The 142,795-nt window shown below is 39.6% G+C and overlaps 1 protein-coding gene across 11 annotated transcripts; it reads left to right on the top strand.

Moving 5' to 3' along the window:
- The first annotated feature begins 62,292 nt into the window (after positions 1-62,292).
- Positions 62,293-135,294, top strand: FERMT2 (FERM domain containing kindlin 2). Of its 11 annotated transcripts, none has more exons than XM_012181667.4 (18): positions 62,293-62,539; positions 64,165-64,330; positions 92,286-92,519; positions 107,056-107,190; positions 113,463-113,495; positions 113,821-114,046; positions 114,438-114,540; positions 116,914-117,021; positions 120,436-120,570; positions 121,270-121,319; positions 122,524-122,648; positions 128,784-128,890; positions 129,160-129,381; positions 131,315-131,338; positions 131,873-131,893; positions 132,469-132,593; positions 132,920-133,061; positions 134,013-135,294. In XM_012181667.4, exons 2-18 carry the CDS (start codon positions 64,174-64,176, stop codon positions 134,184-134,186), a joined length of 2,121 nt encoding a protein of 706 aa, XP_012037057.1. In that variant the 5' UTR covers positions 62,293-62,539; positions 64,165-64,173; the 3' UTR covers positions 134,187-135,294. The 11 variants fall into 11 exon arrangements, with proteins under 11 accessions (XP_012037057.1, XP_060274637.1, XP_060274636.1 ...); XM_027971864.2 differs by lacking the exon at positions 62,293-62,539 and adding an exon at positions 63,631-63,763; XM_060418654.1 differs by lacking the exon at positions 113,463-113,495.
- The last annotated feature ends 7,501 nt before the right edge of the window (positions 135,295-142,795 follow it).

Below are 142,795 nucleotides of genomic sequence, written 5' to 3'. Positions count from 1 at the left end.
GAATCTTTTATTTTACTTCTATTAGGTAGCATCTGTCAGCCTTTGGGAATTCTCACACTGAACATGTTCTTTAGAAGGTCTCAAGATGGTGACATGTAAACATTCATCTCATTTTCTCTGTTTCCTCATTGGGGCTGAAGTATTATGATCTTATTCTGGCTTTGCCTTCCCATAAAGACTAAACAGGAAAAGAAACCATCAGTGGAATGTCACAGGCAATTCCACGACTCCTTCCAGTGATGACATTTTGAGCCCCTTAAGGTAGAACTAGACCAAACCTAGAGAGTTTGCTCTAAGGCCTACAGTAGAGAAAAAATAATTGAGTTGCTTTCTGATTAACTAGGTGGTTAATATTTCTGTCTTCTCAGCCACAGTGAGTAGGGCATTTGGACAATTGAGAAAACTAATTTGAGTGCATGTCTTAGAACTGTTTGAATAATCTTTTGTTAGCTTGGAAATGAGGCTAAGGAAGATATGTGATATTAAAGAAGGATCAAGGCAGAGCTAAAAAGAGGATATAGCAGTCCTTCACTGGAGAAAGAACTAGAACTTGACCAGACAAGTCTGAGTGTTGGATAGTTGACTTCTGTGGTTATTCTCAGGTTTCTTTTATCCGGATTCTGCTTGTCATCCTGCTTGAATACTTCTGCCTCAGGCCTCTGCCAGCAACCTGCTGGTCCTCTGAATTTGAAACACATGCAGGGACTTCCCTGGCAGTCCAGTGGTTAAGGCTCCATGCTTCCAATGCAGGGGTGTGGGTTTGATTAAGATTGCCACACAAAAAAAATGCATTAAGTATTTTTATGGCTCAGTTCAGTTCAGTCGCTCAGTCGTGTCCGACTCCTTGCGACCCCATGAATCGCAGCACGCCAGGCCTCCCTGTCCATCACCAACTCCCGGAGTTCACTCAGACTCACGTCCGTCAAGTCAGTGATGCCATCCAGCCATCTCATCCTCTGTCGTCCCCTTCTCCTCCTGCCCCCAATCCCTCCCATCATCAGAGTCTTTTCCAATGAGTCATCTCTTCGCATGAGGTGGCCAAAATACTGGAGTTTCAGCTTTAGCATCATTCCCTCCAAAGAAATCCCAGGGCTGATCTCCTTCAGAATGGACTGTTTGGATCTCCTTGCAGTCCAAGGGACTCTCAAGAGTCTTCTCCAACACCACAGTTCAAAAGCATAAATTCTTCAGTGCTCAGCCTTCTTCACAGTCCAACTCTCACATCCATACATGACCACTGGAAAAACCATAGCCTTGACTAGACAGACCTTCGTTGGCTAGGTATGGGCAATACATACTGTTTCCTGACATTTTATAATAACTTACTACATAGAAAAACTTCTGCTGTATGTACAGCAGATTTGGCAGGAAACACCCCCACTGAACTCTTAACTCTGTTAATTCTGCTGCTACTGCTAAGTCTGCTAAGTCCCTTCAGTCGTGTCCGACTCTGTGCGACCCCATAGAAGGCAGCCCACCAGGCTCCCCCGTCCCTGGGATTCTCCAGGCAAGAACACTGGAGTGGGTTGCCATTTCCTTCTGTTAATTCTAGGATGGGTCTAAGAACCTTGCAACGCACGCTGTCTCCATTTTCATTAGTCAAGGGGAAAGGAAGTTTTCAAGGAAATATTTGTAGTACTGAGCTTGGAACAGTGTACAGGAACGCAGGATATAAAATTTCATCTCGAAGCTCTCATTTAGTAAATGTTAGTACTGACGTGATAACAGCCTTGATTATATGCATCCTGTTTTAGTCGTCATTGGATATTTGCAGTAATTTTCAGAGGATCTTAAAATTTCAGTGTTTATACAGGTTTTAGAGGTCATCTCATCCAATCATGTTTTAGTTTGATGTGAGCATTTGAATAGCATAAAGGTCTTAAAAAATAGAGGTGAGCGACAGCATGTTAGGTTCAGCCCAAAGACATTGAAAGACTAAATACTTGGCAGTAGAGGAGGGAGGTTATGGTCTCTCTACAGAAAAATGTCATTGACCATAGTGGAATTCTGAAGCCAGAAGGAGTGTAGAGACCATCATTTTCCAAAATATGTTATGCAGACTTTAATAGATGTTGGTTCAGAAAATAAGTTTGGGAAATGCCAGGTTTAGAAAACTTACAGCAGGACTTCAGAAGCCTTCAGTGTATTAAATGCAATATGAATCTGGTGCTGAGGGGTGGAGAAGGGAAGTTTTTCCAAACTTACTTAACCATAGTTAATGGCAACCCATTCCAGTATTCTTGCATGGAGAATTCCATGGACAGAGGAGCCTGGCAGGCTACAGTCCACAGGGTCACACACAGTCAGACATGACTGAAGCAACTTAATATTCAGCACAGCATTTATATGAATATACTTAGGAAAATGCTGTCACACTTAATTCCTACAGAGATGTATCCTTTTGTTTGACAAGTGACACTCTTAAGATCAGATGGCCAGCCAGTGATAAGAGTCAGTACCTGTTTCCTTCCCATAATACATCAGGAGCCCCTAAAGGGCAGAATCCTCCCACCTACCCAACCCCCTGGGCTGGGTGGGGGGTGGGGAATGCCGCTTCCTCATCCCCTCCCCCAGCTCCAGCTGTAACCTGATGCTGATACTTTAGGAACTGCAAGCTCTCTATGGAGGACTATAGGCTTGAGTTCACCAGTTGGTCTCCTTTGTTCCCAGGCTCTTGTGAAAGAGTGCCTTACCTGGGCTGGATATACTTCCTTTCATGTGTCAGATTCAAAATACCCAGGAAAAAAATAAAAAGCAAAATAATGAAAAAAGGAAAAAAATGCCCAGGAAACATAGTTTTTTACATTCTGGTGATAAATGCCAACTTGGTAGGGAAACAAGTTGCATACTGTTAAATAATATTTAATATTGCTTTGGGGTCTTTTTCAAACTGTGCATATATTGACCTTTTATCAAGTCGATATATCAAGTAGAGCCCTTCTAAAACTGCCCCATCATAGGTTAACTAATAGAAATTTTTAAATTCAAGTATTATATTTTTGGGAGACTAGGAGATGAGTTTCTGGTATGTGTGTCTTTTCCCCCGAAATAGTCTTGGCAGGTAGTTAGCATGTACTTTTCCTTGGCCTTTGTGTTGGATTACAAGTGGAAGTGCACTTAGTATTGTCCATTGCCTTATGGTTTTTCATTTATGTGTCACAGGGGGCAACTTGCTTCCTTCCCATCCTACCGTTGTCAGGCTATGTTGGGAAGCTATTCTTTAGGGAGATTACATCTGGTCTTCTGCTGGAGTAAGATAAAAAACAAGTGTGTTAATACCTGACCTTTAATCCTTTCTCCTAGAAGACATCAAATATCTATATGCATCACTCATCTTCCCTTGACAACACCCCACATCTCCAAAAATATTTGATTCCCTGTGAGCTTTGTGATAAACAAAAATATAACCATTTTGGGGGTCTAAGGCTATCATAATAAATCCAAACTCTGCCAACAAGAATCTGGGTTTGGTTTTGTTTTGTTTTGTTTTTTTTACTTTTGCCACTAGGCATTCCCTGGTGGCTCAGCTGGTAAAGAATCTGCCTGCAATGTGGGAGACCTGGGTTTGATCTCTGGATTGGGAAGACCTCCTAGAGAAGGGAATGGCTACCCACTCCAGTATCCTGGCCTGGAGAATTCAATGGAGTGTATGGTCCATGGAGTTACAAGAGTCACACACGACTGAGTGACTTTCACATTTCTCAGTGGGAGGTAACACTATGACCCTTGGAACTCTTAGGTTGTTGCCTTTCAGCTTTTGTGACTCTTCTTGTGGTCACCCTCCCTAAGTGCTGTCAGTGACTGCAGTAACAACTCACAGAAGGTGGGCTTTTTCATTTTCTTTTCTTCATTGCCTCTCATTTTCAGTAGTCAAGGCAGGTTAGTTTTCTCAGTGTTCAGTTTTACTGAAACATTTTTCTTTTGTTTGATCTGAGCAGTGGCCAGTTCAGATGGCAAAAAGTACATAACTTTCATTTTAGAATTTTTCCAGTCTTGATTTTTCTCATTTGGAACTTGTGCATTCACCTTTGATAATTTCAAGGAAGTGAGAGGTAAGTAGTAGAACTCTCTCCTGGATTACACTTTTTCTCTAGATGAGTTGATGTATTCATTCACCAAGCACAAGTCATTGTGCCCTCTATTAGACAACCTCAAAGAGTAGGCTGTTCTAAGCATTCTTGGGAACATGGTCTTCCTCATCTTTGTTTATGGTAAGAAAGTTCATAAAGAGTGCAAATATTAAAATCTACCTACTCATGAAATGATTTATGACAAACAATGTCAGGGAATATATAGTAAAAAAAAAATCTGTTGGTGAACAATGGCCACCACCCCACCTCTCACTAGGAGGGTTAATAGCCACTATGGCACACTGGCTCCCTCAAACATGAGAGGGAAAAGTTGGTTTGTTTTGATCCTGTAAAATCTGTTCACAGCTTCTCAATCCAGGGTCAAAAGATGACCATAGTTCTCAAGCTTTTGGGCTGACCTGAATATGTGATAACTGATAGAAGATTAATGCCAAGAAGCCATGCAGATTGGGATCAACCACTACAACATTTCCAGTTAACTTCCCATTTCCTCACACTTTAGTTCATGCCAGACTGAATGAAAAATAGGGTTTGAGGTATAAGAATCCAGGAATTTCCGTGCTAGACAGAAGTAATTCCCTCAAGTGGTATTAACTTTAGATTGGGAAATAAAAGGGCCAAGATGAATGGACTACGTATATTAATAGAATCGAGATGGGACAGTGTTCAAACTGAAGAAAAAGCAAATGTGGGGAAAGAAAGCTACTTGAAATAGTCTTGACAACTTAGACATTTCATTTTCTGAGAAAGGTGGCTGATACAGTGGCATGGATCTGATCACAACATTTCTTGAACTGAAGACCTTTGCTGGCTCCATTTATCTTTGGAGGCTCCCTGTGACCTAGCTCAAGCTGCATCTCCTTCCTGAGTTCTATCTTTAGCAGCATTTCTGTCACAGCAACTATATAGCATTCACCTAGGAATGCATGTGTTTTAGTTATTGTAGTGGTTACTTGGTGCTTTGATCTACCCAACATCCCATTTCTCCTCCTTTGGAGTGGGCACTTGTCATCTATCTCTACAAGGATTAAATCACGTGCTGCTACAGCTGCTGGTTTTCAGCACCCCCTGAAAGAGTTCAGGGTGGAGAGCAGAAACGAAGCATTCTGTGCTGCAGGAAAAACTGGCAGGACAGATCTTTAGAAAGATATTTTCAGGAGCTAATTTTATGAGCCCAATTCTCATATCCTCTTAGATCTAGAAAACACTAAAATCCTTCATGGTGATACCTATTCCTTGTGACTAGCAAATGCTTCATAAAACTAGCAGAAACCTTCTGGAAAAATACATGTTTGAGTGTATGTATTCCCCCTTCACCAAAATCACATATATACTGGCCTTCTCCCCTCCCTCTTTGAAGCAGTTTCTTAGAGCTATCTCCTGGGCTGCAGTCCTCATTTTACCCCAAATAAAACGACTTGCAACTCTCACATTATACATTTTTGTAAGTCGACAAGGTCCTCTCTTCCCCATCTCTCTATGAATTACTGCCCTAGGCCAGCCCACTCTGTGTGGTTCTAAGTGGCTAATCCTAGTAAAGTATTGCAACCTTTCCCACCCTTGGTTAAAATTATTTTCTGTTTCGCCTGAATCCCTATTATTAAAACAGCTTAATCAAAGCACTGACCGTAACCATGCCAGGTGATCAGTGTATGTCTCAGTTAAGACCGTACTTCCCATCTCATAAGCCATGCTGATTATCCCAGAGTTAGGCACATACCCCAAATGACTGAAAAGAGGCTTTCTATCATATCGAATTGCTGGCCTGTGTTGCAGGCCTTCTGTGGCAATTCAGTAGTCTGGTGGTATGGCATGATGTGAACATGGAGCCACCTGTAGTCAGACTCCATAACATGGGTTATGTCCATATGCTATGGGAGAGAAGCAAGTGGAGAACTGAAGCAAATGCTACCCCTGGTTTTCCTGATTCCACTTGAATTTACTTAAGCTATTTTCCTTGGGTCCAGAAGAGTTCAAATTAATAATAATTTAACCAAAAATAAGCTCCTCCTCCCTAATAGAAATTCTGTCTTCTGAAGACCTCCCTCAATCCTCCGAAATTAATAACTACTTGTGAGTCCCTGTCACAGTCCATTTTGGCTACATAGCAAAAAATACCATAAACTGGGTGGCTTGTAAACAATAAACACTCCTCTCCACTCTGGAGACTGGGCAATCCAAGATCACAGCACCACAGACTCAATGTCTGGTGAGAGACTACTTCCTCATTGATTGCCATCTTACTGCAATCTTGCATGACAGAGGGACAAGGGATTTCTCTGGGCTCACTAATCCCATTCATAAAGTCTCTACCCACATGGCCTAATCACCTCTCAAAGACCCACGTCTAAACACTAACACTGGGGATTAGGTCTCAACACATGACTAGGGGAGACATTCAGTCCTTAGCATCCCCTATTAACAATATGTTTGTTGCACTGGTTTCATTTTGCCTTGATTTGGGGTTTGATCACCAGTCTCTTTTTCACTTGTTGACAGGCTTTTTAAAGGTAGGCAGGGACTTCCCTTGTGTCCAGTTGTTAAGACTTCACCTTCCAATGCCATGGGTGTAGATATGATCCTTGACCTGGGAGCTAAGACCCCACAAACCTCACAGCCAAAAAACCAAGATATAAAGCAGAAGCATTATTGTAACAAATTCAATACTTTTAAAATGGCCCACATTTTAGGGAGCATCAGTGGACTCTCCATAGGGCACTACATTGTAGGGTCTTAAATTCATTGAATTATATCTAGACTGGTAGTGTGTAAGTACTAGGAATAACCAAGAATTTGAAAATATGAAAATCCATGCTCTCATGGAGTATATTTTTTAGTAGGAAAATTAATTTGACCAAAATTCATGGGAATTGCTAAACTGGAAGAAGCCTTGAGAAGAGGCAAACCCTACCTGGAAACAAGAGGCTCGGGAAGAAGGGATCTTGCTTTTTCCACAACCAAAGAAAGCAAAATTAGTAGCTTCTGGGATGTAGCAAAAAATGAGTAGGAAGTACATGTCAGGGTGAACTTGAAAATAGAACTTGGATTTTGTTTTCTATTCTATTAAAAGACTGACCATTGTATTTACCTGTGCAGAACAAAAATGTCTAACTAGGTGTTCACAGTTACTCCCCAACTTGTGCTCCATAGTAACTCAGTGGTGTTTCCTACAGGGACCAAAGAGATTTCTTTCTTGCTGTATACTGTTCCCTAAACACAACAGTGCATGTTCACTTCTCTCTACCTTTGCACTCACTGTCCTCTCGCCCTAGAGTGTGTTCTGCTTCTTTCCCATGTACTGAAAACCTTATTTTGAAGTTGGTAATCACTGCATTCATGATTAGAAAAAAAAAAAAAAATTCCCAGTGCTTTCCCAATTCCTTCCAGATGCCGAATAGTTTCTCTCTATACCAGGCAGTAATTAATGATTTACCCTCTCTGCAACTGAAACATAAAGAAAGAGAAAACAAGCAAAGGAGGAAAAGGTGGGGTTCGTGGGAAATGGTAGTTAGTCAATTAATTTGCATTTGTGGAAGACATCATAATGTTCTGTTGTGTTTTGTTTATAAAGAAGTGAATATATTCCAAGTTTCATGTGAACAGCTGTCAGCTTTAGGATCACAATATTTTTGGAGGGTAAGGACCCCAGTTTGTACATGGACATAAACGCACAAAGTTTTGTGTCAGTTCTTACACAAAACTTTTGCCTCTGATGGTTGACTGACCGTGTGCAGTACTAAAGATGACCTGTGTGGGGAAAGGATGCCAGAGCATGAGGCAGGGGAAGGACTGCTCCCACAATCAGTGACAGTGGAAAGTGACCCAGCCAGTGAGGCTGTCTAACTGGCTCCTTGTCATAACCCCAAGTTGAAGAACACTCAGTTTGACTCATCAAAGCTGGGTGCCAGGAGCCAGCACAAGGAGTCCAACCGTGGCAAAGGTCATCAGGTTAAGGGGCCCGACAGGCAAAGGCAAGTCGGGCCTTAAGGGAGCCTCACTGGATCTGCTCATGCATCTGCCCCAAAACCAGAGTCTGCCTGCTTTACTGTGTTATGCTTTCCACCTACTCTTCTGACATTAACAGGGGGCTGTCCCCCCACCACCTTTTTCTGGTAAAAGTTAATTTAGAGCTTTTAGATGATAAATCTCCTGGGCATAATAAGAGTGTTTCAATCCAAAAACCCCTCTGATGGCTTTCTAGCCTGCCTGCCAGACTCTTACAGTTGCGCATGTGATTGTTTGCGGCCTCCCAACCGCAAGAGGCACAGGAAGATTAAAACATCCTAGGAATGTAGGGGCTTCTGAGGAGTCAAAATCATTAGAATAGGACTGATTAAGGGTTTCATTTGTTGAGCCAATACTTGCTGCCAAGTTTTCATATCTTTTATTTGTAGATATAGTTGGTATGTAGAAAAACCAGGTAGTAGCCCTGGTATTAGCAACATTAGATCTTTGAGTTAAGTACTTTCTTTGTTATAACCCACTGCCCTTTGTTCTACAGGAATGTAACTTTATTTAGTACTTTGAGGGTGATGCAGATTAAGAAAAAACACTTCAAGGTAAAATGAGTTTTATGGTTGATAGACATTTATCTAGGAAAAGAGCCATAAAAATGTTAACAGGCCCCCTGGCCAGAAGATGATGTAAAACCACCTAAGACCTTTTGTATACGGGAAGGTATGCAAAAGGAAAGCCTGGTCTCAATAAGGGTCAGGACTGCTGCCCCTGCATAACTCTGCATATTCCATTATTTCTTTATGTACAACTTGGGGTATATAAGCTGCTTTTGAAAATAAAGTTGTGGGTCTGGCACCGATGCTTGGCTCCTTCATGTTGTTCTTTTCTCCCTTTTCTGGCTTAATTCCCATCTGGAGCGTGGAGGCTCACTGTGTCTACTTATTTGCCCTGGCTTCTAAGACCCTCGCAAGAGGGAGCCCAAGGCATGGCACCCTCCGCTATTCAAGCAGGCACCAGTGGCCTACGTAGACAGTGCAAATTCCTTGTCTCGGAGTTTTATTGGTTCTCCGCGTAAACCAAGTTATTCAGCCTCTTTTCTCCACTAATTTTCCTACTACACTATTCTTTCCTAATCTCTCTTTATATCTCTGAGTAAATAAGTCTTTCCTCGCCGACTCCGTTCCCACTTCGAATTCCCTGGATCCACTGGGGCTGGGCCCTGGAAGCTGGGAAATTTTTCTCAGCTAGATCTGTGGTTGTGAAGATTTGCTGCCACTACCTGTCTGAGAGATTCTCTCCTCGTTGTTCACATTCAAGGATATGTCTCTATGCATGGATGGGGAGGCGGAGCTTACTAGCTTGCCAGATATATCAAATCCTCAATCATGTGACTTTTATAAAAATCACTGTTAACATTTACTGGCACTGTTCTAGATGCTCTAGATGAATCCCTCGCCTCATGTTTGCAGTGCCCTCCTGAGGCAAACACTGTTGTCAGGCCTTATTTTTCTACAAGGAAACCAGGACATAGAAAGATTGAGGTAGCCACCGCACAGCTACAACGTGACGGTGGAGCTGCAGTGTGTGATGCTCAAGCCTGTGCCGTGCAGCCTCTCCAAGTGCAAGTGAGGGAAGCAGTCCACGTGGGGCTTCAGACCAGACTCCGCCTCACTAACTGTAGGCAAAAGTCTGAGGACGGTAACTCAGTCACAACTCTTAGCTCACTCCCCTGCTTGCGTTCTCGATTGCTGGTAAAAGTAATCACGGTGCTCGTAAGCAGGATAGAAATAAGGCTATTTCATGAAAAGCACAAACCAAGGTGATCACATCCTGCCTTGTCTCCTTCAGAGTTAGGAGCAGAATGGCTGATGTCTTGACCAATGGATATAATCTTACCTATACTCCTCTAAGTACATCAAGAACCTAAATATTATCACCCAGGAGTAAAATAATCTCAAGAATGTGTTAATTCACATTCCCCTAGGTTTTGAAAGGCTGAAAAATATTCCATTTTGTCATCTGTCATGATTTTCCTGGAACCACATTTTTAATGGTGTGAAGTCTATTGCAGAATTCACATTCTGAAATCTTTCAGACAATTCTCTAGCATGCCACATCTACATAAAGGCAATCAGGTTCTCAGCTGTACAGAGGTCCCTCGGGAATCCATAAATCCTAAATGAAAAAATGTCATCAAAAGAAACTAGAATTCCCTTTAGTTTAATTCACGTTTTACATTTCTCTAAAAGGTTTGTCAGACCCAGATTTCCGTTTATATGAGATTTCTTTAGTCCTATAACCACAGAATTTAGGAATACTTAAGGCAAATGTCAAGACTTGGGAGCACAGTCATGTTTGTAAAATGTTTTCTTCATAGGACTTGTTTGACACAAGCTCTACTAGTATAAGGAGAATCATGATATTTGTGTTATGCTGTTTTCTTAGATTTGAAAATGCTCTCCTAACTTTATATGACCTTTACCTAATTTACTGTAACAATTTACTTTTGAAGCCCATTTTGCCTCACCTTCCATTAATTTCTCATGTATAAATAGTTAATATTTATAATCTAAGGAGTTACCATTACTGTGGGAATAAAAGACAAGTGATATAAGAGCCAGCATCTCACCATCACCATTCTCTGTTCAGAGTGGTCTAATTTCACAATTCTGGCAACACTCTTAATGCTCAGCAAACTATGAGATCACTGAATCAAGCGGCTATCCCATTCACAGCCCATCTTTATACTTTTATTTTAGCTAGATTTTGCAACCTGGTCTCTGCATTGATAATTAAACATTTCACCATCCATACGCCTTTAACGTCATTGCTGAAAAGTTGCCCCACGTTTTTGCTTTAAGCCTTTGTCCTACTTTTTGGTATGTCACTAAACAGGCTGAGCATTCAGTAAACTGTACGCTATTCAGATTCTCACATAACATTCTAGTTTAGAACACAGTAGCTTTTTGTTGCAGAGGGACCAGCTAAAGAATGTTCTTATTTATGCAAGTGGTGGTAAAAAGCCTCAGAGGTTACCTAGGTAAGTGTATTACACTGCTGTACTTTTTAAAAATATTTTACCTGAGTCAGCTCTTAATTATACCTAACATTGAGGAGAAAAGTGTTGACTAAAACAAAATTATGAAAACCGTACTTATTTTGAAAATGTAATCCAGAAATATACTCAGGTATATGTCAACACATATTTGTGTCCTAAGTAATTCAGTAACTAATGTAGGTGCTTTCTCAGCTCTTTCCATGTTACCTGAACTAGGATGATGGTAGGCAGTGCCCAGTTTACCACAGATAAGCACCTGTTTATCAAGTCTTGGCTGACCTTTAGCAAGTGGCATTTGTCAAGGATAGCATTAAAGAGAGCTCTGAAATACATTAGATATTTATTTAAAAACTTGACGACCCTCCAGCTAGAACACCAGTGTGCTCAGTATGCAACTTAATACTCTTCACAGTACAATACTCTCTCACAAGATCTTTGCCTTCCATTAACAATTCACAAGCTGCCCTTCCTGTTCACACCCTCATGCCAGGGTTTTCTGAGAACAAGCTCAGTAAAGAACTTACTTAACAACAGCGGTTTATCTAAAAACTTTACTCCAAACCCCCTTGGGCAAACACATGTCACTGATCCCAAGGTAGCATTCAGGAAGTCCCTGATCCAAGCACCAGATTCAGCAAATTCCCAGGCATGACCAAACTTGCTAGAAAACCAAAAAGGGAAAATCTGGGAAGTAAGCCAAGACCCTGGGTGTCATTTGTATAGCATTCAAGCCAACTCTGGCTTCAAAATTCTTTTGAGATTGTTACTCCATGATGGGAATGCATTCCACAGTGCTTGGCCACAGATTACCACACAAGAGACACCCTGTAGAACTGTGCTTTCATAATGTTCAGTTTTTGCAATAGGAACATTTAATTGTGGGTACAAAAGTTTGTTTGGTTTTTGAATTTTCTTAAAATCTACTGGGAGGCATTACCAAAGAGTAGATATAAAACTGGGCTAAGATTTTCTATCATATATCTTAGACTAATCCCGTATCTTCTATCTTCCTGGCCTGTTTCCAAAGATGCTGTGAAGAATGAACAAGAAAATATTTTATTTAAAAAATTGTTATAAGCACAAGAAAGATGTTACTCAAAAGATATGGACAAGAAATAGTGAGCATTCAATGTAAGCTTTAACAAGTGAGTAGTGATATCCCTAAGTAATCTATTGATTTGATTGCAACGTCAGTAAAAATGCAGCAGGATTTTATTTGACAAACTATTTTTCAAACTTATGTTGGAAAAATAAACAAGAATAACCAGTAATTTCTTAGAGGAAAGAAGGATAATTAGACCTACTGTAGAGTAAAACATGGTATAAAACCGCTATGATGAGAACTCTATAGTGTATGAAAAGACAAGGGAGACCAACAGAATAAACTAAAAAGCCCAGAAAGGCATCAAATAGATAAATTTAGTCTGTGATAAAGTTGACATTTTAAATCCCCCAGTGAGAAGAATCTAAATTAAAAGTATAAGATCCTACTTTTCTCCTGTAAGGTTGACAAAGTTCAAAAAGCTTGATAGCATGCTCTCTTGCTTAGGTCTGCTGCTGCTGCTGCTGCTGCTGGTTGGATGCTTCAGTCGTGTCGACTCTGTGACCCCATAGATGGCAGCCCACCAGGCTCCCCCCCGTCCCTGGGATTCTCCAGGCAAGAACACTGGAGTGGGTTGCCATTTCCCTCTCCAATGCATGAAAGTGAAAAGTGAAAGTGAAGTTGCTCAGTCATGTCTGACTCCTAGCGACCCCATGGACTGCAGCCTACCAGGCTCCTCCGTCCTAGGAAACAGATATTCTCAAATATTTGCCAGTGTTAACGTGAATAGGGACAACCTCTTTGGTGGGCAATTTGGTGATGACTGCTTCCCAGGTGGCGCAGTGGTGAAAAATCCATCTGCCAAGCAAGAGATGTGGGTTTAATCCATGCATTGGTAAGATCCCCTGGAGTAGGAAATGGCAACCCACTCCAATATCCTTAACTGGAACCTGACAGCCTACAGATCATGGGGTCACAAAGAGTTATACATGAGTGAGCACACACACACATCAAAATTAAAATGCCCATCCCCTTTTACTCAGCAATTCTGCTTCTACAAATGCATCCTTCAAATGTCCTCATATGTGCAAAATGAGCTACATATGAAGTAATTCACTGCAGAAATGCTAGTGACAGCAAAAGATTAGCATCAGTGTAAATGTTCATTGATTGGGATTGGTTAAATAAATGATGGTACCTCCATAAATTGGAATGGTGTGTAGCTTAAAGATTTAAAAAATGATAAGATAAGGCAGTCCTGGATGTACAGGTATAAAACAATCCTCAACCTACATGGTTAAGTGAAAACCAAAATGCAGACCTGTATATATAGAATGTAATCTATTGTGAAGGGGGTTTGGGAGTATGAAACACTTGGAAAGATAAGAAAATAGTTCTAGTGGTTTCTTCTGCAAGAGAGTCTAAGAGTTTTTAATTGCATAATCAATCCTTTCCCTATTTAATTAAAATATTACTCTTATCATGCCAAAAGTCTTCACATACAAGTCTACTTCTGTATTCTGGAATCTATTCCATTGACTTCATTCGCAAAGCACACACTGTTTAGATTACTGCAGTTTTATAATGTTATGCTATCTTGATAGCCTAACAAGATAGCCTTGTTAGGCTATCAAGGCCTTCTTTGATAGGATGGCCTTCTTTCATTATTCTTTTTTAATGTAAGATCCTTGGCTTTTTTTTTTTCCAGTAAGAACTTTAAAATCAGTTTTTCTACTTAAAATTTTTTTCTTTTGGTTTTTTCATTGAGATTGTGTTAATATTCTAAATTAATCTGGATGAAGCAGACATCTTATTTAACATTGAAGCCTCCTTATCTTAGAAAAGGATGTTTTTCCACTCAAGTTTGATTTTGTGTTCTTTAAAGAAATTTTTAAGTTTTCTTTGTTTGGATTGTGAACATTTCTTTATTTTATGCTGTACCAAAGTATTTTTTTTGTGTGATCATTGTAAATGGCTTCTTATCCATTATGTTTTCTCAGTGGTTGCTATTTGTGTGTACTAGGTTAAGCCATGTGGTATTGTCACATTTATGAGTCTAAAAAAGTTAAATATTGGCAATTCCATATAGATTTCCTAATAGGAAGGCTAATGATATTGTGTTCATTCACTAAGTCGCATCTGATTTTGCAACCTCGTGGACTTCAGTATCCCTGTCCATCACTATCTCCTGGAGATTGCTCTAATTCACGTCCATTACTTTGTTCCTAATTTCAAGTGATTTTCTTTCTTGAGTTTTTCAGACACGTAATCATATTATCTATTAATAAGGATTAATCTTAATTCTATCTTTGTGATTCAATTTTTGTTCCTCTTATTTATTTTTGTTGTCTAATTATGCAGGCTATTACCTCCAGACTGATGATAGTTATAACGGTGAGGGTAGACATTCTAGTATTTCCCTATACAGCATAGTCTTTCTGGTTGGGATATATATATGAATGATATAACATGATTATTCCTATTTTACTAAGTATTTTAATCAAGAATAGTTGAAATTTTAAAAATGCTTTCTAAAATAATTTATGAAGATGGTCATATGATTTTTCTCTTTTTAACACTAATAGGGTGAATTATGTAGATACATATTTTTTCAGATGGAAGCATCTTTGCATGTCTTATATGAATCATGCTTTGCTAAGTTATGCTATTCTTCTTAATGTGTTGTTGAATCCATTTGCTAATACATTCTTTGGAGTCTTAGAACTGATACTCATGAGTGCTTTTAGTCTGTGATTTTTATTTTATGTTACCTTTGTCAGGTTTTAGTTTGGCTTCATTATGAGAATCTGGAAGATTTTCGTCTTTTCTACATACTCAAGGACGTTTGATGTTATTTGTTATTTAAAAGTTGGTAGAATTTACTAGTAAAATCACTTGTGAGTAGGGTATTATTTATTTGTTTATTTTGAGTAGGAAATTTGACAACTTTTCACATTTCTCTCATAGTAATTGCTATGTTTTGATTGTTATCTCTTCTGAGGACAACTTGGCAATTAATATTTTACTAGGAAATAATCTATTTTCTTCATTTAAAAAATGTATTTTCATACAGCTGAGCAAAATCGGCTTTTAGAAGGCTTTTCATCCCTTATGTCTGTCTGTGGTTTTTAATTAACTTTCAATTTCTATTTTTAGTAGGTATACTTTCTCCATTTAAAAAATATAGTTAAAAAGGTACTTCCCTAGTGGTCCAGTGACTAAGACTCAGGGCCAAGGTTTGATCCCTGGTCAGGGAATTAGATCCCTCATGCCGCAACTAAGACCCAGCAACCCAGCACAGCCAAATAAATAAATAAATTTTTAATGTAACTAATTATCAATTTTGTTGGGTTTTGGATTTATTTATTAGTATTGCCATTTTTCTGTTTTCTAATTCTTTAATGTCTACTTTTATCTTTATGCATTCTTTCCTTTTGCTATACTAGATGTAATAACGGCAGTTCATGTCTAACAGCATTTTGGAAATTGTTTAAACAAATAAAAAATAGTATGTCATTTCTATTGCCCTCCATATGAGAATTTTTTTGAAGAGAGAGAATTAAATTTTAGTGAGGAGAAATGGAATAAAGTCCTTAATTTTTTCCTTTGTTTCAGGTAAATGTAAATTTAACTGTCCTGTGATTTTTTTTATTTTGGAATTGTTGACAATTTCTCCTAAGCAACAAACCTAATATGACAATAGGAGTAAAAAATATGCTGTTCTTTTTGGCTTTCTTTAAAATGGACTTCTTCTGTTCCCTTGTGTCTTAATAAATTATTATACAATGGGTCAAACTATAATATGAAGATCAAGAAAAAATATACTCCCAGCTTCTCTCCCTGCCAAAACATTGCTTTATCTATTAATTTAATTGTTTGGCTACCTACCAAGTATCCCTTGTTTGTGTGTGGTTTTGATATTATGGGTCAGTTAGTTTCACTTCTTTTAGCTCAATTCAGTCTAATCATCCTTTACCACCTGCTTGCCACTGTCCTCAGGCGCAGGAGAGAGAAAACTAAGCCAAGCCACCATCTCACCACGCTTCCCCATCCCCACCCCCAAGGAACTCACAGTCTGTTCTGTTGGTACAGATTGTTCTTTAAGCCTTAATCAGACTTTGCCAAAATACCCGTCACAAGACAGGACAAGGAGAAGAGGAGGTCGCTTAACTCAGATTATTTCCATAACTGTAAAAGCAAGAAACAAAAGTTAAGCTGGTTAATATGCATGCTCAGTAGTCAGAAGGATCCTCACAGCAAATTGCTTGTAGCAGCCCTCACAAGCCTGAATGAAGCTCTTGTTTGACTCTCTAAATTCTGAGGGTATTGAATCCCTAGACTGTATTTTCCCTGGAAAAGCCTTGGTCCTCTATGCTTTGCCAAGGAGAGTGAAGGTGAGGAGGCCTTCGTTTCCCCACAGCTTTTCTCCATTCTTGATCTACTCAGGATCCTGAGAGTGGTAGAACCAGTTCATATACGAGCCAGCCAAAGAGTTTAATTACCTTCAGAGATTTTTATTTCTTGCAAGTGTAAAATAACTTCAATTAACTCAATTCTTACATTTCACATAAAAGAAGAAATATGCAAGTAATACATGTATATCTAAGGTACATTTATCATTTCTTATTTAAAACAGTTAATTCAAAATAATCAACATTAAGTCTTCTCCAGCAGTCCAGTCTTTAAGACTCCGTGCTTCCATTGCAGGGGGCATGGTTTAGTTTCTGGTCAGGGAACTAAGATCCCACATGCCTCACAGTGGGGAAAAAAAGTTAAAACAAATTTAGTGGCTTAGAGCAACACAAGTTTAAAAGTAATCACAATAATCAACATTTTCCTCAGGGACACTCTGATGATGGAAGTGGCCTTAGATTTATTATGAAGTTACAAGGAAAGAACAAGATTTGGGGCTTATTACTCACTTGAACATGCTAGAAACCAGAAGGCAACATGAGAATATGATAGTATATAGTCGTATACCTTTTTCAGTATAATTTCAGGAATATTTCAGTAAATTTAGATCTTGTATTTCTTTTATGATGGTAAAGGTGAATTATCCAGAGCCTCTGGACTCCAGCTATTTAGTTATTTAGGAACATTTCCTGGGAGGAAGATATTTGCATCCCATGAACAAGGGCCCCAAAAGAAAAGTGTTTGGAACCCAGGAAATGGTTCCTCCAGGCTCACTCTACTAGTGATAGAAGTTAGTTGTTCAAACAACACACATTTCTCATGTTGTCTCATCTCATAGCCTCATCTGAAAAGTTTCATCTCCCATTTTCTCTCACGTTTTGTAATATCTCCTCAGATCAATATCTGTGTGGAGGGGATGTTGTTTTATTTTCAAAGACATATTTCATCTGTCTTTGTACCATTACATTTTTATACAGTTATCTCAGTGGTAACATAATTTAACAGAATCATAGACTGTCTTCCTTGTGGCTTTTCGAAAAAAATTTCTCCATTTCTTCATATAAAGACTTATCACCTTCCTAATCACTCTCCTACTGGACATATTTTAATTTGTCCCTATCTGCATTAAAATAAAATGCTTAAAACAGGAAAATACACTCTAGTTGTAGCTAACAAGAGCAGAAGGATGAGGAAGCACGCCTCTGACCTTTGTCCTGCCCACCATAGCCTCTGGCAGGCACACCACTCTATTATTAAAACTCGTTATATCATGGTGCACGATAATACCTAAGTTTGGGGCATCCCTGGTGTTCCAGTTGTTAAGAATCCACCTGCCTATGCAGCAGACGCAGGTTCAATGCATGGTCCACGAAGATTCCACATGCTCCAGAGCAACTAAATCCCATGTGCCACAACTACTAAGCCCACCCCTGGAGCCCAAGAGCCACAAATACTGAAGCCTGTTTGCCTAGAGCCTGTGCTCTGCAACAAGAGAAGCCACCTCAATGAGAAACCTACAAATTGCAACAAAGAGTAGACCTCCCTCACTATCGAAAGCTGGTGTGCACCAATGAAGACCCAGCTCAGCCAAAAAACAAATAAAATTAAATATTTTTTAAGTCGTTTAAAAAAAATTCCTAGGTCTTTTTCACATGGATTGCCAAGTACCCAGTTCTTCTCATTTGATTTTTGAATCCTGAACCCAAAATATTTCATACTTGTCAAGGTTCTGATTATAAATAACAAAAACTGACTTCAGTTCCTTAAGTGGAAATGGAATTGACTGGGTATCTGGTGATACGTAGAAATAAACAAACAAAAAAAGCAGAAATCGACCAGATACTCACCATAGCACCAGGCTGCTCAGGACATGCCACTTACCGACAGGGAATTTGGCACCCCAAGACTGGCACCTGCACCACTGGGTACCTACCATCCTTGTGCTGGGTTCCATTGTCACTGGACATGCACTTTGCCCTTCCAGACTCTCCTCCCTGCACAGCCACCAGGAGGCATTCCTAACTGACCCAAGCTGTGTTGTCATCCTCTCAAGATATACAGTCCAGGTGGCAGCATTTGATTGGCTGTGCTTGATCTTGTCTTTGTTCGTTGGGGGGATAATTGCCTTTTGGGCCTCCAGAGTGGAGGGGGCGTTTTCCCTATTACGATCTTACTGTGTATATATGTGTGTGTGTACTCCGTTGTGTCTGGCTCTGAAACCCCATGGACTGTAGCCCTCCAGGCTCCTCTCTCCATGGGATTCTCCAGGCAAGAATACTGGAGTGGGTTGCCATTTCCTTCTCCAAGAGATCTTCCCAACCCAGAGGTTGAACCATGTCTCCTGCATTGCACACAAATTCTTTACCACTGCACCATGGGAACTGATCTTAGGGCTTCTCCCAAATAAGAAAAGCTTTTCAACACTGGGCAACCCAGATTATAAATACTATATGTAAATTTCATTTTGTGAATTTGGGTTCAATACTTGGGACTAGTATCTTTCAAGTAATGATGCTGTTATTCAATTAGCTTTCATTCCCAGGTTTATGCTACTACACACTTTCTACATACTTTCTTTGTGTTTCTCCAGACTCAGTCAAAGGATTGCAAAGTTAACATTGTGATCAGGCTTCCCTCTGACTTGAAGACCACATATTAATCTTCAGGAAATGTATTCCTCCTACCACCCCCAAGAAGAGAATACAACCTCCAACTGGGTGAAAGAAAGCTGGTATTTCAGAAAAGCAGAACTCAAGCATTCTAAGGTTGAGAATTGCTTCAGTTGATGTCTATCTTCTCTACCCACTACCATCAACTTCAAGTCACAGACAGAAAAGTGTGCAGACACAAAATTTCCAGCCCTCAAACCATGATATGGAGAGGAAAACCAAGTAGAACTAACTGGGTTCTGAAGTTTATAGAGGAAAAAGAATCTTGATTCAAAGCAAATAGAATGTAGACAATCTAGATAAAATGTGAGCAGGATGAAAAAAAAATTGCAAAGTGATTTAACAAACACTTGCTTTTCCAACATTCAAAGAAAGGAAAATAGCACAAGCATGATAAAGGTCCTAATTTAGGAGAATCCTAGAAACAAGGGAATTGACTACTAATGCTTTTGACCTCAAGTCATTTTAAGAACATGAGTTAAATAAAACAAGAGCTCAAATACACTGTGATAAAAGAAAAAAAGCAGAATGAGCTGAAAGGAGGACCAAACAACATAATTACAAAATTAATAAAAGTAAAAGCAGCAAGGAACAGAGTAGAGATTGCTAAAAAAAATTTTGAATTACTAACAGAGCAAAGGTTTGAAGCATAATATAATCATAAATGATGTCCCAGAAATAGTAAACCCATCCAATTAAACAAAAAATATTCAACAGAATACCCCTGACACAAAGGAGAAGGAATTTGCAGAATTAAAACACGTACTGTTTCAGAAAACCTCACCATGTAAACATTCAGTACTGAGATATATCATGACTTAAACTTAACCTATTGAAATTCAAAAGTAGGACTTCTTCAAGCATTCAGGCAAACAACATCAAATTATCTGCAGGACACAAACTGACTAAGAATTCAATGACAAAAAATAGGAACAATGACTAAAGTAATACAACCAAAGAGTGGCTTACCCAAGTGAGTTGTCATTCCTGTACATAGGCAAAATGGACTTTTCTAAACATACAAAAAAATCAGGAAACATAATGCCCATGAGCGTCTCTCAAAAAAACTACTTGGTGATATCCTGGCATTTAAGGGACAAATTTAAGGGGAAAAAAGGAACAAAGAAGCATATAGAGGACTTTCAGTGAACCCCAAATCCATATAAACGCAGACCAGTAAAAACTGCTGGACTGTCACTGAAGAGAATGTTAATGTTCCTGAAGAGATTGTTAACAAATATAAAGAGTACTATAAAAGCCAGGAAGAGAGGATGTGAGGTGGGAGACCATGTATGCAATTTATCCCCCTTTCACAGAAGGGGTCAATCCATGTATGAAATTGAAACGACTAAACACGCTTAGTGACTTCCAAAATCTCTTCTCGATCTTTTTTTTTTTGTCTTTAACTTTTATTGGAGTATAGTGGCTTTACAATGTTATGTTAGTTTCTTGCTCTCCAGCAAAGTGAATCAGTCATATGTGTACATATATCCCCTCTTTCTTAGATTTCCTCCTCATTTAGGTCACCACAGAGCACTGAGCAGAGTTCCTTGCGCTATACAGTAGGTTCTCATTAGTTACCTAGTTTATACATAGTAGTGTATATATATGTCATAACTTTCCTTCCAAGGAGTAAGCGTCTTTTAATTTCATGGCTGCAGTCAGCATCTGCAGTGATTTTGGAGCCCCCCAAAATAAAGTCAGCCACTGTTTCCACTGTTTCCTCATCTATTTCCCATGAAGTGACAGGACCAGATGCCGTGATCTTAGTTTTCTCAATGTTGAGCTTTAAGTCAACTTTTTCACTCTCCTCTTTCACTTTCATCAAGACGCTTTTTAGTTCCTCTTCACTTTCTGCCATAAGGGTGGTGTCATCTGCATATCTGAGGTTATTGATATTTCTCCTGGCAATCTTGATTCCCGCTCGTGCTTCTTCCAGCCCAGCATTTCTCATGATGTAGTCTACATATAAGTTAAATAAGCAGGGTGACAATATACAGCCTTGACGTACTCCTTTTCCTATTTGGAACCAGTCGTTGTTCCATGTCCAGTTCTGTTGCTTCCTAGATAGCATATTAAAAAGCAGAGATATTACTTTGCCAACAAAGGTCCGTCTAGTCAAGGCTATGGTTTTTCCTGTGATCGTGTATGGATGTGAGAGTTGGAGAAGGCTGAGTGCCGAAGAATTGATGCTTTTGAACTGTGGTGTTGGAAAAGACTCTTGAGAGTCCCTTAGACTGCAAGGAGATCCAACCAGTCCATTCTAAAGGAGATCAGTCCTGGGTGTTTATTGGAAGGACTGATGCTAAAGCTGAAACTCCAGTACTTTGGCCACCTCATGCAAAGAGTTGACTCATTGGAAAAGACCCTGACGCTGGGAGGGATTGGGGGCAGGAGGAGAAGGGGATGACAGAGGATGAGATGACTGGATGGCATCACCAACTCGATGGACATGAGTTTGAGTGAACTCCGGGAGTTGGTGATGGACAGGGAGGCCTGGCGTGCTGCGGTTCATGGGGTTGCAAAGAGTCAGACACAGCTGAGCAACTGAACTGAACTGAACTGAATGTATGTACGTCAGTCCCAATTCATCCCACCCTTTCTTCTCAATCTTAAAGAAATTGTTTAGGGACTAGTATTTCTTGAAAGAAGAAAAAGTTATTGGAGTTTTAGCAATTCTTCCCACTTCAATTTTGTTTTTTTGAAATTCAAGTGAAATTAAATCAAATGCTATTATTTTTGTTGATTGTAAAGGAGCCTTAATATGATGTTACTTCCCTGGGAATAGGGCAATACAGGAGAATATTAAATCCTATTTATTCCCCCCTTTAAAAAATGTACATTTTGGGTTTCCCTGATGGTTCAGTGGTTAAAGAGTCCACCTGCCAGTGCAGGGAACATGGGTTTGACCCCTGATCCAGGAGGATACCACATGCAGAGGGACAATTAAACCCATGCTTCACAACCACTGAGCCAGCAAGTCACAACTACTGAACCCAAGAGGCACAACTACTAAAGCCTGTGCACCTAGAGCCTGTGCACCACAAGAGAAGCCACAGCAATGAGAAGCCCATGCACTGCGACAAAGAGCAGTCCCCCACTCACTGCAGCTAGAAAAAGCCCCCACATAGCAATAAAGACCCAGCACAGCCATAAATAAAAAATAAAATTAAACAAATGTTTAAGATTACTCCTAAAAATGTACATTTATTTCATTGTGTTCATATCAACTAAGTTAGTGATTTCAAATTATACCTTTCATGGGTATATACAATTTGCCAAAACTCTAAATTAAACTGTATACTTAAAATGGGTATATTTTATTGTGTATAAATTTAGTTAAGAAGGTGTATTTAAGTGATTTGTTTCGATCATGTCCCATTGGAGCCTATCTAGAGCATCAGGGATGAAATGTCAGTGGACAGGACTTTCTTCTCCTCCAGTTCCCACCTATATCTATTTAATTAACCTGGGCAGTTTGGCATTTATTTCTTTTATACATACTTCAACACAGGATTCCATAGCTTTAAGGAAGGGGAAAAAAAGACACTACTGTTTTAAAAGTATTAATAGATATCAGTTGACCTGAATATAAAAAAAAATTGTGTATGACTGTACGTGGTGGGTAAGATGAGCTAACAAAGTAATTCTAGTGAATTAAAAGTAAACATATTTGAAGCAAACATTTCTGGATGAGACACGCATTCCTGCTTTCCAGCGTGGCTTCAGCCCAGGTCCTGCCTGGACAGATGGAGATGGTCTCCAGATGGCCTGTGGTGCTTCTGGATACATGACTGGGCCTCACTGGGGCTTGGACAACCCCCTCCATATCCCACCCCCCCACTCAACCTCCACTGCATCCCCCAGCCCTGCTCAAATTACCAGCAGGCCCACACCAGGGAGCGGCTGGCTGGGGTTCTGCCCGCACAAAACGTTTTCAGTTTCCCTAACAATTTTTTCCCTCATCCTTGCAATGTTTTGGCAGCTGCAGGGCCTCTTTTTCTCCTCTCTTTCAACTTGCCTTATGCTTCGAGCCACAGGGGAGACCCAAAACCCTGCAGAACATCCCGGAATGCAAAGCATTTGCAATGAGTCACAGCTGCAGAGGTGCCAGCGAGGGCTGTTCCAGACTGAGAGAGGGAATGAGGGAGGAGGGGTCGGGGTGGCAGCTGCAGAGCTTGTGTCAAGGGCTGGACCAGGAAAGAGGAGTGGCAACACTGGCTGAAAGGAGGAAAGAAAACCACCAGGAAAAATCTGTACAGGGACCACTCCTCTGAAACATCACCTGCTCCACATGGATTGGAGCTGCCGGCTCTTCTAGCCTCATCCTCTAAGCCCCATACATTTTCCCAGGGAAAAAGCAACCTGGACTGTAGAGGGCTGCAAGTTAGCTGGAGGAAATGATCCTGACAGTACTGTAACCAACAACCAGAAGGAGCTGAGCCCACAGAGCTTTGCAGTCAGTACACTATTTTAAGACACTCTTTAAAAATGCAGTGGGCGTTCTTTCCTTTTACACCAACAGAGGGGGCATTCACTGGCTCTTCCTGCCTGAAGACACTCCTCCCTTTTAAGTCCTGGAAAGAGCATTTGGTGTCAAAATATTACCCTCTTTTCAATGTTTTTATTCGTCACTATGAATAGAGAAAATGTTCATAATATTCATCCAAAATATCTGAAAAACTATAAAATAAGAAGTAAGAGCCCCACTTCTGCCCACCCCAGCCTCCTAGCTCCACATCCTGGAAGTTAGCATTGTTATTTGTTCCTTGGGTATTTTTCCTGAAGTGTTTTTTGCATGTACAAGCATGTCTGGTATATGTATATTTTTGTACAAATGGCATACATCACACAACATTCTGTTCTTTGTTTTGTTTTTTTTTTTAACTTATTTATTTTAACTGGAGGCTAATTACTTTACAATATTGTAGTGGTTTTTGCCATACATTGACATGAATCAGCCACAGTTGTACATGTGTTCCCTATCCTGAACCCCTCACCACCACCCTCCCCCGTTCTTTGTTTTTAATAACCTTAGAAAACTGTTTCATATCAGTTCAGATAGAACTCTCTCGTTTATTTGTTGATTTAACTAGATATTTAAACAGTAGCCTGTTAATAACCAATACACATATTGGTTATTTTCAATCTTTCTGTATTTCAAACTCTGCTTCAGTGAATATCTTTGAATATGTATCATGTATAGGTATATACATGGGTTAGATTTCTAGCAGTGGGATTTCTTGCAGTGGGATTGCTTGTCATATTTTGACATTTTCATAGATATTTTGTCCAATTCCCCTCCACAGAGATTATTCAAATATATACTCACATCCTCTATTCCTCAGCACGATTGCCCAACTTTTTTTGCCTCTGCCAATTGATAGGTTTAAAAAAATAGCATCTCGTAATTTTAATTTAGCTTGTTCTTGCTGCAAATGAGGCTGAGAGCTGCTGGCATTTTTTGCTCTGTGAACTATGTTCTCTGCCCATTCTCGGTGGCATTGTTTGTTCTGATCCATTTTGAACTCGATATATTAAGGAAGATAGCTCTTTGTCAATGTACACACAGAACACCTTTTTCCCGCTTGTTTTCTATCTTCTGTTTGCACTTACATCGCTCTAGTTTCGTGTTGTTGAAGTCACCTTTTCAATCTTGTCATCCAGAAAGTTTAGCATTTAGATTGTATTTCCCCTAAAATGACAAAACTTCCCCCCGTATGTTCTCCTTGAAGATTTGTTATTTTGTGTCGAGTGTTTAAATCTGATCCAGCCAGGATTTATTGCAGTGGCAGGGTAAGTGGTGCTCCTTCCATATCTTCCTCCAGGGGACTGGCCAGTTGCTCTAACACCGTTTATTGAACAACAAAATCCTCACCCATTATGCTGGAATCCTCCCTCTATTAGAAAGTAAGTTTTCATAAAAATCTGTGTAGTAAAATTTTTATTGCTACATTTTAAAAAATCACCTGAGATTTCGGAACAAAGTAACACGTATTTATTCGCTCTCAGTTTCTGTGGGTCAGGAATCCAGGCACAGCTTGGCTGGGTCCTTCAGGGTCTCTCACTAGGCTACAAAGCGTCAGCCAGGGCTGGGGTCTCAGCTGAGGCTGACCTGAGGAAGAATTTGCTTCCAAGCTCAGGTGGCTGTTGGCAGGATTCAGTTCCTCCAGGGGATGTCAGATGGAGACCTCAGCTTCTGTCACCCACAGCGTAACCTATTGGTTAGAAGCAAGTCACAGGCACCACCCACACGCCAGGGGAGAGGACTACACAAGGCACTGATTGGGTGCCATCCTAGACTCTTCCTCCGGGCCTCAGTGATTGGTGTTCCTCCCACATGCAAAATGCATCCGCCTCTCAAATTCTCCAGGGGTCTCATCCCATTATAGCATCAATTTGAGGTCCAGAATCTCAACGTCTACATCAGTCCCAGGTGTGATTGAGGTGCCTGGGATGTAGTTCATGAAGCCCAGCCCCTGGAACACAATTCTCCGTCTGTGAACTTGCGAGACTAATGACCCAAGTCATCGGCCCACACACCGGACATACAAAGGTGGGACTGCAAAGCATGGCAGCTAGAGCCGCTCCCAGTCAAAACAGGAGAAAATGTCGGGGAGGGGTGTGCAATGGAGTCACTGTCCAAGTAGCAACGCACACGTTTGCGTTTGTTCAAAATGTCCAGAGCTCAATAGCAATGTTATTCTATTTTGTGCATTTGCTCTTTCCTGCTCTTTTCTTTATAAATACATAGTTTCCTTTTTTATTACTCCTTTTTTAATCACCACCCCCATCATCATCAGGCTTCCCAAGTAGCTCAGTGGTAAAGAATCTGCCTGTCAGTGCAGAAGACACAAGAGACAGGGGTTCGATCCCTGAGTCAGGAGGATCCCCTGGAGAAGGAAATAGCAACCCAGTCCAGTATTCTTGTCTGAAGAATCCCATGGACAGAGAAGCCTGGCCGGCTACAGTCCGTGCGGTTACAGAGCCAGACACAGCTGAAGGACTGAACACGCAGCTCGCCATCATCATCACTTACACTGTGCTTACTAATTCCGAGTACTTTCCTAAGTGCCTTACACGTATTAACTTATTTAACCCTCACAGCAATCTGGTGAGGGTAGATACTATCATCGCCCTTATTTTACTTGAGAGCAAAGTGAAGTGCAGAGAGGTTAAACAACTTCCAGTGACCTAGAGTGGTGAGACTGGGGGCAGAGGGGTGGGGAGGACAGGGGAGGGAGGCTCGTGAGGGAGGGAATATATGTGTACTTGTGGCTGATTCACATCATTGTATGGCAGAAACAAAAATACTGCTAAGCAATTATCCTCCAAATAAAAATTTAAAAATAAAATATTTTTTAATAAAGAAATTTAAAAAACAACTTTCCAAGAAGGTACAGGTAGTAAGTGGCAGAGTCAGACATAAGATGGGTGTTCATAAAAGAACAATTTGTAGGAGGTTTGAGGGAAGGAGGGACTAAACAGGTGTTGTCAGCTGGCAAAGCTTCTTCTCTGTTCCTGTAACACAAAGTTGTGTGTGTGTGTGTGTGTGTGTGTGTGTGTGTGAGTGACAGTTTAACCCCTTCTGCTGCCCAGTCAGCAGCAATCAACAACTGTGGGGCTGTTCACAATTCACAGGTATTTTTTTCTGACCCTGTTTCACCAGCAGGCTGCTTCAGCAAGTACAGCAAGGGTGTGTCTTTTTTCTTTACCTATCCCTCCCCTGCCGCTCCTCAGGGCCACCTGGAAACTCCTGCAGCCCCCCTAAACCAGCCTGTTCACATCCCTTTCTGACAGGGGAGTGTGGAATTCTCCATCACGTGGAGGCATACCACATGTGGGAATCTGTCTGGGAGCCATCCTGCAGGCCTCCTCCTGGTACCTTCACCACCCCTTACTGATCCTCACTGCATCTGGCCTCCATTTCCATTGTTGTAGATCAGGGTTTGTGGTTCTCACTTTTGGTTGCCCACTCAGTATCGTTTCCCATTGCCCTCCTTCTAATAGAACATCAATTTTTTTCAGGCATCCCAAACACCCACACACAGCCCAGGAGTTTCCAGGGAAGATGGCTCCATCCTCTCTTTTCTCAGTCAAGGAAAAGGCTATGGTTGGCCTAAACGCATTTCAATAGGAGTGACTTGAACTCCTTCCTTTACCTGTATTTAGTTAAGTAACCAAAGTTTGAGCCAAACAGCATGTGGCAATCTCTTTGGTGATGCTTACTGATCCAGAGGCAGGCATGTGAACTAACGTGGCATCAGGACTTTCACGGCTCTCTCAGCTAGAGGATGTGAACAGGGAATCAGATAGCCATAACTGCTGGGCAGCCACAGGGGGAACACAGTGGGGAGCAACCTTTAGATGAATCCTTAGGACAACAGCAAAGAGAGGCAGAAAAAATAGCACTGATGATACTGTCCAGCCTGACGTCTCTTTGGAGTTCCTATTACATGACTTAATGCATTTCCTTATTTTTTAAGCCAGTCTGAGTCAGACTTTCTATTACTTGTAGTCAAAAGCTTCCTAATCAGTACAGAATTAAAGAAGTTGCCTAAGTTGGTCAAAGATGTACCTTGTGTTTTTTATTGTTTTAGCTTTTCCACTTATTTTTGAAGATGTTCAGAAAACTAAAGAATCCGCCTGCCAATGCAGGTGATGCAAGAGATACAGGTCCAATCCCTGGGTCGAGAAGGTCCCCTGGAGGAGGGCATCGCAACCCACTCCAGTATTCTTGCCTGGAGAATCCCCAGGGACAGAGGAGCCTGGCGGGCTACAGTCCATGGGGCCCCAAAGAGTAGGACACAACTGAGTGACTGAGCCACAGAGCAGAGCAGTTCAAATTACTTTCATGAACTCGACTAGTTCAATCAGAATTGTAAACCATTAAAAAATATGATTAGCTTCAAAACACAGAGCAAAAGCATTGGCCAGGGAAAACTCAGCCTTGCAGTAACTGTCATACTCAAGGAAGCAGGGGCATCCTACAGTGTTACATATGGACAGGCCACCTTGGACTTTCTCACTGCATTTCTCTCTATGTGTCAGTCATCCACCACCAGGGGATGTGGCATGCTAGAGGCAGGAACTGGGTTCTCCTTGTCCAGTGGTCCAGTGTCTTAGTATAGTACCATCAGCTTGGGAATGAGTGCCAAGCATGAGGCACTCCACATGTCAGAGTAATTCTGAAGGCCCTTAAGATACCCCAGGTACAAAAACTGAAATCAGAATACTAAAGAAGAGGTGCTCAGTAAAAACTTCTTTGAATTTTCAAAACCCATAGGCATGGTGGAGCGGAGGAAGAAATGTTAAATCTGTGTTTTTCTTCCTCAATTATTTGTTGTGTTGTGTGTGCTAAATTTGTTGTCTCTGAGTGGTCCTTTCTACTCTTTTTCTCCTAAAAAAAAAGTAAAGAGCTTTTGTACTTCAAGGCCAGCATGGAGGATTGATGTAAGTGAGTCCAGAGGAGGGAGGGATAAGGCTGGGCTTGGAACTGGGCATTTCCCCAAACATGAGTGGCTGGGAATGGGCAACTTTCGCAGTCTCCTAGGAAGTGACAGGGTAGGACTGCATTTGCACAATGTCTCAGATAAGGAATTGAGGGGATGCCTGCGTCTCTGCAATAAATTTACCCATCAGCAGAGTGGACCACTCTGAAGAGCTACCAGGTTGGCGCAGATAAAATTGAGTGGATGACCCTGGAGGCCCAGCCCTTGACAGCTGGAGCAGGGAGTAGAAAGGACAACCTCAGTAACATCAAGCAAATCTCGTTTCCTCTCACGGTTTGTGCATTTTGCATTTTAAGAAATCCTTTTCCACACATAGGTCGCAAGGATCCACATGTATATTTTTTTTTCTATTCGCTTCATGATAGCTTTGAAAATAAGTCTTTAACCTATTGGGAGCCAACACTCATTTATGTAATAGACAGGGATTCGGCTTAGTTTTTCTCGATACGGTGAGCAAGTTTTCCCATCTGATAAACAGTCCATCCTTTCCCATACATATGTTCCAATCTAAACACAGTTGTACCTCTGTGTTCTATCATTCTGTTCCAGTTATTCATTTTGTCTGTTCTTGTGCCAGTACCATAATGTTTGAATCATCATGGCTTAGTATTCTTAGTATTCCTAAATATTCCCTCTTTGCCTTTCTTTCTCAAAGTGGACGTCACTGAGTCATGGACATGTATCTTCAAATTCATTTTAGGGTAAATTTACAGTGTTTCTCAGAAAACAAACCAACCCTGACATTTTTTGTTTGTTTGTTTTGTTTTTTTGCTGACATTTTGATAGAGATTAAATTTATGGATTAATTTGGAGAAAATCTGCATTTTCTTATTATGCCATTCTACTCATGAGTATGGAATACCTTTTCATCTATTCAGATCTTCTCTTATGTACTCTAATAGAGTTTAAAATTTTTTCTTATAGAGCTCTAGTATATTCTTTGTTAATTCCTAGATATTCTGATAGTCTCAGTTGCTACTGTGAAATGTGTTATTTTTCCCATTGTATATTTTCTAGTTGCTTACTGTTAGTATAAAGAAATGCTATTGACTGGTATCTCATCAATTATTTATACCTTACTGGAAACAAGTTCCATAGATTTTTCCCTGGGAGAGATTTTAGTCGGTAAAAGGGGGGAGGAAAAAGAGCATGAAGATACATGTGAGGACAAGAGGCTCTGCAAGAAGCCCAAAGGACAGGGAAGAGGCTGCCAGGTGCTTTGGAAAGCAATTTTATTGCTTTGTCTTTTTCCCTGAATTTTCATAGAATTATCCTAATTCTCGCAAACAGACCAGCCTCTTCACAATTGTGCCACTCTTTCCTCAGTGACTAGTTCCACCATCAGAATCTATCTGGAGTCCAGTTTCCTCTCAGCACCGTCACCACCACCTCTGTAGCCCAAGTCCTCTCCTCTAATCCAAGCAGTCACCTATGATGCTAACCTTCCAATGGGTCTCCCACATTTGACACTTTCCCTCTACAGTCTCTCCTATCAAGCCTGTCCTTTCATCATGTCACCCACCTGCTCATAACTCTGCACTCTGGATCCTCACCTCATTAGGTGCCCAATTAGAAGCCTGAGTGTTACTGTTGCTCATGAGACTCCATAGAGCTGGCCTCCCCGTCTGCTCTCTGACATTATCACCTACCATGCTCCCTCCTGCTCACTCTGTTCCAGCCACGTTCCAACTTGGCAAGCAAGCTGCAGCCTTGGGGCCTTAATGAATTATACTTTGCTGCATAACAAATTACCCCAACACTTAGCATCTTGAAATAACAAAGCTGTATTATTTCTCAGTGCTTGAGGGTCAGAAAGCCCAGAGTGGCTGAGCTGGGGGTTTCTGACTTAAAATCTCCGATAAGGTTGCTGTCAAGCTTTCGTCTGTGGTTACAGCGTCAACTGAAGGTTGACCTGGGGAAGGATATATCAGTACTTCAAAGCTCACTCACGAGGTTGTTGACAAGCCTCAGGTCCTTGTGGATTTGGGGACTAAGGACTTCCTTTCCTCCTTGATGGCTGGCCAGACACAGCACTCAGTGTCTTGCCACGTGAACCTCTCTGTAGAGCAGAGAGCAAGTTTCCTGGCAGCTCCCCAAGGAGAGTGATCTGAGAGAAATGAGCACCCAGAGTGGAAGCTGTAATCATTTTAAAAGCTAATCTCAGAAATAACACACCATCAGTTCTGCCATATTCTATTTATTTCAAATCCAGCACACACTCCAGGAGAGGGGAGTCAAGCTCCACTTCTTAAAGAGCGCCAAGCATTGATGACATAGTTTTTATAACCATCACGAACTTTGCACCCATTCCATCTGCTCTGGGGTCTCACTGCAAGGCTGGCTCCTCTCATTCAGGTCTCTGCTCATCAGAGAGACTTCTCGTTACCTTCCTGTCTAAAACAGCATTATTCTCTGTTCCCTTCCTCTGTATTTTTCATAGCCTTTATCATCTGACATATTAAGTTTTATTTGTTTATAATTTGTCTCCCCACTAGACTATTAGCTTGAGAAAGGTAGGAACTTGGCTTGGCTTGCTGTTGAATCCCAATACCCTAGAACTTTGACTGGTATATACTAAGCACTCAATAAATACTTGTAGGGCAAGAGGTGAGAAGGGAATCCCAGAAAGGGGGCCCCTGTCTTTAGTGTCTTCCTGTTGGAGACCTTGTTCAAGTCTGGAGCCAACTATCCAACCCGTTGGGTCTGGAGGAATCCCAAGTGTCAGATGAAAGGTCAGAAATGTCCAAATCCATGGGATTTCCCTGGTGGTCCATGCAATGCAGGGGATGTGGATTCAATCCCTTTTTGGGGAACTAAGACCCCTCCTGCTGATTAGCAACTAAGCCCCTGCACCATAACTGGAGAGTCTGTGGGACACAACAAAAGATCCCACAGGACGCGTGCCATGACTAAGACCCGACACAGCCAAATTACTTAATCAATCAACTTAAAAAATATCTTCTGGGGTGAGTTTTAACAAAATAAGAAAAAGACCTGTTCAAGTCCTAACCTCTACTACCTATGAATGTGACTTTATTTGAAAATAAAGTCTCTACAGATGCAATTAAGTTAAAGATCTCAAGATGAGATCATTGCGGAGTTAGGGTGGGCCCTAAATTCAAAAGCTGGTGTCCTTATAAGAGGAAAAGGGAAATCTGTAATACAAAGACTCAGAGAGAAGAAGGCCAAGTGAAGACGGAGGCAGAGATTGTATTTTTGCTGTGGTTAAACCAAGGAATGCCTGAAGCCACCAGAAGCCAAAAGGAATAAGGCAGGATTTTCCCCTGAGCCTTCCAAGGGAGTGCAGCTCTGCCAACATCTTAATTGCAGACATCAAGCCTCCAAAACCAAGGGAGAATGCATTTCTATTGTTTAAAGCTACCCAGTGTATGGTAATTTGTTAAGGCAGCTCTAGGAAGCTAATACAGGATTTAAGCACTTCTTTGAGACCCTCTCCTTGGGCCTCTGATTATAAGTGATTAAAAGAATCATCTCCAAGACACAGATAAAAATTAATGACTCAGATCAGTTTTCATAACTTACATGCCAGATAAAAACCCTTTAGAATCGTATTGGAGAAGGAAATGGCAACCCACTTCAGTATTCTTGCCTGGAAAATCCCATGGCCAGAGGATCCTGGTGCCATGGGGCCGCAAAGAGTCAGACAGGACTTAGCGACTGAGCAAAATCATATTGTTAACTACACATATAACTCTTTGAACACAACTTACTTACCTGTTAAGTTGCTTCAGTCATGTCCAACTCTGCAACCCTATGGACTGTAGCCTGCAAGGCTCCTCTGTCAATGGGATTCTCCAGGCAAGATTACTGAAGTGTGTTGCTGTGTCCTACTCCAGGGTATATTCCCAACCCAGGGACTGAACCCGTGTCTCCTGTGTCTCCTGCATTGGCAGGCAGACTCTTCACAACTATAGCCATCTGGGAAGCCCCAACTTGCTTACACATGCTCAGAAAGAAAGTGAAAGTGAAAGTTGCTCTGTCGTGTTCGACTCTGCGACCCATGGACTATACAGTCCATGGAATTCTCCAGGCCAGAATAGTGGAGTGGGTAGCCTTTCCCTTCTCCAATCCAGTGATCGAACCTAGGTCTCCCACATTGCAGGCAAATTCTTTACCAGCTGAACCACCAGGGAAGCCCAAGAATACTGGCATGGGTAGCTTATCCCTTCTCCAGCAGATCTTCTGGACCCAGGGATCCAACCGGGGTCTCCTGCATTGCAGGCAGATTCTTTAACAACTGAGCTATCAGGGAAGCATGTTCAGAATTCTCTCTAAATTCAGGATATACAAGAAATGGTATCATTTGATGTCTCTGCTGAAGGGGACAAGGATGGAGGAGCAAAGGCAGGAGGCAGACATTTTGAAGTAAATACCCTTTTGTGCTACTTGAGGTTTTATCTAGCACCTTCTCTTTTTTTTAACCTGCAAACGCACAATTAAGAAAAAAACAACAAAGCATTTCTATTGCTTCTATAAACTGTGATATAGTTTTCACAGAGGTACGTAAGAGTATCTTTTAGCCAACAATTGCTTAATCAAAAGCAAACAACTATCAACCTGTTCACTTGTTTATTAAAAAAATAAGAGAACTGCAACAGAAACAGCGAATAGAATGGTGGTTACTAGGGACAGGGAGAAGGTGAAATTAAGAGATGTTGGTTGAAGGGTACATAGTTTCGATTATGTAAGATGAGAAATTTCTAGAGAATCCACTCTATAGTATAGTGCATATAGTTAATAATACTGTTCTGCATATTCCAGAACTCGTTAAGAAGGTAGATCTTGTATCGAATGTTCTTATCACAAAAACAGAGGCAAGGAGGAAGTGTTTAGAGTTGATGGTCATATTTCCAGCAGTGTTGATTGTGGTAATGGTTTCACAGCTGTATCCTTACTTTCAAACTCATCAAGGAGTACACAGCAAATATGTATGGCTTTCTTTTGTATGTCAAGCATTCTTCAATTTAAAAATATTTTTAAAAGGGGCTTCCCTGGTGGTCCAGTGGCTAAGACCCTGTTCTCTCAATGCAGGGGGCCCAAGTTCAATTCCCTGATCAGGGAACTAGATCCCACCTGCTGCAATGCAGGCAGATAAATTATTTTTAAAAAAATTTTAAAGGACTGTGATATTACTAACAACAGTTTGGCACACAGCAGTGAGAATATAGCAAAGGCGATGCTTTGTTACATTGCTACTGCCTGAAATCTGTTTACAAATCAAATTTGTCTCCTTCCACTTACTTAACTTGTTTGTCATAGCTTAGGATTGTCAGGGTATGCTTGCACCTTCTACAGTGTTGTTAGATGGAAGTGAGGGCACGCTGAATGATGGTTACCACTAGATTCTCTTTAAATAAAGAAAAGACAGGGATTTGCTGGCAGTCCAGCAGTTAAGACTCTGCACTTCCATCCCAGGCACAGCCCCCCAAAAAGATGGTAACTGCAGAACACAGGCCATTTTTCGGTGTTTGTTTGTTTGTTTTCCAAATAGAAAGGAGAGATAGGCTTACGTGTGAATGTTAACGTAAGGATAATGACTTTTATATCTGTCAATAAGTCAGTGTTTTGGGAGATCCAAGACAAAAAGGCACTCACTGATACTCACTTCTTTCTTTAATTCAAGTGTAGTGCCTGCATGTGCCTTGAAATATATCAGAGGCTAAGGATAAAAACAATAAGGCAGGGAATCTGCTCTCAAGATGGGGACAGACTTGTAACTGAGTGTGCATGACTCACAATGATGGGCTTAGTAGCCCACAAGGAAGGGGTGAACTGCCATCCCAGGGACCTTCGTGGAGCTTCACGGGAGACTTAAGAGAGTAAAAGTCACAGTTCAGTTCAGTTGTTCAGTCGCTCAGTCATGTCCGACTCTTTGCGACCCCATGAATTGCAGCACGCCAGGCCTCCCTGTTCATCACCATCTCCCGGAGTTCACTCAGACTCACGTCCATCGAGTCAGTGATGCCATCCAGCCATCTCATCCTGGGTCGTCCCCTTCTCCTCCTGCCTCCAATCTCTCCCAGCATCAGAGTCTTTTCCAAAGAGTCAACTCTTCTCATGAGGTGTCCAAAGTACTGGAGCTTCAGCTTCAGCATCATTCCTTCCAAAGAAATCCTAGGGTTGATCTCCTTCAGACTGGACTGGTTGGATCTCCTTGCAGTCCAAGGGACTCTCAAGAGTCTTCTCCAACACCACAGTTCAAAAGCATCAATTCTTCAGTGCTCAGCCTTCTTCACAGTCCAACTCTCACATCCATACGTGACCACAGGAAAAACCATAGCCTTGACTAGGCAGACCTTAGTCGGTAAAGTAATGTCTCTGCTTTTGAATATGCTATCTAGGTTGGTCATAACTTTTCTTCCAAGGAGTCTTTTAATTTCATGGCTGCAGTCACCATCTGCCGTGATTTTGGAGCCCAAAAAAATAAAGTCTGACACTGTTTCTACTGTTTCCCCATCTATTTCCCATGAAGTGATGGGACCAGATGCCATGATCTTTGTTTTCTGAATGTTGAGTTTTAGCCAACTTTTCCACTCTCCTCTTTCACTTTCATCAAGACGCTTTTTAGCTTCTCTTCACTTTCTGCCATAGGGTGGTGTCATCTGCATATCTGAGGTGATTGATATTTCTCCCGGCAATCTTGATTCCAGCTTGTGTTTCTTCCAGTCCAGCGTTTCTCATGATGTACTCTGCATAGAAGTTAAATAAGCAGGGTGACAATATACAGCCTTGACGTCCTCCTTTTCCTATTCGGAACCAGTCTGTTGTTCCATGTCCAGTTCTAACTGTTGCTTCCTGACCTGCATACAGATTTCTCAAGAGGCAGGTCAGGTGGTCTGTATTCCCATCTCTTTCAGAATTTTCCAGTTTCTTGTGATCCACACAGTCAAAGGCTTTGGCATAGTCAATAAAGCAGAAGTAGATGTTTTTCTGGAACTCTCTTGCTTTTTCCATGATCCAGCAGATGTTGGGAATTTGACCTCTGGTTCCTCTGCCTTTCCTAAAACCAGCTTGAACATCAGGGAGTTCATCGTTCACGTATTGCTGAAATCTGGCTTGGAGAATTTCGAGCATTACTTTACTAGCATGTGAGATGAGTGCAATTGTGCGGTAGTTTGAGCATTCTTTGCCAGTGCCTTTCTTTGGGATTGGAATGAAAACTGACCTTTTCCAGTCCTGTGGCCACTGCTGAGTTTTGCAGCACTTTCACAGCATCATCTTTCAGGATTTGAACCAGCTCAAATGGAATTCCATCACCTCCACTAGCTTTGTTTGTAGTTATGCTTTCTAAGGCCCACTTGACTTCACATTCCAAGATATCTGGCTCTAGATTAGTGATCACACCATCATGATTATCTTGGTCTTGAAGATCTTTTTTGTACAGTTCTTCTGTGTATTCTTGCCACCTCGTCTTAATATCTTCTGCTTCTGTTAGGTCCAGACCATTTCTGTCCTTTATCGAGCCCATCTTTGCATGAAATGTTCCCTTGGTATCTCTAATTTTCTTGAAGAGATCTCTAGTCTTTCCCATTCTGTTGTTTTCCTCTATTTCTTTGCATTGATCGCTGAAAAAGGCTTTCTCATCTCTTCTTGCTATTCTTTGGAACTCTGCATTCAGATGCTTATATCTTTCCTTTTCTCCTTTTCTTTTCACCTCTCTTCTTTTCACAGCTATTTGTAAGGCCTCCCAGACAGCCATTTTGCTTTTTTGCATTTCTTTTCCATGAAAAGTCACAGAGATGATTAATTTTGTTAATGGCTCCGTGATGTGCGATATTTCTGTACAATAACTATAATCTTGGCCATCTAAACAAAATTCTTTTTTCCTCTTATTTTAGTAATGTCTGTGATTCTTGGCAGTGTATATTCCTGATGCACTCTTCAGTTCAGTTCAGTTCAGTTGCTCAGTCGTGTCCGACTCTTTGCGACCCCATGAATCGCAGCACGCCAGGCCTCCCTGTCCATCACCAACTCCCGGAGTTCACTCAGACTCATGTCCATCAAGTCGATGATGCCATCCAGCCATCTCATCCTCTGTCTTTCCCTTCTCCTCCTGCCCTCAATCCATCCCAGCATAAGGGTCTTTTCCAGTGAGTCAACTCTTTGCATGAGGTGGCCAAAGTATTAGAGTTTCAGCCTCAGCACCAGTCCTTCCAATAAACACCCAGGACTGGTCTCCTTTAGGATGGACTGGTTGGATCTCCTTGCAGTCCAAGGGACTCTCAAGAGTCTTTTCCAACACCACAGTTCAAATGCATCAATTCTTCAGCTCTCAGCTTTCTTCACAGTCCAACTCTCACATCTATACATGCCACTGGAGAAACCATAGCCTTGACTAGATGGACCTTTGCTGGCAAAGTAACATCTCTGCTTTTCAATATGCTATCTAGGTTGGTCATAACTTTCCTTCCAAGCAGTAAGTGTCTTTTAATTTCATGGCTGCGATCACCATCTGCAGTGATTTTGGAGCCTGAAAAAATAAAGTCTGACACTATTTCTACTGTTTCCCCATCTATTTTCCATGAAGTGATGTGACCAGATGCCATGATCTTAGTTTTCTCAATGTTGAGGTTTAAGCCAACTTTTTCACTCTCCTCTTTCACTTTCATCAAGAGGCTTTTAAGTTCCTCTTCACTTTCTGCCATAGGGGTGGTGTCATCTGCATATCTGCTGCTTAGTCACTTCAGTCGTGTCCGACTCTGTGTGACCCCATAGACGGCAGTCCACCAGGCTCCCCCATCCCTGGGACTCTCCAGGCAAGAACAATGGAGTGGGTTGCCATTTCCTTCTCCAATGCATGAAAGTGAAAAGTGAAAGTGAAGTTGCTCAGTCGTGTCCGACTCCTAGCGACCCCATGGACTGCAGCCTACCAGGCTTCTCCATCCATGGGATGCATATCTGAGATTATTGATATTTCTCCCAGCAATCTTGATTCTTGTGCTTCTTCCAGCCCAGCGTTTCTCATGATGTATCTGCATATAAGTTGAATAAGCTCTTAGCAAATTTCAAAGACTTCACTGGGTTCAATCATATACATCATGGGAGAATGATGACCATCCAACAAGAGGTATAAATTGGAAGCAGAGAGAAATTCCTCTGTAAGGAAGTAAAACTTAGGAGCTATACATTTTGCCATTAAAATCTGACATTGTTGGCTAATTGAGAAATGTACTGCACTACAGTTTACAGTTCTCACTATTAAGAGCTACACAGAAACTGTATAGAACCATTTTGAATAGTGGTGTTCTAGCAAGAGTTTAGTCTTGGTTTTAGAATTTAAAAATTTAAAAGAATTTCTTCAATTAAAAATACTGTAGTACAGCAACTTCCCTCGTGGTCCAGGGGTTAAGACTCTAAGCTGCCAATGCAGGGGGCACAGGTTCAATCTCTGGTTGAGGACCTAAGATCCCATAGGCCATGCAGCACAGCCAAAAGATTTTTAAAAATTAGTATATTATAGTACAAACTTGGGAGAAAGCAATGGCAACCCACTCCAGTACTCTTGCCTGGAAAATCCCATGGACGGAGGAGCCTGGTAGGCTGCAGTCCTTGGGGTCGCTAAGAGTCGGGCACAGCTGAGCAACTTCATTTTCACTTTTCACTTTCATGCATTGGAGAAGGAAATGGCAACCCACTCCAGTATTCTTGCCTGGAGAATCCCAGGGACAGAGGAGCCTAGCGGGCTGCCGTCTATGGGGTCACACAGAGTCGGACACGACTGAAGCGACTTAGCAGCAGCAGCAGTACAAACTTAGTACAAACTAATTTTGCAAAAGGACTTCATTTCCATTTCATGGCTGAGAAGCTAGCCACTTTTCTTTTGGGGCATATGGTTGTACCACATGGCCCAGCTCCCCACTTACAAACAGGAGGAGCCCTGTGACTGTGCCCCAGCCAGTGGGAGGGGCTAAAGGAGTTGTGCCACAATCAGGCCTGGTCCATGAAACCCCATGCTCTTTGCCCCTTGCAGCTGGCTGGAATGCAGATGACCCCCCAGCAACATCGTGGAAGCCAGCAGTTAAAGGCTGGATGCCCAAATGATACACAAGGAGGAGCCCTACTGACTCAGGCCATTTACCCAGTCCTATTCTGAGAACAAGAAATCACTCCGTGGTATTTCAGTCATAATATATTTTAGGGTCAGTTTGTTGCAATAGGTAGCCTTTTCTAAGTCATATACTTGCCTAGCGAAATTCTTCCCTTTTGCTTTTTTGGGGGAGGGAGGAGATGCACAAGACAGGACAAACAGGGAAATTTAATTATACTGCTTGTGCTGAGCCTCTGTCATTTGCCCCTTTAAACCCATGCTCCATCTTTCCATACCCTGCTTTCAGTCCCTGAAGACTGACCCACATCTCCGGGCCTCTGAGAGCCTGGGAGATGAGTGGGAGGGAGGGGAGGGAGGTCTTGCCCTGGTTTGCTCCCTGTGAGGTCCTGACCGAAGTTCTCTGCCGCTCCCAATCTGACTGTTTCCCATGGCTATCTCACACTTCCGGATTCAAGCAGTGGCTCCCTGCCCTTGTCCACGTGGGCTTTGCGTTAGTCAGCTCAGCTTAGTCAGCTTCGGCTGCCATAAGGAAATACCATGGACTGGGTGGCTTCAAAAACAGATATTTGTTTCTCACAGTCTGGAAATCGGAAAGTCTGAGATCAGGGTGCCAAGCATGGTCAACTTCTGGTGGAAGCCCACTTCCTGGCTTGCAGACAGCTGCCTTCTTGCCCTGTCCTCACATGGCAGTGGGGAGAGAGGGAGAGGGAGAGAGTGAGCTCTGTCCCTTCTCATAAGGGTAGTAATCCCACCGTGAGGTTACATGCATAACCTCATCTAAACCTAATTACCTCCCAAAGGCCCCACCTCTTGATGCCTTCACACTGGGGGTTAGGGGCTGCCTGGGGGAGTGGGGGGTGGGGGGATCACAGCGTTTAGTCCATAACAGGCCTAAGCATGTGTTGTCGGCCAGGTTGCTATGAGACCCAGGTCACTGTAGCATCCCTTGAACACACCTACCCTGCGTCCACACCTGTATGTTGCCCATCTGTAAACAAACCCTCCTAGAATCATCCTCCTTTGATTGTGCCGTCTGTTTCCTGTTAGCACTCCAACTGAAACAATATTGTTTTAACTTTCAAAGATGACAGTAACAAATACTGTACATATCACCAGAACCTAGTAAGGCAATGGTACATTTTAGGACAATAACAATCACAAGCAGTAATTCACAGGCAAAGTATTCCATCTCCCTCTTCAGTATAGCAGAATTGTCTCTAACCCAAACCTAGTATGTCAGTTCCCTTAGCCTTCCTGCCAGAATTGAAACCCTTAGCCCAGCCTTCAAGGCCCTTCATTATCTGATCTCTTCTCTCCAGTGTTATCGATGGCATTTCCTGCCCCCTTCCCCCTACTTCCTCATGCCCCAAGCCCTCCCTCTGAATTCCCTCCTGTCTTCCTCTTCACTTTGTACCAGGTAGTCCTTTAAAACTCAGCTCACCTCTCTCCTGCTAAGGGAATCGTGACACCTAAACCCCCATCCCTCCCCATCTTCACACACACATCCCTTCCTAGGCTGGAAGACACTCATGTCCCTGTACCCCACACCACTTTATTTTCCTGTCCCCTGACTCCTGGATCATGATTCTTTTAAGGACTGGAGTTGACTGTTATTAATGTCTGTAAGCTCATAGTAGGTACTTTAAAATTTGTTGAATGCATGTCTCCAGTGGCTTTACACTTTTGTTAAAAGCCTGCATGTGAACTGGACTTCCCATAGGAGACCTGGATAAATCTGGGACCAAGATAGTTACATGTTCCTCTTCTATCCCCACTCACCTTCTGCAAGAGCTGGAGACTTGGGAGAAGAGTCTATTTCTCTCACAGCATTTCAGCACTCCCTCCTCCTCATGGAATGAAGACATAGCTCACCATCCTTGTCTTTAACGTGTCTGACTCTTTCCAGCCCCACGGACTGTAGCCCACCAGGCTTCTGTGTCCATGGAATTTTCCAGGCAAGAATGCTAGAGCAGGTTGCCATTTCCTCCTCCAGAGGATCTTCCCAACCCGGGGCTCAACCCACCTCTCCTGCATCTCCTGCATTGGCAGGCATGTTCTTTACCGCCGCACCACCTGGGAAGCCCTTTAACTTGTTCAACTCACTGCAAATTCCCAATGAAGAGAACCTGAGTTTACTCAAGGTTTTACTCTTACACACTTCTAGGTATTTTTTTTTTAATTTAGATTTCTGAATAGGTAATACACTATTATTGGTCAAAACCAAAACATATACAAAGTTATATATATAGCGAAATTTCTCCCCTCACTCACCCCATGTTTCCATGAACCCAGTTCATACCCTCCATACGTAACCACTCTTCTTAATTTCTTATATATACTTAGTTCCAGAGTTGTTTAGAGCACATACAAACAAATTTCAAATATACATTCTTATATTTCTCTCTTCTTTACCAAAGCATGACATACTTTTTTGAACTGTGGGGTTTTTTTAAACTTAATATGTTTTAGAAAACTTTCCTTACCTGTTCATAACTAGCTTCCTTGTTCTTTTGTACAGCTGCACAGTATTCCAGTGTGTGAATTTACTTAACTAAACCTTTATTGATAAACATTTGAATTGTTTCTAATCTTTCTTTGTAAGTAATGCCTATAGTGATGTACATTTAAAATTTTTAAATTTATTTTTTAATTGAAATACAGTTGATTTACAATATTGTATTAGTTTCAGGTATACAGCAAAGGGGTTCATTTATATCTATGTATATATTCATATCCTTTTAAGATTTTTTCCATTATAGTTTATTCCAATATATTGAATATAGTTCCCTGTGCTATATAGTAAATCTTTGTTTATGTATTTTATATACAGTAGTGTGCATCTGTTAATCCCATACTCCCAATTTATCCCCCCCCTTCTCCTTTGGTAGCCATAAGTTTGTTTTCTAGGATAATGATGCATATCCAATCTTGATATGATGCTATATGATTCGATGTATAATTCTTTTTAACATTTTGACTTTATTCTTTATTTCAGAAACTTTTAATCTGCTGACCAATCAATACGTGACATTTGCTAAAGGGTAAATTAAGGCTAGACCACAAATCAATGACCTGAAAAAGTTGTTTAACTTTATGAGTTCATTTCTTGGCATTTATCCATAGAATGTTGGACGATATAGCAGAGTATGAGTTCATTTCAATGGAGCAGGCGGGTGGATGTGTAAACTTTGCAATTTCTGCCAAGGTCATTTGGACAAAGAAGCATTCTGGATTCCCCTTGGGAAAAACCCTCGATTGTTTTAGTACTTCTGATGATCAGTAATATTTTAATATTTGTTGTTCAGTCACTCAGTCGTGTCCGACTCTTTGAGAACCGACGGATGCAGCAGCCAGCCTTCCCTGCCCTTCACCATCTCCTGGGACTTGCTCAGACTCGTGTCCTTTGAGTTGGTGAAGCCATCCAGTCATCTTGTCCTCTCTCTTCCCTTTCTCCTCCTGCCTTCAATCTTTCCCAGCATCAGGGTCTTTTCTAATAACTCAGCTCCTCACATCAGGTGGTCAAAGTATTGGAGCTTCAGCATCAGTCCTTCCAATGAATATTGAGGGTTGATTTCCTTTAGCATGGACTGGTTTGATCTTCTTGCAGTCCAAGGGACTCTCAAGAGTCTTCTCCAGCACCACAGTTCAAAAGCATCAGTTCTTTGGTGTTCAGCCTTCTTTATGGTCCAACTCTCACAACTATACATGACTACTGGAAAAACTATAGCTTTGACTATATGGACTTTTGTCAGCAAAGTATTGTCTCTGCTTTTTGATATGCTGTCCAGTTTTGTCATAGCTTTTCTTTCAAGATGCAAGCATCTTTTAATTTCACGGCTGCAGTCACCACCTGTAGTGATTTTGGAGCCTAAAGAAATAAAGTCTGTCACTCTTTCCATTGTTTCCCCATCTCTTTGCCATGAAGTGATGGGACTTGGAATATTAATGTGCTGTATTCAGCAGAAGTTACAAGAAAGGGAAGGACTGAGCTTGTCCATCCACATCCCTTGAAGGAAGGCACGCTGCTTCAGGAGTGCACTCTGCCCTCTGCTTCAAGACCATGCTCATTCCAGAGGCTGAGAGGTCAGTTGTGGGTTCCTTGTCTGCTCCCCAGAACAAGATGAGGATTCTGTATGTTTATCCTCCTGCTATACAGACTGGTGTCCCACTTGGCCACAAGGAATTCTGTCCAGCTGCCCCCTGGCAGGGTTGATTAGTGAGGCAAGCCTTTGGGTATGGTACATGCTGCATCTGCTAGAGGGCAGTGATGGGCTGGAAGGGGCCAATAGACTATTACTAGGACTTACTAATGGCTTGTAAGAGCTCCTTTCCTCAAAGAGGAGGACTGTGGATCTTATGAAGCTGTTCAGTCTAAACAGTGTCTGGCCTTAGACCTAACCTCAAGATGAGACACGTTTTTCTTCAGGAAGGCTGGGCCTCTAGGCCCTCTGCCTAAACCAGCTGAGAACACTCAGTGGGGCCATGCCATCCTCTGCTAAACCTTGCTTTGGGGCCAAGAGACCTAAACTCCTCTAAAACAGTGAGATGCTCCATCTCCTGTATCTCTTTTATTAATTTATTTATTTTTGGCTGCCGTGAGTCTTTGTTGCATGCTTTGGGTTCTGGGGCGAAGAGACTCAGTAGTTGCAGCACACAGGCTTAGTTGCCCCATAGCACATATGATCTTAGTTCCCTGACCAAATATTGAACCTGCAACCCCTGCATTGGAAGACAGATTGTCAACCACTGGGCCACCAGGGAAGTCTCGCCTGTATCTCTTTACATGTGTATTTTATACTTTCCAAAGTGAAAGCCTTTTTTCTGAGAAAATAAATTTAAAAAAAATTTTACCTTCATCTTTTTCTTTCTGACAAAAGAAAAATGTGAAGATAAAATTAGAGGTCTAAATCAGAGAGAACTGTTGATAAAAAAACACAGGCTCAAAGCCTTTTTATGAATAATTTTCACAAACCTTGCTTTTATTCTCACCATTAGCCTTCCTGACCTTCAAAGTCTCTGGTAATGGTATTTTATCTCTTTTATAGGTTTCTGGAACTCTCTCCAATTAACCCATTCCACCTCTTCCCATCTTATCATGTTGGAAACCCTAAATTGGATGAACTACTCTATTTCACTTCTGATATTTAGTAGGTAAAATTTTTAAATTATAGTGTGGTTTTCGTGTGTGTTTATTTCCTGCCGCAAGTCTTCAGTGAGCACTTATGAGTTCCTGTTCCAGTCATCTGGGGATGCATCAGTGAGCAAAACCAGTGAAATCATGCCTGTACCAATTTCTCCACTGAAGGGTGGGGTGGTAGATAAATGCTTTTTTTATGACCAATAGTTGAACACAGGTCAGTTTAGTAAACTGATTTCCAATTCTCAAGTTCAAATATGATCCTGAGAAAAAAGTGAGCCCCTCTGTTAACTATTTTCCCTTTTTTCTTTCTCCTTCAGTTTTCCCAGACATCTCTTTGACTTTCCCCCAATACACACACACACACACACACACACACACACACACACACCTATTTTTTAAAATCTCCTGCCTGAAAACTCATGCAATTAAGTGATTAATTAAGGTTTTGTATTGTGACGATGTTTCTACATTTCAGTTATCTATTGCTGTGTAATAAATAGCCCCATGATATAGTGGCTTAAAATAACAGCTATTTTATTTGCTCAGGATTCTGTGGATCAGGAATTTGGGCTGGGCTCAGCTGGTGGTCCTGCTTCATATAACATTGTCTGGCTCACTCATGAGGTTACGTTCAGCTGGCAGTTTGGTCAGGGCTGGAGTGGTCAAGATGTTTTCAGGATTCTCTCCATTGGTCTCTCTCCAGCAGAGCAGAGGATTTCTTACGTGGCAGCTGGCTTCCAAGATGGAAGACCAGCCTTGAAAATTACATATCACTTCTGTCACATTTTATTGGTCAAAAGACATCTCAGACTCAGCACAGATTCAAAGAGAGAGGAAACATGCCACTCACTTATTGTTGGGGGAATAGCAAATTCACAATGCAAAAGAGCATGTGGGAGGGAAGATGTCATTACAGCCATCTTTGGAACATGAACTACTGTACAGATCTATTTTATGTTAGCTGGTAATCCACCAGAAACAACAGTTATAGTCAGTAGTAATGAATAAAGTATTAGTTTGTTTTCTCTCTGTGTGTCTGTCTGCTTTTTACTAACAGTATCTGAGCTATAAAGAATGACTTGAACAATAATCCTGGGTTTCATGAGTATCCATCAGTATTGTTATCAATAGCTCCTTTAGTTCCAAGGAAGCAATTCTGGCTAGCTTTGTTAGTCACTAAGTTGTGTCCAGCTCTTTTGCAACCCCACGGACTATGGCCCACAAGGCTCCTCTGTCCATGGAATTCTCCAACAAACAATATTGCAGTGGGTTGCCAATTTACTTCTCAGGGGATCTTACTGACCCAGTGGACACTGCTGCCATGGGGTCTCACTGCAACCACACCTGTGACAAAGGCTTTCTCATGCTTCCAAGTCCTGAGTAAGAACAATCAATTGTCAAGTCTACCTGCTCCCTCACTGACCAGGAAGTGAGGAGAGGGTCCTTTCCCCGTTCAAACGTTGGGGTTTAAAGTCAATAAAGTGTCCTGATCTGGCCTCTGCTACTTCTCTGACCTTCCTGTTCATTCTGCTGCAGCCTCAATGCAGAACACCAAGTATGCTCCTGCCTCAGGATCTTTGCACATGCCGTTTTCACGTCTAAAGTGCTCTTACCTAAGTATCTGCATGACTCTCTCTCACCTCATTCAAATCTTTACACAAACATCATCTTTTCATAAGGCCTTCCAACGGCCATTCTATCTAAAATTTAAGGCTTTTCCCCATATTTCCTATCCTCCATCGCTACTTTTTTTTTTTTTTTGCCTCTTAACATTATCTAACAAAGCATATGTATATATTCTCTTCCCTCTAGGATGTAAACTCCACAGAGGCAAGAATTTTAGTCTTTTTATTCAATATTATGTCCTCGGCATCTAGAATAGAGCCTGGAAAACATTAAGTGTTCAATAAACATGTCTTGCTTAAAATGAATGTAGAGCCAGTATCTACATAATCCCTTTAAAATTCCTTTAAAACACATTTGTTGTAAGGTTGACAATGATTCTTCTTAGAGTTTAATCCTTCTACCAGTATATCTGCCTAGAATATGTTTTTCTCATTTTAATTTGTTAAAATGACAATTTTTCTTAGGTTAAAAAATTGTTTAATTTATTGTTTCTTTTCCTTCAGCCAGGCTTATCCCTCTGCCTAAAAGGAAATTAGATGAGTTGGACAAGGATCATTTATTATAAAACCATACCTTATGCTTTGTTCACTTCTCAGTGCTTCCAAAGTGATATTTGGCCGATTTATTGCACTACTTTTCAGGATATTGCCTCAGGCTTAATACTTTTCAAAGTCATCTCCTTCATCCCTCATTCAGAAAGACATGAAGTTGGCCTTTTTCCCATTTTCAGAAATGTATTAGTCCTCAGGAACTGCCGCAAGCAAAGCAGCACCACTGTGACCTTAACTAATTCATGATGTGTCCCAAGAGACAAAAGACCCCGCCCAGAGACTAGAATCCATTGATAGCGTCCAAGTAGTCATCAGTGAGTCAAAAACATGTACTGATTGCAAAGCAGTGCTAGCTCCTCCCTTTTCTGTGGTTTAATGTCCAGCCGTCTCATCAGCAGAGAAGTTCATCAAGCTCTGCCTCGTGCACACTTGTGCAAACTGGAAGCAGAAGGGAGAGGATTCAGCTGGCTTTAACAAACACTTTGTGACATCTCACATTTGTGTCCCTGGCACAGGGCCCAATTTCAATAGCCCTGTATCAGATGATAGCAATTTCCCTCTTTGTATAATAATTGATGAAGATAAACTCTCATTCATTCATTCACAGAACATGTTCAAATAAATGAAATGTTTCAATAAGTAGAATGGTCTCTATATCCACAAGGAGAAATCAATTTAAACAGATGAGTTTTGGGTGTTAGAAATGTTAATTTTTAAAACTACAGAAAATGACAACCATTACAACGAAACCCATATTCATTCCTATCAGCCAGAATTAGTGACCATTATTATTTTGTCTTTTTTTTTGTTTCCAGCCTTTAAAAAAGGTCATGTAGTGCATGATAGAATAATATGACAGGGCTTAAAGTAAGTCAGTTCCCTACCCCTAGACCCCTAATCTTCTATTTCAAGGCAACTTCTACTGCAAATTTTTTGTATTTCCTTACAAAGATATTCTATGCACATAGAAGTGAAGTGAAGTGAAAGTCGCTCAGTCGTGTCCAACTCTTTACGACCCCATGAACTCTATAGTCCATGGAATTCTCCAGGCCAGGATACTGCAGTGGGTAGCCTTTCCCTTCTCCAGGGGTCTTCCCAACCCAGGGATCGAACCAGGTCTCCTGCACTGCAGGTGGATTCTTTACCAACTGAGCCACAAGGGAAGCCCATGTACATAGAAGCTTATATGTAAATGTATTCTCCATTTTTCTTTTTTTTTTTCCACAAATGGAAGCTCATGATATACAATATTCTGCATCTTAATTTTTGCAAGCAATACATCTTGGAGACCTTTGAAACAAGAGAGTTGTAAGTCTAACATGAGAAAGTACTTTTTAACATCCGTGATAATAAAATTTTGAAATAAGTCACTAAAATTGATAATATTAGTTTCAGCTCTCTCAAACCACTTCCGGCACCTCTGTTGTTGAGGATCCTGAAAAGCCAACTCTGAAACAGATTAATGTGCAGGAATTTCATTGGGAAGTGCTCTTGGAATTAATACCTATGGAAGAGAACAGAAGAGGGAACAAAGCAGAAATAAGCAGAGAGGAAGTTTGGGTTAAATGCAGTTTCAGCTACGGCCTCGTGATTGCTTGGGGAGCTAAAGCTGGAGTGATCCTTCCGAGTTGTCCTCAGTCAGGAAGGAGTCCAGGCCTTTAAACCTGTACATTAATCAGTCATGGGATGCAGATGGCCCCTAAAAGGTTGTGACCTTGGGCTACACTGTCTTCCCAGCCAAGACAACTTCCAGGGAAGGCCAACAGCTAAGGGCTACCTGCCAGAGGCACTCCCAAAATAGGGGGGAATAAGTTCTTCATCCCTGAAGGGGAATCCAGGGAAAGCATCATAGTGTCTACTCTGCTTTTTAAAAGTTCTCTTTTTAAATATTCATTTATTATTTTTGGCTGTGCTGGGTCTTCATTGCAGCACACAGGCCTTCTCTAGTTGTGATAAACAGGGACTATTTTAGCTGTGGTGTGCCAGCTTCTCATTACTGTGGCTTCTCTTGTGAAGAGCACGTGCTCTAGGGCACATGTGCTCAGTAGGCTGTGCACAGCCTGCTGTGGGATCTTCCCAGACTAGGGGTTGAACCTGTGTCCCTTGCACTGGCAGGTGTATTCTTAACCACTGGACCACCAAGGAAACCCAAACCTTCCTATTTTTAAGACTACATGTCACAGTATTTAGGAGTGAAATTTCATAATAAATATAATTAACTTTCAAATGGCTCCAGAAAATTGTGGGAATTGGAGAAAGAGATAAAGCAAATTTACAAAATGATAACAGTGAATCTAAGCAGAATATATGTGGGTATTCATAGTATTAATTTTTGCAATTTTCCTGTGGCATTGGTGACACAGTATAAGAGGTTGCACCTGGAACCCAAATGCTGGAACCAGGTGACATAACTTGTTAAAGGTGGATAACTATTTAAGGTCATTATGCTAGAGTCTCATGGTGACCCTCTCAGGTCTTCTCCCAACTTTCAGACCTCATTTTGGACAGGAAGGATTTTCCACCAACATAAACGTGCCTTTAGTAAAGATAGTGGGGAGATTTGAGAACACACTCTCTGCACATCACTGTAAAGAAAAGTACCCCAAACTTAAATAAAACAGAAAGTACTGTGTGCCCTTTCAATATTATCCTAGAGCATTATTTCTAATAAGACTGCTTAACAAGCCTGATGGTCTAGGAAATGTAATTTTGTTTGGTTGGCCATTTACTGTTGATTCGAGCCTAGACTCTGTGAAGTTATATATTACCATAGAAAATTGATGATGATTTTTGCCCAATCAATATAATAATCTCAAAGATTATGGTTTTACTCTTAGGACATCTACCAGTTTTGTATCTAATTTTGCCATCTTATTCCAGCATTCTTTTTTTTTTTTTACCAATCCTATATATCAGCTTCCTAGATCCTCTTTGGATCAATTGTACCATCCTCCTATTTCTTCATTAATAATTAAATAAATCTTTGACATATTGTGTATTTCTGTAAAAGTCTTGTTTTTGGATCTTATATTGCGACCTCCTCCAGACTGCTATCTCCTAGTTTTCTTTGGGAAAAAAAAATATGTTTCTTTTGTTTATCACCATAAATTCTCTTAATAGAATTTATAGATCAGAATGCTATTTTACACCAAGCCTTCAACTCTGTCTTGCATGGGATGACTCCAGTGGAGTTTTCTTACCCATCATTCTCCTTGAGACATGTAACTTATTTCTCTCCCTGGAGTATTTTAAAGGATTAAAATTCCATTAGTCCTGCAAAAAAAAAAAAAATCTATAAAGCCAATAAAATCAATTGCACAATTATATTACATGAAAATAAAATACCTAAAAATATAATACAAACAGCAACATTAGAAGAGTGAATTATATGAGCAACAAAGAGTTGCCGTGGAGCTGTAGGAACAGGCTAGACTGTGCTGTTCTTTACATCCATCATCCCCGCTGCCTGGGCTGAGCTTTGTTCTTATTGCCCAGTGTCACTGCCATGCCAGTTGTTAGTGTTAGTCACTCAGTTGTGTCCAGCTCTTTGCAACTCCATGGATCCTCTGTCCCTGGATCCCGCCAGGATCCAGGATCCCTGGAATGCCAGTTATTAACTATTTTGGCTATCACTCTCAAATTAATACAACTGTAATAAGGTTATTTTTATTTTTGTCATCATTTAAAATCATGGTATGTTAGAGTTTAGAGGTGTTAGTCCCTTAAAGTAATAAAAATGAACTTACATGAAGTGACTATAATAGTCAAATTCATAGAGGCAGAAAGTAAAACAGCTAGGGGATGTTGAGGGGATGGCAAGTTAGTGCTTCATAGGTACAGAATTTCAATCTAGGAAGATGAAAAAGCTCTGGAGACAGATGGTGGTGCTGGTTTGCAGGACAACGTGTATGTAGTTAATGCTACTAAATTGTACACTGAAAAATGGCTAAAATGGTAAATTTTATCTTATGCTATTTTACTACCAAAAAGTCACTACTAAAAATAGGTAATTTAAAAAAAAGAATCAGGGACCTCCTTGGTGGTTCAGTGACTAAGACTCCACATTCCCAATGCAGGGGGCCCAGGTTGGATCCTGGGTCAGGGAACTAGATCCCATGGGTTGCAGCTAAGACCCAGTGCAGCTAAATAAATAAATATTTTGAAAACAAACAAACAGAAAGTCTTCTGATTATCTGTATCATTTTTTAAAAATTTAAATAAAATAATGAGACTACAAGTAGAAAATAAGTTCATATAGATGTGAGAGGGATAAAAAAATGATAGGTGTTCAGAAAAAACAATAAAAACAAATGGTTGAGGGTATTAATTTCACTGAAGAGACTACAGAAACATTGTTGGTATCCTTATACCATATATAAAAATTGTATCTTCTCCCAGAGAGAAAATAACCTCCAAGAGAACAAGATGAAAGTTAGAAATTTGGGTTGATTACTGGAAACACTCCCTGTCTAGGAGATAAATATTGAATTATGAAATGGTCTCCTCAGGGAAATTGTGAAAGTCATCATCCAAAATATTAAAAATTAAATCAGATAAAACATCAGACAGGCCTAATGTAGGAAATGATCCTGTCCTAGTTTTGGGGAGACAGACTGGAAGACTTGTTGGGGCTTTTCTATTATTTATCTGAAAAATTCTGCCAAGCAGCAAAATCCATATGTTCAACTTAGGCATAAGCTCTGAAACTGCTATTCAGAGTTCCTCAAAGACAAACAACAACAACAAAAAAACAGTAGGTTAATAGAGACTGGAGACAGGGCTGTTGTTGTTCATTGGCAAAGTCATGTCCAACTCTTTGCAACCCCATGGACTACAGCACACTAGACCCCCCTGTCCTCCACTATTTTCTGGAGTTTGCTCAGATTCACGTCCATTGAGTCAGTGATACTATCTAATCATCTCATCTTCTGCTGCCCATTTCCCCTTTTGCCCTTCAATCTTTCCCAGCATCAGGGTCTTTTCCAATGAGTTGGCTCTTTGCATCAGATGGCCAAAATATTGGAGCTTCAGCTTCAGCATCCATTGGAGTCCTATTTTGAATGTATTAAACTAGAGACCCAGGCATGCCCAGATTTTGCACTGCCAAGCATCCTTCATGCTTAGTTGATTCAATCACATGAAAAGAAAAGAGCCAAATTCAAAGCAAAGTTCTCTTTCATTACCATCTGAGCCAGCACTTCATACTCCCACAGAGAGGGAGGGAGTCTCTGGCTGGATTGGAGAATGTGGCTTCTGCTTAAGGTTTCATTTCTTTCTTCCAAATAGGAGGAGCCTGCACCTCTGGAGGGCGTATAGAATGGAAGAGGGGAGGCACAGAGTCTGCCCCAAGTGGAGAAAGGCTACCACACAAAAGATGCTGGAGATAGAGTCCAACTTGGACAAACACTAAACTTGCCTGTTAACAAACCTCCCCAGCTAATAATGTGGGCTCTAATCTACATATTAATAACTCTTCCCCTGTGGGCAAAGACCTAGGAGTTGTGCGGAGAAGGAAGATGTGTCCTTTCCCCATTTTCTCACACTCAAAAATAAATTATGTATGAGAGCCAATTCTCAGGAATGCAAAATTATTTAATATTGGAAGGACTGATGCTGAAGCTGAGGCTCCAATACTTTGGCCATCTGATGCAAAGAGCCAACTCATTAGAAAAGACCCTGATGCTGGGAAAGATTGAAGGCAAAAGGAGAAGGGGACGACAGAGGATTAAATGATTGGATGGCATCACAGACTCAATGGACATGAGTTTGAGGAAACTCCGAGAGATAGTGAAAGACAGGCAAGCCTGGCATGCTGTAGTCCATGGGTTGCAAAGAATCGGACACAACTTAGTGCCTGAACAACAACAAATTCACATGTTCACCTCCTGTAGAATTGTGAATGCCAATAGTGTGTTAGTTGCTCAATCGTGTCTGACTGCAATCCCACGGACTGTAGTCTGCCAGGGTCCTCTGTCTATGGGATGCTCCAGGCAAGTATACTGGAGTGGAATGCCAATGCTGCTAAGTCGCTTCAGTCGTGTCTGACTCTGCGCGATCCCAGAGACGGCAGCCCACCAGGCTCCACCATCCCTGGGATTCTCCAGGCAAGAACACTGGAGTGCGTTGCCATTTCCTTCTCCAATGCATGAAAGTGAAAAGTGAAAGTGAAGTCGCTCAGTCGCGTCTGACTCTTTGCGACCCCATGGACTGCAGTCTACCAGGCTCCTCTGTCCATGGGATTTTCCAGGCAAGAGTACTGGAAAGCCAATAGAAGCCTACAATTAAAAGCCTTTATACTCTGATTCATGTTGAGGTTTGACAGAAAACAACAAAATTCTGTAAAGAAATTATTCTTCAATAAAAACTTTTTTAAAAAGCTTTTCTAGGCTTTGAGGATGGATGTCCAGAAATATTGTGACTTGAAATTTAAAGTCCTATCACAGAAGGAGTTGTTTCTATAGTCTGGAGGACAAATATTTTGGTTGGAAAGGAGATAAGATAAATTTGGATCAAATTAAGGGAGAGTCCTAGTATTATGTGGAAAATGTTATTTTCCCAAACATAAAATGAAAACATTAAAATTTATTAAAGGAAAGAGAAAGATACTAGAAGGAATGTAAAAGAAAAATATGTTGAAATGTAATGACAGAAAACCTGAGAATTTCTCAGCTAGACCTTCAGCAAGTTATGAGTGAAAACATACTATCCATTGGCTGTCATTCATTCAACAAATATTTATTAGGCATCTATTTTTGTGCCAGGTACTGGCAGGTGTTGAGGATAAAACAGGGTGGAATAGACACTGTTCCTTCAAGGTAGGGATGGCATACATTAACCAAATCATACAAATATCTAATTGTAAACTGTGAGCAGTGCTGTGATATGAAAGATGAGGACTTAAAAACAGCCTGCAGCAGAGTAAACCAGTTTAGTCTGGGAATGAAGGAAAGCTTCCCTTACATGGGGTATTTGCACTTGTGTATCTTAGTCTGCATTTTCTCAAATGCAGACCCTAAGACAAGGGTTTGGGCACAAGTGACTTATTTAAGAGTGAAAGAAAATTTCATGGACCAGAGCCTGGCAGGCTACAGTCATGGGGGTCACAAAGAGTCGGGCATGACTTAGCAACCAAGCACGCACGTGTAACTTACTGAAGAGTTAATGAGTAGGTTAAGCAAGGAAGACTTTTCTATTAAAAAGGAAGGAAGGGCCAGGAAAATATGGTGTGACAGGAAGCAAGGGAAATGTTGCAAGGAGAAAGTGATCGCCAATGTTAAGAACTGCCAATAAATCAAGACGAGGGTTAAAAATGCCTTTTGAGTTTAGTGACATGGAGGCAATTCTGACAACATGAGCCACTTCAGTGAAGTAAGGAGGCAGACACAAGAATGAGATGGGTTCAGTAGTAGAAGAGTAGTAAGGAAAGGAACACAAAATGTTCTCTGACTGGAGACAGTGAGCAGAGGACAGCCATTTAAGCCATCATTGTAAGGAGTTCCATTTTACTCTGAGCACAGTGGAAAGCTGTTGATGTTTCTAAGAGAAGAGTAAATCTTATGATTTACATATTTAGAGGATCATTCTAAGTACTCTGTATGAAATGGACTGGAGAGGGGAAGAGTGGAGAGACCACTTAGGAGGCTCTTAAGTAAATAACCCAACTGAGAAGCTGGTGGGCAGCCCCAGGATGGTGATGGTGAAGTTGTAGAGAGCTGGATGAATTCAGGATCTATTTTACAGATGGACTTAGCATGTTCTTAGTCACTGGAGTAGTGGTGGTGAAGGAATGTGGAAAACCCAGCTTTTAGGCTCAGCAAACAGATGAATGATGGTGCCATTTACTGAGATGGGAAACTCTGCAGCGGGAATAGATATTGAAGGAAAGTCAGTGTCAATTGCACACATGAGTGTGCAATATTTTTTATGCATGAATGTCTAAGTCTGGAGCTCCAAGGACAGATCTGGGCTAGAGACGTGGAATCATCAGCATAGAGACAACATTTTAAGTCTCAAAGCAGAAGAAGGTAGGTAAGAGAGAGAATGCATATAGAAAAGAAAAGAGGTCCCAGGTTGAATTTAGGGCTTGGCTAGAGGCTAAGGAGCCAGCAAGGGAGACTGAAAAAAGAAGACAGAAAGGTAGAACGAAAATAAGGAGATGGTGATTTCCAGAGTCCAAGAGGAGCAAGAAATCAGAAAGAGAGCAGACAGCATCTAATGCTGCTGAAAGTCTGAGTGAGAAGAAGATGGAAAAGGCACTGCATGTTTTGCAACAGAGAAGTCATGAGTGTCAGTGGAGAGGTGATCAGAGAGACTAATTTGAGGGTGAATTAAAAAGTAATTTAGACTCGAGGAAATAGATATGTTGCACATAAGTATCTCATATAAGTGGTTTTGTGTTCAAGGGGACCACAGCAGGATGGGTAGTGGAGGGATATATGTCATCAAGAAAGACCTTCTTCTTTCTTTAAATGAAAAATGGTAGAGGCATCCCAGGTGGCACAAGTGGTAAAGAACCCACCTACCAGTGCAGGAGACGCAAAAGACGGGTTCAATCCCTGGGTTGGGAAGATCCCCCAGAGTATGAAACGGCAGCCCACTCCAGTATTCTTGCCTGGAGAATGCTATGGATAGAGGAGCCTGGCATGCTACAGTCCATAAGGTCGAAGAGTCCGATAAGACTGAGCAACTAAGCACAAAGCACAGCATGGAGTTGGTCTACATGGTGATGGCAATGATTTGAAGCAAGCGGAGAATTAGAGGAAGCAGGAGAAACTGCTCATGCGGGAATAGTGTGGATATCTCCAAGAGCACAGTCCTAAAAAAGAAATGAGATCCCAAAATGAAGAGTTTATATTTTCACAGATGCATTTTTTTTCCATTTGCTCACTAATTTCATAATGAAATTTATGTTGAATTTTAATTCAACGGGGAGAAAATATTTGCAGTGACACCTCCCAGACACCAGGTGGTGATGTTCAGCTGTGGTCAATTCTCTGTCACCTGAGCACCTGTTTAGGAACAAGTGGATAAAAACAATTTTGTCCTTCCAAGTTGAACTGAGTTGGCCTCAGGGCAACTGGAATTGTGGGTGACTTTCTGGTTTGGCTCTTTTAGTGGAATTGCAACTCCTAGTTTGGGAAGAATAGAGGGTTTATGCATTTGAAGAGAGCATTGTGATACAAAGCACAAAGGGGAGGGATCCTTCCTCCAAATGGGGTTGGGAGTCAGCAATTTACCTGCCACTAAAAACAGGGCGGAACTGGCTAGAGAGTAAATAACACTGAAAATCAGGGAGGAGCCTAGTGTGTTCATTAACAGGGAAACACTTATCAAGTGGGAGTTTTTGCTGTGTTGCAGGAATTGACTGCAGAAGGCAGCTGTGGGGGTTGACCTCCTGACCTGTAGCCTTCCAGTGACTCACACGTGACAGCTATACTGTCCTCAGGCCAGCTGACCCCCTGCAGCATCTCTGGAGCAGGAAAGTTGGCATCTGTACTGCTACCACTGGTTTTCGCTTACAGGCCTCTGAATTTCTGTCCTTGTCGTACTGAAATAATCTCTTAATCACATCCTTCCTTTCTTACATCCTGGCCCCAATCTGACCTCCTGGGAGGGCGTCCATCCGAGTAGCACAATAACTCAGCCAGCCCCACCCTCTTCTTGACTAATATAGACATTATTTATTTAAATAAGTTTATGCACCAATTTGCTGTATCCTGCCATGCGTTTCCGCTCTTATAAGGTGGTTAGAACCTTCCAATAAACCAGTTCTATCCTTGCAAGTTTGTGAGTCTGTATTCTGTCTTGGCAAGGGCTGCTCCTATTCCCCCTGAAGCTTTGGTAATCCCAGATAATCCCAGAGGTAATTTGGTTTTGGTGTTAAGCAACCAGTTCCCTCTTATGTCTTCCATGGTCTTTATGAATGCTCAGGTCCCCTTTGTTTTGAAAAAGCATCTTTGCTCCTGTGGCACCTCCAAATTACCATCCTATTTCTTGCTTTCCTTTTATTGATAAACGTCCCTTTCTTTAACTGTCTGAACCCTGTCTTCAGTGGGTTAGCTGGAAAGTGATCTCTCCAAGGTGAGCAATGATTCTCACCAGACTCGTCTTCTTTTGGCAGTCTATTCTCCTGGACTTCTCGGCATCACTTGATACTGCTGACCACCTTTCCTTCTTGGAATGGCTTCTTTCTTTGTTTTGGTTGGCATGACACTGGACTAACTTGATTCTTTTCCCTACTCTGATCCTTTCTTCTCTGTTGCCTTAGACGTCTCTTCTTGCTTCCATCCTTGGAGAGCAGTTCCCCAAGGGTCAGTCTCATTGGGGAAGCTGAAACACTCATGAAGGCTTGCCTCAATGTTAATGATTTTTCTCTGTGTGATCTGATCATCTCACAAGATTACTAGGCTTGTTTATCTAATTGTCCTCCAAGCGTTTCCACTGGGATATACAGTTCTCACCTCAAGTTCAATATTTCCTTAAAAAAAAAAAAAGCTTCACATTTCCCTTGGTCCCTGAAATCAGCTCCTCCCAATTTTTCTTTTCCAGTTCAGTAACTCCACTGTTTTTTCTGATCACCCAATGGTAAAAACTTTGATGGTAAAATGGTAAAAAGCATTTATGATCTTCTATTTTCAAACCTGTTTTAAACCCTTTTGTTCCAAGTACCAACCATGTGATTTAGAACAAATTAGACAACCAGATAATCAGTTTGGCTATCAGTTAACTCACATTAAATAAGGATAATAATAAAAACTCAAGGTTATTGTGAGGTACATGTAAAGTGTCCTGCACAGCACTTAGAACATCAAAAATGCACAAAAACTTTGGACACATTGAATTCTCTCCATCTCTCACCCCCTATTACTTACCTTACCAGCCAAAGACTTTCCCTTGCATGTAAGTAATAAGCAAGCAAACTTCTGGACTTTAGTCTCTTGTTCTTCCATCATGCATACTTTTCTTGGATTAATCTCATTTGAACATTGCTTTCATGATGTTACCATTGTGAGCCAGTCTTTTAATGGCTCCCCATTCTCTTTCTCAGACTCTGAACTCACTAGTCAGCCTCACTCCATGGTCATTCTTCCCCAGTGCAACTCTGTGGCATTTCTTCCTTTCTTCTCTCTGTCTGGTGATCATGCCAGGCTCACTTCTGCCTCATGATTTCACATACCACAGCTCTGGATAGGCCTAACTCCATCTACTATTTCAGATCTGTTTAGATTTATCTTCAGAACACATTCCCATGACTCTCTTGACTCTTTCAGAGGCTAGGTTATCACAATCTTCAAAGTGGGTCTGTACTTCACAATTTAGTCATGACAGTAATAGAATTTTTATCACTCCTGATTTTTTAATGTCATTTTAAAATAATTTATTTTATTTTTGGCTGTGCTGGGCCTTCATTGCTGCGTGGACTTTTCTCTGGGTACAGCAAGCACGGGTTACTCCCTAGCTGTGGTGCAGGGGCTTCTCATTGTGGTGGCTCTCAGGGACACAGGCTTCAGTAGCTGTGGCGAATGGGCTCAGTAGTTGCAGTTCCTGGGCTCTAGAGCACAAGCTCAAAAGTTGCAGCTTACTTAGTTGCTCTAAGGCATGAGGGATCTTCTCTGATCAGAGACTGAACCTCTGTCTCCTGCATTGGTGGGCGGATTCTTTACCACTGAGCCACCAGAGAAGCCCCTCCCCTTTAATTTTTTAATGAATCACTAAGAAATACTTCTATATGAATATTAATAATAGTCAAAAGGTGGAAATAACCCAAATGTCTTTCATTTATCGCTTAAAAGACATTTGGTTGTTTCTATCTTTTGGCTATTAATAATCTAGCTGGATCATAAAGAAGGCAGAGCACCAAAGAATTGATGCCTTCAAACTATGGTGCTGGAGAACACAGCTGAGAGTCCCTTGGACAGCAAGGAGATCAAACTAATCTTAAGGGAAATCAACCCTGGGTACTCGCTGAAATGACTGATACTGAAGCTGAAACTCCAGTATTATGTTCATCTGATGCAAACAGCTGACTCATTGGAAAAGTCCCTGATGCTGGGAAAGATTGAGGGCAGAAGGAGAAGAGGTCATCAGAGGATGAGATGGCTGGATGGCATCACCGATGCAATGGACGTGAGCTTGGGCAAACTTCAGGAAATGGTGGTGAACAGAGAGAACTGGCGTGCTGCACAGTCCATAGGGTCGCAAAGAGTCGGACATGACTGGATGACTGAACAAAACCAACAATCTTTGTATACAAGTAATTGTGTGGACATATGTTTCCAATTCTCCTGGGTATATATCTAGGAGCAGAATTGCTAGGTTTCATGGGAATTCCATATTTAACATTCTAAGGAACTGCCAAATCATTTTTCAAAACAGCTGACCATTTTGCATTCCCACCAGCAATGTGTGAGGCTTGTAATTTCTCCACATCTTAGCCAATACTTGTTACTGTCATCTTTTTTATTATATCATTTTAGTGGAAAAAAAGTGTTACCACATTGCAGTTTTGATTAGCATTTCTCTGATGCTTAATAACATTGAGCATCTCATTACATGCTTTTTGCCTATTTGTACATCTTCCTTGAAGAACTGTCTACTCAGATCATTTGCCCATTCTAATGGGCAAATTCTACTTAATATTACTTGGCTGTGTTAGGTCTTAGTTACCACCCTCAGGATCTTTGTGGTGTCACATGGGATCTCTCGTTGCATCTTTTGCTGTGGCATACAGGCTCTAGCTTGCGGGCTCAATAGTAGGAGCATATGTGCTAAGTTGCTCTGCAGCACGTGAGATGTTCGTTTCCTGACCAGGGATGAACTCAGGCACCCCTGCAGTAGAAGCACAGAGTCCTAACCACTGGACCGTCAGAGAACTCCCTCTTTTCACATTTTTAAAATGAAATTTAAAATTTTTTTATTTTATACTGGAGTATACCTGATTTACAATGCGGTGATAGTTTAAGGTGGGCAGAAAAGGGACCAGTCATAGATATACATATATCCATTCACCCTGAAATTTCCCTCCCATCTAGACTGCCACAAAACATTGAACAGAGTTCCCTGTGTTATACAGTAGGTCCTTGCTGGTTTTCCATTTTAAATAAAGCAGTGTGTTCATGTTGATGACAAACCCCCTACCTAACCCTTCCCCGCCTCTTTTCACATTTTTGTTACTGTCTTTGAAATACTGACATCTTTTATTTTGATAAAAACCCAGCTTAGTTTTTCTTTCATTGTTTTTGCTTTGATGTCCTGTTTAAGAAGGCATTATTTAATCTATGGTGACAAAGGTTTATTCCTATGCTTTCTTCTAAGAATTTTACAGTTTAAATATTATATTTAGGTCTATGATCCATTTTCAGTTAATTTTTATAAATGGTATAAGGTCTAATTTAACTCTTTATGCATATGGATAGCCTTTCTGGTGTTTTAAATATTCTGCTATTAGAAACATGTTCCTTAAGAGCTTGTGACATGTGTTATGCATCTACAGATGTGTCTCAGGGCCCTGCACTCTGCTAAGCACACAGTTAGCCACCTTGTTTGTACGTGTGTGTGAACAGTTCATATGTCTGTCAGAAGCAGAACATTTCACAAGATGATGTGATGTTTAAAACCTGTTGCCTAAGGATCAACTAGCATGATTTTCTACCAAATAGCTTTCTGTAATCTAGAGCAGTAAATACAAGAGTGTATTTCTTTCCCCTTGAAGTAGAGATTTCAATGTTATCTCAGAGGCTTTCTTTAGGTCTGTGTCAAAACAGCCCCACCCTGAAGCAAGTCTTCCTTGTTTCTCATTTTCTCAGACTTTTCCTCGCTGTCCAGCTTGAATACCACTTCTATCAAAAAAGTAGCCCCTGCAACCTTCCTTCCCATTATTAGTTCACACTCCATGCCCCTTGATTTCTACCTCCTTAGTAGCTTTCACAGGGAGCTCCATTTTTGGTAATCCCTGAGACAAACAGAGAATTCTGCTCACCTGGTATTTGACAGGAATAATTCATTATCTTGCTGGCCTCAAATGGCATTTTTAAGTGCATTTTAAAATACTTCTACACATTCCTACTCACACAAACCTTCCCTTATGTTCTTCTATCCCCCAACCTCTCTGTATTTCAAACTCAGTGGTTATATTTGCTACGAACCTTTTAAGACTGTAAAACACAGTTTAAGTGGGCTCAGAGAAAAAGCTGAAGTCAACCTGCGGACTACCAAGTCGGAGGGCTGCATTTGACGGCAGATCTGTGAGGTATCATTTGGTCTAAACCTAAGCCCAGTGCTTGGTACCTTATTTGGATATTGCTGCTTTCAATGCTTGAGCCGTTCTTCCAAACACTGGAGTTCTCGGCTACTTTTCAGTATGATGTAAGTACCACAAGTATTGCATTGTCTTAAAGGTTCTAGTGGGGGATTTCAGATAAGATTCCACCTCTGAACACACTGGGAAATGTTACGTGGAAGTAAACATTTAAGAAATGTATTTGAAGGTCTCACTCAATAATCGAGAAAAAAAATCCCCAGTTTCAGAGATTCAAGTCTGACTCCTCTTTAATCTTCAAAGCAAGCAACAGCTTGAAACACTCAAAAAGAGGGCCTACAGGGACCAGCTGCACCCAACTCAGCCCAACTATTCCTCTAATAGTTCTTTTAGGGGGTCACTGCCTACCCTGCGCTTCCAGTTGGCTCGAACACCAACTGCTGAGTATCTGAAGCTAGTAAAGTCGCTTGTAAAGCTATAATTAAGCTGTTTCAATGCTAAGAAACGGGACTGATATTTGCAATACTAACACCCCACTCCCAGCTCCCCATCCTAATGTAGGAAACATTCACAGAAGTCAGCAGCAGTCAGAGTGGTAGGCATTGTGGTGGGAGGCTGTTCAGAAAGTAACTCACTGGAGAGTTCGAAAAAGAGAACTAGAATGTGGAAACTGAGCATTGAAAGAGTTTCTGAGACACAACAGTTGGCTGAGACAAATTTGCCTGAAGGAAAGGGAATATTCAGAAAGGACGTGGATATTTTTGGTTCTACAAAGGCATGTTTAAGAAGTCATAGTAATTCAGAGCTTGCTGGAGCACTTGCAAAATTTGTTGAGGTACAGTTCTCAGCCTCATTCCTGGCTCTATTTTAAGTCTCTAATCTTCCACTTCCCACCTTTTTTCCTTGTTGTTTTGTGCCCTTTATAATGTATGCTATCTCATAGTTTGTACATCATGATATATCTTTGGAGGATAAGGTGTAGAAATAAGCACATACATTTCCAAGCCTGGATTTCCCCCTAAAATGAAATATCTCCATGGGGGCAGACATAGTGTTTCCTAGCCTTTTGAGTTGATTTGACCCTAGCATGTCTTTCGTTTTCTTTGTGCCAAGGTATTTGTAAATTTGTGGGCAAGACAAAGAACTTGAAGTCCTTGCTCTCAAAAAACTCATGTCTTATTTGGGGATATTTAAAAACACAAAAGGAACCCCCTGAAGGTCCTGTCCAGGTGTCCAGCAGCTGCTCTATCAGTTGTGTCTATCACTGTGAAGGTAATCCCATGCCCAGAGAAACTAAGATGCTGGATGTAATTAAAGGTGGTGACAGACAAGTCCTGAATGCAAAGCTTTGGAATTTTTAGAAAATAAAAAATAGAGAGGCAAAACAACCTCCCTTGATTTTAACACCCAGAGAGCTTGTTAACATTTTGGTGTATTTCCTTTCGCTCTTTTTTCTCTTAATAATTAGAACTAGATACGCTTGTGATTTTTTACAGTTGCATGTACAGTTCTGTACAGTTTCTTTTTACCCTAACAAGTTACTATTTTATTGAAAACATTTTCCTATAATATTTGCTACACCATAATTTACATAAACATCGCCTCCTCTCTGGACGTTCATACTGCTTCCAAGTGAACTATTTAGAACCTCCATGAGAAGAAATGATTGGAGAGTGGAGAGTCTACAGACTCCGAGGCATCAATTTCTCCATGATGACTAGCTGAAAATACTGTAGTGGTTTTCCCTATTTTGGGTGCCAAACCTCTGGGATCTGACTAAACTTCGCTGCTTTTCTTTTACTCTTTCATGGGTCCCACCCCTTTCTTGAGGCCTCTAACCTCGTTTCCCAATAGTGTTGCTGAACACAGGATTATTTGCCTAGGGTGGGGGTGGGGGTGTCCTCTTTGAAGAGTCTGACACAGTTCAAGAAGACTTGGAGGCTTTTAAAACCGGGGGTCTTTTATGGGATCTGGGATATCTTATCTGCGTCTTCCTGACCTAAATTCGTCGAGCCCTCTATTTGCCAGCGAGGCAGTTTTCCAGTAGCCGTTTTTGACTGGAGCCTTCTCGGTTGAGTGCGATAGTATAAGGGGGAAGTGGAAGTGAAGTGGGAAGCTGGAGGACCGTTCTCCATCACTGGTCAGTCTCAACAGGTAACATTCTTTAGTTCTTCCCGTACCTGCTGGCACCGGTTCAGAGCTATTAAAATTCCTTCAAGGTGTGGCTGAGGGTGGGGTAGAGGGATGTCCAGCCATCTAAATAACTTAGTAGACTGGGATTGCTAAAATGCAAATAAAAATACACAAATACGTACACAGAGTCGAAAAGGCTGGAGAAAAGAGTTTCCGAATAAATCTCACTGCCCTGATTCCACCACACCCCCACCGCCCCCGAACTACAGCATCGTGGACCTAAATGACTCACTTCGGGTTGCAGCTTCCGAATGGGTTAAGAGCGCAAGTAAACTCTTGGGAGTCCGGTAGGAGCTGCTGATTGTGCCGGACATTGCTTGCAAAGCAACTTTGCGGTTCACCTCTCCGCTTTTTCTCATTCTTTTGTTGGATGTTCGCGGAGTTGGCTTGGGCATTTACTTTTTTTTAAGTTTTTACGTCCTCAATCCCCTGTCTTCAGCTCCCTGAGTGCGGACTTCTCACCGCCCCGAGACTTTTGGGCTCGCTCCAGCCGTGGGGAGGGGGCGGGGGGACTTTGTTCCCCGAAAACGACCTTGCCCTGGGAATTTCCTGTGGCCATTTCTCATGGACGAGCCCCTTCCTCCGGCTGGAAGCCCGCTGCATGCCCTCCCGGAGCCAGAGACGCGAGCGTGGAAGGGAGCGCCCGGCGCCCTCCCGCACCCGGGTGGGAAGCAGCCACGCTCTCCGGGCTCCCCCTCCTCAGGTCTCGCCGCCAAGAGCCCGGATGTTGGACTCAATCCCTACGCCGGGTGCTTCATTTCCATAAAAGGGCAGCGACTCGGCGGGGCCGAGATTGCTGCCGCCGCGGGCGCCCCCGCCTCCCCCGCACGGCTTGCCTCCGCGCCGCGCGCCCCCCCTCCCCAGCCCGGGAGTTCGCGCGGCCTCGGCCCCGAGAGCGGTGGCGGGGGGCGGCGGGGGAGGGGCGAGGCGGCCGGACCCGCGGAGGGCGGCTCGGCGGGGCGGGGAGGAGGGAGCTGGTCTCGGACTGAGGGGGCGGGGAGAGAGGGGTGGAGCGCGGAGGGAGAGGCGAGGGGCCGCGACGGCTGGACTCCATTAGTCGCTCGGGCCAGGACGCAGCGTTTCGCCGGCTGAGGAGGGGACCCGACACCACCGCCGCTGCCGGGCGAGCCCCCGCTCCGCGCCTGTTGCTGCTCCAGTCTGGGCCGGGAGCGCAAGAAGCGCGCGGTGAGGGGCCGGGCCCGGCAGGGACTGGGGAAGCGCGGGTTGGGAGGAGGACCGTGGAGCCCGCGGACGGCCTCTCCCAGGCCTGGGTGCGGCCGGCAGGCAGGCAGGTGAAGCCCGCCGCGGTCCGCTAGGCGAGGGCCGCTAGGCTGGGGCCGCGCGGAGCGGGCGGCGCCGTGTCCGCCGAGGGCCGCCGCGGGGCGGGAGCCGGGGTGGCCGCGGGAAGGGGCGCGGGGCGCAGAGTCCTGCCGGCAGCTGGCCTCGCCGCCGGCTCTCCAGAATTCGTGCGGAAACCCTCGCGTTCTCCACCTTGTCTCACCCGCGGCTGACTCTGCGAGTTCGGTGGGATTTGCTTTCCTTTGGGGGAGTGACGCTGACGAGAGCCATTTCCTCCGTGCTCGCAGGAAGGAGCCATGGCTCTGGACGGGATAAGGATGCCAGATGGCTGCTATGCGGATGGGACGTGGGAACTGAGCGTTCATGTGACGGACCTGAACCGCGATGTCACCCTGAGAGTGACTGGGGAGGTGCACATTGGAGGGGTGATGCTCAAATTGGTGGAAAAACTCGGTGAGTAGCATCCCGGCCGCGTCAAAGTAAAGACTTCTCAGACTGGGCGCGCGGGTGGGGAAGGGGGGCACTTTAAGGCGGGAGGAGGGGTGGGTTTTGGAAGTCTTGCTTGGCATCCCGCAAATGCTTTTTTTTTCCTAATGTAAGATTCCCTTAATATTTAAAGAAATAGGGTTTCCCCTTTTGCCTCTTTTTTGTATTGTTACTCTTTGAAATTTTAATAATTTGGTGATTTCAGTCTAACTAGTACTCTTAATTGCGTAGGAAATAGAAAAAACAATTCTTAAAGGAAGTGAGAAGAGTGCGCAAGTGAAGGTTGAGAGGGTTATATTACAGGGTTTGTGGTTATCAGTTCCTTACCTTCAGTGTACCTGAATGTTGGTGACGTTTGACATTGAGGATGATGCAAAATCTATATAAAATTAAATTCTGTTGAAAAATGTTCAACTTCTGGCGTTAATATGAAAGTGTTGTAGCAGTGCTACTACGTGATGGAGTATATTAAAATGTTCCAGTCATCCACTCTTAGAAGGGGTGGGGCAGTGTTTGACTGTCTATAATAGTCCGTGCTTTTAAGTTATTTCGAGCGTTGGATTTTATGTAAATAACAAGCTAGTGAAAGAATTTTGTTTTAAAACGCAGATATTATTGACTGTAGATTGGCAATATTTGATTAGGTACAAATATATTGATTTAATACTGTGAAGTTGATTGATTTTAACACTGACTCAGTCATACTAGCATATCCAACAGTGTGAAGTGTAAGAAAATTTTTCAGTACACATTTGTGATGGATGAAACCATTTTCAGCTGGCAGAATCAACTAAAACTATTCAGTAGATGCTTTTATTACAAGAGAAATGCTTGGAGGACTGTTCCTGAGTTTTAATGTGTCATTTGTTTGTAGTACAAGTTCTGATAAGTGTGTGGCATTATCTTTTTAGGCTTTGTATGTGTGTCTTTTTAAAACACAGCAGTCCTTCTTCAGGCCACTCTGGAAAAGTAGAAAAACGGTTATTTATCAGGAAATGTATTTCTTACCAAGGATTAGTGTATACCTTCTGTATAAACTTACCGAAATTGTGCCCCAATGTAATTGCAGTATAAGACAGCATTCATTTAGGTGGACCTTTTTTGGATCAGTGCAGGGAGTTTAATTATTGAAGAACCATAAAGAAGCTCCTTAGAGGGAAACCTCCTTAGGAATGCGCATTGTTTGACTCTCTGCAACAGAGCCCAGGAGGGAGTCCCCCTGCTTTGTAACCCTTTCAAAATGAGATTCTGCTGTGTGTTTACCTACATAACTGTTAGTTATCATTGTTCTTATCTGATTTGACTAAGTCAGTCACTGTGCAAAATATTTGAGTCTTTTTTGTCCAGCACTAGTAAGGGATTGTTTAAGGAAGAAAATATAAAATATAATTGTTTGTATTTCCTTTGTTTTCAAAGCATTTGCTTCAGAGATTGCTTTGTATATGACAAATGGGCCTTATTAATATACTGGTTTCAATAAGAGATATTATTGCGAAAAAGGAGCTGTTGAAGGTGACTAAGACAACTTGTAGTTCTTGAAAGCCAGGCTTTATCTAATGAATAAATAATGACTATGTTGCATTGATTGGAGCTGTTTATTATAGAATCACAGGCCTAAATAGAAATACAGAGAATAAACTATTTGCAGACAGAACTGATGTTAATTTGCAGTGACTATAATGTTAATCTTTTAATGTTGATATATTTAAATTTTTTCTGCAGTGAAAAGAAACCCAGTAAGGTAGGAAATGTATACGTGAAAGCCTTACATCTTTCTTGAACTGAACAATATTGATCCTCTTAGATTTTGATTTTCAAGTAGAAAATGTTCTTTAGCGTAATTCTGACTCTCCGGTTTGGTAAAAGTAGGGCTTAGTGAATTTTTGCTCCTGGTTTTAAGATTAGATATTTTGAATGGCAAGCTATTTTGTTACCTATTGGCAAGTAAATAGAGGAGAAATTCTGGACAGCATTTTGACTTACAAATAAGGCTCGTCAGATTAGAAAAGAACTTTTTAATTCTTCAGAGTTGCCTAAAACTGGAATGGCCTGCCTTCTGAAGCCGTAAGTTGTGTTACTGAAGGTATTGGGCAGACTGGATGGTTACTTGTCAACAGCTGAAGTGGATCAAAGAAGCTTGCAGAGTTTAGATGAAAAGACATGGAGGTCATGGCACAGATCAGATGGTGCAGGGTCTCATGTCTGAGGGGGTTGTAGAGCAGGGATGGACAATTAGCAGAACCAGGCTGCTCTGCACTCGAAGCAGTTATGGTACCGAAGAACAGCCTTCACCTATGTTTTCAAACTCCACATGCCTTCTTATTTTCATCATAGTGTGTATGAATAAATATCAGAGCATTATGTTTTAAGGCTGTCTTGCACATAATCAGTGATAACAGTTATTTCTCTGGGATTGGTAGATTTTATGATGACTCCTTCCTTCAACATTGTGTTAAAAATTTTGTGTGTATGTGCACACATGAAATTTTCTGCGAAGAGTCTTAGCTTTCATTATGTTTTTGAAGAGGTCTATGATCAAAGATTTGGCCCTTGAAAGTTAGCCTTATTTTGAAGGTACAGTGTTCATCCCAGACTCAGGCACTTTAATGAAGCAAGCTAAAAAAGTAAATAATGCTTCCAGCAACATCTTTATATTTAGAATTTTATAAAGAATTTGGGTGCTTCAGGTAAGGTCATTCAACCGTGATTCTTAGATTTACGACCTTAATTCAAAGATCTATGTGATCCGTTTTAAATTTTAGTACACAAGACATTTGTTATTCTGCTCAGATCTTTTAAAAGAAAATAGAGTGTACACCATGGAAAAGTGGGCTTTAGGGAATTATATCCTGATGTCACGGAAACTTCTTGCATCTGTGACTTTAGGTTGGTACTAGACAAGTAATTTCCATATCAATCTTCCCAATGTTTATACCCCATTCTGAAAATGAAAAGTTATTACCCGTGATTTTTTAAATCCAGATTGAAAGCTTTAAATAGAATTTTTAAAACTTACTGTACTTTTTGTTGAAAACAGTTTTCAAAGCTAATAGTTTTTTTTTTTTAAGAAAAGAGTTAAAATATAAAATATCAAGGTTAAGGATTATAAAAATAAGACACCAGAGAATAAAATTATAAAAATAGTTGCATTTAAAAATAAATGTTGCAGGTAGGGAGGAGGCTCAGTTTTATGGGATTCCCTGATGTACCTTTAGAGATCACCAAGAAATATTAAAACTGTTCTACTCTGTAGAATTCAGAGCTTAGTAAGTATTGAGGATTCAAAATGCCAAAAGATGCTTTGTTTCACTGCATAGCAAAAGGCTACTGTTTCTGGATGTAGCCTTTGGAAAGAAGTCATCCTCACTTTATTGTGTATCATGTTCTTGCTATAATAATGAAATAGAATACATTTATGTTGGAGTTGTGTGTTAGGATTAAGTTAAACTGTGAATTTAGCATATATGATGCCACTCGACAAAGATTTTGGTTCAAATTACCTTAAAAATCCCTTAAAGTGATAAGTGATGGTGAAGTATGGTTTCCATTCATTCATTCCATCTCATAGAATTATAAAATAGCTAGTTTTTCCTTCAGAAATTCCAAAAATAAATTTCTTTAGTTGGACCAGAGATGAAGAAAGTGGCTTGCATTCGGGGCTTTGTTATACAAAAATACTTTAAATACTGGGATCAGAGCTTGGCAAGATGCACATGGGGAGAAACGCTTATACTGGACAGCTCCCTTATACTCCTGCTTAGTGCTCCTTGGGGAGGGTGTGCTTATTTAGTGAAATGGTGTCTATGTTGTTGAAATCCTCAGTTTTTTTCCTCTGAGGGCTTATGATTGAATTCATGGAAGTGAAATGTCAGCATGATGCAGCGTCAGTGCATTCATAGTGGACTATTTCAAGATAAAAATTTCTGAAAATCTTTTGAAGTAGGGTGGGAGAAGCACTTCATGGTGAAATCATATATATTAGAATAAGTTGAATTTTAGTTAAATATGTACTGTCTTAGAGCAAGTTTACTCAGTATTTGCTGCTAAGTCACTTCAGTCGTGTCTGACTCTGTGCGACCCCATAGACGGCAGCCCACCAGGCTCCCCTGTCCCTGGGATTCTCCAGGCAAGCACACTGGAGTGGGTTGTCATTTCCTTCTCCAGTGCGTGAAAGTGAAGTCGCTCAGTCGTGTCCGACTCTTAGCAACCCCATGGACTGCAGCCTACCAGGCTCCTCCGTCCATAGGATTTTCCAGGCAAGAGTACTGGAGTGGGTTACCATTGCCTTCTCCTTACTCAGTATTTAGAGTACTCTTAGTGATCCATAAGAACTGGACATTGAATTTTATCTGTTTCTCAGCACATCTGAAGCTCTTTAAAAATAAAGGACATTGTGAATTTTACTAAAATTCTCATAGCATGTAATAAAGTTCAAGCTATTCTTTGGATACATTATGGGTTGTTTGCTGCTGTGTTTTATACCCAGTTTTAAAAAAGTCAATAAATGCTGTTTGATTCCAAGTAGAGTTAACTTATATTTATAGAGGCACTAAAAAGAATGTATCTTTTTTATTCAGTTTGTTAGAAAAGATAGTGTTGGAAATGTTTATTAGCTATTAAAAACAGAAAATTTGAAGTTTTGTCTTTTATCTTCAACTCTTTATTTTTTGTAATTTCAAACTTACACATTCAAGAATGATAACTGAATACTATAATCTTCATTTAGATCATCTGTTAGCATTTTTCATTTGATTTCTCTGTGCACATACACACACACTTTTGGGAACCATTTGAGGAAGTTACACATCATAACCCTCCATCTCTAAGTACTTAAAATATGTATCACCTAAGAACAAGGACTTTTTCTTTCATACTACATTACAATTATCAGGTTCAGGAAATTAAACATTGATTTGATACTGTTGTCTAACATGCATCCAGATTCATATTTGGCAGTTGTTCCAGTATTGGCCTTTGTTTTTTTCCACCCAAGATCTCATTCTACATTTAGCTGTCAGTAAATTGCCTTCTTTTCTTAGTTTCTTTTGATATACACAATGGCTACCAAGTTTAGAACCATAAGAGATTATGTAATATGTGGCTTATTAATATTACATTGAAATATATGTAAAGTAATAGTACCTGTTTCCAGACTTCACAGCCATCCTATGTAATAGTTGCTTAGCATTTGTCTTTTCAAGACATTGTTTTACCTTTTTTTTCACAATAAAATTGTTTATCAGTGTGAATGTCACTTCAGAATGATTGTAGGTTCTTCATACACCTTCATCTTTAAAACTTAGTTGTCTTCTTAGCTTACTATTGGATAAGGTATACAATATTTTTACACACATTGGGTATAGGTTTCCATCGTGTTAGTTTTCTTTAGGCTAGTAGACACTAATAGATATACAGAATAATAAATAATATTCTGGCTCTGCCACTTATTAGCTTGTGTGATCTTGGACAACTAATCTAATCTTCTGAGTGAGTTTTGACATCTGTAAAATTCCAATTTTAAAAAACTTTCTCTTAGATCTTGGTGAGAAAAGAGATAATACATGCGAAAATGCATTATATGGACTATTTGTGCTGTACAGATAAAAGTGGCTGTTTTCTCAGTGGCATTGAGAGTCCCTGAATATCCTGAAGTGGAGGCAGGGGTCGGGGAGGAACTCCTTTTAAAAGGAGTTCAGATGTAATCTAGACTGTTTAAAAGGTTCCAGCTTTAATCGTGGAGAATTACGCCACTCAGAAGGAGCCTAGTTTGGGACTGCTTTGTGCTCTCAACCCCCAACAGCTAGGAAAATAGCTATCATTCCACCCTTTCGCTCACTTCCAAGCATACATGCCTCTGTAATGTAGCAAAGAGCTATTTAACTACTGTTTTCATGAGATTTCTGAAATGGAGTGGACCAGTAAGTGGACAGTGGTATTCCAGAGATTTGAAATATTTATAACCATGAAGCCCTCAGTAGTATGTTTTTTATTCATTTGTAACAAAGGAATGATATACCATTGTGTCTTGGTTTGTGAAAACATTGAGCCCATTTAGAAATTAATGGAAATGGTTTAAGAAAAAAGCTAATATGTGCAATATTTTTGTTTAGATAATTATCTTACTGAAATAATTTAAAATTTATGCTGATGCCATAGTATATTACAAAATGGTATATATGCCCAGTGTGAGGTAAACAGATACTCTAAAAAAATATTTTAAGATAACTTTTTAATTGAGATACAATATTCTGCACTCATGTTTGTGGTTACAAAGTCATATCTACTATAATTCTTTTGTAACAAATTTTTGCATAATTACTGCATTTTTTGCTTGTTAATTTTTCTTAAAATCAGGCTTACTGAGGTATAATTTACATACAATAAAATTCATACTGTTTAGTATACTGTGCTGAGTTTTAGCAAATGCATGCAGTCATAAAACAACCACAGTCAAGACATAGAACTTTTCCAACACCCCAAAAACTTGTCTTTGTGTTTCTTTATAATGAGCCCACCCCTTCAACTCCAGCTCCTGAGAAACCACTGAATGTCTTTTCCAGAATGTCATATAAATGGAGCTTTGAGGGTGGATTCTTTCACTCTGGTGACTCAGCTAAAGAATCCCCCTGCAATGCAGGAGACATGGGTTTGATCTCTGGGTTGGGACGATCTCCTGGAAAAGAAAATGGTAACTCACTCCAGTATTCTTGCCTGGGAAATTCATGGATTGAGGAGCCATGCAGGCTACATACAGGTCATGAGGTCACAAAAGAATTGGACACAACTTAGCGACTAGTACGTTTTATTAGTGAAAGTGAAGTCGCTCAGTAGTGTTCGACTCTTTGCAACCCCATGGGCTGTAGCCTATCAGGCTCCTCAGTCCATGGAATTTTCCAGGCAAGAGTACTGGAGTGGGTTGCCATTTCCTTTTCCACCAGATCTTCCCGACCCAGGGATCAAACCCGGGTCTCCTGCATTGCAGGCAGATGCTTTACCGTCTGAGCCACCAGGGAAGCTCTTTACATTTTAGTAGTACATTTTATTTAAAAATAATTGTTCAGTTCAGTTCAGTCGCTCAGTCATGTCCGACTCTTTGTGACCCCATGAATCGCAGCACACCAGGCCTCCTGTCCATCACCAACTCCCAGAGTTCACTCAGACTCACGTCCATCGAGTTAGTGATGCCATCCAGCCATCTCATTCTCTGTCATCCCCTTCTCCTGCCCCCAATCCCTCCCAGCATCAGAGTCTTCTCCAATGAGTCAACTCTTCCCACAAGGTGGCCAAAGTACTGGAGTTTCAGCTTTAGCATCACTCCTTCAGAATGGATTGGTTGGATCTCTTTGCAGTCCAAGGGACTCTCAAGAGTCTTCTCCAACACCGCAGTTCAAAAGCATCAATTCTTCGGCGCTCAGCCTTCTTCACAGTCCAACTCTCACATCCATACATGACCACTCGAAAAAGCATAGCCTTGACTAGACGGACCTTAGTCGGCAAAGTAATGTCTCTGCTTTTGAATATGCTGTCTAGGTTGGTCATAACTTTTCTTCCAAGGAGTAAGCGTCTTTTAATTTCATGGCTGCAGTCACCATCTGCACTGATTTTGGAGCCCCCAAAAATAAGGTCAGCCACTGTTTCCTCATCTATTTCCCATGAGGTGATGGGACCAAATGCTGTGATCTTAGTTTTCTCATTGTTGAGCTTTAAGTCAACTTTTTCACTCTCTTTCACTTTCATCAAGAGGATTTTTAGTTCCTCTTCACTTTCTGCCATAAGGGTGGTGTCATCTGCATATCTGAGGTGATTGATATTTCTCCCAGCAATCTTGATTCCAGCTTGTGTTTCTTCCAGTCCAGCGTTTCTCATGATGTACCCTGCATAGAAGTTAAATAAGCAGGGTGACAATATACAGCCTTGACGTACTCATTTTCCTATTTGGAACCAGTCTGTTGTTCCATGTTCAGTTCTAACTGTTGCTTCCTGACCTGCATACAGATTTCTCAAGAGGCAGGTCAGGTGGTCTGGTATTCCCATCTCTTTCAGAATTTTCCACAGTTTATTGTGATCCACAGAGTCAAAGGCTTTGGCGTAATCAATAAAGCAGAAATAGATGTTTAGCGTAATACATTTTAGATTCTTGTGTGTGAGTAGTTGTTTTTATTGTTCAGTTGTAGTTCATTTTATGAATGTGTACCACAGTTTGTCTGTCTACCAGTTGTTTCCAGTGTTTTCAGAGTACCATTGTTTCTAGTTTGCGGAGATTTTATGAGAATTAACAATTGTTCCAAGTCCTCCAGTAGCATTTGGTATTGTCAGGTGTTTTTGGTTTTATTTTTGTTTAATTTTATTCAGTCTAATAAAGTATGTAATGATATTTTATGATGATTGTAAGTCACACTTAATGGCTATGATGGGAAGCTTTTTACAGGCTTATATGCCATGTGTATATCTTAGTAAATTGTCTTCATATCATTTGCTTATTTTTTTAATTGTTTGTTTTCTTGTTGAGTTTTAAGATTACTTAATATATTCCAGATACAAGTACTTTATCTGATAGGTGTTTTGTAGTATTTTCTCTCAGTCTGTGGCTTGTCTTTTTATTTTCTTAACCGTATATTTCAAAGAGCAAAACTTTTAAATTTTGAGGAAGTCCAATTTTATCAGGTTTTTTCTGGATTGAACTTTTGAAAAATTGTCTTCCACAAGGGAATTGGCTTAGTCAGAATTTGAAACTTTCTGCCTTATAAGTTGTATAGCTTTTGTTTATTTTTGTATGTTGAAAGGAGAAATATATGAAGTATAGTAGTGATAATGTATCAGAAGGGGAATAATTGCATCATATCAGTTTGAAATAATGTAATTACAACTTTTATGTGGTAAAATCTGAGCTATAAAATAATAGGCCAGTGAAAACTGATTTATCAGCAATCCATTAAAAGACCTAGATATTTTAGAACATTAGTCATAAAAATAGATCTGTAATAAAGCATCATTGAATAATTAAAATTTTAGGGTGTAATGTTATCAAAAGAATTAAGTCTGGATTATAATCCTGACCATGCTACTTAATAGCTTTGTGATTTTTAGAAAGTTTTTAAGTCAGAGTTTTCATGTTAAGGGTCTCAGTTTCCTTATCTGTACAGTATAGATAAAGACAGAAGCCTTCACTTAAGTTTGTTACCTTACCTTTGTAATGTTATTGGAAGTCTTTGAAAATTGTTCTTCAAATATAGTATCCTCTGAATAGTATCATTGTGTATAAAGGGTCATTATTTGAATCCTTCATTCTTTGCTTTTTGTCTGCCTTCCTTCATTGACAGTATTACACTGTTTATTCATAGTGACTCAGAGTTATGTGTAGAATGTTGAAATTTTTATTTTCTGATATTTTTTCTCAGTTTCAGTAATTCTGCTTCTAAGTGAGTTAGTGTTCTTAAGAGAAGATGATAAGCGATAAATGGTTGAAATGAGTTTACATATAGATTTCCCTTCCTTTCATGATTCAGTCTGCAGACTCAATTATTTATTATTTAGTTATAAAGACCATCCAGTTTCAGTGGGTAACCCTTATACAGTGTTCAAGGTAACAGAGCCGGTAACCTTCAGCCCAGAGGAGGTGACGTTTGCTTTGGAATCTGTAGTGAATCTTTTCTCAGATATTTATCTATCTTATTTTTATACTGTGCTGTAACTAAAAGCTACAAGAGGTATTTTAAAGATCAATTTTAAAGCCTCAGTGTAATGATGGTTTTGATATCTTTTCTTAATGGAGCATTCAAGGTTATGAATAAAACACCAGTGACGTGCTAGCATTATTGATTGCAGATGAAGATGTCTGTTGGATAAGTGCCTCCCAGTTTATTGTTCCTTAATGTAGTTCCTGAATTTCATAACCTTTGAAATTAAAAATAACTTGAAAAATGCAGACAGTTGCTGTATCAGTTGAAGCTTTTATGCAAGGTGTTGATGCAATCTGTTGCTGTGATAGAATGCCCTTGTTGTGGAGCATAGACTGTGGGAGGGCTTCCTAACTCATAATCCTGATTTTGCAGCCCTGTGGTGTGTGACCTAACCTGTCTGTGCCTCTGGTTGCTCATCTGCAAAATGGGAATAATAACAATGTCTTTATCCTAGGCTTATTATAAGGACTCAGTTAATATATGTGAAGTATTTTAGAATAGCCTCTGTAAATGGAGCTATGTTGATGAAGTGTAGCTATATAAAATGTTCCCTTTTACCGAGCTAGAGAAATAATATTTTATAAAAGATTGGGAATGTGTCATTTATAACGGTGAGCCAAATAGTACTGATTTATTCTCTACCATATTAGGAATGTATTTTAACTTTATTGTGCTTACCTTTATCATTATGGGGTTTCCCTGGTGGCTCAGATGGTAAAGAATCTGCCTGTAGTGCAGGAGATCTGTGTTCCATCCCTGGGTCAGGAGGATCCCCTGGAGAAAGGTATACTGACTACCCACTTCAGTATACTTGCCTGGATATGACAAAGATGGTTTAGAAGCAATAGATTTTATATTCCAATATATAGAAAATTATAGATAAACCATGCTTAAATGGAGGCTATTCCAATTTAATATTCTGGTTTAAGCAAATGCCTTTTTTAAAAGGTTAACTTTGTCAATGTTTAAGGACTTAAGTCCAAGACATGGCCACTTAGAGTTATATATGACCTTGGCATATTGTTTTAACCTCTCCTGATTATTAATCTCACTTAACCTTTGTTTACTTCCTTGCTTCTTAGAGTTAATGTAAGAAGTAAGTATGATGTAAAAAGTATTGGGATGACCAAAAAGTTTGTTCAGGTCTTTTTCAAGAGATGGTACAAAAAAACCTGAATGAACCTTTTGGCAACACCAATATTAACAGAATCTCTGGTAATAAGTAGAATGCCTATATTAAGAGCTCAAAAAAAAAAAATGTTACCCTCAGTTATCCTTCAAATACTATGTAAACCTAAAACAACAATTTGAATTGTGGGTTGAAATAGCCTGGTTTATTTTCATTGTATTTATGTAGTACTTAACCAAAACCCCTTCTTATTTTCTTGCTTTTGTAAGTTTTGTTTAATGGCTCTGAACTCTGGAATGTGTTCCCTGAGCTAAACTGCCTGGGTGGGAATACTGGCTTCACTCCCTATAAGCTTTGTGACCCTGGGTCAAGTTATTTAGCTTTGTGGTGGCTTAGTCTCCTATAAATAAAATGAGGGTAGTAATATATTTACCTCATATGAGTTGTTGTGAGGATTAAATGAATACATATGTGTAAAGGACACAGCGGTGTATAGTGAGTACTGTTAGGGAGATGGTTGTTGTTCAGTTGCTCAGTCTCGTCCAGCTCTTTATGACCCCATGGACTGCAGCATGCCAGGCTTCTCTGTCCTTCAGAGTGACTGTGGTTATTTTATTGAGGATCCTAATGGACGGCTAGGATATCTCACTACTAAATATTTTCCCTGATGAATTTGGGGAATAAGTGCCTTAAAAGAACTTAGACTAGGAAAGAGGGACTTTAGAGCAAGAGGAGACATTCACGTATAAATATTCCCACCCAAAGATAGGTCTGTACATTAATTTTTTGTTTCAATAGGTTGAAGTGAAGTCGCTCAGTCGTGTCCAACTCTTTGTGACCCAGTGGACTGTAGCCTGCCAGGCTTCTCTGTCCATGGGATTCTCCGGGCAAGAATACTGGAGTGGGTTACCATTTCCTTCTCCAGGGGATCTTCCCGACCCAGGGATCAGAGCCGGGTCTCCTGCATTGGAGGCAGACACTTTAACCTCTGAGCCACCAGGGAAGAGAGGCTTATAACATGTGGCATTTGTGAGGATCAAAGAGGTGGTGAACTTGACCCATCAGTTGTAGCAGCAAGCAAACATTTATGGAGGGCCACAATAAACTGGAAAATTCTGAAAGAGATGGGAATACCAGAGAACCTAACGTGCCTCTTGAGAAACCTATATGCAGGTCAGGAAGCAACAGTTAGAACTGGGCATGAAACAACAGACTGGTTCCAAATAGGAAAAGGAGTACGTCAAGGCTGTATATTGTCACCCTGCTTATTTAACTTATACGTAGGGTACATCATGAGAAATGCTGGGCTGGAAGAAGCACAAGCTGGAATCAAGATTGCTGGGAAAAATATCAATAACCTCAGATTATGCAGATGACACCACCCTTATGGCAGAAAGTGAAGAGGAACTAAAAGCCTCTTGATGAAAGTGAAAGAGGAGAGTGAAAAAGTTGGCTTAAAGCTCCACATTCAGAAAACGAAGATCATGGCATCCGGTCCCATCACTTCATGGGAAATACATGGGGAAACAGTGAAAACAGTGTCAGACTTTATTTTGGGGGGCTCCAAAATCAGTGCAGATGGTGACTGCAGCCATGAAATTAAAAGACGCTTACTCCTTGGAAGAAAAGTTATGACCAACCTAGATAGCATATTCAAAAGCAGAAGACATTACTTTGCCAACAAAGGTCCATCTAGTAAAGGCTATGGTTTTTCCTGTGGTCATGTATGAACGTGAGAGATGGACTGTGAAGAAAACTGAGTGCCGAAGAATTGATGCTTTTGAACTGCGGTGTTGGAGAAGACTCTTGAGAGTCCCTTGGACTGCAAGAAGATCCAACCAGTCCATTCTGAAGGAAATTAGCCCTGGGATTTCTTTGGAGGGAATGATGCTAAAGCTGAAACTCCAGTACTTTGGCCTCAGGCGAAGAGTTGACTCATTGGAAAAGACCCTGATGCTGGGAGGGATTGGGGGCAGGAGGAGAAAGGGATGACAGAGAATGGGATGGCTGGATGGCATCACTGACTCAATGGATGTGAGTCTGAGTGAACTCCAGGAGTTGGTGATGGACAGGAGGCCTGGCGTGCAGCGATTCATGAGGTCGCAAAGAGTCGGACACGACTGAGCGACTGAACTGAAATGAACTGAAGCATTATATTAGGTAATGGGACATAGTCCCCACATAAAATCTGAACGACTTTCTAGTAAAAAAAAAAAAAGATTGCTTTGAATTGAGAGTCTCAATGTGAAGCACCAAATATGTGGTTCAGGAAGATGGTGGAGATTTAGAAGCATGAGCCTAGATTGACTGACTTTATTTGAAGAGAGCCAGGGTGAAAAGTTTGGAAGAAAGGTATTCTGGATTGAAAGCTGTGATGTTTATGATGTATTAGAGACTAAGAGAAATAGAAAATATGATTATAGAGAGGAAAGATATCATTAAGTCAGGAAATGGTATTCTGTTTTCTTCTGTTATTCCTTCATTCACCTACTTGCTTTAAATGAGAACCTACTAGAGTGCCCTCTACCATACTGCAAATGCCAGAGACAAGAAGTGTACAAAATTAACTTAATCCTTAGACTGATTTGACCTGCAGTCTTAGGGGCAAGATAATCTAAATAAGTAATTGCTATTATGTGATGAGTGTTATGATAATTAAAATAGTTATCAGAGAGTATATATACTAGGGAACCCAACCTAGTATATGGGGAAGGGTTTCTGGAGGAAATTACATTTAAATTGAGGGCCAGTGGTGTCCACCGGGCTCCTCTGTCCATGGGATTCTTCAGGCAAGAATACTGGAGTGGGTCGCCTTTTCCTTCTCCAGGGGATCTTCCTGACCCAGGGATCGAACCCAGGTTTCCCGCATTGTGGGCAGACGCTTTAACCTCTAAGCCACCAGGGAAGCCTGATGGTGGAGTAGGAAAGAGCCAGGTGAATGAGTGGCAGAAGATCTTAGGAAAGCGGTGTAGGATGAAAGAGCAGCAGATTGGGAGAACATGAGAAGTCGAGCATGAGAGCATGGGGATGAGGGAAGGCCGCCATTTGAGGAACTGAGAGTCTGTGTTGATGGAGGAATGGTCCTGGGGAACCAGGGACTTGACAGGCTTAAGAAATAAGCAAATGCTTAAAGTGCATTGTAAACCAAATTTAAAAGATTTAGTGTCGTGGTAAGAGCTGTGAGATACCCATAACAGATTTTAAACTGGAAAGAGACATCAGATCTTTACAAATTTCAAGTACATCATACTCATATATATCAGTAACATATGATACAAGCAGTAGTAAGCCTCTCAGATTCCAAGAGATATTTTTTTCCATAGCTTGTGCTGTAGTCCTGTATTAGAATTTGTTTCCATACTTCTTTTTTGAAGTATAGAATGAATAACTAGTGCCTTTGACTAATTTCAAAAAACAAGTCCAGTTTTAATACTCCATGAGTCAAACATTAACTGATAAATTCAGCCTTGATGTTACTCTTCGAATTTGTCAGATGTTGACATTGCATGGACTTTTGAGTCCAGTCTTCTAGGAACTAAGCCAAACTGAACCAAATTTGTAGTAAGCCTTTAGGATTGGATAGAAAGTTACCCACCCTCTGGAAATGAATAATTGACATGCCTTCTGTTTGTGTGCACTCTGTAATTGCGCACATGACTTATGTCATCTGGTAAAACTTCTTAACTACTCGAATTAGTGTATTTTGTAATAGCAGATATTATGGCTATTTGAAATAGTATTCAATTGATACTGAAATTGATAAACATTATTTTGTGTTTGTGAGTAACTTCAGAAGGCGATTTGTAAACTTAGTTGACTGTGTTTTGCTTTGATGGGCGAATTCCTGAATTTTCAATCAAGTTAGCTATGTCAAAGAAATGTCAACTAGTCACTTGGTATCAGAAGTTTAGTTTCTAAATGTTTTTAATCACTGGTTGATGCATCTGTTTTAGTCACTCATTGAAATCTTAATGTAAAATAATAATTTTCTTATGCTGAAATTGAATGGAGTACTTTAATTGAAATATTTTGACAGTTTGAATGATAATGTAAACTTTGAAATGGTTTACTGCTTCTACTAACAGATGACAAACATTTTATTAAGAATAGGACATATCAGAATTTGGAAACCATCAATATTTTGCACAGTTTCAACATACACGTTTTAGTTATCGTGGTTTAGTTAACACCAGTTATCTAACAACATGGTTCATGTTTTAGTTACCACCATACTTTTGTTTAATTGCATAAAATACCAACTTTGCTTCTAACTCTTCAGTCTACAGTTCACTATGTCAGTAATAGACGAGTACATTTAAGAGTTTTCATGTTACTTGCATATTACAGATATTTATTGGTTTAATTCCATGTAAAAGGCCCTGGGCTTTTTGCCTTTGAGGTACAAGATAAATAAGACCAAAGACCCTTAATTGAGTGGAGGAAGGGAGTTACATAAAATCAATTATAATTGATTGGGATACATTATTCAGAATGCTAAGATGTACCTAACTGCTTTGGCAAGAGGGTTAGTAAAGACGTAGAGATGGTAATATTTGGTTTTTATGTAGGATTTTGTCACCCTGATGAGAAGGAAAGAGAAAGGTATACAACCAAGGAGGCAAAAAACATCAGGGTGTTTCACAAACTAGGCCAGAACATGAGTTGTAGAACCTGGGGACAACTAAGCATCAAGGTGCACAGAAGGTTAGGATTTATATAACCCACTGAGAGGTTATAAAACACTTCAGCAACAGAGGGACTTGGAAAGTTAAGTAGAGAAGTAAAATTATCAAATTTGCATTTTAAAAAGTAACTCAGATAGTTTTGTAAAAAATACTATAGTTCAGACAAGAGATGTTGAGGACTTGAGCTAAAGCAATGTAATAAAAGGAAAAAAAGGGACACATTTAACAGCCATTTGAGAAGTAAATTCCATAGTATTTGGATACAAAGAAAAACAAGGAGACATAAGTTCAGCCTTAGAGAAATATTCAACATTTTTTTTTGAGGGGAGGCTCCAAAATCACTGCAGATGGTGACTGCAGCCATGAAATTAAAAGACGCTTGCTCCTTGGAAGAAAAGTTATGACCAACCTAAACAGCATAATAAAAAGCAGAGACATTACTTTGCCAACAAAGGTCTGTATAGTCAAAGCTGTGATTTTTCCAGTAGTCACGTATGGATGTGACAGCTGAACTATAAAGAAAGCTGAGCGCCGAAGAATTGATGCTTTTGAAGTGGGGTGTTGGAGAAGACTCTGGAGAGAGTCCCTTGGACTGCAAGGAGATCAAACCAGTCCATCCTAAAGGAAATCAGTCCTGAATATTCATTGGAAAGACTGATGCTGAAGCTGAAACGCCAATCCTTTGGCCACCTGATGTGAAGAACTGACTCCTTAGGAAAGACCCTGATGCTGGGAAAGGTTGAAGGCAGGAGGAGAAGGGGACGACAGAGGATGAGATGGTTGGATGGTGTCACCAACTCAATGGACGTGAGTTTGAGTAAACCCCAGGAGTTGGTGATGGACAGGGAGGCCTGGCGTGCTGCAGTGTGGGGTCAAAGAGTCGGACATGACTAAGCAACTGAACTGAGATTAAAGATTTTAAAGGTTAGGTTAATATAATTACTGTTTGTATCATCTTGGAGGGGCTTCCCAGGTGGCACTAGTAGTAAAGAACTCACTTGCCAGTGCAGGAGACGTAAGAGACACGGATTTGATCCCTGGGTCAGGAAGATCCCCTGGAGAAGGGAATGGCAACCCACTCCAGTATTCTTGTCTGGAGAAGCCCATGGACAGAGGAGCCTGTTGGGCTACAGTCCATGGGGTATAAAGAGTTAAGCATGACTGAGTGGCTTAGCAAACACACATGATCTTGGTATGAAGGGAAAGTGTTAGTCGCTTAGTTGTGTCCAACTCTTTGCAAACCCATGGACTGTAGCCAGCCAGGCTCCTCTGTCTGTGGGATTTCCCAGGTAAGAACACTGGAGTGGGTTGCCATTTCCTCCTCCATGATCTTGGTAGTCTTCACTTAATTTGTTGAATGGATGGGGTGAGTGGGCAACAGTTACTGAGTTTTGGAATATTTACATGCGTCATTGCCAGGGTTTGCTGTTTTCATTTTATTGATTACTAAAAGTGTATGTCAGTTGAGTTAGCTCTGGGACTTTGTTAAAAGCAGTTTCTTTCTGTTTTTCATTGCTGTGGAAAATCAGGAATATACTTATTTCTAGTATACTAATAATCCTATTATAGTTACTTGAATTAAGTCATAGATCGTGTTGTACTGATGTAGTATAGAATGCACTGCTGAGAATCTCTTGGATGATTATTCTAGAGTAAAGGATGATTCTGGAAGGAGGGTTGCTCTTTTAGAATAAGATTAAAAATAACTGAGGAATTTACTTCTGGTCTCTCTAGAACAGTCTTAAGGAAGCGAAGAATGATTTAGAAGTTGTTTCAGTTATTTTTATGTGATACAGAATATTCATTTTATAATATAATTTTACTTAATCTCTAATATAAAATAAGTGGTTAGTAACATCATTTTTCTGAATTGCCTCTTTGCTGTTGATAATCAGTTTCTGTTCTTCACTTGTTTAAACTCAGTTTAATTTTGTTCAGTAGTATATGTATTCTTCAAATAATGAAATAGCTACCAGCCATAACCTTTTTGAATTTTATTGTCTATAGCTGTCATTATTAAATCAGTTGAACATATGCATAATATAAATATTCCTTCACATTTGGTGTTTTGAGAGTGAACTGATGAATGACTTTGCAGTGTTGGCTGGTTCTAGGCACAGCCTCCTGAAACCAGTCTTACTTGAATCACAATTTCCATGGTCCAGTTCTTATTATCTATTGAACATACATATATATATCTTAGGATATATCTTGAATTGATTAGCTTCTTGGTGCCTGTGAAGACTGGGGTCCATTATATACAAATTGATGTTTCCAGTGTATGGTTAGTATTGGAACAGAGAAATGGAGTGGTTTGAGTATTTCCCCATAGTTCTTTGAGACCCTAATGAAAGAGCGGTCTCTGATGACAGGGTTTCTCTGCCTGGGGTTTGTTTCCCTTGGGCAGAGGTGAGTGAACATAAATTTAGACTGTGAACCCATTTCTTCATGCCAACTTCTTAGCTGAGATTTCAGTTAGGTGCCTATTAGAACTGGAATCTGATCTCTCTGCCCCTGAGGATCTGTAGAGCCTCAAGCAAGAACCTAACCCCACTGAACCTGGTTTCCTTATCTATAGGAAGAACTTAGATTGGGTTGATTCGTAAGGACTTTTTCAGTTCCCAGTTTATGTGGTCTTTGTAAGCCCCGCTGTGATACTGGCAGGGAAAGGCACAAACTAATAAGCAAGTTGTCGAAAGATCCATGATGTCAGACTTACGGAAAGTTTGTTGAAACTCCCACCAGAATTTTTATGGCTCTTTCCCTTCAAGATGACTTGAAGTCTGCCCTACAAGAGTCCTGCTGCCAGTGCACGCGACTTAGCTCTGAGTTAGGAATGGCAGGTACCGTTTTAAGGAAAGGCAGGAATGAAGTACAGCCTCCATATTTCACTTCTCAGCACTCTCCAGTCCCTCTGGCAAGCCCTGGGGTATTTCCACTTCATTTAATAATCCCTTTACCTCCCTACCTATACTCCCTCTCAATTATAGTGCTTTCCTGGTGACTCAGACAGGAAGGAATCTGCCCCCGGTGCTAGGGACCTGGGTTCAATCCTTGGGTCAGGAAGATCCTCTGGAGAAGGGATCAAATTTACAGTTCCTCTGTCCTTTGATTGTCTCATCTCTTGAAACAGGAATTGTGATAGCATTTACCACTTAGCATTTTTGTGAGGATTAAGTGAGAGTATGTTAAGTGTTACTGGTACATGCTAAATGTTCAGAAACAAATCTTGGTGGTGTTGGTATCATCCATTTGATTTTCAAGCCAGGAACTTTCTAGCGTTCCTCTTCACCTTCCAGCTGTCCTCTCTCATCTATAATCGGTATCAGTGAGACCTGTGATTCTAATTTAGACATATCCCTCACATTTGGCTCCTTTTTAGCTTCTGCCTTAGAAAAGGTCCTACTCCCAGAATGTTGCAGTAAATTTCTTGTGCCAGGTTCTTTCTTTTTCTGATTCACTCTCTGTAATCCCATCATAATTACCTTCATAAAACCATCTGATTTAGAGCCACTATTGTCTATAGAGCAGTTACTCTTGGTACGTGTTAGAATTCCCACATTAAGACCCAGGTAAAACGTCCCCTTTTCTTCAGAGCCTAATCAGTCTTCCACGTTTAAAGTTATTTGCTCCTGTTGCATTTTGCTCTTTTATCTTTTTATCTCATTATATTTGTTTGTGTCCCTCACTTGAGCAGCAAGAACCTCTAGGATGGGAATTCTGAGATAAGTGTACCTTAAGTATATATTCCCATGGCCTAGCTTAGTATCTGGCATATAGCAGGTCCTTGGAAAATGTTTATCGATTCATTTACTGGTTGAGTATCCAAAGAGCAACACTTTGTCCAGTTTGCCTATTTCCTTTTTTGGAAGGCTGAGTGATTAAAAAGACAAGGACTTGAGAGTAGTTCTGTGTTTCAGGAATTGGTGAGGAAAGCAGAAGGTAAAGCTCTTCTATTGTGAGGAACTTTTTTTTTTTTTTTAAGCAAAAAAAGAAACCTTGGCCTAAGGCGATAAATCCTAGCTGGGAAAGAAGAAGGAGGCCAGTTAATTCCTACAGTATATGAAGGATGAGGAGGGAGTAGCCAAGTGTGCTACTTTTAGCAGGAGAGCTTCTCTCCCTCACCACTTAACACCTCCATTGTTTTTAAGCTTCTCTTCCCTCCAGCCCACACTGCAGGTGCCTCTTAGCAGTTTTCCTTACATCTCTAGCTGAACATCAACCATATATTCTGCAAAAAGCCTTATGATATCAGTTTAGTGGAATATTTCTCATAGTATACTTTGGACTATTTTAGATTTGGGTAATAGTCTGATTTGGAATCTATTTATAATGTTTCCTTGTGGCAAATCTAAATTCTAAGACTCAAAAGAATTTTTTGAACATAATCATTGCATACTGTAAGGATTGTCTTGAGCAAAAGATGATGTGAGAAAGAAGAGGAAGTCGATATGGTTTGATTCTCCATGTCTTGGAGAATCTGTGCCACACTTAGTGTAGACATGTTTTAATTCTGAATTTGAAGAAGAAAAAATGAATTTTTAAACATAGAACTAAATAAATCTTAAATATTATTTTTCATGTTGCTTTAAGAGTAACTTCCTTGTTGTTTTCTTTTTTTTTGTTTCCCAGACTTTAAACTTTTTATTTTGTATTAGGGTATAGTCAGTGAACAGTGTTGTGGTAGTTTCAGTGAACAGTGAAGGGACTCAGGCAACATATACATGTATCCATTCTATCCCAAACCTGCCTCACATCTAGGCTGGACATACCAGTGAGCATGTGCTGTACAATAGGTCTTTGTTGGTTATACCTTTTAAATATAGCGGCGTGTACATGACTATTCCACAAGTCCCTAATTATCCCTTCCCCCTGCAACCATAAGTTCATTTTCTAAGTCTGTGAGTCTCCTTCTGTTTTGTAATACGTTCATGTGATCATTTCTTTTTAGTTTTCACATGTAAAGGATGTCATATGACATTTCCCCTTCTCTTTCTGACTGACGTCACGCAGTATGGCACTCTCTAGGTCTCTTCATGTTGTGGCAAATGGCATTCTTTCATTCTTTTTAATGGCTGAGTGATATTCCATTGTATATATGCACCACATCTTTATCCATTCCTCTGTCTATGGACATTTAGGTTGCTTCCATGTCTTGGCTACTGTAAATAGTGCTGCAGTGAACATTGGGGTTTTTCTCTGGATATATGCCCAGGAGCAGGATTGCAGGGTCATATGTAGCTCTATTTTTAGTTTGGTTTTTTTTTTTTTTTTTTAAGGAACTTCCATACTGTTCTCCGTAATGATTGTGCCAATTTATATTCCCACCAACAGTGTAGAAGGTTTCCCTTCTCTCCAGAACCTCTCCAGCATTTGTTGTTTGTGGGTTTTTGATGATAGCTATTCTGACCGGTGTGAGGTGATATCTCACTGTAGTTTTGATTTGTATTTCTCTAATAACAAGTGATATTGAACATCTTTTCATGTGCCTATTGGCCATCTGTGTGTCCGCTTTGGAGGAATGTCTATTCAGGTCTTCTGCCCATTTTTTGAGTGGCGTGTTTGTTTTGATGCTATTAAGTGTCATGAGCTGTTTCTCAGTTTTGGAGACTAATCCCTTATTGGTCACAGAATTTGCAAATATTTTCTCCCAATCTGTAGGTTGTCTTTTCGTTTTGTTTATTGTTTCCTTTGCTGTACAAAGGCTTTTGAGTTTAGGTCTCATTTGTTTATTTTTGCTTTTATTTTCATTATTTTGGGAGAGAAATCAAAAAAGATGTTGCTGTGATTTATGTTAGAGTGTTCTGCCTATGATTTTCTCTGAGAGTTTTATAGTATCCAGTCTCACATTTAGGTCTTTAATCCATTTTGAGCTTATTTTTGTGTCTGGAGTTAAGGAATGATCTAATACCATTTCTTTGCACGTGGCTGTCCAGTTTTCCCAGAACCATTTGATGAAGAGCCTGTCTTTCCAACATTGTGTAGTTCTGCCTTTGTCATAGATTAATCGACCATAGGTGAATGGGCTTATTTCTGGGTTCTCTGTACTGTTCCATTGATCTGTTTCTTTTGTTGGCCAGTACCATACTGTTTTGACGACTGTAGCTTTGTGGTATAGTCTGAAGTCAGGGAGCCAGATACCTCCAGCTCTGTTTTTCTTTTTCAAGATTGCTTTGGCTGTTTGGGGTCTTTTGTGTCTCCATACAAATTTTGAGGTTTTTTTTTTTTTTTTCTAGTTTTGTGAAAAATGCCATTGGTGCTTTGATAGGGATTGCATTGACTCTGTAGATTGCTTTGGTAGTATAGTCATTTTGACTGTTGATTCTTCCAGTCCATGAACATGGCATATCTCTCCATCTGTTTACGTCGTCTTCAATTTCTTTCATCGGCATCTTATAGTTTTCAGAGTACGAGTCTTGTGTCTTCTTAGGTAGGTTTATTCTGGGATTAATGTTTTCTTGATGTAATGAAGGATCTTTACAATTTTCAGTATGAGGATTCATTTATCAAATGTGTGCCAGTCACCTGTGCAATGTGCTAGAAATATAATGGTGATCAAAATAGGCATTGTCCTTGTCTTCTCAGTGTTTAGTAGGAAATTAAGAAACCCCCCCATCCCAGGAACAACGAACAAAACTAATGTACATTTTGATAAGTGATATTACAGTGTACTGAAATAGAGAATAAAAGAGGGACATAGGACACTGGAAGTCTTAGAATGGTTAAGAAAAACTTCTCTGAGACTGTGGAATTTAAAATTCGGGAGACAAGAGAAAACTAGACATTCAGAGAGTGGAGTGACACTTGCAAAGCCACCGAGGCAAAAAAAGCTTACTTACCAGACAGTTCTTGGAATAAAAAGAAGGTAGGTGTGGCCTTGGCACAGGAAGATCAGTATGGAAGAGTGGATGGGCTGTGCTGGGTGAAAGTTTGTAGACTGAAAGTCATTTGGTTTTCATTCTCAGTGCAGTTGCAAGCTGTTAAAAGATTTTCAGCAGGGGGATTGACGTGAGAGTGTTCAATAGGTCACTTTGGCTGTCGCTAGAAAGTGCTGGATGGAATCATGAAGACTAGACAGGAGGCGCTTGGCGGTAGTTGGTGTAAGAGATAATAATGATGACCTGAAATAGGATGGTGCCAACAGACTGAAGTGGAGATTTTGGGAAGTGGAGCTGAGGGGCTTGATGAATGTGCAGACTAGGGAAAGAGAATTCACTACTTTCAGCTTTCTAGCATGAGCAGCTTGGGTTGATTCCTAGGGCTATTTAATGACAGTAGAACTAGGAGAAAATTGGATTAAGTTTTGAATATATTGGCCCTTCCTGAGTAGTTCAGATGGTAAAGAATCTGCCTACGATGCTGGAGACGTGGGTTTGATCCCTGGGTCGGGACGTGGCAACCACTCCAGTATCCTTGCCTGGAGAATTCCATGGACAGAGGAGCCTGGTGGGCTACAGTCCATGGAGTCGTGAAGAGCTGGACATGACTGAGTGGCCAACACACTTTGCATATATTAAGTTTGACATTCTTCTGAGACATGCTGGTGGAGATGTGGGGTAGTCAGTTGGATGAAAAAACTGGTGCTCTAAGCAGAAGGGTAGGCTGGAGATAAAAACTAGGAAGGTAAGTGCAAAGAGGCCATGTAAAGTCACAAGAATGGATGGGATACCTAGGAGCCAGAGTGAGGAGTGCGTGGTTTCTAGAAGGTGGGCATGGCAACAGAGCATGGGTAGCTGGGGTGTTTTCAGATAATTAGGAGGAGAGACGTTTCATCGTAACTCAAAGACGGGAGACCCATACCGGCACAGATGCAAGAAGCTTTGTACATTTGGTTGGCCCTTAGGTGAAATAGTTTCAACCCGGTGGCGTCCCTATTTTCTGAAGTAGAATCCATGGTTGTCTGCTGAGGAGAAGGAGGGTACACAGGCATTTGAGAGGAGGGTTGGCAAGTTTGAGATGCAGTGGTGAACAGAAGAAACATGGTAGGATTGCCCAGCACTAGCTCTGATCCTGTTGGCCTTAAATTTATAATGTTTCAATCTGCCTGGGTTGAAATGAAGGAGCTATTACATTAAGATACACAGCTTTACATACACACACACAATTTGTATAGTTAAGTATGTTTGAGGTGCGGTTAGCTCTACATTTGCCTTGGTGAATGATTCTCAATTGGTTTATCATCATCTTTCTGAGGATTTTCATCAGAGTGTAAAGTAGTTTTTGCTACTTCTGAATAGAATAAATATATCCTTGTGATATCTGTAGTGGAGCCAGCTGTGGAACATGACGTGTAGATATTAGCTTCAAAATAAGATACGCAGTGTAATACGGAGCCAAAACTAAAGAAAGATTTCCTAGTAAGTAGGAAAATGTTGTCTTGCATATTTAAGAGAGCTCAGTCAAGCCTCTAACAAGCTTTGAAATGACACTATGACACAATGACTCTCTCTGGAGGGGCAGTCAAATTAAAGAAAGTTGGAAATGTGTTTTAAGTTTTACAGGATTATCACTATTTAAGTAATGTAAATAACTTTTGTTCTTAAAAACAAGACTGAAAGTACTTCTTGGACTTGCCATCCCCTTTCTGTTCATCTACCATCCATGATTCTACTCCCCAGTATAACAAAATGATCAGGAAAACTTGTCTGTATTCCTTATTTCTACTTCCTCATTGCCCAGCCATTGTAATTCAAACTTTCATCCTGTCCACTCCCATGCTAACTTTTTGCATAGCCTCTGAATTTCACTCATGCTCAGCCCTACCCCTGCATTCTTCTAAATTATTTGATGACTTTGAAATAAAAAATCACTCCCCTGCTTAAAATCAAGTTTTAGACCCACACCCAAAGTGGTCTGGGCTGAGTCCAGGCATTACTCTATTTGAAGAGTTGCTCAGATAATTCTAATGCCAAGCAGGCTGAAAAACACTGCTCTAGTGGCTTCTCTCATACTCAGAAAGAGTAAAAGCTGAACAGCCTTATGGTATACAGGGCTTCTGCCAAGCTCTCTGGTGTTTCACCTCTTCAATTTGAGTCATATTGGCTTTCTTCAAATATGTGGGAACTTTGTTCTTCTCATCACTGTATTTCTAGCACTAGAATAGTGCTTTCTGGTAAATGTTCAGTAGATATTTGTGTAATTAATGAATATTTTACAGATACTGTTTGTTTCTTTTGTAGTAGTGATTCTCTTGTGGTTAGTGCTGATTAGGTCGCTGGCATTTTGAGTCTTCAGGAATGCTACCAAAATTATAGTATTGGAACAAACATCACAGGCTAATCATTCTGTCTTATTTATTTATGGCTGCTTTGGATCTTGGCTGTGGCATGCAGGGTCTTCATTGCATCACACAGATTTCTCTCTTGCACTGATAGCAGATTCTTAACCACTGGACTATAGTCCCTTCAACTATTCCATCTTCTAAAACTGATTGCTTTTTTTCACTGTCAGAGTGCCCGCTTTTCTGTTTTTGTTTGCTGGTGTGTGCAGTGTTGACACTTCAGATCTCTCCTGGTGTCCCGTTTCTGTTTTTAGTTGGAGTAATTTCTCTTTCCTATATTGCTACTTACCCACTGTTTTCTGTTGGTAAAAAAGACTGATCTTACCACTGTTCCAGTCAGTAAGAGAGTCTTTCTCTTTCTGTGGGTAAACAAACTGTTCATAGTGTTTCTAGTACATAATCTTTAGATTACATGTCCTTCTCCCCTATGTTTACTCTTAATAGATGCAGGGGGACTGTTGCTTTGGTGTAAAAAACCAAGGTGGAATTGATGGGGAGGTTTAGATTCTAAAGAGGAAGATCACAGGAAGTGCTTGCCTCTGAGGTCAGCGTTTGAAGCCTCATTGATGCGAGGCTGAGATTTTACTGAATCTGGGCCTATGAAGTCTGTCTGTGAAAGTCCATGTAGTAAATACTCAGGGTTTGGTGAGTTAAGTGCTTGAGTGCAGGGTGGCCAGCCCCGTGCACGGCAGCTGGGGAAATGCTGGGAATTTCATGGCCCTAAGAGCAGTCCTCAACCAACTGGATAGGTCCCCCAGCTTTCTCTTTCCTCAGGAGGAGAACTCTAAGTCATGTTTTATGTGATTCCTCAGAGGGGCTCTTGCAGGACTGAACTCCAGTTATCCACAGAAGTTAACGACTTTTCTCCCACGGCTCACTTTTCCTAATCCCCTCAGGTATGCTTCCTGGGATCTCCCCCTCCCCCATCCCACCTCAATACGCTACTTGCACCAGAGTTCTTATTTCAGGGTTGTCTTTTGATTTAAGACAAAGGAAATCCAAATGACTTAAGTCAGTATTAACAAAATTACTATTATTAGCAGCGTACAGCCTTTTCCTCTCTTCTCCCTGCACTGGAAATACATGTTTTGGCTTCCTTAAAGATTGACATTGGTAGTGGAAGTGAATGGGCTGAAAAAGAAAGTATTAGATATCAATCTACCATTTCTTCAATTCAGCTCAGCCTTACTCTGCAGTGGTTACTGTCATTCTTTACAAATGACCTTGTTCTGTCTTCAGCTCTTTGTTCCTAAAGAATACAGTAAACCATCTGTAACATGTGAGACATTTACCTCATAGTATACAAAAAGGTCCCAGTCTTGGTTATCTGCTTGTGAGCCAGATTGGATTTACTGTTTCTAAAAGTTGATAAATTCTGTGCTGGAAAGTAATTTAAGAGACTAGGTACTATATATTGAATACATTTTGTCACAAGTAAGTAGTTGTAAAATATGTATTTCTGCAGCCAATCTTCAAATAACATAATTGACAGGGCTTTCCCAAAACAAATACTGAAATTTCAGAATGCGGTAAAATCACAAGTCACAGTTTTTCCATTAAAGTACTTACTCATTAAAATATTTTTTTACTATCTGGGGGAATTGAAGGTCTTTTTCCCTCTTGTGATCTGTTTCTTCCATAGTGAGGAGAATTATATCAGTTACCTTTCACCATTATAGAAGGTGTTTCTAGGCTCATAGGTTTAGTATATACTTTTAAACTTATCTTCTTAAAATAGACCAGTTCTTTCTAAAGCTGTATGAAAATGAGCTTTATATCAGATCATGATGATAGTTTTATTTTTCCTCGCTCTCTGGAAAGCTTGGTTTTGCTATGTTGTTGCTGTTTTAATATCCTGTTCCCCCTTTTTGGTTCTTAGTTCATCATATAATTGATCCCCACATTCTTTACTTTTATTGCTACTTTAATAACCGGCAGAAATTGGATTTTATTTGTAAATTTATTGCTATGATCTGCTGTATCTGGAGGTAGCCAAATCTTTTGTAAATTACATTTTCTTTATTTCAATTCAGTTCAGTCGCTCAGTCGGGTCCAACTCTTTGCAACCCCATGGATTGCAGCATACCAGGCCTCGCTGTCCATCACCAACTCCTGGAGTTCACTCACACTCACGTCCATCGAGTCAGTGATGCCATCCAGCCATCTCATCCTCTCGTCCCCTTCTCCTCCTGCCCCCAATCCCTCCCAGCATCAGAGTCTTTTCCAATGAGTCAACTCTTTGCATGAGGTGGCCAAAGTACTGGAGTTTCAGCTTTAGCAACATTCCTTCCAAAGAACACCCAGGGCTGATCTCCTTTAGAATGGACTGGTTGGATATCCTTACAGTCCAAGGGACTCTCAAGAGTCTTCTCCAACGCCCCAGTTCAAAAGCATCAGTTCTTCAGCACTCAGCTCTCTTTATAGTCCAACTCTTTCTTTATTTAGTTTCTTTTAATTTAATTGTATATGAGTGTTAAATAGTTTAACGGGTATTAATGTTTCTTCTTTTTTTTTTATGTTTTTTCTTGTGCCAAAATATATTGGGGGGTGTGGTTGGAATGTAGTTTTTTTGTTTTTGTTTTCTCTCAAGTTAAGTGTTACTCATGGATGTTTTCTTTTCCAGGCTCCTCTTTACCTAAGATAGTGGTTTTTGTTCATTTTTGTTCCATCTTACTTCTCACCACCCCTTAGCCTCAAGATGCTTCTGCAGCCTCATATGCCTCAGCTTTCTCACCAGCTTTATCATCAGGATATTGTCCATTGCTCAAAGCTGGGCTAAGAATCCACCAACTCCATCTCATTATTTATTCATCCTTTGGATTCCAATCCCCAGGGTCTTCCTTGTTCTCTGAATGCTTACAGAGTCCGTACTCTGTCATATGTGTGTCATACTTTGTCATGTGTGTGTCTACTTTAAGCATTATTAATTACTCTGTGTATTCTGCCTCTGCTGTCTTCTATATTAGCTTTCAAGGGCAGAGTGTTTTCTCAGCTGTTTGGTATTTCTTTAGTATTACTTACCACATAACAGGCATTTAGTATTTAACTAATTGTTCATATTAAATACCGAGTTACTTAGTTTTCTGCTTGTAATTTCTCTCAAGGCAGTCCTGCAGATTTTTAAGTGTTTTGTTTGTTTTTTTAATAGATGTAAAAAAAGATTGGTCTGACCATGCTCTGTGGTGGGAAAAGAAGAGAACTTGGCTTCTCAAGACGCATTGGACCTTGGATAAGTACGGCATTCAGGCAGATGCTAAGCTTCAGTTCACCCCCCAGCACAAGCTGCTCCGCCTGCAACTTCCCAACATGAAGTATGTGAAGGTGAAAGTGAATTTCTCTGATAGAGTCTTCAAAGCTGTTTCTGACATCTGTAAGACATTTAGTAAGTACTATATCAATTCTTCATGAAATTATGAGTTTTATGATATGTATATGGCTGACATTGAGTTTATCTCAAAGAGTAGGGATTGGGGTGAGCAAGCTGTGCTTGTGCATATGTGAAATTATTGCTTTATTCTTTAACGTTTTTATATTTAAGATAAAGAAATACTGAGTTAAACTAAAACAGGAGTCTGGTAGAGCTCTTTCCTTTCTAGAAGTATATCGTATATTTATTATTATTAAATACCTCCTTCTGATGACTTTATTTTTATGGAAAGGAGAAGGGAACAGGCATTATTTTCTGAGGAATGTAGCTTTTGTAGTGTTTCAGTGCAAATCAGTATTTGCATTGATTCAGGCAGATTGTGTCACTTCCTTCACTGAAGGGCTGACACAGTTCCTAAGGAAATGACCACGTGTGTTGGCATCCTTCCTTAACCAGTCTACACTTTGACCACTCTTGTAGCGGTTCTGTTTATGTTTTCTGAAATGAGATGTGGATTACATTTGGTTGACCCAGTTCTGTCATATGACAGGAAGTATTTAACCATCAGAGAAAATCTGAATCATTGTCATCATTAGTACATAATTCTGTTGTATCATAGATTTGGGGGAAATACAGGATAGTACTGTTTTGATCTAATAACTCAAATTATAAGGTTTTTTATGTTTAATGGAATTTCTAAGAAAAATAAAAATACAGAAAAATACTAAGACTTATGTAACATTCACCTAAATATCACTAGAATTAATAGTTGATGTTTTGTCATTTTGCTAACCTTTTAAAGTCAAATAATATAGGTAAAGTTCTTGATTCGTATTCTTGTCTAATTTCCCTTTATAAAGCAGCTACTGTCATAAGGTTAGTGTGTATCTTTCCAGTACTTTTGAAAATACCTAAATACACATGCACATATACATATTCATGTCTGTGAGTGTGTATACTCAAAAAATATGTTGCTGTAGTTGTTTTTCAGTATCTTACATTATTTTGTACATGTGTGGTGGAATTTCTCTTTTGTGTCTGTGTAAAAGTAGAAGGTAGAATTGTTTTGTTTTAAGTGTATACATGATTCATTTCGGATACTGTCAAATTGCACTCCCAAGTGGTTGTACCGGTTTACATTCCAACTCGCAGTGTGTGAAAACCCACTGCCCGAAGCCATCACTAACACTTGAGTGTTGTCAGTTTTTAGTGTTTGTTTCTCTGAGTGAAAAAAATTTTAGTTTATGAAGATAACTATGTTTTTATGTCTCAACTGGCTGTTTCAGTTTCTTTTTAGAATTGCTTGTTTATATCACTTATCAATTTTTTTTAATTAATAAACTTTTTTTAGAGTAGTTTTAGGTTCACAGCAAGATGGAGCAGAAAGTACAGAGTGTTCCTGTTTACTCTCATTCCCACACATACAACCTCCCCACTGTCAACACTCCACACCAGCGTGGGACATTTGTTACAATGATAAACCTTCATTGACACATCATTATGACCCAGACTCCATGGTGTACATTAGGGTTTACTCTTGATATTGTATAGTCCACAAGTTTGGACAAATGTACAACCATTATTATAATACCATACAGAATAGTTTTACTGTTCTCTAAATCAGTGCTCTGCCTTTCCATCCCTCCACTACCAACCCATGGCAACAGTTCATCTCTCTACTGTCTACGTAATTCTGCTTTTTACAGAATGTCGTACAGTTGGAATCATATATAGCGTTTTCAGATTATCTTTTGCTTAGTAATACAGATTTAAGTTTCCTTCATGTCCTTTGATGGCTTGATAACTCATTTTTTTTAAAGCGCTGAATAATATCCCATTGTCTGTATGTGCCAGTTTACTTTCCACATTTACTGACAGATATCTTTGTTGTTTCCAAGTTTTGCAACTATAATAAGGTGCTGTAAACATTTATGTGCAGAGTTTTTTTTGTGAACTTGTGTCTTTTACTCCTTTGGGTAGATTCTAAGGCAAATGGTTGTTGGACCGCATGGTAGGAAAATGCTTAGTTTTGTGGGAAACTGCTAAACTGTCTTCCAGAGTAGCTATGTCATGTTGTGTTCACATTCAGTAGTGAGTGAGAGTTTTCATTGCTCTCATCCTCACCAGCATTTGGTGTTGTCAGTATTCTCGATTGTGGACATTCTGATAGATGTGTAGTGGCTTAGCACTGTGATAATTTTGCGTTTTAATGATGACATATAATGTCGGACATATTTTTATATGTTCATTCGCCACCTATACATCTTTGGTGAGGTGTCTGTTTAAAAGTCTGTGCCCTGTTTTTTAGTCAAGCTATTTTTTTTTTTTTTACTGTTATATTTTAATAGTTATTTGTATACTTTGGGTAACAATCTTTTGTCAGATATGACTTGCAAATATTTTATCCTGGTCAGTGGCTTATCTTTTCTTTCTCTTTGGCAGTTTCTTTCACAGAACAGAAATTTTTAATTTTTATAAAGTCTAGCTTATCAGTTATTTCTTTAATGGTATGGTATGTAATTATTTTTTATAAATACATTATTGAATTTGATTTACTAATAGTTTATTAAATATTTTTGCATTTATGTTCATTAGAGATATTGTTCTATAGTTTTCTTGCAATGTCTTCATTTGATTTTAGTATTAAAAGTAATGCTAGCCTCATAGAATGAATTAGGAAGTATTTCCTCTGCTTCTGTCTTCTGAAAGAGATTGTAGAGTATTAGTATAATTTCTTCCTCAAAGGTCAAGGAGGAAAGCTCCTTGACATGGGTTTTGGCAATGATTTTTTGGATATAGCATCTAAAGCACAGGCAGAAATAAACAGGTGGGATTACATCACACAACAAAATTTCTATGCAGCAAAAGAAATGATCAGCAAAATGAAGTATAATCTATGGAATAGGAAAAAATACCTGCAAGCCATATATCTTATAAGGAGTTAATATCCAAAATATATAAAGAGCTCAATATCAAAATCCCCCAAATAACCCAATTTAAAAAATGGGCAAAAGACCTGAATAGACATTTTCCAAAGGAGTTTTACAAATGGTCAACGAGGTACGTGAAAATGTGCACATCACCGCTGATCATTAGGGAAATACAAATTAAAACCACAGGAGATATAGCTTACTTGTTAGAATTCAGTTCAGTCGCTCAGTCGTGTCCGACTCTGTGACCCCATGGACTACAAGCACGCCAGGCTTCCCTGTCCATCACCAGCTCCTGGAGCTTGCTCAAACTCATGTCCATCGAGTTGGTGATGTTAGTCTTATTAGAATGGCTATCATCAAAAAGACAAGTGATAACATGCTGGCAAGGATATAGAGAAAAGAGAACCCTTGGGCACTCTTGGTGGGACTGTAAATTGGTGTAGACACTATGGAAAACTGTGGAGGTTCCTCAAAAAACTGAAAGTAGACTCTCCCATATGACCCAGCAGTTCCACTTCTGGGAACATAGCTGAAGGAGATTAAAACATTGGGTCAGAGCGGTAACCGCACCCCCATGTTCATAGCAGCATTATTTATAATAGCCAAGACATGCAAACAAGGTCAAAAGGTGCAAGGTAAGTTAAGCACTCAGCGATGTGGTATATGCATGTTGACGAGAGTTAACACTACTGTATGGTTAATTTGGAATTTGTTAAGAGAGTAGATCCTAAGTTCTTAACACAGGGGAAATACTGTGGTGATCAGTATGTGTAAGTTCAAGTATGTGTAAGTCAAGTCGTCATGCTACACCTTAAACTTACACAGTGTTGTGTGACATACCTGAGATACGTCAGGCATACCTCAATAAAACTAGAAAAAATGTTTGGTAGAATTTAAGTGAACCTGTCTGGCCCTAGTGCTTTCTGTTTTAGAAGGTTATTATTGATTCAATTTTTTAATAGGTACAGGCTTACTCAGATTGTCTGTTTCTTTTCTTGTGTGACTTTTGGCAGACTACTTTCTTAGTTTTTTATTTGGTAAGAATTATTTCTTCTGTTATATAAGAAAATGCTCCTGTGTAGTGATTAAATGAGGTTCTTTGTTATATTTTACTTTCCTTTTTTAAAGAAACCCTTCTGGCAAAGGCATGCCAAGTTCTTTTATATATAAGGTAAGTTCTGACATGCAGGCTTTACAAGTGAAGAGCCTTATTAAGAGTAAATGAAAAGTTCATTTGTGTCATTTTTTTAGATTCCACTTATAATGATACATGAATATTTCTCCTTGTCTGACTTTACTTCATATTCTGATGTGTCCTGGCCTAGTTTTAAGTTTATTCTGTTTTTATTGTAATTCTTAAATTTATGGATTTGTAGTTATCAAATTTGTGTAATTTTCAACCATTAGTTCTTCAGATAATTTTTGGTGTCCCTTCCCACACTTGCTATCATTTGCTGGACTTGTTTCATATATGCTAGAGCAATTGTTATTCTTCTGTAAGTTGCTGATGTTCTCCCTTTTTTGGTCTTTATTCTCAGTTTCATCTTGGAAAGTGTTCATTGCTATCTTCAAATTCATTGATCTTCTGTTAATCCCATCCAGTGTTCATTTCAGATGTAGTTTTCATCACTAGAAGTTTGGTTTTGGCCTTTTAAAAATACATAAGGTTTAATTTTTTTCTTTATTTTTATGCGTTTCCGTTCTTAAACATGTGGAGTGTACTTATAATAGCCATTTTCATATCTTTGATTACTGATTCTATAATTGTTTATATCATCAATTCTATAATTGATTATATAATCTGTTACATCCCCCATCAACTTTGCTCCTGATAATGGGCTGTATTTTCCTGCCTCTTTTTTGCCTGATAATTTCTGTTTGAATGTTAGAGTCTGTTAATTTTACACTGTTGACTGAATTTCTTTGTGTATTCCTGTAAGTAATGTTGGGGTTTTTTTTTTTTTTTTCTGCCAGATTTTTCAGTCAGATTACCTGGAATCAGTTGGATCCTTTTGATACTTGCTTTTAAATGTTAAGGGCAAGTCCATTAATCTGGAGCTAATTTTCTTCTGGGGATTCTTCTCAATATCCAGTTGTATTAGGAAAACTTTCCCTTACAGGTACACAGATCCGTATTCACCCAGATTCCAGAGGATAACTGCATATCTCCAGAGCCCTCTTCTCTATGGTACTCTGACCCACAAATTCTAGTCATCTTGGCCTCCCTGGGTTCCATCTCAGATGTTTGAACTCAGCAAGACCTGACTCTGTTTGCCCCCTCCCCACCCTGAACTACTTCAAGACAGTAAGCTGGTATACCCAAAGAGCTCATTGTGTTTTTCTCTCCTCTCCTGTTCTCCTTGTTGTCTAATATCTGAAAAACTTTCTTTCCTATTCCTTTATTGTTTACATAAAGCAGGAGGGTAAATCACATTTTTACTACTCTGTCTTGTTGTTAGTTGCTAAGTCGTGTCCAACTCTTTGCAGCCCCATGGACTGCAGCACACCAGGCTTCCCTGTCCTCCACTGTCCCCTGGAGTTTGCTCAAATTCATGTCCATTGAGTTGATGATGCCATCCAACCATCTCATCCTCTCTGTTGCCCCCTTCTCCTCCTGCCTTCAATCTCACCCAGCATCAGGGTCTTTTCTAATGAGTCAGCTCTTTGCATCAGGTGGCCAAAGTATTGGCGCTTCAGCTTCAGCATCAGTCCTTCCAGTGAATATTCAGGGTTGATTTCTTTAGGATTGACTGGTTTGATCTCCTTGTTAGCTTCTAGAGGCCTCCTGAATTCCTTGACTTGTGACCCTCCTCCTTTTTCAGAGTCAGCAACAGCAAGTCCAGCTCTTCTTACTTCTCAAGTCTATATGACTTCTCCTGTCTTATCTCCCCTCTGCTTCCTTCTGCTTTTCTTTTCTGTTAGACAGACTTCTTGTGATTGCTTTGGACCCACTGAGAGAATTCAGGATAATCTCCCTAAAATCAGTTGATCAGTAACCTTAATTCCATTTGCAAAGTCTCTTCACGGCAGTTGCTAGATTAGTGTATGATTGTATAACCAGGAGCAAGAATTTTAAGGGGCTGCCTGCTACAGATTCCTTTCTATAATGTCTATCAGTCGCTGATTGTCCATTCATACAGATACCTGATAAGAAGCTCTAGTTGAATGGGGTTTACCTTGTTTAGCTTGTCCCTCTAAGGGGTATTTAGACATTGAGCAAGCCTTTTCAAATGTCAGTATCTAAAGGATCTTTTCTCTAGGGCTTTTCAGATTTTCCTCCAAGGAATCCTAAAGGGTGTGTATCTGAGGGGTAGGTGTAATTCAGTATGGGACAGGATTCATTTTTCTTGTCTCTTTTTTGAGCACATGATCATGCTTGATGTTTAGCATAGTGAGTCCATGTGTTTCCCATTGGCATCTCCTGCAGACACCTTGATTTTCTGTTTACTAAGTATTTGCTTGTCTCCCATCTGGCTTTTGTCTCAACATTTTTCTGATGTTGCTGATCTGATGTTTTTCTCCTGTTTTGTCCTTTTAGGTTCATATTTTATTTCTTTACATTTTGGTATGATTTTTGGAAAACAGTGAATGTAAATGCAGGAACTCAACCTACATGTTTAACTGGAAACTCTTAAGAAAATTCTGCTTTTAAACAAAATTTGTTTTATTATTTTACCTGAGTACCCTTCTCCACTCCTTTATTTCCCGTTTCCTCAGCCCCATAATTTTTGAGATACATATGCACTATGTATATTACATAATTATATAGGTGATTTATGTTACCTGTCTTCCACTAGACTTGTACTCTACTTGATAACATTGATTTTGAACATTGGATTTTATTGCTGTGTAGTTTATCATTTTGTTATAAATAGATCCTGGATCACTGTTTTGTGTAGTGACTCATAAATGCTACTATCTCTTTATTATTGAACTGTAATTTAGCATAAAGGAAAGGCAGCATTGTATTTTGGTATGCCCATTTTAAAGATTTTACATCTCATAGACCTGTAAGTGTATTTTATTTTAATCTAAACCTTATTTAATTATTTGTGTTCTTCACCAAGCCCACTCGTACACATGTGATTCAGATTGCTAAATTCACTAGTTTAATTTCTTCCTGATGTGAGACACAGAGTAAATACATAAGTCCTAAGTTCCTTTATCATTATAATAGTATCGCATATGGATTTACTATTTTTGGTTATTGCTGTAATGAAATGAAAAGCACTTACTCACAGACGTCATGTGTAGCCAGCAGCTACCTTGCTGCATATAGAACTGCCTGTCGTTAGAGAAATAAGATGTCGTTCTCCTCTTCCTACCCTTTCCCTTAGCTGCAAGCTCTCAAGAAAAAGTTGGAATCAAAATTACCTCTAGAGATTTAAAGTTGAGATATGATTGACACATAAATGTAAACATCAGGTGTACACCATAATGATTCTGTATTTATATGTATTGTGACATGATCACCACAATAAGTTTAGTTAACATCCATCACTAGAACTTTTATAAAACAAGCTGTTGGAGGCCCTGAGTCACTAAGAGTATTATCTGGGGGTGTGACCTAAACATTTGTTTTTAATATAATTGCTTTTACATCACAAGCAGTTCTCACGGGCACATACAGTTAGGAGCTGCTTCATCTGCCTATGAGCGAAAAGCTAGTTAACAGTTAACAGTACTCATTTTTCTAAAAATGTTCATAGCTGGTTTGTGAGCTGACAGGAAATGGCCCGTGAACAAAAATCTCAAAGGATGAATCATGTAGTGCAGTGATTTTCAAGAAGAAAGGACATACCAGAAATTTAGGAGGCATTTTGCTTGCTTTCGTCTCTCCCACCAAACTTGGTAATGGTAAACTGTGGTAGAAGCAGGTCGTATCTCTCAGGCGTGATTAGTTTTATGTCCTATGTACTTTTTAGATTTTTCACCCTGTACCAGTTTATGATTTGCTTTGGAGAAATGAATGGGTGGAGAGACAGATTACCACCACCACCCTGCCCCCACTTAATACTGAAGTAGAGGAGACAAGTGATTATTCAGAAGCTTGGAATTTTCTTTTCTTTCTTTCTTTCTTTTTTTTTTTTTTTTTTGGAATTTTCTAATGTCTATTTACTCCCAGCATGGCAGTGGTGGCATTTAGAGTTGAGGGTATGCTGAGAATTGAAAGTACAATCCATAAATCATTAGATCTCTTAGCATGCTAAATCTTAGTTTCTTTTAAAAGTATTCTAGGAAATGATGATTCAGTTCTGTTAATTAGATAAATATGGCTCAAAAGACATACTTGAAATCATCTTCTGAATTTCTGAATCTACATAGCACAACTTAACACTACTGATTCAAATCCCCAAAATTACTTTCAAGGATAAATGGGTTACCTTTGTTATGGAATTGTGTCCTTGGGCTCTTTAATCAATAGAAATTGAAAAGAGGAATTCAGGCACGGCTTCATTGGGACTCATGCTATCCCAAAGCAAAAACAGGTAACAAGTCCCCTCGCTCATTCTCTGAGGGAGGGTGGGCTGGTTCCTTAAGTGGGGATCTGGCGGGAGCAGATCTGTGGGTTGGGCTGGAGGGCTGGTTAGATGATCTGCCCACCCCTTGGTGCTGGGTGCGGGGATCATGCTCAGTACCCTACTTCAGCTCCCAGCATCTGCAAAATGAAAGTTGGATTGAGGCCTTTTTGTATCTTATTGTTCATAATTCCCCTGATTGCACATGCATGCAGTTGTTCTTAGTTCCTTATAAGTTCTTTGTTGTTTGAGGAGACATTTGTCCAGGTGCAGGCACTGTGGTAAAGGGTCCCAGGTCCCAGCCCTATCTCAACTTGAATATACAAGACTGAAGAAAATCTTTGATTTTTAATTTTATGACTTTAGCTAAAGAAGTCACTGTATTACTTTTAACTTTAAAAAGACCTGCCTGGAAGCTTAAGTGACAGAATTTAAGGAACAAACATTTATTTTTAATATCATCTCTGCTGTTTAGTACCTAAGATGTTCACCTACTCTTTGGTAAAGTATTTGTTCAGAACAGTTTTACTGCTAATTCCATGTTCATGTTTCAGAAAAGTATTCACCCCGAAATAGCATGTAAGTACAAAACAAAAACCTAATGTATACCAGAGTGTTCCTAATAGTAAACTATAATAACCAACAGAGAAACAACAAAAAATAATCCATTTAGTTATTGAAAGATTTTGATTTCTTTTTTAAACATGGTTCAAGGTGTAAATAAGTAAAAAAGAAAGTTCAGTGTGGTTTGCAGTGGTATCTACCATGTTAACTTTTATATGCAAATTAACTTTGATCTGAAGAAAGTGAAAGTCACTCAGTTGTGTCCGACTTTTTGCAACCCCATGGACTCTACAGTCCATGGAATTCTCCAGGCCAGAATACCATGGAGAATAGGGTGGCTGTTCCCTTCTCCAGGGGGTCTTCCCAACCCAGGGATGGAACCCAGGTCTACCTCATTGCAGGCGGATTCTTGTACCAGCTGAGCTACCAGGGAAGCCCTGATTTGAAGAAATCTAGCAGAATGCGGTGGCACCCCACTCCAGTACTCTTGCCTGGAAAATCCCATGGACGGAGGAGCCTGGTGGGCTGCAGTCCATGGGGTCACTATGAGTCAGGCACGACTGAGCAACTTCACTTTCACTTTTCACTTTCATGCATTGGAGAAGGACATGGCAACCCACTCCAGTGTTCTTGTCTGGAGAATCCCAGGGACGCGGGAGCCTCTGGGCTGCTGTCTATGGGGTCGCACAGAGTCAGACACGACTGAAGCGACTTAGTAGCAGCAGCAGTAGAAAAATGAGCAAAGGAAGGAATAATATAAATAGCTAAAAACCCATGGGGAAGTGTAGATCATCACTAATAATCAAAGAAATGTAAATTAAAACAAGGAGATAAGCATACTGTTTTAAAAATAAAGCTTTAAAAAAATAATACATGTGCCCATGTTGCTACATTTTGGCCTTAAAATTCATTTAACCTTTGATCCAGTAAGTTATTCCAGTGAATTTCTAAAGAAATAAAACTTGAAAAAGTAGATATATATAGATGTTTGTAGAACCGTTATTTATAGTGGGCACAGTATTGGAAGAATGGGCACAGTTTTATACATCTGTTAGAATCACTGATTCACATAGTCATATTCCATTTTTCACAAACAAGGTTTAAATATCTTAATACTTTCTTGTAATTTCCAAATGTATACCATAATTGTATATTTTTTAAAATTAGAAAAAACATTAATAGCTAATACTTATGAAGTAGTTATTGTGTCAGGCCCTGTGCAATCATTGAATTTTCATAAACACCTCCTGTGGTGGTAGTTTCATTTACATTTGAGGAAACTTGGATGCTAGTAGGCTGATTAGTAGCTTTCCCAAGTCATGCAGCTAGTAGTGTAGCTGAGATGTGAATCCAGGTAGTTTGGCTGTGTGCTTCTGCCTCAAGTTGTGCATCATCAGCTCTGCAGCAGTGTGGCCAATCCTAGTTCTAGTTTTCCTCCAGATAAAAAGCTTCCAGAGTTCCTAATACTGGGTGGAGTTCCTAATACACAGTGGAGACTGTGGGTTTCTGAAAGTACAGATTACCTACTGTCAAACTCTGATCCAGTGACTTAGCAGTCTGCAGCATTACAAGTTAGGCAGGGACTTGGATTTCATTGTTCTCCTCATACTGACAGATGGTGTAGATGGCACCAAACACTCCAAGAACACAGCAAGCACTTCTCCTTTCCACTGCTTTTTTCCTTGGCTTTCCCTCTCTTTACATTTTATTTTTTAATTAACTTTATTTTTGTATAATTGATGTACAATAAACTGTACTCATTTAAAGTGTACAGTTGAATGAGTTTGACACATGTTTCCATCTCTGAAACTATTCATACTACAGTCAGGATATAGAACATTTCCATTAACTATCAAACTCTAATAGTCACTGATCTGTTTGTCACTGTAGATTTGCTGTCATTTTCTGGAGTGTTGTGAATGAAATCATGCAGTACATACCCGTTTCTAATTGGCTTCTTCTACTTAGATAGTAATTTTGAGATGCATTCATGTTATTGAATATATCAGTAGTTCTGTGTTGTTTGTTTTTTTTTTACTGATGACTTGTATTACATTCTAAGAGTAGTGTTCCACTGATACGAAAATATAACATGTTCTTCCACCTGTGTTATTTCTAGTTTTGAGTTCTGTGACTAAAACTATTATAAATATGCTTTTCATTTTCTTAAATAAGAGTGGAGTGTCTAACTTTATAAAGAACATGTTTAACTTTATAAAGAACTGGCAAGGTGTTTTCAAAATTTTTCATTTCACGTTCCCAGCAACTGAGTATGAGAGTTCCACTTTCTCTCCATCCTTACCAACACTGGGTATTGTCAGTCTTACTCATGTTGGCCACTCTGATGGGTGTATTTGTCTCTTGTGGTTTTAATTTTGCAGTTTGTGACCATTAATGTTGAGCATCTTTGCATATGCTTCTTGGCTATTCTTATGTATTCTGTGGTGAAATGCTTATCCAAATCTTTAGCCCACTTGTCTGCTTATTATTAAATTGTATGGGTTCTTTATATATTTTGGATACAAGTCTTTTGTCAGATATACATAATATATTATGTGAATATTTTGTCCCAGTATACAGCTTGCCTTTTTGTTTTCACAACAGTTGTTTTTTTTTTTTCTTGTAGTAAAGGGCAGTTTTTTTGTTGTTTGTTTTTTAATGAGGGGTATGGATATCCTATCTAAGAAATATTTGTTTACTTAAATTTTCTTTAGGTCTATGATGTGCTCAGTTGCTCAGTCATGTCCAACTCTGCAACTCCATGGACTGTAGCCCACTAGGCTCTTCTGTCCATGGGATTTTTTTAGACAAGAATGCTGGAGTGGGTTGCCATTTACTCCTCCAGGGGATCTTCTGAATCCAGGAATCAGACCCTTGTCTCCTACATTGGCAGGCAGATTCTTTGCCGCTGTGCCACCTGGGAAGCCCAGGCCTATGATACATGAAATTAATTTTTGCATATTGCATTCGATGAGGGCTCATGTTCTTTTTGAAAAATACATGAATCTCTTATTTAGCACTGTTTATTGAAGAGATTAAAAAAAGCAAGAGAGTTCCAAAAAACCATCTACTTCTGCTTTATTGACGACACCAAAGCCTTTGACTGTGGATCACAACAAACTGTGGAAAATTCTTAAAGCAGTGGGATTGCCAGACCATCTTACCTGCCTTCTGAGAAATCTGTATGCAGGTCAAGAAGCAGCAATTAGAACTGGACATGGAACAACAGACTGGTTCCAAATCGGGAAAGGAGTATGTCAAGGCTGTATATTGTCACCCTGCTTATTTAACTTCTGTGCAGAGCTTATTACGAGAAATGCCAGGCTGGATGAAGCACAAGCTGGAATCAAGATTGCCAGGGGAAATATCAATAGCCTCAGATACACAGGTGACACCACCCTTATGGCAGAAAGCAAAGAACTGAAGAAACTGATGAAAATGAAAGAGAAGAGTGAAAAAGTTGGCTTAAAACTCAACATTCAGAAAACTAGGATCATGGTATCTGGTGCTGTCACTTCATGGCAAATAGATGGGGAAACAGTGACAGACTTTATTTGGGGGGGTCTCCAAAATCACTGCAGATGATGACTGCAGCCACGAAATTAAAAGACGCTTACGTCTGGGAAGAAAAGCTATGACCAACCTAGACAGCATATTAAAAATCAAACAGATTACTTTGCCAACAGCGGTCCGTCTAGTCAAAGCCATGGTTTTTCCAGTAGTCATGTATGGATGTGAGAGCTGGACTATAAAGAAAGCTGAGCACCGAAGAATTGATGTTTTTGAACTGTGGTGTTGGAGAAGAGTCTGAGAGTCCCTTGGACTGCAAGGAGATCCAACCAGTACATCCTAAAGGAAATCAGTACTGAATAATCATTGGAAGGACTGATGCTGAAGACACTAAGTCATGTCCGACTGTTTTGCAACCCCATGGACTGTAGTCTGCAAGGCTCTACAGCGGCCACCTGATGCAAAGAACTGACTCATTGGAAAAGATCCTGATGTTGGGAAAGATTGAAGGTAGGAGGAGAATGCGGACAACAGAGGATGAGATGGTTGGATGGCATCACCAACTCAATGGACAAGAGTTTGAGCAAGCTCCGGGAGTTGGTGATGGTGTGCTGCAGTCCATGGGTCGCAAAGAGTTGGACGCGACTGAACAACTGAACTGAATTAATAGATTTCCCTTTTCCTTTGAATTGCCATAGCACCTTTGTCCAAAATAATTGGCTGTGTCTGGATTTGTTTCTGGGTCCTCTCTTCTAATCCATTCATTTGTGTGTTATCAGTTGGCCAGTAATTGCACAGTTTTAATTGCTATGGATTTATGATGTCTTAAAATCAAGTAGTTTAGGTCTTCCAACTTTATTCTTTTTCAAAATTGCTTTCACTATTATAAAATTTATAAGGAAATGAGAAAACAATTCTACAATCAAATTGTTCAGAAGAGTAAACTGGAATTTGGATTAGAATTTCATCGAATCTTTAGCTCAGTTTGGGAGAAACTGACTTACCTTGGGATTCCCTGGTGGCTCAGTGGTAAAGACTCTGCCTGCCAATGCAGGAGAGGCAGGTTTGATCCCTAAGTCTAGAAGATCCCTTGGGGAAGAAAATGGCAATCTACTGCAGTATGCTTGCCTGGGAAATCCCATGGACAGAGGAGCCTCGCAGACTACAGTCCATGGGGTCAAAAAAGAGTTGAACATGACTTAGTGTCTGAACAACATCACTGACTTTTTACTCATTCCTGCTGTTTATGGACATGGTATATAATATGTAATATATATAAACTTATTTGGGTCATTTTAAATTCTTTTTGTGTGGCCATTTTGTTTCTTATATATTTTCTGTTTTTTTTAAAAACCCACTTGGTGATTTTCTTTTTTTTTTTTTTTTGATGGGCGACAACTTTATACTCCTAGCTATCACTAACTGTACAATTAGAGACACGGAATTGTAGAAGAGCAGACAGCAGACATAGGAAAATATCAATCTTCATTATTTTGCCCATTTTTCATTATGTGTACACATCAGGTTCTTCACATGAAAATGAATAGAATAAACTCAGAAACTTGTACATTTGGTATCAAGGTAGGAAAGTTTGCGTTGATTAAAATTTTGAGATTTGATAATGGTATGAAAATATTTTCTTTACATTTACTTCATATATCTAGTATAACTTATATACAGAATGAAGCAACCATATAATATAAACCTTAATTCCATAGAGTTTTGGTTTAAAATATATATAAATAAGAGCTCTATTATTTTCTTTCTGTACCATAGTATTATCTTTCTACTAGGTAACGACATTTATTGGATAGTTACGAATTAAGTGTGCTTTGGTGTATTGTTTTTAAAAGTGTCATATTCTCGTGTTTTGCATGGTGTTAGTATCTGGCAAAATACAAACATGCACAGAAAGAAATTACAAGTTCTTGTTTTGAAATGGATTCATAGATTTACCAAATGTAATAATGTGTTTAAATTTTCCATTATCCCAGTAAAATAATGTTTTTTTCTTAACTGTAACAGACATCAGACACCCTGAAGAGCTTTCTCTATTGAAAAAACCCAGAGATCCAACAAAGAAAAAAAAGAAAAAGCTAGATGATCAATCTGAAGATGAGGCACTTGAACTAGAGGGGCCTCTTATCACTCCTGGATCAGGTGAGTCTTTGACTAAGCATGGATTCAGTGTGAGAACCATGAGAGCTGTATGCGTGCATGGGTGTGTGTGTGTGTGTGTGTGTGTGTGTGTGTGTTTGAAATATAGTTGATTTACAGTATTGTCCGTGTGTGTGTGTGTGTGTGTGTGTGTGTATTTGAAATATAGTTGATTTACAATATTGTGCTAGTTTCAGGAATTGCAGCACAATGGTTCATTTATTCATTTATACACAATGATTCATATATACATACTTTTTCAGGTTCTTTTCCCTTATAGGTTATTAAAAAATATTGAGTACAATTCCCTGTGCTATACAGTAGGTCTTCCTGTGTGTTTTTGAGATCAGTATAGATGGACTAAATAGTCTGGAGAGTGGTCAGGTTAAAGAACGCCCTCCTTCTGCATCTTTTCCCTCAATCTTTACATCATCACAAGAGTCTGTCACATGCAGATCATCGTGTCAGATGTTAGTAGTTGAATCAATAAAAAGAAGAGCTGGTTCTGTGCTCAGGAAAAGTCAAAAGGAGACAGTACCTTAACTTGCCTCAGTTCTTGGCATTGCGGAAATTGGAGGATTTTTTTAGCATTTAGTTCCATTTTGGGTGTATTTTGTGGGAACCGCCACTAATTTAGTTAAGACATTATTACTTCTATCAGGTTACTTAAAGCGTCTATGCTTTACACACGCTAATCTCTTAGTGCCTCTCTTGTTTCTTGAAGAAGCTTTCTCAGATTTCCTTCCGTTACCTCCCCAACCTGAATTAGGTATCCTGCTGTTATAAGTCACCAGACGTTTCTGTATTTGGTATAATTTTATATGTTCTCCCCTAATAATTGTGAGGTCCTACATGAAGAGACTGTTTCTTACCTTTCTGTTACTAGGACCTAACAGCATATGGCATACAGTAGGAACATGGGCAGTGTCTGTTGAGAAGTTAGATGATTAATCAATTAGGTTACATGGTTCTTTGGTTCCTGAAAATTGGTTTCCCTTGTTTCCATTGGCTGCACATTTATAAATCCATTTCTTAGGATAGATCTCAGAGGCAAATAAATAAACTAATTTTACTAACTCAGTTCATTCCTGTTTTTGAAAATTCTGGGGTGATGATGATGGTAATGAAAGTAAACAGTGAACACAGACTTATGTATGCCCAGAGCTATTTCACACACTTTACCCATGGAAACTCATTTAATTCTCACTACAACCCATCAAAGTGGGTTATGTTATTATTCACATATAAGGATGAAAATATTACAGCACAGTAAGATTCAGTTCAGTCGCTCAATCATGTCTGACTCTTTGCTAACAGTAAGGTTAGGAGCCATAAAAAAAGGCTAAACACCAAAGAGTTGATGCTTTCCAATTGTGGTGCTGGAGAAAACTCTTGAGAGGTAACCCTTGGACTATAAGGAGAGCAAACCAGTTGATCCTAAAGGAAATCAATCCTGAATATTCATTAGAAGGACTAATGCTGAACCTCCAATACTCTGGCCATGTGATGCGAAGAGCCGACTCACTGGAAAAGACCCTGATACTGGGAAAGACTGAAGGCAGGAGAAGAAGGAGGCTGAGGATGAGCTGGATAGATAGCATCATCAACTCAGTGGACATGAATTTGAGCAAACTCTGGGAGATAGTGAAGGACAAGGAAACCTGGCGTGCTACAGTCCATGGGGTTGCAAAGAGTCAGACATAGTGACTGAACAACAAAGATTAGGAACATCTAAGGTCACATACCTTGTAACCTTTATGTCACTGCTCCTGTACTGATTACATCTCGGAGCTACCAAGAATTAAGATAGTCCTTACTCTTAAGTAATTTATAGGCCAGTGGGAAACCATAGTTACTGTATTTAAGGAGGTAATACATAAATGTTAAATGAATATTATAGAAATAATGTTGTAGGAATTCAGAAGACAAAACAATTCCAAGTAGGGTGTATTCAGTTTTCAGGTTGGGGAAGTAAGTTTGTGAATTGGCTAGGATTCCAGTGGCTAGGATTTTGATAGGAAGAATAGGTGATCCAAGTAGAAAGAATTATATTAACAAAGAACATCCTGGCAAAAGAAAAGTACAAGATGTGTAAATAAACCATTTGAGCCAGTTCATGGGGGATAAACCTCCAAGGAACTTTTGGATCACACTGGAGGGTATTTAATGTCAGACTGAGGAATATAGGCTAGTGCACTGGTTTCTGAATATGGTACAAAATGAACAAATCATTACTTAGAAAGAATGTCAAATTTAATTCCAGTAAAATGTGGAGGAGGGAATGAGGGGAATAGTGGTAGAGCCTACAGACTAAGGAAGTCAGAGAGTAAAAGAAGGCGTCTGTCATTAGAATCCGATTAGAATCTGATTTGGACTTGATGTTTATATAGATGAGGCCATGTGACAGTAGACAGAATCTCTGCTTTCAGTTTTTGGTTTTTTATTTTTTTTAGTTTAAATGAAAACTCAATTCTTAAGATGAAGAACTACATAGAAAGGTATATTTATGGGATGATTTTAGAGTGGTTGAAATCGGGCAGGATTGGTCTTAGAACTGCAAGGAAGAGCTTTTATGTAGTCCTTTAAGAAAAGACAAAAGATAAAAGATAATGAATTAAGACAAGGGAAAGCTACAAATATTTTAGAGTAAGTAACTGGGTTTCTTTTCTTTCTTGTTTTAAATTGAGGTGTTACATACAGTAAAATGAACAGATTTTAAATTATAGATGAATATTTGCCGATACATACAACTTGTCACTACCCAAAACTAAGTATAGCATGTAACATGATACCAAGACCCCAGAAGGCCTCTTGCATGCCTTTTCCTGTGCCTCTCTCACCACAGAATAGGCTGGTTGGGCTGGTTCTTGAACCTCGTGTGAATGAAATCGTACACTGTGTGTGCTCTCTTGTCTGTGAAGTGACTGTTTTCAGTTGAAGGATTTTTTTTAATAGGTTTAGTTGTCTACATCCAAACTGTTTAAAAACATTTGAGGAGTTGATGTGAAATGCTAAGAAAGTACACAAAGATAGTGATATGAGAGGACTGATTATCTATAGAGAAGTCCCATACACACATGAAAAGTAATGAGATTAATTTTTAAAAGAAATACTATATATCAAGTTTGCCTGCTTTTATGATTTGTCGGTCTTATTAGTCAATGTTTGGACCAAAGGCTGACAGATTTGACCAGTTGCATATTATGTTCATACAAATAGCAACAGGTCTGTACATCTCAGCTTATGACGTCTTCTGGGGGTCAGACACTGTGCCCAGTGCTACACAGAGGTTCCTGTACCGCAGGGTGTGATAAGGAATAGGTGTAATTTTCATTCTACTGAGGCAAAAACAGGCTGTTTCCTTTAGTGCCTATGTGCTTCCTGTATTATAAGCATCTATGTGAGCATGGTTAACAATTATATATTTATGTGTTTGCGTATTTTCATTTCATCCTTACACAACATCTGTGATTTTGGTGGCATTATCCCCACTTTACTTACAAGGAAAGAACATTACAAGGGTTAGGTTAATTTGCCCAAGGTCACAAAGCTAATCAGGGACACAGCTAGGATTCCAATCCAGATTGGTCTGGGTCTAGCACTCATATATCAAACCATTATGTAACATCATTTCTCCAGTTTTTAATATTTAAAGGTGAATACTTTGTGAAATATTGGTGTGTAAATTATACTTCAACAAAGCTTTTTTATTTAATGTTTCAAAAGGTAAAGGATCATGAGTGAATTAGCAATTCTCAGACTTTAGTCAGATTCTTACACAGAAAAATGATAAAATTCTGAGTGTTTACATACCTTGTTTACAGGCTGTGCTCAGGTGACACACTCTCTAGTGCTTTGCCACTTGCTGGCTGTAACTAGGTAAATATCTATTCTCCAAGTACCTGTGAGGAGGGAACCATTTAAAGTAGCATGATCCCATGTCTGGGGGAAACAATTTTTCCATGTAAGAATTAACTTTACTGTTTAGTACTGGTTTACAGATTTCTAAAGATTTACTATGGAAGTAGAAAATTATTTCATTAAGAACTTTTCTAGGAAATCTTAAAGGCAGCTCGACAAAGGAAAAGTCAGGGTCCTAACGTAATTGAGAAAGTCAGGAAAATCACCATGCAGGATGCCATTGTTCCTAACTAGAATTTGCCATTTTAAACATCAAAGCATTTTTTTAAAACTATTCTTTAATTATAAAAGTAATGAGTTTTTAATATTTATAGTAGGTGGCCCATACTGTCATGCTTGTTAAAGTCTTTGTTTCTCACCCTTATAGTTTTTAAGTTATCATTCTGTGGTGTTCAGCAAACTCATATATTTTGTTGCTGAGTACATATGCTACCTCATCTTACCCTTTATTAGTTTTCTGCTTTAAATATGGTTTAAATTGGGCAATCAGGAACACAGGCTGGTTGAGATTGTCACTGAACTGGGACTTAAAAGGAATTTAAAATGCACATACCCTCTGACCTAGCAGTGCTGCTAGAATTGGGAAATAAGTACAAAAATGTTTATTGGAATGCACTGTCTGCCGTAGCAGTGGCGACATCAGTAATAAAACTCTAAAATGAATAAATGCACACATTTATTCATTTTACATATTCAGTGCACACATTGGGAACGGCTTAAATAAGTTATGGTACCTGGGAGGCAGTATGTTTAGCTGCAGTTGAGTCAGACTGCTGATTTATAGCTTGGCTCTGCAACTTAATAGTCCTTGACATTGGACAAACATATGAACTTCTCTGTGCCTCAGTCTGCTCCTTTCAAATGACGACATATGAGCTATTACTGTAGGCTGCCTAACAACAAATAGGAAAATGAAGTGAAAGTATGGAATGTAGATTATACAAAGTGTAGGTAAATAAGAAGGAAGGGAATCAATTGAATGGCTGATTCTATTAGGTGTCCCGAAACGTAGGGGAATATATTTTGTTATAGAAACTTCATAAAGAAGTTTCATTTCCACACCTTTTTTACATGTATAGTCTCTATAGCAGAATTATCCTTTGCACAATTGAGCTGGAGTATTGTTCTCAGCCCTTTTATAAGTAACTCTTTCACAAAATGCCCTTGTATTTTAAGGTTCTTTGCTTTACAACTAAATATTCCAGTTTTCCTCCTCAAAGGTTAAAAGGGAATATTACAGCCTTTGTTTCTTCACATTCTACATGTTCACATTCTACAAATTGTTTTAGTATTCATTGGGAGAACACATTTAGAGGTATCAAATCAGATAACCCTGTGGTTAGTAAAAGGGTTTTTTGTTTGTTTTTTTATTTTTTTGCTTTATGTTCTCTTCCTAGACTCTGTCTTGACAACTTTAAATATCTCTAGCCTTACCATCACTTTTTCATGGGTAGTTGTTTCTATCATTCTGTGTTTATGGGTAGTGTATAGTTAGAGATGACAGGAAAGAAATTCCTAAGCATATTCCTAAGTTAGGTAAGGAAAACAGCTATTTCATTAACAGCATCCATTTAACAATGTGACACCCATGTACACATTTTCTTTTTAAAAATTGTTACTGCAGGATAAAATGTATTAACAGAGTTGGAACTTTGAAGGGGATGTGCTTTTGCTTAATGTCATTCTGAATTTTTTTTTAAAGTCTTAATCAAATCTCAGTTTTTGTAGTTTAAATGACAGAGAATAGATCATCAGTGGACTAATTCAAAACAAAATTTTTTTTAATGTAGCCTCTTTTTTTAAAAGAAGTATTTTAAAAAATGTATGCCTGCCCTTTAACACTAAGGAAGCTGAAGATTAAAAAGATAGTATCTCTGTAACTTCAGGGGATTAAATATAAAATGCACTTTTGTTAGCCTCTTTCTAGGGCAAAATTTATATATCCTTTTGCTTTAATATTTTATTTCTAACTGTTGGAGCCAGTTCAACTATTCATTGTGAAAACAACAACATAAAATTATTATCTTAATTTATGTGAATTTATTCAGTTACATTGAGCTGTCTTAAAACAGGGTATGGTGATTTCAGAGGGTGATAAATATACATGTTTGTCACTAAACACATGCCAAGAGCACAACCTCATTGTTTTGAGTTGAACAAAAGCTCATTTTAGGTTATAGCTTCTAAGGTTCTTTATTCTTAAATTCACTTAAAATATTTATTTCATTTTATGATTCACAGTTAGGAAAATCTGTTTTCCTTTTCCCATTTTCTTTTCATTTTCATTCTTTGTTTCTGTCTTCTATTGTTGCCTTTCCTTTACCTTCTGAACTCCTTTCTTTCCTTTTCTATAGGCACTGATGTTCTTTACATTGGCCCTCTGAAAGGTGAGCCTTGGCACAATTAAAAAACAAAAGTGCTGGTCTGTCTGCTTCAGCAGTATCCTTAACTTATTCTAATTCTCTTGAACTGTTTTCCCTAGAATTTCTACCAACTTAATTATATTTTTGACCTCATTGTTACATGTTCTTAATGCTATTCAAGTAAAGTTAATTTCATGTGTTTCTAAGAGGTAAAATAATGTACTAAAGCTTTCCCTTCCAAAACGAAGTTTGTGTTTCACAGTGTGTTTACATCATTATAGCATGTATTACTGAAAACTAAGATAACTACCCTTCATACTTACCACCTGTTTTTCACATTATTTATTAGGAACTATATATTCAAGCCCAGGACTTTATAGTAAAACAATGACCCCTACTTACGATGCTCATGATGGAAGCCCCTTGTCACCAACTTCTGCTTGGTTTGGTGACAGTGCTTTGTCAGAAGGCAACCCTGGTATACTTGCTGTCAGTCAGCCGATAACATCACCAGAAATCTTGGCGAAAATGTTCAAACCTCAAGCCCTTCTTGACAAAGCAAAAATCAACCAAGGGTAAGTTTTTGTTTTATTTGTTACTGTTTTTTTGCTGTTGTAATTACAAGGTTTTTTTTTAACTGAAGCATAGTTGATTTACAGTATCCTGTTTCAGTTGTACAGCACAGCAGTTCAGTTTCATATATATGCATGTGTGTGTGTCTGTACGTACAACTGAATACAGTTGTGCAATAGGTCTTTGTTGGTTGTCTTATTTTATAAATAGTAGTGTGTATATGTTAATCCTAGCCTCCTAATTTATCCCTCCCAACCAAGGGTAAGTTTCTTCTTTTTTTTTTTTTTGGTAAGTTTCAAAATATAGATACAATTTAAGAATTTCTTTATCTACATAGAGGTAGAAAATTAATTCTGTCTTGCTTTGTTCCACTGTGTTTGTTAATTTGTCCAGGTGGCTTGATTCCTCAAGATCTCTCATGGAACAAGATGTGAAGGAAAATGAGGCCTTGCTGCTCCGATTCAAGTATTACAGCTTTTTTGATTTGAATCCAAAGGTACCGAGGGTTTAGAGGGATCTATTTTTGTTTCTCTTTGTTTCTTGGAAGTTGGTGGGTTAAGGAATTGCTTGGATATGGATAGCAAGTCTTGAATATAATATTAGAAGCTCAAAACTTTGGACACAATTGCCAGTATTTTAAAGAAGTCTATTGTTTTAGTAGGTTGGAAGCATAACTAAACCCTTTCTTTTTGTTAAGATAATTGAATTGTTGGTTGATTTGTATTTTTTAACTTTCTTTTGTATTGAAATATAGTTGGTTAACTATGTTGTGGTAGTTTTAGGTGTATAACGAAGTAATTCAGTTATACATGTATCTGTTCTTTTTCAAATTCTTTTCCCATTTAGGCTGTTAGGTAATATTGAGCAGAGTTCTTTGTGCTGTATAGTAGGTCCTTCTTGGTTATAACTTCTAAATACAGCAGTGTGTACATGTCAATCCCTAACTATTCTTTCTGCCACTCTTCCCCACTGGTAACCATAAGTTTGTTCTGTAAGGCTGTCTGTTTCTGTTTTGTAAGTTCTTTGTATCATTTCTTTTTAGAATCTGCTTATAAGCAATATCATACCATACTTTTCTTTCTCTGTCTGACTTACCACTCAGTATGACAATCTCAGTTTCCTCCATGTTGCTGCAGATAGCGTTATTTCATTCTTTTTTTTAAAAAAAGATTTATGTATTTTATTTTAGTTTTGGCTGCACTGGGTCTTTCTTGCTGTGCGTGGGCTTTCTCTAGTTGTGGCGCACAGGCTTCTCTGATTGCAGAGCACAGGCTCTAGAGCGCATGAACTCAGTAGTTGTGGTGCACAGGCTTAGTTGCTCTGCAGTTTGTGGGATCTTCTGGACCAGGGATTGAACTGGGGTCCCCAGCATTACAGGGCATATTCTTAACCACTGGATCACCAGGGAAACCCTGTTTTATTCCTTTTAATGACTTCGTAATATTCCATTGTATATATGTGTGCCACATCCTCTTTATCCATTCCTCTGCTGATGGATGTTAGGTTGCTTCCATGTGTTGGCCTCTGTTGATGGATATTAGGTTGCTTCCATGTCTTGGCTATTGTAAGCAGTGCTGCACCTGCAATGAGCATAAGCTTGCATGTATCCCTTTTGACCATGTTTTTCTGTGGATATATGCCCAGGAGTGGGATTGTGGGATCATATGGTAGCTCCATCTTTAGTTTTTTAAGGAATCTCCACACTGTGTTCCATGGTTTGTATTTACTACAGAGTTGGTAACGTTAGTTTATCTTTTTTAATATCTCTCTTCAACTCTACTTTAGGTAGAAGAAAAGTTTTCTGAAAGATTACCTATTCAGTTACTTTCAAATTTCTAATTACATGTGCCAGATGTTGCTTCAAAAAAATTCTTAAAAAAAAAAATTCTAAAAAAAAAAAATTCTTTTTAAGTCTACATTTCTCTGAGTTTCACAGCCAAACATTGTTATATGTTTTTACTGTCAAGTGGTTGTCATCATCTGTGCTACTGAAATACTGTGCTTTTCTGATAAGATGTAAATTTGCTATAAAATCTGGAGTGTTTCCCCCAGAAAATACATGACACAGAGATTTGGATCTTTTGCTTTTGTATCATCCTTGTGGGTGGGGGGACTTCTCTTGTCTGCCTCTCATACTTTTCATGTCTAGATTGTAGCCTAGATTTTAATGTATGTATTTATTATCTTAAATTATGTGCTTAAATAATACTTTGTATAACACTAAAATATATAGAATTATAAAAAATCATTTTAATTCTTTTTTAGGCTGTATCATACCTAATTTTGGTAAACCCAAAGTTTTCTGGGAACACAGTTACATTTGCATGGGGTAGGAAGGGGCTATGCATTTTGTTACTATTCTAAGATATATTACTACTAGTTTTTATTAATATAACTGGATAATTCAGTAACACTTAGGTCTTTTCCACAAATGTGTATGTGCCCTTTATTTTGAATTTTTAAAATAATTATTGTTTCCAAGGACCTGCTACTTTGTCTGGGTATGCATTTCCACAGTAAGCAAATGTTCCCTGAAATAATTAATATACTCTGTGATTATGACATGTTAGTGTAAGTTGCAAAACAATGCTGAAAAGCAGTCAGTGCTGCCTTACTTTAATGTCTTCAAGTTAAATTCCTTTTGTTAAGGCCTAGTGTACCTAATGGTTATTACCCTGGAAAATAACATACAGGATCTACTCTTAATACTGAATATGTAAAAATCTTTTGGCATATTTTAATGCCATTTTTTAATGAAAAATTAGAGATGGCATATATAGATATATATAACCCTAAGGGTAGCTTTTTTCCTTATTGTTAATGTTAAAGGTAACATATTACAAAAGAATTGTATCTCTTTTTGCTGCAGTATGATGCAATCAGAATCAATCAGCTTTATGAGCAGGCCAAATGGGCTATTCTCTTGGAAGAAATTGAATGCACCGAAGAAGAAATGATGATGTTTGCAGCCTTGCAGGTAGTGAAGAGTATTGGTAAATTGGACTTTAAAGGGGAATGGGTAGGGGATTATTTACATGGTAAAGTGGCATAGTAATTCCAATAGTATTTTTATATAATGTTTTATTTTTTGCTATGTAGAAAGTGAATAGACACTTAGAAGGCAAAATATGTGAATTTAATTTTTTTGTCTTATGTAAGAGTTTAGTGGCATACTTAAATAGTTACTTTTCTGTATCCTCCAACCCCCAGATCTATATTAGCTTAAAACTATCCAGTTTTCCCCTGGAAATAAAATCCATATTAAAAATCAGATTTCTGAAATGAAGCCTTGTATAACTTCATAAATTACTGGGAATGATAATATTTGTAAAATGGGCTATGGCAGAAATTAATACTTTTTAAGATGATAAAATTTTAATAGAATAGTAAAACTAAACATAAATAAGTCTTTAGAATGGAATTCCTTAAGAAGCAAGTAACTAACATTAAACTAGTATTTTTCCAGATGTGGATCTTGCATACCACCTATTTCAGAATTATAGTAGGGCTTACTAAGAAATTAATGTCCACTGATCTCCCCTCTGGTAAAGTAATATTAGGACGGCACCCACAGTTCCGCATTCTTAGAGACACTGAGGTCTGACTGACCACTAGATTAATCTTTCTAGATGAATCATTTCAGCTATGTAAGTGTTCTCGGATTATGGTGGAAATCCATTTTCACGTAAAGTTCTGATTAAGTTGATGTTCTTTGAGTTCTATAAGCAAAAAGAACATTTAGTTTTGAATGTCTTTTACTTTAACAGTGATTTAATTCTTCATTAGAACACAAATAAAAATCCTCTCCATCTTCCATATTCTTTTATGTACCCAGAAAAGTTTCTCAGTTAAGACTCACAACATTGTTTTTTCGAGAGGAAGAACAGTTCATTTCTTCTCTGTTTATATTCTAAAAGAGGGAAATCAAAATGAACCCCAGATGGAAAATGAATGACAGATGAATTAGTGTAATTATTTATTTTCTAGAGACTTGCTTAATCAGTTAAGACTCTTTATGTCTCTGGATCATTAAGGCTACCTGAAGAATTTCTTGAATTAAACTCTGGAACAGTTTTTGGAAAATATCTCACTTGGTTACAGCATTGTCTCTACATTTTTCCCACTTAGAGTAAGGGCTTTTAATTCTCTAGTGAAAATTTTGCTGATGACAGAGTAATAAGAAAACTTGTAAAATGTATATGGAGAAAACCACAGCTTTTCTTATATATTATTTCATTTTTTAAAAAAGCCAACAGTTATATGCAGTGCCCAGCACACAGTAGGTATTCAAAAAGTAGTTATTGAATGGGTGTACACATAGTCATATTGTCACAGAAATGGAACTATTCTGCAGCTTTCCCCAGCTCCCACCCCATCCAGTGAACATTAGATATTCCATTTCGATTCAGTAGAAAAACACTTCAGAATGCTGGATTTTAATTCATGGAGACTGAATGCCCCAAAGCATAGCTTTCCCTGGACCATTTTAGAATCTAGATTCAGTGAGAGAAATTTGGACTACAAATCCCCTGAGTTGTTAGAAGCCTTCCCAGAGACTGACCCAAAGCCTCTTGGAAGCCATCCAGCACAAGAAGAGGAAAACTCGGAAAATATGGCAAGGAGATGCCTACTATTTTTTATTTTAGACATAGGCTGCACCCTGAACTATTCTCTTATTAGAGCTTCTGGTTCCTTGTGTAATAAATCTACAATAGTAAAAAGAAACAAAGTACTTCAGAGTAAGAAGTTGTGGATTTTGGAAAGTTAGAAAAGTTAGTAACACTATTTTTTAAGCATTTAGGTCCAATCATGTATTGTAACATTTAACAGCTGCCCCATGCACATTTGAAAGCAAAGCTGAATTTTATGACCTGTCCCATTCAGCCAGGATTTCTCCAGTATAACTCATAAGGTCCTTCTGCATCAGATTCATCTAAGGCACTTAGCAGCCTGGGGCCCAGGCTGGACTCCAGATTTGCTGAGTCAGAATCTCTGAGGGTGAACCTAAGCATCTCTATGTTTAACCAGCTCTCCATATGCTTCTTATTATACTCTGATATTTGAGACCACTGCCTGAGAGCCTCAACCTACCTCCTTCTCCATGGTTTGTGAATATGAAAGTTTCTACCATTATAAGGATCTCACTTCAGCACAACTGAAGATACAGCCAGAGAGTAGTAGTTGTTAGTTGCTAAGTTTGTGACCCCATGGACTGTATCCCAACTGTAGTCCATAGACTATAGCCCAGCTGTAGTCCTCTGTCCATGGGATTTCTCAGGCAAGAATACAGGAGTGGGTTGCCATTTCCTTCTCCAGGGGATCTTCCCGACCCAGGGGTCAAACCTGTGTCTCCTCCATTGGCAGGCGGGTTCTTTACTACCTAGCCACGAGGGACCATAGCTAGCGACTAGTCATTATTAATTCACTAAATCTTAAAATAGAGGAACCTATTGGCCTCTATTAGTTAATTAGATAATTGGCCTCAGCATTAGTTTACTAACTGTTCCCATGAACAGATTGTATTTGGTGAATGAATCCTTAAGAAATATGGATTGCTCCTTATTTTGTGCTCTGAAAGATAAATGATTTAAGTGATGCTTAACTTTGTATAAAACCTCTTAAGTTTAGCATCAGAATCTAATCACTAATATTTGTTCTAAACCATTTATCTAAGTGTGTTTAAAATCATGACTAGTTCTACACCCAAAGATTTTGTTATATACATACTCATTATGTATGTACATATATGTATATGTGAGTATTCATGTGTGTCAGGGTGGTGTATGTATTCACATATAAACATGTTTATTCTTATGTATAAATGACAATGTTAGTTAGGTTTTCAGCATTGAATTGAAGATGGGGGGTAGGTAGTGGAACTTTAGTTTTCAACATAATAGCGATAACTAACTTCCCGCTGCAGGGTAATAGTACCCAACAGTAGTAAGTAGTAACAGTAGTAAGATAAGGTAACCAGTGTTAATGCATTTATTCAGACCTTATGCATATTCTGTTCATTCATCCAGTACCTGTTGCTTCTAGCTTGCGTGCTAGACATGGAATACTGCAGGGGGGATGGGACACTTAAAAGTCACTGCTTGTGTAGAGTTCAGTGGACGAGGTGTTAACTCTAAATCCTAGGGATTCCTTAACTGAATTCATTTGTGTTTGTCAAAAAATCCTCCTTGTTTGAGTAAAGATTTATTAGCAGGTTTAGGACACTGATTTCAGGTGCCATGCCCATCATTTTTCTATCCTTCTAATTCTTGGGAGACTTTTAGCCTTTCAGATTAGGTGACAAAAGGCATTCAGTATAGATACAGATAATAATCTCACTTTAAAATTCATAGTTAGAAAAATCATTTAAATAAAATGTCACTTCTGGTTTTAGTATCATATCAATAAGCTGTCAATCATGACATCAGAGAATCATCTGAACAACAGCGACAAAGAAGTTGATGAAGTTGATGCTGCCCTTTCAGACCTGGAGATTACTTTGGAAGGGGGAAAAACATCAACAATTTTGGTAGGGTGAATCTTTTGCCTATCAATTTAGTCTGATGCTTATACCTTTTTTTGGAATTAGGTTTTCATGAAGTGTTTGGGACATATAGAGAAATATTTAATGCTTTAGAGAATACATAGATTTTCCAGAAATTTTCAGGGAAGTTTTTTACATTAATACTGTTTAGTCTCTAGTGCTTCCAACACAGTAGAGAGAGATCTTCTGCCAGTACAGTCTACACTTTCTCTTACAAGTAGTGGGAGAACATTTCTGCAGAGGAAAAGTTAACTTCAAGCCATGGTAAAATCCGTTTATTGATCTCCAAATTTAAAATATTAGGAAAAGAAAAGGAAATAGATCTCAGTAAAATTTTTAAATGCTTAGATTTTAGTTATTACAGAAGAAACACTGTTCTCAGGACTGTTAAGAGTCAGAAAATTTCTGTATGCAGCTATAAACAGTTTTAGTCATATTAGAATCAACACTACATTCTTGTGGATTGTCTAAATTGCTGTATTGATCAAATTTTTAATAGCTTTTTATGCCATTTGAAAATGCCTTTGTACCCTATGACCATGTATATAATACCTTTAAAATCTTTATAATCTGTAGTTTATGTAATTTTCCTTGTTTATTGAACAAGCTGGTTCTTAATATCAGATGCTAAACAGTTTCAAATTTTTTAAAAGTGAGAAAAAAATATTTTCATTCTTTTCCTAGGGTGACATCACTTCCATTCCTGAACTTGCTGACTATATTAAAGTTTTCAAGTAAGTACAAAAGAGAAGGAATTCCAAATATTAGTAAATAAATGTCAGTTTTATAGTCATGTTCACATTCTTGAAATTTATGTCACTGGCAAATGCATTTCTAAAAGCATTTGCCAGTTATTATGAACACTAAATTATAATGCGGAAAAATTTTACCTTTACAAAATTAAAATTTCTGTACTTATTAAGTTGTTTTATCTGATAAACATTTTATTTAAGGCAGGGAGGAGATTGTGTAACTTAGATGGATTGCATCATGCGAATTCTGAAATATACGGTTCATATAAAGCATCTTGTCTAGGTGAAAGCAGTATATAATGAACTGTTACTTTCAGTGGTTATTTCCTTGTTCAGAGCTCCAAAACTCATTGGATTCTATTCATTTGTTCATGGGATATTTTACAACAAGATTCCAGAGTATCTTATCTAGATTTTTAAATGGTTGGTCTAGTCATACTCCACAGAATCAAGAGAGTTAGGCATTAAGACAGAAAGAGGAAAGGAGGTGATGTGGAATATAAGCTCTGGAATAAACCAGAGCTTTATTGTAGCTGAAGATAAAACAGCTCCACATAGTAACATTTCTAAGCTACTGACCTGATTTCAGATGCTGCTCCCTACCTCCACTTTGTTTTCCTTTTACCCACCTTTTTCATCTGCCTACACTTTTCCTAATCCTCTCTTCCTCATGCTTCATGTTTGGCATTGGAGTGGCAAGTGAAAGTCACCACTGCAATACATCCCTAGAGATAAGCACTTCTCGCACTTTAGACTTGCCAGGCAAACTTGCCTGTTTAGAGAGGCTCTGGAGGCAGCCCTGCGGACACCACGAACCTGCAGGTACTTAGAGGACCCAGGAACCTTCCAGTTATTTACATTTCCTTCACTTTTACTTTCCTGTCCTTTCCATGTGACCTGTTAGTGATCGAGACAGCTACAACTGACAGAAATACAGAAATGTTATCCTTAGGGTCTTTCTCTGCTCACTCACTGTAATATCTCCTGAGCAGATTGAGAAGAAGGGGAAAATCCAATAACAGCAACACTGAATATAACACACAAGATGAAAGGGGACTGAACTCAGCATATATAAAACTTGGCCTCAGACTTTTAACATTGTGAGATTTTGCTGCTAAAACATAGCATTGATAAAGTTATTTCAAAAGTGTTTTTTTTCCCCCTTCTAATTCTGTTCGACGCATAGGCCAAAAAAGCTGACTCTGAAAGGTTATAAGCAGTATTGGTGTACCTTTAAAGATACATCTATTTCTTGTTATAAGAGCAAAGAAGAATCCAGTGGCACACCAGCTCATCAGATGAACCTAAGAGGTAAGGAAAGCCTTGGAATGACCGTATTGATGGTAGAAATTAGCTAATATTCACTAAACTTCATTTTGCTGGGGGATAAAGCTTTTAGCAGTTCCTTTTGCTCCTTTAGGTACTTTTTTTAAGTTCAGTATTCAGTTTCCCATGAATATTTGGTTCTGATCTCTGAGCAGGCCTCACATGAAGGCTGTGCTTCTACTTTTATCCCAAGTAAATCTGTGGCATCCCTTTTCTGTTCTTCAGCATGAGGATGTGTAGGTTTGCTCATTCTGCAGGAGCTGTCCGCATATATATTTCAGACTCTGCCTCATTCTCATCTCTGCTATAGTTCCCTCCCAGTTTTCGCTGCTGTCTCCCTTCATCATCAGCATCCTGCTCCTCTTCCTCACCTTAACAGGTAACCAGCTGGTTCAGTTCAAGTCCCCAGTCTCTTGGCTTTCTGACTCACCAGTGGGTTAGCCACTGCAGGGTTTTAACTGAGTTCTTCCCCTTTCCCAACACCTCTCGCCTGCACAATTTTGTTGTCTTTGACACTGCTCTCATGCTGGCTCCCGGGGCAGCCCCAGGGGCTCTCTGAGGCTCCCTCCTAGCTGACAGCCTAAACCTCGTTGGTTTCCTCTTACCTCTATAGATCCACAGCTATCTCAGAACAGGGGCTAGTATTTGAGCACACGTTCTGCACCTGTTCCCACAGTCCTGTGGCCTGGACTGAGTCTGGCTGAGGGCTCAGAGCTGCTGGTTTGGGTCTTTTTTCACCCATTCAGGTCTGTGGAGTTACAGCTTCATTTGAGTTTTAGTGACTTCTGTTTGTTCTTCACACTGCTCCTTCACCTCTTTCGAAAACCTGTTGGATGCATTGGTTCAGGTGGAGGAGCATTTCCTCTCCTGGCTGGCCTGGTTCTTCTGCAGCTGGAGGATGTCTTGCTGCCCCTTGCTCTGATTCTCTCTACACAGCCTTCAGCTGTGCTTGCAGATTGCCCCTGAGCCCCTTACTGCAGAGATGTTACTTAAAGCTGCCAGCTCATTTCTAGTTTAGACACCACTTCCTCTAGGAAGCCGTAGCCCTGAGAACTGCTCTCCTACAGGCTCACACAGAACTCACCGCACCCTTGGTCCCCAGCATGTGTGCCGAAGGATGCAGTACACATTGGCTTCTCACTGTTCATGCTCCTTTTACTGGCCTTCCCATATAGCAGAGGCTGGAAGACTAAAGGACATTTTCCAGACTCATTTCCAGTGAGACTGAGATTCCAATCAGATGCATTCTTGCATTCCAGTCAGATGAATTCCCAACTGAGGTAAGGGGTTGTAGAGGCAATTAGGAAAGGATTTAAGTGTTTCCGGGCTCTGGAGTTAACATCTGTAGATCTGTATTCTTTATTTTTTTTAGTACATTGTGTATTAGAATATTTTTAGTATATTTCAGCAAAATGTCCAAATCTCTACCCTCTCTCTACTCTGGCTAGTAGTCATCTGTGAACTATTGCTTTATAGTTACATGTGTGTGTGCTAAGTTGTGTCCAATTCTTTGCAACCCTATGGAGTGTAGCCCACCAGGCTCTTCTGTCCACAGGCTTCTCCAGGCACAAATACTGGAGTGGGTTGCCCTGCCCTCCTCCAGGGGATCTTCCCTACCCAGGGATTAAACCCACATCTCTTATATCTCCTATATTGGCAGGCGGGTTCTTTACCACTAGTACCACCTGTGAAGCCCATTTATAGTTACATACATTTTAATAAGGGGCTTCCCTCATAGCTTAGTTGGTAAATCATCTACCTCCAATGCAGGAGACCCGGGTTCGATTCCTGGGTTGAGGAGATCCCCTGGAGAAGAAAATGACAACCCACTCCAGTATTCTTGCCTGGGGAATCCCATGGACAAAGGTGCCTGCTAGGCTACAGTCCACAGGATCTCAAGAGTCGGACACAGCTTAGCAACTAAACTACCGCCACAACCACCACATTTAATAAATAGAAAAACCTCTGCTCTGGGGTAGAAGATTGCTATGCCATGAAATTCTGTAGCTTTCCTAAAACTTCTAGTTAGACTCACTGCCTTTCTCCCTAGGTCAGGAGTTCAACTTTTGGATCTTTACCATTATTTGTTACTCTCAGAATACATTGCAGCTGTCCTCTTGTTTCCCTTTCCAAGCTGCCCAGGATCCACTCCGATTATCCACTGTTGATTTAGAGGCTTAATCTGTCTTCTGGACCCTGTCTTCTCTGTCCCTGTTACATCCTTATTCTTCTCTGTATGACTGAGAAGTTAAGTCCTAGATGGAGAACAGTTTACAGGGTGTCCTAATCCGACTTCTCCCACGTCTTTCCAAAGGAGTACTTTTCCAGCACATCACACTGGTGAGGGTAACACTAGCCTAAGAATCAAATGGCCTAGGTTCTGCTCTGCCACAAAACAAGCCCTGTGATTTTGGAAAAATAACTGTCAGGACCTTAGTATCTTCCTCTGAGTAATGAGAGTGTTGGACTAGATGCTCTCTGAGGCCCCTAAGATAACTAAAATGTACAGTTCTAAAAAATGCAGGTCCGCAGATGCTGACTGGTCACCCATGCCACCTACTGTGCCAGATTAGTATACTAGAGTCATGGACCGAGGACAGGTTATAGTCACATCCCTAAGATGTCAGAAAATGTCAGGAAATAAACAACTACAATTTGGGCAATAGTAGTACTTTAAAAAGTAAGCAGTAGGTCAAAGGAACAAAGAGGTAAGGATGCTGTACCAATCTTCAGTGATTTTGGAGAGAATTAGGGGAAGCTTAATAGGGGAAATAACACTGAAATTAAGATCCCAAAAAGAAAATTGCAGTCCATGAAAGGAAGGAAGAGAGCTGGTAAAAGAGACTGATGTGCAAAATTGCGTGGGGAAAGTCATCAGCAGTCAAGCGGGGGGTGGGTGAGGGGGCATACTTATGGAGTTGGAGTGGAGAGGATGAATCCTTCCCTAGTAGCTGCTGAATCCATTCCTTGTAACAAGAAAGGTGACAGCAGGAGTTAGAGGATAAAGTTGTTAAGGAGATGGTTTTCTAAACTGGCAGCAATGGAGTGACACTGAAGGATTATGAATACGATAAGATTCATCATCCTTACATTGGCTGCAGTGTAGAAGAGTAATTTTAGAGTAGTGATACTGATCCAGGTTACGCTTATCAGCATGGGTGGGCAAAGGGCACAACTTTGTTAGATTCTCAGGACATTCAGTCAATAGACTGGATGATTAACCTGGGAGAAGTGACTTGAAACAGTGACTGGGAAAGTGGCTTGATCCTGGCTTGTACAGTTCGGTGGATAGGGTAATACTGAGATTGAGAATATATAAGAGCAGAGTTTGGGGAAGAAGATGAGCTAAATTTAATTGGGTTATTTTAAGTTTGAGGTGCTGGTGGTGTATCTTTTTGGAGCATGGGTAAGATCCATGCTGCAGATACTGATGTGGTAGCAGTGAGTATTAATAGTAGATGAAGCCTTTGTAGTAGTTGTCTGTAATATGAAAAGGCTGAGAGCAGAACCCTGCAGGATACCAATGTTTAAGGGACAGGGCAGATTGGAGGAGGTGGAATTTGCAAGGGAAATAACAACAAAATATCTAGGAAGACCATGGAAATGAGCTATGATAGAAGTTAAAGGACAGAGTAGTCAATAGTATCAAATGCTTCAGAAAAGTAAGATTAAGCTTGCATAAGATTTAGCCACATGGAGGTGGTTTGTGGCCTCTATTAAGAACAGATTCAGCAGATTTCAGTGGGCTTTTGTACATGGGAGCCAAAGTACAATCACTGAGATGGGAAACAAAGATAGCTTTTTGATGAACCTCATCTGTGACAGGCAAGGAGGAAAGAAGGCAGTAATAGAAGAGAGAGGCCTAAATGGAGAGGTGTTTTATGGTTTAAGATGGGAGACTCAAGGAAGTTAAATGCTGATGGAACTGTCATGTAGAAAGGCAGGGAGGTGGGAGGACAGGATATTTGTGATGGAACAAGGTACCTGAAAGATGGTAGGAAACTCTGCCTCCTTGGATAGGAGAGATACCATTTCCTGTGTGGAAGTGAGGGTGGCCAGGTTTATCTGCTTTGGTGGCAGGAAGTTGGGGGACCTCATTTCTGATGGCTTTCATGTTCTTGGAAAAATAACAGGTGAGGTTGTTCTCTAAGAGTAGCCTAGGAGGCCTGAGAAGATGTGAAATAAAGATTGTTGAGGATGTCAGCACAGAAGGATTGCAAGTGTTAAGGGGCGGATTGACGTTGGGAATCTACATGTTTCTAGTGAAACTTACCTGCTCAGTTTTGTGATGTTTTTTTTTTTCCCCCCCTGTCTTAGAGTGCTCAGCAGCCAGAGCATAGGCAAGTAAGAGGTAGGTGGTTGGGTTGAGCCAGGATTAAGGTTTTGCGAAGTGTGTATAATGGAAAGATGGTGAGTCTGGAGAGTTGGAGGTGACAGCTAGTGAAGCAGGGTCCAGGCTGGACTGCAGAGAAAAGGTGGAAACATGGAGCCAATGGGGAGAGAGTTGTGGGGTCCCCCAAAGTTGTGATTGGGTCTCCCAAAGATTTTGAGGGGATTTAGGACTGAAGAAAGATACATCTCTTTGTTTTAACTTTGCAGGTTAAACACATTGCCACACAACTTCCTGAGTGTTTGTAATGATTATGTAGGAGTTACATGTGATAGCTATTTATGTGAAGTAAATATTCTAAAAAGAAAGAAAGAGGGAGGTAAAGTTCATCAAATTCGGGATTGAAGTTGATTCTGGAAAGGAGAGGATCTCTCCTTTATCTAAAATGTTTTGTTTCTTTCATTTGCTATTTAAAACATGTATTTGATGAGGGGAAAAAAATACAGTTTAAACATTTGTTCAGGTACATAGAAGCTTATTATCTTGTTGCTTGTGCTTGCTTTGTCAGGAGAAGTTGCTTCAGTTCAGGGACAAAGGCAACAGCAGGCCCTGCTAACAAGTTTACATTCTTCCCCACAGAGTCTGCACAATGGTCTCAACACGCACTGAGGGTGACGTGAACTAAGTACTAACAATTGGAATACTCTTTAGGAAGCTTTGACATAATCATTATCTTACTGATCCTTATAGCATCACTGTGAGATAGAGCTTAAAGTCAGGGAGTTTGGGCATAAGTAAATATGATATGCTTATTAAGTGGTCAAGAAAGGTCTGGAACCCCAATCTGTCTGCTTGCAGAGCTCTTCTTCACTATTTTATACTGGTTGCTAATTTAGGCTGACCATTGCCCCATTATCTATCTGGGTATACATTGAGTAAATCTGCTTTCTCTCCTATAAAGCCATAAACTAATGGTTAACAGAGTTGATTACAGGGATTTTGTACAGTCCATAAATGTACGTATTCCTGAAAACTTGCCAGTAAAGTGAAATTCTGCATGCCCTTATTTTCATACTGACTTCCCAAGTATATAAGTTTATATTACCTTCTGTGTCAATGGACTTCTAAAATTTTCTGCAAATCAGGAGAGCCTATGCTCCCTGCCTCCCGCAGCCTGTGCCATTAGTCTTCCTTGCACCAGCAATAGGAGGGTAGAGCAGCTGAGTGCGCGAGCAGTGGGATCCTGAGGAGGCCCTCATACAGGACTCTAGCTCACACTGGCTGGTTCCCCACACATGTGCCTTTCTTAAAAGGCATCATAGCCATTTATTCTGACCAGAACACACTTTAGAATTTTATTATGGAAAGATATTTAGACACTTAGCAAAAGTTTCTGTACATTTAAAAACTTAGCAAAAAAAAAAAAAACCCTGATAACTTAAGATTCAAAGAACTGAATGATATTAAAATAATAATGTGTGAAATTTGTGGGAATAGAGTGCAAGTTTTCTTTGTATAATATCCTTTTAATAGAACTCTTTCCTTCTCTTCTCAATCAAGTTTTGAGAAATGTGAGGGCCACAAACTATGCAGTTACATCTCTTGTATATTAGGTCTGAGTTGAGTCTTCTCCGCTCCACCCCCAACTGAATGTAAAGAATTCCCTGATTTGTAGATTCCATGACAGCAAAATCAGCATGTTAAGATACCATAAAATGGGAACTGCCTGTATTGGCTTGGGATTTCTTAAGTCTAAATTTAACCATTTTAATTTTTTTTTTAAACTACAGGGTGTGAAGTTACCCCAGATGTGAATATTTCAGGCCAAAAATTTAACATTAAACTCCTCATTCCGGTTGCAGAGGGCATGAATGAAATCTGGCTTCGTTGTGACAATGTAAGTTTTCTGATTAAAAATAAACCTCAATTTGGGGGATGTCCCTGGTGGGTCCAGTGGTTAAGACTCTGCGCTCCCAATACGAGGGTCATGGGTTCAATCCCCTGGTCAGGGAACTAAGATTCCACATGAACAGTGCAGCCAAAAAAAAAAAAAAAGTAAACCTAGGTTTTCTTTGCTTCCTTAGTGAGTTGACCATTCATTCTTATGTTTTATACTCAAGGATTTATCATGTGATAGATTCCAAACCTCAGTATTTCTTTTCACAGGAAAAACAGTATGCACACTGGATGGCAGCCTGCAGATTGGCCTCCAAAGGCAAGACCATGGCAGACAGTTCTTACAACTTAGAAGTTCAAAATATTCTTTCCTTTCTGAAGATGCAGCATTTAAATCCAGATCCTCAGTTAGTACCAGAGCAGATCACAACTGATATAAATCCTGAATGTCTGGTATCCCCTCGCTATCTAAAAAAGTACAAGAACAAGCAGGTAAACAGTTTTCTACATATACTTTAGTTTCCCCTCTTAAACACTACTTTTTAGTCTTAATTGGTAGTCTTAATTTTGTATCAGGTGGTTAAAATATAAGGAAAAAATAGCTTTCAGTCAGTTTAAATTGGTCATTTAAGAAAAGTCCTTTTTTTAATAGGAAGGATAATAAGGTGGAGTAGTTGGGAGCATATTTATTCTAAACCACCCGAGGAAATCACTATGCTAACAGGATATTCTTTTCAGGGAATTGAATATGGTCTTACTGCTTTGTGTTCCACAGTTCATGCCATTTTATTCCTTAAGTAAAGTAAGTCTGATACAGAGCACAGCCAGCATTTCCCAGCCAAATCTCTGAAGACTCTTTTTGCTGTCAAAATGGACCTTTCCAGCTTTGGAAATAAACTTTACGTGGTTTATAGTCCATGTTTAACATTGTCTTTTCTTAACATTAACAGTCAAAACCTAAGCCAGATTTGCATACTGTGACAACATTTGGTAAATTTTCATTGAAATTCACTGCTTTTGTTCCCTCTGTTTAGAATTCCTTTCCTGGAAATGACTACCATAAAAGGATTGCTATTTAGGAAAATGGTTCTTCGGTCCAACACAAAAGGTTCTTTGCCAGGGGAGTTTCACTTGGGATAGCCCCCAGTATTCTCGATACCCAGCATCATGCCATAAAAGGAAAAAGGCTCCAATTTAGGAAGGGGGTGAAGAAGAACTTTGAAATAAATACTTCATTTTTATCTTTGTTAAGGAGTAATTTTAAAACATTACTGGAAAGGCCCAATGATATACCCAGAACACTTGTTAATTCTTAACTTTAAATAGTGTTTATCATATGGGTCTGAAATCCCTTAGCTGGAAATGTTCAAAAGTTTTAATCACCAAGTATTTGTCTTTTAAGTTGCAGAAGTTGTGTAAGCTACATGGAAATTGTTTATCCCGTAGTCATATGATGTGGGAGTAGTGAGGAATGGAGGAAATGCCCTTGGAGCTGTGTGGAATGTAGATTGTAAGTTAACAAGGGAAAGTGAATCGAGTACTAATTTCATTTTTTAATTCTTAGGTTAGTTCATTTTAAAGTTATTTATAAAGAGACTTGTTTCTAAAAGTGGATTCATTTGCCTTCAAAGTCAATGAATAGTTTCAAATCTAAGCAGTTTACCATTTCACTATCAGGTATCAGGAATAAAAGATCTTAAACTATAATTGTAAAGATTGCCAAATGTTAGTTTAGCTGTCAGGCAGGTACTGAATTGTTTTCCCAATGATAGGTTTAGCTGTGAAAAGATAAATCTTCTTTTGGTGAGTTCTTGACTACAAGTCAACTGAAGATTCTCTTCAAGACAAAGAATGTGTGGCTGTCCTTAACTGACCGGACGGTAGTATGTATGTGGTCTGAGGTTAAGGAGCTTTCTAGCCTTGTCTTCCACATTGTCCTCTTATCAAATGCACATTTATTTTGAATTCTCCTTTCCCTAAGCAGGAGGTTGAGTCAAGTATTGCCCTGACACCTAGTTAAGAGCTGATAAGCAGGAGTTTAGTTGCTGTTGTGTGTCATGTACTGTACTGTTTGTTGGACTTAGTGGCTCAGTAATTGGATTTGTTAAACTGTATAATCCAGTGGCATTTAGGAGTCAGGTAGGTCTAAGCTGTGCAGGCTATGGGGTCATTCAGCCCTACCAGGGCATAAAGTCTTCAGGCGCATATAGCCTTTGTTACAATCTATTTTAATTCCCCAAGACTGTCTATTAAAGTTGCTATGGATATTTTTTTCATAACTATGACTCCCAAACTGGATTTTTACATGTTAGAGGAAAGAATTATTCTTCATTTTATTCATGTTAATCCAAATTGAAATGAACTGATATATTTGTAGCCACCACTCCTAGTGTAGTGTATGGCATATTTTTATTTTCCCTTCCAGGAAAAAGGATGCAAAAAAAAGATGGTAATTGAGGGGTTTGCTTTTCTTTTGTAAATAAAGAAACAGTATGGTCACTGCACTTATTTAATGCCTTCAACTATTTTCTGAAAAGCTGTGCATGGATCATATTATCTGACTCAATATAAGACAAGATTAAAGGCTTTTGAGTATTAATTTTCTTTTTTATCTTGCTACTAAAATAATTAGCTTTACCCTAATCAGTAAGACCTGGTACATGAAGGGGAAAAGATTATTTGCATTTTAAATTTTCTCCCTACAAATTTCTACCCTTAATTTTAGTAACACTTAACAATCTAAAATAATGTGGAGTGTTTCTCAGTATTCTAAATGGAAAGAATCGCTGCTTTCTCATTTTCATTTTCATGCTTGCATTTACTTTGCTTGGTTTCCACCTGAAGTCATTTTTTTGCATGGTTTTTGGCTGGAATTTTGGTTTGCAGGTTACCGCAACTTTTTCTTTGCTTCATTGCCATTTTTTCTGATTGCCTTTTTTTTCTTTCTGCTTCCTTTTTCTTTTCCTCGCATTGCCATCTCCAGCCAGGCTATATAAGAGATTTGGTAAGTTCTCCATATTTAAAAAAAAGAAAGAATTAAAAATATGTAAGCCCTAGCTACAGTCTCCCCTCATGAATTAATTTCCCTCTACTCTTGAGCAGATAGGCATCCCAAAGTGAGTAAACTTAAAAACTAACCTTTCTAATTACTCCTTTAGAAAAATTTTAAAATCATTGCAGTGATTTCTAGTGCTAGAAACCTGTATGGCAGGCACTCATTCTGATCAGATATCTTGGTACTGAACTTAAAACCCATCAGTATATGAGGATTAGAACTTGTGTTATCATATGTGTGTGTACTTGAAAAAGTCTCAACAATTATATATACCTACTAGTACTTATTCTTTCTTGACATACGGAACTAAAATTAAGAAAAACTATATATTGAAGTTTAGTTTGGAAAGTCATTAGTTTACTAAAATTCCCAAATGTATTTTCAGATATTTTCTGATTTCGTCTCTCCCAATACGTAATTTTGGGGCATGGGGCACATAATTCAGTGTTTTAATCTTTTTTTGTCTTGATTCTACCATGAAAGAATAATATCTAATAGTAAATATGATGTTTACTCATGTTTAGATAACGGCAAGAATCTTGGAGGCCCATCAGAATGTAGCTCAGATGAGTTTAATTGAAGCCAAGATGAGGTTTATTCAAGCTTGGCAATCATTACCAGAATTTGGCATCACACACTTTATTGCAAGGTCAGTGGTTCTACTCAGCTCCGATGTGTAAACCTCAGTCTGTGCCTTCTTACTTAATTGACTTCATGTAATTAGAAATTAAACATTTAAAGCTACCTACTGAAACCCATTAACCTATTACACAGTAAAATTTAAAGAATGTTGGAATGTATTTTCTCTGCTTATAATTTTTTCACCAAAAATTTAAAGTGATTTCATTTCTCTTTTTACTCAGGCAAGAATAGCACTTTAAGAGTTAAAAAGTACATATCTTCAAGAAAAACAGACCAACATGTCCCCCTACCACCTCTGTTTTAAAACATGTATTTATGTTTTTAATTCTGTAGGTTCCAAGGGGGCAAAAAAGAAGAACTTATCGGAATTGCATACAATAGACTGATTAGGATGGACGCCAGCACGGGAGATGCAATTAAAACCTGGCGTTTCAGTAACATGAAACAGTGGAATGTAAACTGGGAAATAAAAATGGTAAGCTGTAACCATCCTGCTTGAACACATACACATAGTCGATCTGCTAAAAATGAATTAATTAAGAAGAAAAGGCCCTATAAATGTTTAAGATTCTTTGTGCCATTTCCTCTTAAAGTATAAAACATGCTTGGTTGTTCATTTCCTACTTGCCTATTTTATAAGTAGCCCAGATACTTGTAAGAGCGTAATATGTTACAATATTGGCTAATCTTTCAGGTTGTCTTTCTGTAATGAATTTATTCCCTTTCCACTCACAAATAGCAGCTGCTCTTTAGTGAATGCCTGCTTTGTGCCAAGCATGATAGTAGATGTTTTACATCTGTACCCTATTTCTAAACATTACCCCAGCCCTGCAAGGTAGATGGATTATCCCCACTGTACAAATGAAGGCCATTGTTGTCCATGACTGCACACTGAGAATTAGGATTTAAACTGGGATACTTCGGGCTCTAAAGCCTGGCACACCATGCTACCCCTCGCCTTGGAGTATATGACTCTCACTTAAACAGAATATTTCCCTAATAAGTCCTTTGTTTTAGGGTCATTGGATTTGTACTGATTTCAATTACTTCATAGAATCTTGTATTTCTGAAATATTCAAACATGAAACCTAAAGGTTAAATAGCTAAACACAGGAAATAGGTTTTCTCCCAGGACTTGAAGGGAGACACTCATTAATTGAATCACCAGAGACCTTTTGGGAACTTAATGACCTAAGCCTCTTGCATTCAGCCTTCCTTTTCAGAACAAGAAAAAAGGAGAGGAAGGGCTATAAACTTCTACTTATGCTTTTGGACTTGAAGGCATTATTAGTTTAGGATTAAAAAAATTTTTTTTGAGGACCAGCAAGTATTTTATGATCAGGACAGACCTTAAGTATAGTGGCCTCACTTGGACCCAGCCGTCTGGACTTCTGCAGGGACTGATGGTTCTCTGTCTTTGTTCTAGGTCACTGTAGAGTTTGCAGATGAAGTACGGTTGTCCTTCATTTGCACTGAAGTAGATTGCAAAGTGGTTCATGAATTCATTGGTGGCTACATATTTCTCTCAACACGTGCAAAAGACCAAAATGAGAGTTTAGATGAAGAGATGTTCTACAAACTTACCAGTGGTTGGGTGTGAACAGAAATGCTGTGTAATGAAACTCCATGGCCATAACAGTTATTTAACTTTAAAAGCTGTTGTTTGTTATATGCTGCTTAATAAAGTAAGCTTGAAATTCATTATTTTATCATGAAAACTTTTTTGCCTTACCAGACCAGTTAATATGTGCACTAACAAGCACGACTATTAATCTGCTATCATGATACAATGTATGGACTTGAATATGGCACATGTTCCTTAGAGCCAGGAATTGAAACTGAAGTAGTGGGTAAGTTAGGAACAAAACATCACTGATTCAAGCTAGCCAAACTGTAAGAAACTCAAGCCATCTACTTTAAAGCTATCCAGGGCTTAAACTATATGAAGTCTATTTATCATGTTTAATGCATGTGTTTTAATATATGTTTAATTTGACCTCATAATTTTTCAAATATCATACTTTTGGTAGCCATCTGTCATCCGTTTCCCCCCCCCCAACCCCAAAATAAATTAGGCCTACAAAAGGTGCCTGGTATTTAATAATGTCATTGTTTGATCTTGAAGGAAAATGCTATTAGTCGTTATGCCTGGTTTTTGTCCTTGAATAAGCATGTATGTATATTGTCTTGTGTTTTTATTTTTACACCATATTGTATTACAACACTTTTAGTATTCACCAGCATATTCACTGTCTCCTAAAATATGCAACTTTTGCATTACAATATGAAGTAAAGGTCTATGAAGTATGCATTTTGTGTAACTAATGTACAAACACAAATTTTATAAAATTGTACAGTTTTTTAAAAATCTACTCACAACTAGCAAATGGCTTAGATGTAGCATCTTTGCATTAATTAAATGCTCTTTAAAATATAATTAATGTGCAGTTTTAATATCTGCTAAATTAAGGATGACTTCATTATAGTCATGATTTGCCACAATGTCCTTAACTCTAATGCCTGGACTGGCCGTGTTCTAGTCTGTTGCGCTGTTACAACCTGCATTGGTGCTAGTCAGAAAATTCCTAGCTCACATAGCCCAAAAGGGTGCCAGGGAGGGGTAGATTACCAGTATTGTTCAATAATCCATGGTTTAAAGACTGTATAAATACATTTTATTTTAAATAAAAGCAAAATCTTTTATTTAATGTTTCTTTTGTACTTCTTGTTTTTTCTGTTCACATGACATGAGCTGTGTAGACATGAACTTTCGCTTTTGTAAACGCTGTACCTGCAGCTTGTGAGAACAGTGTGCTTAGTATTCTGCAGTGTCACCAGACAGGCGTACTTAACCTTGAAGGTGAAGTCTTCCACTTCAGGTGAAACCCCTCATTTTTCCTGCTACTTGAGGATAAACTGTAAAATATTTATGTTAGAAATGTAGCTATAAATAGAAATATGACAGATGAACTGACGCTGCTGGCTTGAGCAGAACTGATTTTAAACAGCAAAATGACTCAGTTTAAGAAAACACATTTTTTAAATGAATTTACTCTGTATTGTTACTGCTATTGCATCATCACTCAGACTCAAAACTTCAGTTCTGGACTTTCTCCTTCACCCCTTGCAATTAATAAGGCCAAGCCCTGGTGATACTCGCTCGTGCAGCCCAGTGCCTTTCTTCCATCTCTGCTCTCACTGTCCCCTGAATGCAGATCTTTGGCCTATGTCACATTCTCCATGGCTTTTCTTTGTACTCTAAGGCCAGGTCGTAACAAGCCTTGCTCAAAAATTTAAGAGCTCCTTCCCATTAAAAAAAAAAAAAAAAGTAAAAATATGTTCCTGTTCCTCCTCTTAAGTACAGGTCATCAACTTATACTGTCACTTGCTAAAAGCCCCAAATATATTTAGTCTATGGCACACACCTGCGTCCTTGCTGGTCCCACGGCCTCCCCACAAGGGAGAATAGCCTCTGTGCTGATTGTTCAGCCTCTGGTGGCCCTTCTGCCCTCCCAGGGATTTTGAGATTAGTTTAGCCCCAACACAGCACCAGGCTGTATTTCAGCTCTTCTAGTAACTCCTGGTTGCTCACAGCATAAAATCTAATGGTCCCCAGTCAAACGTTCAGAGGTCTTCTGTGGCCTGTTCCCCAGCTCAAACTGGGCGACTGCAGACACACTGCCCTCACCCATCTCCATTCATTGCCCAAACCTTCTAGTCGCCACCTGTTCACATCTGAGCTTTCTAGCATTTTAGAAATTTTAGAAAGAGGTCAAATGTTCTTTCATCCACTAGTACTTCCAACTTTCCTTGTAGCCAAACATTTTCTCTTACTCCTTAGAACTGCCACTGAATTTGGTCCTTTTTGGAACTTAAGAGCAGTCATCCTTATTAGGATTGAGTATATCCTATTGCCCCTAATAAATTATTACTTGAGTTATTACTTTTTTGAGGACTGGATCTGAGCGTTGTGGTTTCTACCTAGGATCTATTAACATATATTTGTTTATTGAATATAGTGATGGTTGTTACAACTTGGAACTTTTCAGCCTCAGTTGAATATGGAGGAAACACTTTTTGGATACTCTCTGCACTGAGAGGCATGCTAAGTGCTTTCACATACATTATCTCTTCTAAAAGTGTCAGTCACTTGGTCATGTCCAACTCTTTGCAGCCCCACAGACTATAGCCTTCCAGGCTCATCTGTCCGTGGAATTCTCCAGGCAAGAAAACTGGAGTGGGTTGCCATGACCTCCACCAGGGGATCTTCCTGACCCAGGGATAGAACCTAGGTCTCGTGGATTGCAAGCAGATTCTTCACCATCTGAGCCACCAGGAGAGCCCTTTTTAAAAGATTCATGCAACTCTCCCTCCTCATTTTGTAGATGAAGCTCAGTGAAGCCAAGTAACCTGTTTGAAGTCACATGGCTATAACTGACAAATGGCAAGGCAGAGCTAGAAGTGGAACCCTGATTTCCATCTCCCTATCCAGTGGTACTTCATGAATCCTGGGGAGCCCTATTGATGGTGGTCCCTACAGAGATGACAGCAGTCAACGAAAAAAACACCACAGGGCCTCTAGACACAGCTTCTGGTTTCTGCTCAGTAACTCATTTTCAGGTAGACACGAAGGCACAGGGGACAAGAGACTAAGCTCTCTTGCAACTCGTTCTCTTACAACAGCAGTTTAAAGACCAGCTGGAAGCCCCTGATGCAGTTGGTCACTAATCTTCACTTGGTACAAATAATTTTTTATGCAACGTCGAACTTCGAAAGTCAAGGACTTAAAGACATGGACTTGTTTTTCCCCAGGCATTACAGAGGGATAATTTGCAAAACTGTAAGGTATTTACAGTGTACACTGTGGTGATTTGATCTACATCCAGAAGGATGTAGATCATACACTCTATACACCACCACGTCAGAGACATGAACTTTGTGGAAGGAAAGCCACTTGGCAGTTCTTGGCCAGTGTAGAGATAGTGCTTATTTCATTTTATATTCCATAGTTTTGTTCTTTATTATGTTAAAAGTTTTATTGAGGTGCTTTTAATAATTTATCAGTTAGTGATGTAGTGGGATCAGACCAATCTGGGTTCCTGGCCTTTAATTTATCTGGGAGATAACTGCACAGAGTTAAAGAAAATGTTTCAAGTACACAACAATTTACCTACATTAAATGTAGTAGTTTCCCAGTAAAATATTAGTTGGTTTTTTTTTTTTTAACTCAAAACTTCTTTGATACTCTGGAATGCATGCTTATCTTATACTTTTCTTAATTATTTCTACCCCGTATAATTGTTTGACAAGGGCTGCTGCTGTGTTTGACCATCAGTCAAAACATGGTAACATACTCACTGCTCTGATAATTCAGAAAATAAGAACAGGACTTTCTGAGATCCATCCCTCTGTGACATAGTATCATCACTGATACTTCTTGAATGCCTCTCCTCCACCCATGACCTTGCACGGCTGCCGCCTATCATCCATGCTCTGCTTTATTCTAAAAATGCAGATGCTGGTTCCAGATAATCCTGCCTCCCCCTCTCCCAAAATGTTTTTGTGGCTACTGTAGCTGTTCCCTCTTTTAGTGGCTATAAAGTTGCAAAGGAAAGGCAGGGGTGAACTGACTTGCTCTGTGGGGAGTGTAGGCCCAATAGACATACAATAATAAGTGGATTCAATTCTTACTCTGCTGATAAAGTTCCTGTCATCTCCACACAGAACTGCCCAGGAAGAAGTTGTTTACTGAAAGCTCTGTGCTCTTCAGCAAATTAACTGTGTCTTTATCTGTTTGAACTGCTTTGGTCTGGCAGGTCAAGAATGGGGGAGGGAGGTGGCAGAGAGTGACAGGAAATGGGAAACTGTCAATCTGGGTAAGAGGAATGAATCTCTCCCAGTGGATGGCAGAGCCACCCAGAACAGGAAACAGGGTAGCAAAAAAGCCTTATCTGGTGACCTGATTTCCCACTGTGCTGATTCCTCTCTTGCTTTCTCTGCTTTATTTAATAAACAATACTAAGTTTCCCAGGCTGAGTGTGTACATTAAAATTCTCTATTTATTCTCTTAGTAAACAGTTATCAGCACACACACAGACACACTCACCTAGTTGAGTTTCTCTTTTGATGTCTGTGCCTTGGCCTGCATATTACTAAAAATTACAAGCACTTAAAATAATTTGAGACCAGTATTTCATGAGATCTAATTATAATCTCATGTGGCTTCACTGGCCAAGCATTATCTCTTACTACTCAGGGAAATGGTCCAAGTTCAATGTTAATTAAATTTGTGATAAAAACACCACAACCAACCAGACAGGTTTAGCATACCTGTATAAATATGGTTTGCAGATATTGGACAATTAAAAAAAAAAACTTTTGAGCATAAATTCTCATCTCAAATCCAAATTTTATGAACTTAATTTTTATGACCAAGTAAAATTCAAGTAAACACATTGTCAGGTTTACTGATCAGAACATCTAAACCTTGTTTCTGTTTTCCTTGCCTAATTATAAATTCAGTGAGCACTTAGAAGGAATATTTAGAAAACAGCATGTTTTCTATTCCAGGAGCACAAAGGGCCAAGAATAGCCAAGACACTCCTAGAGAACAACAGGTATGGCCTTTCAGACCGCAAGAAGTCTTATAACTACAGTCCTATCTAACACTAGACAGAAAGGGTCACATTGGCACAAAGATCCCAAATAGACCCCAGAAGCAAACATGCCCACATAGGGAAATAATTTCCAAGAGCCAGCCTTGCAGATCAGTGTGAAACAAGGACTTCCCACCAAGCGTTGCTGGTGTTTAGGGAAGGAATTTGGACCACTGACCTCATCTGTGTATGTAGTAGTTGAGGGCAATTCCAAATGGATTAAATATTTAAATAGGGAATGGGAAAGCATGTAACTGTTAAAAGATAACAGAGATCATTCAGTGAGGAAAGATTCTGTGTATTAAGACACAAAAAGTACAAACCGGTTAACATTAAGATGAAAAGTAAGATATTACGAAGTATAAAAAGGCATACTGGACCAGGTATTTTCAACACATAGTTGACAGAGGATTACCATCTGGAATATAAATACACATGAGTACTGATGAAGCCAAAGGAAAAATGGACAGGTGATGGCTGTCCATTCTCTGGTGGCTCAGTGGTAGAGAATCCACCTGCCAATGCAAGAGACACGGATTCCATCCCAGATCCAGGGAGATCCCACATGCCACGAAGCAGCTAAACCCGTGCACCGCAACTATTGCGCCTGTGCTCTAGAGCCTGGGAGCCGCAACTACTGAAGCTCATGAGCCCTAAAGCCCATGCTCCCCAACAAGAGGAGCCACTGCAGTGAGAAACCCATGCTCCGCAACTAGAGAGTAGCCCCCGCTCAATGCAACTAGAGAAAAGCCCATGCAGCAAAAGACCCAACATAGCCAGAGATAAATAAATTATTTTTAAAAAGTGGACAGAACACTGGAATGGGTACTTCACAAAAGAGGAAAGCTGAGTGGCCAATCAATCTACCAAAAAAAAAAAATCTGTTCAACTCTACTAGTATTCTAGAAAATGGAGGAAAAAACAAATTGGTTGTATTTAAATACAATTAAAATTCAGCTTCACACGTACCACACTGGCAAAATTTTCAAAGTCTGACAATATCAAGTATTGGCCAGGATGTAAAATAACCGGAATACTTGTTGGTGGGAGTATAAACTGGAACAGAGCCTGCACAAACACTCTGAGATCACCTGGTAATATGGAGCGATGTATCCTCTAAGCCAGCAATTCTACTCCTAAGTATGTGCAGAACCTGGAGAAACTCGCATATGCAAACCAGGAGTCGCACATGCAAGTTACACATTGCAGAACTACTTATAATAGCAAAACAGGAGAAATCAAACGTCCATCACAATAGAATGGGTAAAATATAACGCAGTCATAAAATGGAACCAAAATGGTGAATACATTCCAATACACAAAACAACAGAGATTAATCTCAACCTAATGAATCAAAAATTTAGTTTGTAGAATACATAGTATGATTCAAGTTTTAAAATGTGCAAGATGTTTTAACATAGAAAATGGAAGCAAGTGAGTCTTGCTCTTGACAGCTGACACTCTGTCTTTCTGATAGACTTTCCTGGGTCTGAACTAGATCAGCACATGGTGGCCCCTCCTGCCAAGTGAACCACTAGTTGGTTGACTGTTGGGCCACCCTGGTTTATGAATGGAGTTAATGAGCCCAAGGTCAGGGGTTCAGTCCCCATGTGGCCCAGTTGGCTTTGCTCTGTTTCATGCTCACAGGAGGCGCCATTGTTCTGTAAACACGCAGGCTGAGTCACATGAGAGACCAATGAGCAGACCAAGAACAGATCAATCAGTTCAAGCAGGAAATCAACATTAAGCTCTGGGCTCTGGTCAACATACAAATACCAGCATTTGTGAAGAGACCTATTAAACCAGCCAGGTCCTAGGAGAGGAATCAGGTAACTTACTTGACACTGTCCCTTGATGTCCCTACTTTAGTATTAAGTTGTGTCCTTGAAACCCAGCGTTCTACAGGTGCTGACTTTATAAGACAGCAATTCTGAACAGAAGGTTGATTCTCAAGAAATTAGGCTCTTATGATTGGAAAGTGCTTTATAAGTATCTGGTCAGGAAGGCAACAAGATAGGAATGAAGATAAAAGCCACTGCTTACGTAAGCAGGGCAGTCTTGAAAATACCTGGGATCTATTTTGATTTGTTGTTTTTAAAATGTTCCTATTCATACAGAAAGTACCAGAGTAAGGAATGATGATAGGTAAATAAAACTGATAGAAGGCTTTTTTTAAAATAATGGCTCAGTAAGACTACTTCAGTGGTGCTTCATTGAGGATAGAAAAAGACACATAGAATCATGGACTAAACAAGATACGTATCAAGTGTTCTTTCAAGGGTATATTTGGGAAAGCCAAAATATGACTGCGTTATATTTTACCCATTCTACTGTGATGGACGTTTGATTTCTCCTCTTTTGCTGTTATAAGGGGGTGACGATACCAGTTGATCTGTACCAATGGCGGAGAAAAGGAAGCTTCAAAAGTAGGTTCAACAGGGAAGAAACTTACTTAACAAGAACAAAGAACAGACAGCAAATACTGAAGACTTATGAGGTCATCTTTGTCACTCAGGTTCAACATTTATTTCTAAATGTTATACTCAAGAAATTATTCAAAGTTTGTATAATCAGCCTATATGTCTTTACAGAAGGTTTGGAAACGCCTCAGTTTCAAAAGCGGCCCGAATGTCTTGCCCTAAATAGGTTATGCTTCTTTCTGATTGGGTTTCAGTCTCATTTCAGTGCTCCAAGTACTTGCCATCTGGCAGTAGTTTAGAAACTTCCTTTTGCTTTCTCATAAATTTTGTTGAAAGCAACTACATAATGAAGAGTAAATGCCTTCTGCTTATCCTTAGCAGGAAGCCGGAACTGAGTTCCTTGCAACGCCCTATCCAGGCCTGGTTGCACTGTGTAGATGGAGGCCTACACTGTGAGCCTGACTCCTTTCACATGCTCAGAATTCCTCCTATGAAGATCTTTAAAGAGGGGACTGGACAGATGTTTTCTTTCATCTTCACTGGTTAAGATAAATCTGTGGAATGCAGAAGTTTTATAGGGTTCTTTGTTTGTTTGTTTGTATTTTTAGGCAAACAAAATGAATTTTAAATGTTTCTTCTAGTCCCAAGAACTGCCTGAGATCAAATTATGTTGATTTTTAAGCAAAAATGACTTCTAACCTATGAGATGTGATTATAAACCTTGCCCTTGATTTATATTCCAAGAAACTGCACTAAGAAGTTCTATTCCATAAAAGCCTGGGTCACAATATTTTGCAACCTGTTAGGCAACTATTTAAAAGGGGGTATGTGTGTGTAATAACTGATTGGTACATTATTAATTGAATTCTGTCTCTAAGTAAGAGGTCACAAATTACTGAAGGCCAGTCAGCTCATTTTGTTCCAAGAATCTATAAATTCAAATGAGTTCCTCAGTGAGGCAGGTAAAGCCACATGGTTGACTAGTCTTTTGAAAAAGGGAGAAATTTTCTTGGTCATCTGAAAACCAAAGTAGATTCCTAAAACTGAAGCTGGAGAAGTAGAAGGCTGTTAACTTAAAAAAAAAATCAGGAAGAAAGTACTATATTAAGTGACATAGGGTCCAGAGATGAAGA

This window comes from Ovis aries, chromosome 7 (assembly GCF_016772045.2).
Source record: "Ovis aries strain OAR_USU_Benz2616 breed Rambouillet chromosome 7, ARS-UI_Ramb_v3.0, whole genome shotgun sequence".
Lineage (NCBI taxonomy): Eukaryota > Metazoa > Chordata > Mammalia > Artiodactyla > Bovidae > Ovis > Ovis aries.
The sequence above is the reverse complement of the archived record's forward strand: the minus strand, read 5'-3'. Positions and strand labels throughout refer to the sequence as shown.

Coding starts and splice junctions, on each gene's coding strand:
- FERMT2 (XM_012181667.4), top strand. CDS start 64,174: ATGGCTCTGGACGGGATAAGGATGCCAGATGGCTGCTATGCGGATGGG. Junction 107,191..113,462: donor TCTTATCACTCCTGGATCAG/GTGAGTCTTTGA, acceptor CCTTTTCTATAG/GCACTGATGTTCTTTACATT. Junction 122,649..128,783: donor TCATCAGATGAACCTAAGAG/GTAAGGAAAGCC, acceptor TTTAAACTACAG/GGTGTGAAGTTACCCCAGAT.